This window comes from Microchirus variegatus, assembly GCF_963457635.1.
Source record: "Microchirus variegatus genome assembly, chromosome: 23".
Lineage (NCBI taxonomy): Eukaryota > Metazoa > Chordata > Actinopteri > Pleuronectiformes > Soleidae > Microchirus > Microchirus variegatus.
The window spans coordinates 18,157,099-18,301,277 of NC_139824.1; the positions used below are offsets into that span (position 1 = coordinate 18,157,099).

Here is a 144,179-nt window from a genome sequence, read left to right on the forward strand (position 1 = left end):
ACCAAGTGTGCGTCTGCGGCACTGATCTCACTAAAGGGTTAATGACTTAAAAAAGTCCATCTCCTACTGGTCGTACCGTTTCACTGCAGCACATCAGACAAACCACGTTCACGTTCACCGTCGTTTATTGTTACATGTGAAGCTCCAGCGATCACGACACGACACAAACGGACCTTTGGTTGTACGTTGTTCGTTCTAGTCAAACCTAACGTAAGAGGAAGAGGGAAAAAAAGAAAGTACGTACAGTAGTAGCTGTACACACACACACACACACACACACACGTGCATGGAGAAGAAAAAAACAAATCATATCCAGTATTATTATCCAACACCGTACGGCCACAACAGGCGTTCACAAGCAGAGGAGAGCCACTGTCCCTCTGGTCCTTTGTCTTCAAATCAAAGAGAAACGAGGAGGAAAAGAAGTCGTACATCAAAGAAGAAGAAGAAGAAGAAGAAGTCCTAAAAATCAACTACTGACACGATAACAGGAGGGGGAAGCAAGAGAAGTTACATCGTCCTCAGGATTCTGTAAGTCTACAATCAACAGTTAGAAGTGTTCATACTTGAAGAAGAACAGGTAAGAAGCAGCTTCAGCAGCAGCAGCTTCAGCAGCAGCAGCAGCAGTTTGTTTTGATTCTGTAAAGTTCAAGAGCGAGCCGGAACTCCACCTTCGTTTAAAACCTTTAAAGCGGTGAGTTCCTGAAGAGCTGCCGAGTCGTCGCTTTGTGCAAACACGGCTGCGTTCATTTCCGACGTAAACACAACAGTTCAGTTCAGTGTGTGACGTCAACGATTCAGGTTTTGTGCAACAAAAGTCAGTTTGTTTGTTTGTTTCCCAGGAAATTAAACATCTACGTAACGTGTAGCTTTATTATAACAGAATATCAACTGTAACTGATATAAAGCGTCATCTGGAGCTGTGATTCAGTGATTATTATTGTCATTAAGGATCAATATGTGGATTATCAATCAATAAAAGTTGGTGTTTAACGATTAGTCATGATCAGAACACTGTATTATTATACTGAATATTGCAAAAAATACTGCATTTTTGATTATTTTTACTCGTCTGGGATTTGAATCTGATGGTGAATGTGGAGTTGAGACAGAGGCGTGTTTGTGTTTTTACTGTTTACGTCACGAATTAGTGGAATGTCCCTTTATCCCTCGTGTTCTTCCATTGTCACGGTTCAGTTTACGACTCTTCATCAGAAGCGCTGGGCGATCGCTCCTGGAAAAGAGCGAGAAGATAAATGTCCAGGAAAAAGGAAACTTTGAACGATTGTTATTCCTCAGTTCTGACACGGTCGACACATTTAAAATGACAGAGTGAAAGAAAACACACGGCAAAAAGTATATTTTTGTAAGAACACATCATCACGCTTACGCGAAGACCAAATCACCTAAAGCAGTGGCGTCAAACTCATTTAATAGGGTAACATCAGCATAATCGTTACCCTCAAAGGTCCAGATGTAACTGTCGTACAGGATAAATGTAACTAAATGTAACCAAATATTATGTAAAATAAAAGTAACTACTCTGTAACATACTGATAAATAACTTTCTGTCTGTATTTATTACTTATTTCACTCGTCGCATGATGCGCATACCATGATACGCTGCGATCTAGTGGAGGGATGCCGTCACTTTGCGGGGAACGCAGTCGCCGTGCATTGTGGGAAATGTAGTTTATGGTCAACGCACACCTTAAAGCGGCACAGACCTATTTTAACACAGATTTTAAGACCAATTAATCACTCGCGGGTCGACATAAAATGACGTGGCGGAGCCACATCTGGCCCCCGAGCCACGAGTTTGACACATGTGACCTAAAGAGTAAGATTTCAGTGAGATAAAGGAGCTTCTTTTTAGACGTTTTTAGAAGTGGAACAGTCCGGAAAACAGCCTATTTTTTCTCGGACTTAACGAGTCATAAGGTTTGTATTTGTAAAAGATGAATTGTCTTGTTTCAAGAAATAGACTTCACTTGAATTGAGACGACAAATGCTGCTTTACAAATAAGGTAAATACACGAGAGGATGCTAATTTCAAGACATTTTGTCTCAAAATGCCAGTTTCTAATGTCATTTCAACTTAAATCTAGAACAGTGTCACAATGACAGAACTAAAGATCAGTTAAATACACTCGAAACAAACAGGATGACATAAAAAAGATGCTACTTTTGAGGATTTTTGAGCATCACGAGCTCATTATGAGACGCAGGACATCACAATACCAGTCAAATATAGCTAAACATGAGTTTTCACAGCTCATTTCAAGATCACTCTTATCTTGTAAGGCTTAAATATAACGTCTTAATGACGATGATGATGATGATGATGATCTACCTCCTCCTGCTCGTCCTCAGAGTCGTCGTCACTGACCACAGGTTTAGCTCTGCTGCGTCCCGTCCGTCTGCTGCGTCCTTTCCCTCGATCTGCACTTTTGTCCTTCCTCCCCAGACGGATCTTCACTTTCACCGAGCGAGCTGGACACAAACACACAAACACGGCCTTTTATAACAGTTACAAGCTAAATGAGGTTATTACAACACATACAAACACTTAAACTTGACACGTGTTCTCCTGTGGAAACTGAATAAATGGATGCGTTTGAGGTCACAGAGAACGTGCGACACAAACCCAGAGTTCCTATACATTTTACATACTTTTCCAGACTCAAATTCCCAGACTTCTCAGTCAATATTAAACATGTAAATACCAATTGTTAGACGCTTATTATGTAAATAAATGGTTTTAAAATCCTTCTCTCGTTTTTCATGAAGCTAGCATCGACCCCTGACACTGTCACTGCTGACAATAAATGAGAATGACAGTGAGTAACAGTAACCATGGTAACTCCACACTATTCTACAGCAGCTTGATTAGTCTCATATCATCTACAGGTCGTCTGTGCTGCGTCAGTAACTTGTTTTGATTTGTATTTATTGATATATTTAATGTTACAAAGTGAGATAATAGTCTGTAAACAACACAAACATTTTTCCATACTTATCCAGACGTGGGAATGACTCAGATTAAATCCCATACTTATCAACGCAGTCCCCTCACTTTCAGACTCCGATCCTTCGTCCTGCTCCTCCTCCTCCTCCTCGCTCTCCTCCCCCTCGCTCTCCTCCTCCTTCTCGATCTTCTGCCTCAAGCTGGTGAAGACGGACTGGAGGACGATGGAGTCTTCGTATATCTGCTCACGGCAGAGGAAACAGCTGCTTAGAATCACTGTAACCATGTGTGTACGCACAGGGATGAATGAATGAACGAATGAGTGAGTGAGTGAGTGAATGAATGGTTGAATGAGTGGATGAGTGAGTGAGTGAGTGAGTGAATGAATGAATGAGTGAGTGAATGAGTGGATTAATGAGTGAGTGAGTGAATGAATGAATGGGTGAGTGAATGAATGGGTGAATGAGTGGATTAATGAGTGAGTGAGTGAATGAATGAGTGAATGAATGAGTGAGTGAATGAGTGGATTAATGAGTGAGTGAGTGAGTGAATAAATGAGTGAGTGAATGAGTGAGTGAATGAATGAATGAGTGGATGAATGAGTGAGTGAGTGAATGAATGAGTGAGTGAGTGAATGAGTGGATTAATGAGTGAGTGAGTGAATGAATGAGTGGATTAATGAGTGAGTGAGTGAATGAATGAGTGAGTGAATGAATGATTGAGTGAGTGACTGAATGAGTGAATGAATGAATGAATGATTGAGTGAGTGAATGAATGAATGAGTGAGTGAATGAATGATTGAGTGAGTGAATGAGTGAATGAGTAAAAGAATGAGTGAGTGAATGAATGGGTGAATGAATGAGTGAATGAATGAATGGGTGAATGAATGAATGAGTGAATGAATGGGTGAATGAGTGAGTGAATGAATGGGTGAATGAATGAATGAATGAGCGAATTAATGAGTGAATGAATGAATGAGTGAGTGAGTGAATGAATGAATGGGTGAGTGAGTGAATGAATGAATGAGTGAATGAATGAGTGAGTGAATGAGTGAGCAGCTGTTCCTCACCAGTGATCCTTCCAGGTTGAAGGTCTGAGCGTTCTGGAACAGCAGCATCACGTCTCTCTCCAGGTCTCCCAGACTCCGGTAGCGATGACCCCTGATCCTCTCCTGTTAAAGTCATTAAAGTCATGTCGAATAACAATAATAATAATAATAATAATTCATTTATTTATTCAATAATTATGTGTAAATGTACAAATGAGTTCTTCTGTTTGGATCGATCCTGACCTTGATCTTCCTGAAGTCCACAGGTTTACGGATCAGCTCGTAGTACTCGGGCAGCTCTTTACGTGACGGCAGCTGGATGAACACCTCGCTCAGGTGACGGCCACTGGTGCTGCAGGATTAACACACACATTCATCCACATCTCAGTCTAATCTCATCATAATCTAAGCTAGTAGTTAGTTAGTTTGGCTTCTACCACAGAAAAGGGTAAAAAAAGGCAGATTTGTACAAGTAAACGTTGCAAATCTAAAACATAAGTCATATATTAATAATGGCAATAAACTATCATTATCTTCAGTATAATTTCCTAGATTACAATGTATCAAAATGTAGCTTCATTGCTGTAATTAACGGCAATAATGACAACGTTAACACACAACACAATACGGTTAAAGCCAGAGTTTTAGAGAGAGGAAAACAGAGTTTGTGTTTACAGTTTAAAGGTAATGTTTTAAGTAATCTGGAACTTTTTGTCGTTTCTTATAAATCACTAAATTCACTTCTCTTCCTTTAACTGACCTGAGAAAAATAGAGAAGTGACATTTTCACAAGAGAAAGTTCAAAAGTTCAATAAATGGTGCAGAGATTTAACAGAAAGGCTTACTAAAGATTATTATTATTATTATTATGGTACAAGATAAAGGCTGCATTTGTTGAACAGATGCTGATTTTAAGTCTGAAAAAGAAATAATAAAAACTGTCAGAATCAAGTCAGTGAGTTGTGAAATCAAGTCGTGGCGTGTGTGTGTGTGTGTGTGTGTGTGTGTGTGTGTGTGTGTGTGTGTCAAGACTCTTGCTCCACACTTAATGTCAGTAAAGACACGCCCACAGAGAGGGAACATGTGTATTTCATGTCCATTTCCTCACAGCTCCACTGCTGCTCATACCTGTCTTTGTATTTGATGACCGCGTCCACGATCTTCCTCATCTTCTTGGAGAGCGCCGGTGGATTTGGGGAGAGTTTCTCAGCAGGAGGTCGTCCCCTCTTCCTCTGCCTCTTCCCGTCCTCGTCTTTGTCCCCTCGTCCTCGTCCTCCCGACGACGACGAGGACGGACCGGGCAGGTCGACGTCGCGATCCCTCTTCCTCTTCCGCGTGGTCTTTTTGTGCCGCACCTCCTCCTCCATCTCCTCCAGCGTGCCCTCCTCTATTGCCTGCTCGGGGTTATAAGAGCGACAGAAGTCAATTTTAGTACAGACGGAAACAAAGATTCGTCTTCCTGGTTCTTTTTGGATGGAGTTAACATTCCCGTCATCCGTCTCGCAAACTTCGCCCATACGTCTAACAACCTTGAGCCACTGCTTCTCCGTCAGTGAGTCGCTGTAGTCCACTTCCTTTCGCTGACGAGATCCCCGTCCAAACATTTTCTCCTCCTCCTCCTCGCAGGTGAGCCGCTCCACCTCGGCGTCATCCTTCATGATCCACGTGGGCAGCTCGTCCTCCTCCATCAGGCGAGGTTTTCTCCGCGGATTACGAGCGTCCTCTCGCCGCCGGTCCAGGTCCATGCGCTTCAGAGATGAAGATGACGATGAAGAGAGAGACATAAAATCAAAGATTAAATCACACTGAGTTCAGGCTGGAAGACTGAGCTACACTACTGTTTCAAAGTTTGGGCTCACTTAGAAATCTCCTTATTTTTGAAGGAAAGGCGCTTTTTTTCAATGAATATAACACATTTTGAGAAAGAAATTAAATTAATTTTTTTGATTAAAAAAAAAATTACATTTAGAGAAATCTCCTTACTTTTGAAGTAAAATCACTTTTTTCACACAATTTAATAAAGAAATTTACATTTTGAGAAAAAAAATTTATATTTTGAGAATTTTTTTTTCATTTTTGAGAAAAACATTTTTTTTAATTTTTATTTTATTTTTTTTGAGAAAAAAAGTAATTATTTGAGAATTTTTTTTGAGAAAAAAAAATATTTTTTGAGAATTAAAAAAAAAATTGATATATTTTTTGAGAAAAAAATTAAATTTTTAAAGAAAAAATCTTACTTTTTTGAGAATAGATTTAGATTTTTTAAGAAAAATTCATACTTTTTTGAGAAAATAAAAATTTTTGAGAGAAAAAAAAATTGTCTTAGAAAAAAAAAAAAATTGAGAAAAGAAAAATTTAGAGGAAAAAAATTTTTTTTTTGAGAAAATAAAATATTTTTTGGGAAAAAATCTTGTCAATGTCTTCACTATATTTTCTATTTATTTTCCAACTCTTTTGATGAATAAAAGTCTGACTTTTAACAGAAAACCCAACACAAACTGTACAGGTGAGCCCAAACATTTGAACGGTAGTGTATAACCTCTTTACCATGAACTGGTCAAACTCATCCTCGCTCCTGGCGATCATCTGGTTCACCGTCTCATCGTCGGGAACCTCGTCCTCCTCCTGAACACAAGTGGCAGATATTGGCGAGCAGAGCATAAGAAAGCACAATCTTTGAATATTGGGGTGTCGCTGGTGCACACACGCACGCACTCACATTTATGCGCACACAAACTTCTTGTCCCCAGACCTCGTCTTGCTCCTCGTGCTCCAGGATGGCCTGCAGGAAGGCCCTGCGCTCGTGGCTGGACGACTTCTGGTCGAACATGCCCGCCTGGATGACCTTCTGGTCCACGTTGAGTTTGTACTTGGCGGCGGCCAAGATCTTCTCCTCCACGCTGTTGACGGTGCAGAGGCGCAGCACGCGAACCTCGTTCTGCTGACCGATGCGGTGAGCTCTGTCCTGAGCCTGCAGGTCCTGCACAACACAACAGTACACTCGTATACGTCAAGGTTTATTTAAAAAGCACGTTTTAAAAACAACCAAGGTCGACCAAAGTGCTGTACAGAGTGACCAATACGAATAAAAGCAATACAAATAGAAAGCCTAAAAAACATACGACATAAAAACACATAAAAACATAGAAAAAAAAACGATGAAAAGCATAGTAAAAACATATAAGAAGCAAACACAAAAACAAACAAAAGCAACGGGTCAACTTTGTTTATAAAGCACTTTAAAAACTATAAGCACTCAGAGAGCGCAGACCTCCACCAGAGCAGCTCACCCCCCCCACAAAATAGCCATAAAAATAGGGATATCATCTACGGATCACACCCAAAATGTAATCACTTGTTCCTGGTCCCTTTGTGGACATTTCCTGAAAATTTAATCGGAATTTGTCTGCAACTTTTCAAGTTATGATGCCAACAGACAGACAAACAAACACCGGCGAAAACATATACTGTACCTCCTGGTGGAGGTCAACAACAACAACAGCAGCAGCTGAAAAAAAGTGTTATACAACTAGAGATAGAAATAAATAAATAAAACATACAAACGTTTGACCTCATAGACCAAAGAACAAACTTAGAAAATATGAAAAAATTTAGATTAAGATCTGTTTTCTGAGAGAAGCCAGAGAACACGAAACACAATCCACAGAAATAATCATGCAACGATATTAAGAGAGCTTTAAAATCATCACCAGGAGAAAAGAACACGTGGAGTTTGAAGGTCAGTAATATCTCAGGTTATAAGTAGTGCCTGCAGAGCTGGAAGCTTCTCCTTAACTGGTTTTAAATGAGGCTTGTGGGCATAATATAATGCCACGTTCAAGTAAGTGTTGAGCAGAAACGAGTCTCCAGCTGCTCAATATATCAGCTCGATTTCCTTAAACGGTTCCTTGTGTAACGCGTGAAACGCGCCTCTCACCTGATGTGGGTTCCAGTCGGAGTCGAAGATGACCACGGTGTCCGCCGACTGCAGGTTGAGGCCCAGACCTCCAGCCCTCGTACTCAGCAGGAAGATAAAGTAGTCCGACTCTGGGTCGTTGAACGTCTTCAGTAACATCCCTCGGTCTTCAGCCTTCGTGGTGCCTGACATGTAAAGAGAAGGAAACACAGACGATGATGATGATGAAGATGATGATGAAAAATGACACCCACTGGAACACACGAGCTCCGCTCTGCGGTAACGAAACGCCGTCTCACCGTCCAGACGCAGGTACTTGAAGCTGCGGTAGGCAAAGTAGTCCTCCATGATGGTCATGAGCGACGTCATCTGACAGAAGAGCAGGACTCTGTGGTTGGTGACATTCAGTTTGGGCAGGATACGATCCAACACCTCGAACTTCCCCGACGCCCGATACAGGTCAGCTCTGGAGAGGAGAGGATTAGCGATATTATGTGCGTTTATGTGTGTGAGAGGGGTAATGGGGATAATTCACACTCACCCCTGGACTATCCCACCGGAGAATCCTAAATGTTCAGAGAAGGATTCCTGCAAAAACAGGCAGAAATTTTTAATTTTTAGATCCATCTATTTTACAGTTGCTCCTGGTATACTTGACAGTGGTACCTCTATCTGCTGGAACATGTAAGGATGGTTGCAGATCTTCCTCAGCTGCATGATGGTGTTCATCAGCGTCTTTGTGCCTCCTTTACCCTGGTAAACAGAGCCAGAGGAAACATTAAACGGAACATTAACGCACAGGTAACCAAAAGGTTGCTTTAATGTTCTGACTCTCTCTATAGCAGGGCTCTCAAACTCAAATGACCTCGGGGCAAACTAAGTGTCTATAAGGGGCTGGTGAAGTGAAAAAAACAACTTTTTGAGGAAAAAGTCACGGAAATAATAATATTTATGATGATATTTCACATAGTTTCACGTTAAAAGTGATTGTTTTGATGTGGAACGGAAAAAAAAAGTTGACAATATAAATGTATTTATGACATAGTAACATAACATAGTAATAAAAAACATACAGGAATAACTCATTTAGAGCTGCTCTAAATTAAACTAACGATTATTTCCGTAACCGATTAATCAGTCGATTATTCTCTCCATTAATCGTCTGGTCCATAAAATGTCAGAAAATGTTAAAAAAACTGGAAATGACGTCTTTGTTTTGCCCACAAACCAAAATTTAACAATGATTTATGATTTATTCGTTATGTGGAGCAAAGAAACAAAGAAAATATTCACCTTTAAGAAGCTAAAACAATCAGAAATCTGGTTTTAATCATGAAAAAAGCTTCAAACTGATTAATCTATTATCAAAATAGTTTAATAATCCCAGGCCGCCAGTTTGAGACCCCTGCTCTATAGTGTCACACATTTACTTTTATTTTGAAAAACCATGGCTGCACAGACTGTGGCCTAAAAACCAGAGTCCTCACCTTCTTGTCTTTCTCTGATCCGTCAGTAAGAAGAACGCCCTTGGCCTGCATGTGTCTGTACAACACTCTCTGAAGAGAGGACATGTCACACTTGATCACATACTCCACCTGACGGAGAGGAGAGACACAAGAGACTTTTAAAAGACACATACGAGGCCAGACAAAGACACGATGCATCTCTGTGGACGTGTTTGTGAACGTCGTCCATCTGCAGTATCGTGCCTTCTCTGGAAGCTGCGCCTCCACTTCCTTCTTTAACCTGCGCAACAGGAAGGGCCGAAGCACTTTGTGGAGACGGCGGATGATCAGGATGGTCTCTTCCTCGTTCAGATCCACCTGAAGAGAAAGAGAAGGCGTCTGTAAAACACAAAGAGACAAATCACAAGCAGCACACATGCAGGGCTCAGCGTTAAACGGGCGTGTGGCGAGGACCGAGTCCGGCGCACCTTCTCTCCCGTCATGGCGAAGGGAGCGTTGAACCACTGCTCGAACGTGCTGCAGCTCTTGAAGATGGTCGGCAGCAGGAAGTTGAGCAGCGCCCAGAGCTCGGGCAGCTTGTTCTGCAGCGGCGTGCCCGTCAGGAGGACTCGCCGCGGGGCCAGGTAGTGAGTGTTCAGAACCTGGGTGAGCTTACAGTGGTGGTTCTTCATGCGGTGGCCTTCGTCCACGATCATGTACTTCCAACGTATCTGAGGGGGGGGGGAGACATAAGGAGAGGAGAGCATGTGGATGAAGCTATCAGTCTAACAGATACAGCCCAGTCTTCCAGCTGAAAAACAAAGTCCTGTTTTGAATTTGACTGACACCATGACAGTTTTTAATCACTGGTGTCCAGAGCCGGACAGAGTACACGAGTACAGTACTTGAGTACAATTTTGAGGGATCTGTACTTTAGTCGAGTATCATTTTTGGGGAGTACTCATGACTTTACTCAAGTACATTTGAGAGGCAAATAGTGTGTACTCTTTACTTGTACTCTATGTTCTTGAGTATGCCGTCACAGTCGGGTTCAAATGTGGATGCAAAAAATCCATAAAAACTCTAGCAGAGATTTGTCAGAGCGTTGCCTTTGTGCTATTGCCTTGTGGGCAAGTGAGAAATGTTCAGGGTCGCTGCAGGATTCAACAAGTCAAATTTGAGACTTTTTAAGACTTTTTTAAAGACCATAATGAATACAATTTCAGACCCATTTCAAATCCATACTGGCAAAAAAGTACAAAAGACATCGAGGAAAATTGGAGCCACAAATCGCTGAACTTGCAATTCCGCTTAGCTATGGGCTTACGTTAAGTTTTCTCCGCTGCTATGCTAAGCTGTAGCACACTAGCTAGTGGTGCTGGATAAATTCTCACCGGGCAGCACAGGTGACCTACTTTAGTTCAGTGTTGTTGTTATTGTTGTTATCACACCCTCAAAAATAGAAACATTCCACAGCGAGACTGAAGTTTATGCATGTTTTAAATAAAAGTAACGATTTTTAAGAACTTTTGAAATTGTATTTAAGACCTTTTATGAGATTTTAAGGCCTTCAATTCAAATGATTGGATTTTTAAAGACTTTTTAAGACTTTTTAAGACCCCGCGGATACCCTGAATGTTAAATAAATAAAGATGAAAATGACTTGATTTTACTTTCAATTCCTTTTTCGTTCTTCAAAGTATTAACATGAACATTTTTCATAACTCCATGTACGACGTTTCTATACGTAAATGTAAGCACTGTGGGAGCAGTAATGCAATATTTAGAAAATGTACTCTTGATACTCTTAAGTACTTTTACTTAAGTAGACATCTGACTGTATTACTTTTACTTGTACTTGAGTAAAATTTAGCAAGGGGTATGTGTACTTTTACTCAAATGAAGCCGTGTACTCTGTCCACCTCTGCAGGTGTCCACTCATGTGTGCCATCATCTATTTTCCTCATTTCCAAAACTGGCATCACATGCTTATAGAGAAATTCTAGTCATTTTCCCATAGACTTTCATTGACTTTCATTCTTTTGCTTCTCCGTTCGACATCCTGGCCTTTACTTTTCAAACTGGAAGACTGGGTCATTTTTTTTTAAAAACAGTCCACGATTCTGCCCGAGTGCTCAAACGGAGGATTTCTTTCTCCATTTCGTCCTCATCGGTCCACCGTGTGATGTGGGGGGGGGGGGGACAACACCCACCTGGCGGCACAGTCAGGAAGCCTATATGACTACATGAGTGCATGGCAGCGAGGTGTCCACAGAGGACAGAGGGAGACGTGGGTTACAGGCCGAGTCAGAATGTGGCAGGAACCTAAGAGAGAGGACTGAGATGCAGCACAGAAGGAGGTCAGATTGGCCAGGATGAAAGACTTTTGGAGCACTTTTGGGAATTGGAGAAATGATCATGAATGAAAACAAACAAAGAAAACTCAAACTACGGCAAACAATTAGCAGAATAAGATCTCGGTGCAAGCATGTGTACGTGAGAACAGAGAAAGGTGTTTTTTTTTTACGTGTTCTTCCGCTCGTGTTCGTTCGTTCACCTCAGCTCACCTTGGCTAGTACTTGTTTATCCTTGATGATGTACTCGTACGTGGTGAGCAGAACGTTAAATTTCCCACTACGTAGCTGAGGCACGAAGGCTCTTCTGGCAGCAGGAGATCCCTGAAAAAAAAAAAGAAATCACAGATTACAAAAGGAAAAAACAAAAACACTATCGATCACTAAACTGTAAAAAAAACTAACCTTGTAGGACACTTTGACGACCGTCGGCGCCCATTTGTCAAACTCGTACACCCAGTTAGAAAGAGTTCTGTCGGCGAGACACGGCAGTGAATCCTCTACTACTACTTAAAGTGTCTTGAACAAACACAGACAGGAGGAGATTTAGCTCACGAGAGGGGAACAATGATGAGGTAGGGTCCGTTGAGACGCTTCAGCTCCATGAGGTAAGTGATGAGCGCGATGGTCTGGATGGTTTTCCCCAAACCCATCTCGTCTGCCAGGATCCCGTTCAGGTTGTTGTTGTAGAGGGAAACCAGCCACTCCAGACCTTTCACCTGAACATGGAAACTCACGTGTACGGACTGACTAAGGCCCAATTCCAATTCCTATCTTAACCCTCGAGCGCAACCCTTAATCTTAACTGGCCCTCAAAACCAAGTGTTGAGGGTTATTTTGTCACTTAGAAATGGGACACCCCTTAAATGCAGATACGTCTTCAGACTGTAGGGGGCAGAATAACGCGAAAGCTGCGTCCAGTCTGTCGACTCCAAAGAAGAAGAACACATTTACGTCAGGATTATTTATTCTGATCCGTTTGTCAGTCAAGTTATTAGGTTGTCAGTTAGTTATAAGATGATACTCATACAAATATTCAGCTGACAGTTACCACACACCACGACTTATTGAAAAGTAAACCACACCGGCCGACTATTGACAAAAGATCGTAAAATAAAAATAAATGTTACGCAACAATGACGTCAGTAATCCATAATATGGGCCTAAACTAAGATCATTTTTATATCTCTATTAACAAAGAAAATACTTCATTTGTAGCGTACTCGTTTCGCTGCTTTCGGCGCCATCTTTGTTTTGTCAAAACACGCAATGCATTCTGGGTAGCCCTTGCTCCCAAGGGTGGTCTCGGAAAATCTGAATATTGAGGGCGATACAGCTGAGAATCGGGACAGCACTTGGACTAAAGGGAGAGCATTTTTGAGATTGAGGGTTAAGAAAAGGAATTGGAATTCACCCTTAGACTGTACGGTAGAAAATAAGGTGTTTTTCTGTTTACCTGATACTGCTTAAGTTGTCCGTTTATTAACAGGCTGGACTGTTTCTCCACCTTCTCCGTCACAGCGTGAGCCACAGAGTAATAAGACTGTAGTCCTCGAGCGAAGGCTGCACCGCTGTACTCATCGTCCACGTCCTGCTTTGCATTTCTGAAGAGGAAACAGTGCTTTGTTTGTACAGAAGAAGATAACTTTTCCAATTGTATCCTTCAATCTTTGCACTCACTCGATGATGTGTCGAACATCGACTTCCGACACGTCCTCACAGTCCGGGTCGGTTATTTTCTTCTTCTCCTCCACGGCTGCAGATGAAGGCTGTGGCTCCTCTTCCTCCTCCTGTAAGTGAAGGGTCATGTGACCTGAGCGTGAGCGGCGATTCAAACACATGGAACAAAGTAACCCTCACCTCTTCCTCCTCCTCCTCCTCGCTGTCTTCACTGTCCGAGCGTGGAGCCACCTCATAGCTGCCCGCAACACAAACATGAGACACACGAGAGTTAGTCAATCTGAAAATGACATAAATGGACATATTGTATGTTTACACTGAAGTAAGTTATATTTAACTTATATTTAGATAACTTAGATACACAGTTAGTATATAGCAGGGGTTCTCAAAGTTTTGATACCTGAGGGCCAATTTAGGAACCCAACATTGGACTGAGGGCCGCCAAAGGAAAAAAAACAGAAAGAAATCCCATTTGTAATAACTTTAATGACCAGATTGCAGTTCTACAGTTTAGCGTTAAGTAATATAAGCGTTAATATAATGTAATTTAAGCATTAATATAATAACGCTTTATAATTTACTGGGTAATTTATCCAGTATTTTGGCCATTTTTCTTACCTTCTAATTACAGGTTAATACCAAGTAACACATTTCTGTTATATTTACTCGCTACCTGCTTATTACCAGCTTATAACCCAATAATACACTAAAATTCACCATATAGAAACCAGGTAAATACCCAGTATTTTTGTTTACACTTATTGGTCTGTATCCAGTAATGTCCAATAAACATTTAACAAGCTTAGTAGCTCCTGTATTAAAACTATCAACTGTAATTCATTACGGGGCCGCCAGAAATGTTTCTGCGGGACGCCATTGGCCCCCGGGCCGCACTTTGAGAACCAATGGTATATGCAACCAAGTATTAAACAATGACATTTTGATGATGATATGATTCTTTAGTTTGTCCAGTTAGTGGTCCCCTAAAAAGTGTTGTAATTCCTACATCATTCACCTGATTTGGATGTAAATACTGTTAAATTAAAGCTGAAAGTGTGCAGTTAAAGCACATCGTGTGCATCGTTTGATTTCAAATCCATTGCATTAGCAATGGAGCCAAAAAGAAGAGAATTGTGTCCATGTCCCAATATTTATGGACCTGACTGTAACTTAATCTGAAGCGTAATGGGAGACTTTCTACTGGCTGTTCACCTACAGCCACTCCACATACAGGTCAGTCCCAGTTCTGCAGCACTGACAACAACTTCCTATGCTGCAAAGAAACCTCAAAAAAGGAAAGAGTCTAAAACAGAGTGAATAATACTAATAAGAGCAATAAATCCAGTGAATCTGTCTGCGTTTTAATAACGTGCAGATGAAACTCCACATTCGACCTTTCTCTCAGATGCCACCTACTGTAGCTTCAACATAACAATCACAACTAAGACTCAAACCAGCTGATGACATCTCTCCAATGCAGAGATACAGGAATTCAGCCAAACACCTTCTTTTCTAACATGCACTCTTGGAAATAAGGGTTCCAAAAGTGGCTGAGGTTCTACCTGGAACCATTTGCTTCTGAAAAACCCTTTCCCTGAATAAAGGGTTTTAAAAGGGCTCCAGGTGGAGGAGCCTTTATAAAAAGGTTCTACCTGAAGTTCTCCTATGAGGACAAGCCGAAGAACCTTATATGGTTCTACTTAGCACTTTTATTTCCACTTCACACTCACTGTCATCCTCACCCAGGGTTCATCTCCAGCCAAGAGTCCAGCTGTCCAGCTTTAGGAGCGTCCACACCTGTCAGGATGTTCCCACTGTCCACGTGGATGACCTTCACAGGCAGGTCACTCATCTGACTGGTTTCATCCAGAGGCTGTGGGGGGGGGAAGATGCCAGTTAACGTCTGGACTTTTATCTTCTCATTCAAATTACATCGAGCAAACAAAGCTTTAATACAGTGGACGACGTAACACAGTTAAGTTATTCTGAGTTTCCACACACTGCTCGCTGCTGTCGTTCAGACATTGTTGTGGCTTTTAAACGCTCTATGTGCCCAATGAAATTCAACCGATGAAAAAGTTGCACGGCAACAGTAAACACAAATCTTTGCGAGAGCACGGAACAAAGTGCTTTTTGCCATGACAACACTTTAAAAAGAAACACTACCCTCTGAATGCTATGTGTGAAATCTGATCTGTGCTGTGTTGACGGGAACTCTCTATGGAGACCACTCAAACACACTTAACATGCATATTCAAAAGAGCAAAAGAGCCACTGTGAACAGACATTATATTATGTATAGTTGAACTATTCACGTGTACAGAGTTCAGAATTCTCACATCTATAACGCTGTGTTGCTCACCTCTCCATCAGGTCCCAAGGCAGGAGTCTGACCTTCAGCGCTCTCCAACTACAGAGTCAGAAATAACATACAGTGCAGCTCATTACGGGACAATAAATCATAAACATCTGATTGTTCTTGATGTCTTTTCCCAGTTTTCTCTACCTTCTTCTTCTTCTTCTTCTTCTTCTTCTTTTCTTTGAGAGCCTGTGCGGCCTTGTGCGCTCGCACCAGCTCGGTGAGGTTGGCGACATACTCGTCAGTCTGCTGCAGCAGATAGGCCAGACGTTTGTCCTTCTTCTGGTCAATCAGTTTACGGTAGCCCTCCTCATCCTCGGCCTGCGGAGAAACACACACACACATATATATGTTAAGTAGGTATAACTAGGGCTGTAATCAACCAAAGAAACTCTTGGTCGACTTGATGCGCCTGCAGTTATAAAACCAATCAACGTTTATTAGACTAAAACATTGAAATATGCTAATAATTCTGATATATGTTCATACTCAAAACGGACGGAGCAACCTTAGCTCAGCGTTTTTAAATGATACGTCATGTTTGGCAACACTAATCCGTCTGTCGCTCATGAGCCACGGAGCGACAACAACCCACTGGGCTGGACTAAACCAAAATAGTGGAAAACAAGGGGGGTGTTCTCTGAAGACAGGCTGTTACCTGTGAAGCACGGGTGCTGTAAAACACACCTATTAGCATGTGGTACTTTCCTCCTAATGAAATTCACCATAAAAAAAAAAAAAAAAAAAAATCACAATTTGATTTGTGATTGGTCGAGCCAGAGCGTATCGACCAATTAGTCGACCAGTCGACTTTGACTTTACAGCCCTAGGTACAACATTTTGGATTTTGATAATTATCAGATATTCATGGATGCTTGCCTCATCTTTAGAGTTTTAAATAAACTTGCTCCCCCTCCCTTGATGGATTTTATAAGTAAAAAAAAAATAGCAGTCGAGTAAACACCAGAGCAGTGACCAGAGGGGACGGCAACGTACAAAGGCGCGGGACGAAATTTGGCCAAATGGTGGGGTCCGTCGGGGGCACACAGTCATGGAATAGGCTACCAGACCATGTCTGAAACTGTGACACCTATTCAACATTTAAAATTGCACTCAAACAATGGTTGAAAACTAACCAGACATGCACTTACAGTTAGATTATTTATAATCACTTGTGATTTCTGTATTCTTTTGCACCATGTCCTGTTAAATGTCTAATGTGCTAATGTGCTAACCTGCCTTAGGACAACGGATGAAAATTAGCTATTGTGCTAACTCCGGCATACATACATTGTTGCTCTATGCTGACATGTTGATGAATATGCATTGTCCTAATTCAAAGTGTGTCTGCTGTTGAGTGTGTAACTGTGTCTGCACGGTTTTCCTTCTCACCATGAGCCTCCTCATCCTCTCCTTCTCAATACGCTCATTCTCCTTCTTCTGCTCTCGCTCGGTGTTGGCGTGGTACGTGGCCACGGCTTTGGTCAGCTTCTGAAGTTTGCCCGTCATGGAGCGGTGGTACTCTTTGAAGTCTTTGGCGTGCTGGAGGATGCTGTTGAGGTATTCCTGGAGGAGGACAGAAAAGAGAAAGCAATAAGAACAACTTTTTAACATTGTCGTGAGCAGCTGTCAGTCACGGCTGAGTTTAAACCTCTACCTGATGCTTCTGCCTGCGTTTGCGCTCTTGCTCAATCTTCTGCTGTTTCTCCAGTTTCTCCGTGATGCGAGCCTCTCGCAGAGACTGGCGCTTGCTACGTTTGTAGGCCTTGGCGTCGAGGGCCGTCTCCAGAGCCGTGTCACGGCGCATGCACACCACCACCTCCTGACGCAGCTGTGGAACCAAAGAGTCTTTGATTCACGAGCGGACAAAGAGCGGGTACAATGCTGTTCGGGGTTAAGGGTGAAGGTACGGATCGTACTATAGACACGGTACCTGTCTCTGGAAGTTCAGCAGTCGAAGCGCTTTCAGCTCAATTGTTGCTTTGGTACGTAAATCACCGGCAAGAGAACCAGGCAGGTTCTCCAGCTCAGCGATACGATGAGTGATACGAGCCTGTAACCTGAGGAAGTCCAGATAGACTCACATATTATGATATATTCTTCATAATACTCTATTGTTTGTTGTACTTTAAATATTAGCATGTTTCACAGAAGTATAACAAAGTTTGCATGTTTGGATAGCCATTAATAAAGTTGTCAGAAAGTGAAGTTGAAAGAAATCCAGTGCAGTAAGAACACTGCAACCAATCTGCTCCACTCGTCTGAAAACTGAAGTTTGGAAACACCAGAGGTCCATTGAGAAAAGCAGTGTTTCACCTTGTTTGTGTCATTTGTGTAATTTCGAAGATTTCAAACAATTAAGTCACATTTGACCTTACTCTAGGGCAGGGGTTCTCAAAGTTCTGATACCTGAGGGCCAATTTAGGAACCCAACATTGGACTGAGGGACGCCAAAGGAAAAAAAACCCAGAAAGAAATCCCATTTGTAATCATTTTAATGACCAGATTGCAGTTCTACAGTTGAGCGTTAAGTAATATAAGCGTTAATATAATGTCATTTAAGCATTAATGTAATTTAAGCGTTAATATATATTAATATAATAATGCTTTATAATTTACTGGGTAATTACCAAGTATTTTGGCCATTGTTCTTACCTTCTAATTACAGGTTAATACCAAGTAACACATTTCTGTTACCATATATTTACTGGGTAAATAGCTAGTAATTGGTGGCTGTAGCTACCTGCTTATTATCAGCTTATAACACAATAATACACTAAAATTCACCATATAGAAACCAGGTAAATACCCAGTATTTTTGTTTACACTTATTGGTCTGTATCCAGTAATGTCCAATAAACATTTAACAAGCTTAGTCGCTCCTGGATTAAAACTATCAACTGTAATTCATTGCGGGGCCGCCAGAAATGTTTCTGCGGGCCGACATTGGGCCCCGGGCCGCACTTTGAGAACCAATGCTCTAGGGACTTTGGTGAGCAGTGAGCAGTTTACAGACTCCAAATCCCTAAAATCAGTTTCTCCTTGTTTTGTTTTGTTATCACATCAAGTCTAAACTGATCTATGACTTTAAGAGTTTGTTATAATAATAATATAATGAGATGTAAATGGAAAGCTAATGGAAACAATCAAAGCAGAAAGGCTGCGTCCCCAAAGGCCCCGACGTACCTGTACTCCCTCTCCTGCAGGATCTCCACCGGGTCGAGGCCGCAGGGTTTCTGAATGGGGGTGATGCGATTCTGCTTGGCATGGTAAGGCATCATGGGAGTGGGCTGCACCGGCTGACCGGGGGACTGCGTCTGCGGAGGCATGACTGGGGAGGCAGCGGGGGGGACGGAGGGGGGCGCAGGAGAGGGTCGGCCAGTGGGCTGAGGGGGGATGAGCTTCTGTGGTGTGTTCGAAGGAGCGGCCGCGTTTACCAAAGGACCTGGAAGACCAGGAAGTAAGAAGAGAACATACTGCTGTCAATAACACTGACAGAGTTTCATAGATAGGATGGATGAATCTTGACAAATATTGATATCTTTGAATACCAGTACACGTGCATACCTAAACCCGTCCTCACAGCAAATCATAACAAGTGTTTGAAACCTTTATTGAGACCTTATTTGATAATTAACGGCACAGAGACAGGAAGTTATGCAGCATGAGCTGTAACCGCTATTATCGTCAAAGAAAAAACATCTAGTATTTCCACTGTAATTCTATCTTTTCAACATTTAGACCACAGAGCCCTGCAGCTCATAACTGACTGCTGTACAGGAAACCTATGTACAGTTAAGTATATTATATTTTTAAGACACCACTAATAAAACTATGACCATAAAGTGCCAAGTTTTCTTGGGAGAAGTTTCATAAAACTGATAAAAAAGTGATGTCAGTAAAACTGTTACATAACAAAGATAGAGCTTTTGTATTTTGGTGAAAAATAATATAAATGGTAAATCATTTGTATTTAAAATTCTACTAAATTTGATGCACCACACAAAGAGCTGTAAACCATTTTCACCATATTTAAGGAGATCATAATGTATTACTCTACGATATAAAGGCCCATGAATGTACTGTATCATCTCCACTGACACACAGCAGGGTTTTCTTACCTTCAGGCCAGGACTTGGGTGGTCCATTTGGGTTTTGTCCCTGTATTCCAGTTGGGGTCCCTGATGGTCCTGGTGGAGGCATGTTAGGACCCATCATACCTGAAAAAAAAGAAGGTCTCTCAGTCTTCTGGAGCCAGCTGTAGCCTGGTGTTACAGATCTCCTCCATGCATACTCACCATGTGCTCGACCGTAGCCTGAGCCCATTGGACCAGGCCCTGGTCCTGGTCCTGGTCCTGTAGGACCACCTCCAAGCACAGGACCCAGACTAGGCATGGTCTGCTGCTGCTGCTGCTGCATCCCAGGCATCGGCCTCTTCCCTTGCACGGCCATCTGGAGGTGGTCTGGGAGGGGCTGCCCCCGAGCCAGCATCTTATAAGCCATGATTTGGGCTCTGAGTTGGTGGAGTTGGTTCTGGTTGAACGGAGTCGGTCCACCGGGACCTCCGGGGCCAGCAAGACCCCCAGGTTCGAGGCCAGATCCAAGGGTGGGGATGCTGGGTCCAAGACTGGGTCCGGGGCTCGGTCCTGGGCCAGAGCTTCCAGGTGGACCAGGACGACTACCGGCACCAAGCTGAGTGTGCTGATCTCCACTTGGAACATCTAACGGTGCGGAGGCAGAGCCGGGGCCACCAGAGGAGGAGGAAGAGGAGGAGGACGGCATCAGAGGACCAGAGGGAGGACCGTTAGACGGGACAGGGCTGGAATGGTCAGAGCCACCTAGTGGAGAGTGGTAGCCTAACGACACAGACACACAAAGGACACGCTTTAGTGTTTGATGGCAGTTGGCTTCTGTAATGTTCTGTCTCTGTTTATCATTGCAGTAACTGCAAAATAAGGTGTTGTACATACACCTTACACAAAAATCTACATATACCATGCTTATATACCATTTAACCATGTTAAAAGAGCTGGTATTAAGCGATAAATAACCCAGACTGTGGGGTTTGTTAATCCAACTGGGCCAATCACATGGCAGCAACTAACAGCTGAAACTCAAAGCAACCATCAGAATGGAGAACACTTTTATAAATAAGAGACTCTTTATAAACAAACAAACAAACAACAAACAAACTATAATTACCCATTCTCATCTAACTTCTTTTCATTTGTTTATAGTTACATTCACTGTATATTGTATATATTTCCAGATTGTCTACTGTTTATTGTATTGTTTATTTCATTTAGCTTACTGCCTATTTTACTGTTTTATATTATTTATATCTGTATATCTAGCTCTTGTTTCCTCACGCTGTATTTCTTCTTACTTTGCACGGAGCATCTGGAACAAAAACAATCCCCCCCCCCCGGGGATTAATAAAGTATTCTGATTCTGATTCTGATTTAAATGTAGTTTGGTTATTGGTGTGTATGGGGCAATTCTTTATCTAATAAAATGAACCGTTTCGTCATGTATCTCGTGGTTGTGAGAGAAATAAACAAACATTTCCGAGCACCTTTCAAACCTTAAAAAACACTGCATTACAATTGAATCACTTTCGCCTGCACGAACCCTAAAAAGCCCTCTGGTTTTTTAGCGAACAGAACAGAATCCTCATTCATATCCTCCCGCCGGTTATTTCATCATGTTTTAAACTCCATTTCACAAGGCTAAACTTGTCTGACTGACTGTCTGGTTTGTTTGAGTCCGGGCCAACACCTTACTGTAAACACCTGATGGACTCATTTGCACCGATTTACCGTTTCACGTGAAAAAGAAACCAGACCGGTGATTCATTCGTGAGCAGAAACACAGACCCCTGTGACGACACTGACGCAGTAAAACACAGGCTTGCGTAACAACGGCTGAATGAAGGATGTTAACGTTGCTCAAGAGGTGTGTGCCACTCCTACCTTGCGAGTGTTGGTCCAGAGGACTGGGCGGGGGGCCCATTCCACTGTGGCCGCCCTGTCTCAAAGACAGTCCCTTCATCTGGCTGAAGCGGCTCTCCTCGCTCATGCTCTTCTCGTGCAGGCTTTCCATTGGCTGTGGGGGAAACACAACAGTGTTTATAGGAAACTAGTGGGGGGAAAGCACCAATAAAATGATATAATCAGGATTTTTTTTTTGTGCCAATATCAAATACGCCGATATATCGGGAGTGCTTGGGACGATAACCGATACAATACTGATATATATGGAGGTAATTTACTCTTTTCTCTAGTGAAATTCACATAATATCACAGCAGATGTAGATTTAAATTGACTTAATTGAGCAAAATAATATCCTCACCGCATCACGTCCAAGCACCAAAGGTCATTTAATAACCGTTTACTGAAACCTTTATAATAACATTAGATTGTTTTGTAATTATCGTTATAAAAATACATTTAAAAAACAACATATAATACAAAAAATGCAATAAACTTTTATATTTTATCAGAGGGAGGAAAAAAAAAAGAAGAAAACTGGGATAATATATGGGTCAACCAGCAAATTAGCATCTGAATCGGCCACAGAAAACCCCACAATGGTCGAATTCTAATCGTGTCAAAACCTTCAGAATCTGTCCATAAAGTGGTTAAATCAAGAATTAAAAAGTAAACGCTAAGTGTCCAGTGTCCTCACTTTGTGCAGAGCGTGCATGCTGTCCTGGCCGTATCCAGAAGGTCCTGCCTGGGAGTGTCCAGAGGACGGAGGACCCGGACTGGGGCCCATCATGCTGTGAGAGGAGCCCGGGGAGGGTCCAGGGCTGGGGCCCAGCATTGCCCCAGGGGAGGGACCCGGACCAGGGGAAGGACCTGGACGCGGGGTGCCTCCGATGGGGGGAGGATCCGGCGTGGACATGGCCCTGGATCTCCTGCTCCCCGCTGAGCAGCAGAGACCTGAGAGGAACAGAGCAGGGAGTGATCTTTGGAAAACTCATATACTATTTGAATATTAATCTGGGTTATCTGATTAAATTACACTATTGGCATGGCACGGTTCTACATGAAACTGCCATGACAAACAAGTAACTAGTGACCTGTAAAGCAGTTGTTTTCTGGCTTGTACCGAATCATTAGACTCAAGTTAATTAAATAGATTCGTTCACAGAACCGTTCAGTACTTCCTGCGCGACCGGAGCACAGACTCCTTCGGAAAGGGGTTGCGATGCGGCTCGCCGTTCGCGATCGTGGCTAATTTTGAGGAATTGGTGATTTTAAAGTCTTTTTAGATGATCTATTTTGGTTTGATCTCTCGTGTCGGACATCGCGCTCACGACTCCTCCAGGAGTACCAGCTCACAGGGTCATCGGAGCAGGTACAGGTCACTCACGGAAAAGCAAAAATACTGAGCGATACGGACGGGAAACGGTACGAGTATCGGTCCAAATCACTGGATATCAGACAGATAAAAATGTAATATCTGATACAACCCAAAAAAGCCTATATATCATGTTTATTTCTTATTTGTTCTTGGGAGAACAATATGTGTCACACAGCTGGAGAATTATGTCTTTGAAATTACTTCATGATTCATAAATGGACTTATATCGGTATCGGAAGATATCGTCACATCCCTATATTGGAAGATTCCAATACCAATCCAATTGTCAAATCAGGATTGTATCATTTTTAATATAGTTCCACAGTCACATTAACTGATCTACTTTTTTTTTTATATTATCATCAAACAAATCATTTATAATCAAATATTCATGTCTATCCTTAGTCAACAATCATGTATGTGGTGGATTGATTAGACCAGATGATGAATAAAAACATGAATGATAAATAAAATAGATGCAATAGTCTAATAAAACAAAAGTGGGTGCACGGTCTTTGCAGAATAGGGTTGATTTTTTTGCCTGTTTCTACGCTGCGCCAAAGCTCGCCGTGCGCACGTCCAGCTGCAGGCGCGAGGCTAAAAAAAACAGTCAAATATAAACACGAGCCACACTGACATCGATCTCCTCTGTCGCACAATCAAAGCGTGCTGCGTTTAATAATCATAATAAAAGAAAAAAGAAAAAAAGAAAAGGTGGTGGGGGAATGGCGGACTGTGCTTGTGTGACTGAACCTACCCGCGTCAGCAGGATGCTACAGCCCTGCGCGTCAACGTCTGCGCTCCCGGCGCTGATGTTTGCGGGAAAAACGAAAGAAAACGCAGCGACTGTCGCAATTAGTGCACTCACCCTCTGTGTGTGATCCGCCTCGCAGCGTTGATTTGTGTATCACAGACGTGGCTCGAGCGCCCCCACCCCCCCCTTCCACTGCTCCTATGACCGAATGTCTAGTCACGGCCGGACGCGCCTGCGCATGCGTGAGAGCAGCGACGGCAACTTTGCACTTAAAGGCTCTCGCGCTGCAAACCTGTGTGTGCTGAACACAGAGTTAGTCAATAACACACAACAGTCACTAAGAAAAGGTAATTTTATTATGCTTTAATTAGAATTTATCATCATTTTATTGTAGATTAATGAGGTTTATAATAATGGAATATGATGGCATTCATGTGCCATAATAAGAAATTGAACCAACCATTTTCAGGCATACATTGATGCTGCTGTCTGTAAATGTAAAAGTGTTATTTATTCATTTACTTTTCAAAAATCCTTATATAATAAAAAAATGCATATTCTATTCCATTCACTTTTCCTTGTGTATATAAAACAAACATGTACATAATGTGCAAAATAAACATATAATCAATCTCTGTCTATAATGTAAATATCTAGTCCATACTGTATATATTCTGGAAATTGTCCATTATACACACTATACATTCTATTTCCCTTTTTTTTTTAAAAATAGTCTCAGTGTTCATATATTTTTATAGTGTACTTTTCTTATTAATGCATGGTTATTATTTATTATCCTTATCTTTACTGTCTTGCTGCCGTCTTTCCCCACTGCAGGACGAATAAAGGACTCTGTATGTGTGTGTGTGTGTGTTTAAGTATGTTGGATTTAGTTATTGTGCACTTTTTTTTTAATGTATATTGGATTTTATGGTACTTTTTTTTTTTGCACTTGTTCAAAATGTTCAAATCTTACGCACAGTATATGCAACAGCAGTATTTTTTATTTATATAAAGTATATGGGTGAATTTAAACTGTATGGATATGCAGTGGTTCCTGTATAGGCTTTGTGTGTGTGGGGGGGGGGCTACATGTCCATTTTGCTTGGGGCCCCCAAATTCCTTCAAACGGCCCTGTATCTAATCCCAATGTTCTTTTTCCTCCATATGGTAAAATATATTTGTGTTTACAGTTAGAGAGAAGCAGGAAGTGACGCTCTCTTGTTTGCATTGTTGTTATTGAAAAAGCTCAGTCACACTGAGACACAGTTTGTAAGACGTACGACGCGGTTATTCTTTTAATAAATACACGAGATTGTAAGCACGACAGACCTGTTCATCTAAAGTTCATCCAAATCTGTCATTTGTCGGCTGCCAATTCAGTAAAACCAGAGAAAGCACTCAAACGAGCACAAACCTCTGCAAAAGCAGCTCTATTTATATCCATCAATACTCCCATTTAACCCCTGAACTAATTCAACACAGTGCTCTCTGCTGGCTGCAGATATACAACAATGCATTACACATTTCGTCCATGAAGGACAATAAACCGTCAATTACTTAATTTGCCGTGCGACTGTGGAGTTTGTGGATAAAGTTTGTTTTTTATGGCACGGCAATACAGAACGTGGACATTTGAAAAGCCCAAGTGAGAGCGGAGGTTAACACAAACTCCATATTCAGCCAAATATACAGACCATGTGAATTGGTCAGATACCTTTTAAGTAGCACCATGGTATTCACGATCCTTATATGTAGTCAGCAGGAAAGTGTAGAGGATGATGTTGGTAGGAACCTGAAAGAGAAAGCCAAAGGAGAAGCTACATGCATTAGCAGAGAGAGGATAATATGAAAATCTCAGGTGTTACAAAAGAAAACGTTGAGTTTACAGTGACATCATATTTGTCTGTACTGTGTCAGTGCAATGTCATCTAGAAGAAGAACGAAAATACCAAGTAAGAAGAGATACGAGTGAAGTGTGATTCCAGTGTGTTTGAAGTTTAATCAGAACAACAATCCAACAGCAGTAGTGCAACTTGCAGAAGTAGCCTTCATGTATAAACAAAAAACAAAAGCAAAGAACTTTAACGCAAACTAAATTAGATCAGGAGCTTAAAGATTCCGGTAAAATTCGGCTTGGACGGGAGCAGAACCAGTTTTTCATAAGTTAGATTTAAAAAGATAATTTCTATTTATTCCCACTAAGCAACAGGAGCGTTTCAACTGCAGATTTTTCTGAGAGTGTTCCATAAATCCCAACGAGTGCAGAGGCCGAGTGTGTTTGGGATGAATTACCTTGGGTCAAGCTGTGCGACAATCGGGGCCAGTCTGTCCATGTCGCTGTCCATGGAAGAATCTGAAACTAGTGTGTGGCTGCAGTGCGACTCATAAATACATCAGTACAATTAATAAAGACAAATAAACGAAATAAACTCACTGACTCACTCGGAAACGTGATAAACCGAGGAAAGAACGAGATGTACAGCAGTTGTCGGTATCCAGTACGAGTCGAGAACATCAGACAGTGCTACGCCTGACCAGTGAGCTCAATAAATATGACTGCATGTAGAATAGAGCACATGGTGTCTTCTATTATATGCCCAGTTCAGATGAGGAGACTAAACAGTAGTTTCTTTGAAGCTTTTTCCCGCAAACACGTTAGATCAAGTGAATTAAGAATACTTCTTAGCCCAGAAAATGTCTCAAATAGCTTATAACACCCATCTATACAGAGGGGACGACAGCCCCCCCCACTGTTTCTGTTTGTGTCCACCAGGGAGGGTGATGGAGTACAAAGGCGTCATGTCCATCTCACAGCTTTCCCCTTTTTAAATGGTCTCTTTGCTGCCACCTACAGGTTAAGGCTGTGAGTGCATCCTTAGCTCGTTACAGGAAGACAAACTCGTCGCTGTTTCTTCTGTTGTTACTCCGGCTCAGATGACCCGGCGGCAGGATGTGGGCCGCGGGTCCACTGTTATTGCCGCTGCTGTGACCCTCGAGCCCGTAGTCCTGACAGTGGCCCTCCACAAAGGTAAACACCGGGTACTTCTCCTTGGACGACGACAAGGCCTGTGAGGGGGGGCGACAAAGCAGCTCCGTCAAATAGACGATCGCATTTAGAGCGAGTCGTTAGGAGGAAACGTGCGAACTCACCATATTAACAGACGAACACAACGACTCAAAGTCCTTCTTGTTCTTGGCGTAAAAGCCGATGGTGCAGCTGGGATCCATGCGGGTGAAAGGCATCTTTTTAGGAGAGCTACAGTGGAAGGACTGAAGGGTAATAGAGGAGGAATTAAGTTTTAAACAATCACATTACATAGACAAGATGGTCAGGAATGAGACGGGCAGAACTAAAAGCAAACGAACCTCCAGTGAGAAGTTAGCTTGTGTTACGTCCACCACAGGTTGGCAGTAATGAGGGTCCAGATACAGCAGATGTTCCTCTGAAACAGAGAGAGAAAGAAGTAGAAGAGTGCAGTATCTTCACCTACCACAGGGTCAAATACTATCAGTCCTGGTACACGTTCATGCAGTACATACATTATTAGAGGAGAAGAACTGTCAGCCATTTTGGCAGTAGGAAAAGGAGGAAAAAAAGCTCAAGATCCAACGTTAATGTGATCAATTACACCATTAACTGTGCTTTTCCTGCTAAAAAAAAAACATGTCAAAATGTCTGCTGTGCAAATGATTTTAAAGAGACAGAGCTGGACTGTTTGTCATCATTATTGTAACCGTACTAAAAGGGAACTGAAAGAAGAAAATGCAGGAGCATATAATGAGTAATCGGAAGAGTCCTGACATGGAAAATACAGGATGACGTGAGGCTAGTATTTTCACAGCAGCTTTTAAAATGAACGCAGTATTATCATCATCGTCATAATATACTACAAGTATAACACGTGTGGACTATGCTATAAACCTAACCTAATAATAACCTAACCTATAAAACTAACCACATTTCGACCTGTTAACATGATGGTGAAACACCTGTTCAATGATTTAACGTCACACAGCTAAGCGTAAACATGGTTAGTAACAGTCTGGTTCATTCCAAACAGCTTTTGAACAGGTAAGACGAGATTAAAAACACACAGTCTTACAAGAAAGCAAGCACACATATTGTTATACATCCTTCTTTCTTCTTTTCATGATTACAAATAGAAGACAAAGAATGTTCCTCACCTTGGAAGCCAATGAAGTAGAGAGAATGCTTCGGCTTTCCTCCGATAATTCCGATACAACACTCCAGCTTCAGGATGTTCTAGAAATGTTTTTATTATTGTTATTATTATTATTATTCAGGAAACATGACTCCAGACCAAGAAATACAGACAGACAGATTGTTTGGATATCTGAGGCATGAAACAGACCTTGACACATTCGATGTAAGACGGGTTGAGGGCCTCCCCTCCCAGTCGCACTGGCACCAGGATAATCACCGATTTCCAGGCTTCACTGGACGGATCGGGGGGAGTCTGAGTGAGTGACAGGTCACACAGACGAGCCACGTCCTCTTTGTAGACTACAAAACCCAGACGGAAATGTTAAAAACGTGGATTTCTTTTAAGGAAGTATTTTAACAACAAATATCCAAGTGTCTTGAGTTTACCTGTACAGTCCTGAGCAACATATACAGCCAAGTTGTGGATCACAGACGTTTTAGATACTGCTTTCCTGAAAAAAAGGAAATAAATGAATGCTTAATATTTCCATCAGCAATGTAAATAGAAGAAAATCTAAACACGACGCCTCTTACCGAAGTATGTGTGCGACTATGGAAGGGCCATACCAGTCGCCGGCCTTTTTCCCTGAACTTTTACCAATGTCCACCAGCTGGTGAACCCCAAAAGGAGCTGGAGGCTGATCCTCGAACCAGGCCAGCAACCTGTGGTGGACGGCGTCCGCATGTTTGTCCCTGGAGCCCTCGGATCTCTTCTTCTGGCTGCATTTGGGGACCTGGTCACTCGGTAGGGTCTTCTCGGGGGTGTTGGACCCTCGCTGCAGCCCGAACGAAGGAATGGGGACGCCGCCGGCCCGAGCTGGGGACCGTGGTCTGAAGACCTCAAAGTCCACGTCCGTCAGCTGGTGAGCGTCAGGCCAAGTCCAGTCTGTGGAACACACACACAAATACTTCTAGTTCGAGCATGTTCTAGTTAACAGGGGTCTGCAACCTTTAGAATGAAAAGAGCCATTTGTGTCCCCTCTGCACCTAAATTAAATGAATCTGGAGCTGCAAAAAAAACTATTTGTTCCTTAAAATGAAGATAATATCACATATCACGAGCAGAAAAACGACTTTTACATGGTACGTGGATCTAAAGATAGGAAAGAATTCATCATGTACACATTACTGTAATTGCATTCAGGGGGATTTTGCAATAGGACGTGACATACAAAAAATATCAAAACACTTTTATTTATGCCTTTATCTTGACAAAGATAAAGGCATAAATAAAACTTTTCTACAAAGCTACAAGGAGCCACTGAAGAGCCACATGAGGCTCTAGAGCCACAGGTTGCAGACCCCTGTTCTAGTATAACCCTGATCTTCAGTTTGATGATGATGTATTCTCGAATGGAGAGTCTTAAGCTTCAAATAAACATAGTGTGAGCATCTTTTCAAAGCCCCAAAATAAACAGAGCAGTAAGAGTAAGCATGGTGAATCATACAAGGGGTCTGAGTCAGACAATACGTAGTAAAAGAAACAAACAACAGAAATATAACGGGTGAAGTGAGACGGAAAATGTGTGACAATCAACAAACACAAAGTCATTTGCTGTTGTTCTGTATCACAGCGTTGAAAGCACAAATTCAAGGAAGTTCAAAGTGCTGATCGTTGAGGCTGCAACAATTAATCAGTTACCGAATTAATTCAATCAAATTAAATCAAATTATATTTCTATAGCCCACAGTTTACAAAACACAGTTTGTCTCACAGGGTTGGTAACATCCTCTGTCCTTAGACCCTTAACCAGGGTTAGGAAAAACTACCAGGGAAAATAAACCCTTATAACAGGGAAAAAGAAAGAGGTAGAAACCTTAGGGAGAAGCACAGGTGAGGGATCCACTCCCTGGACGGACAGATGTTACCCCAAAACAATCAATTACAGCAAATAAAAAACTGACAAACAAGATATTTATGGAGTTCGTTTTTTTGAGGTTTGGGGAAACAATCTTGACTGATCAAGAAAACAATGACAATTGTGAGAAATTAATCAGTTGTGGAAAAAATAGTCACAAGTTACAGCCCCACTGTCTGATTTCAAGTAAATGTACACAAAGAGACACAAACCTCTGGGCATCAAGTGGACCAGGAGTCCCTGAGCCAGCAGCATCTGGCCGCTGCGCAGCATGCAGCCCCAGCCACAGTCTGTGGTCCAGGTGGAGCCCTCCAGCTGAGGGAACTCCCGTCTGTACGTCAGCCAGATCCTGGACACGAACGCCAAACGAAACCGCTCCACCTCGTCTGAGGGGGAAGATTGAAGCGGCGAGTGAGACAACGAAACAAGCGGGAGAGCAAATCAGATTACATTCATCACTGAAATAAAAGATGGGCTTTTTCCTGATTCAGAAACTTTTTAGACACACTGACTCTGTGGTCTACAGATTAAATGAACATCTACTCAGGATCAAATATGCATCATAGTCATTAAAGATTGTGTTTAGAACTCACCCTCACTGTTCAGCAGATAGGAGTGTCCCAGGACAGTGACTGGTGACATCTTGTTGAAGGATGTTTTAGACTTCACAGTCCAGCCTACAGGAGCAGAGGTAATAGGTAATAGAGAATTAATTATAAAACAATAATACATGCACTTTAGGATACAAAAATAAACTAAAACTAGTACAATTTGACGCGTTGTTCGTCTTCCTAGGATAAACGCCCTCAGACTAGCAAGCTCAGTTACGAAACTTGTGAAACGCCAAGATATACGCCAAATCCAAGATGGCCGACGTCCTGTTAAGTTATGTTCCCACCGCACTTCGCGAAATTTGGCGAAACTAAATTTCGGCCCGTTCTATAGGGGCCTGACCTGTGGGGGGCACTACTGAGCCATTTTGCAGTGGGTTTTCTTTCCAGTCCATTATTTTATAAAAATTTTCACCAGTTCTGATGCGTGTGGCTATTTTCGAGATAAAAGCGGCAAAATAAAAATAATAAGAATTCTTCAAATTACAATAGGGTCCTCGAGGTCCCTAACTGTAATAGACAGTAACACAGTTTACAAACAGGTTTTAACAGAACCCAGGAGGAGAAAAATCCTCGATAGGGAACAGCTCCTCCCCTGGGACAATTTGTATCTTTAAATATGGACTTTTTGTATATATTTTGCACTGTTTGGCACTTTATACACATCCCCTCTCTTTTTATTGTCAAATGATGAGGAAATGTAATATATCCTGTTATTGTTATTGTTTAAACTTCAGTAAAAGTATTTTAAAAGTAACAGAAGTGGGGGGAGGTGAATCTCAAACAAATGCAAAGCAAATAGAAAATGTAAATACTGCACATACAGTATGTAAAATGCATGTTCTACACAGTGGGACAACAAACGAACCATATTTCACGCTGTTCCATGCCGACATGAGCTTGGCCTTGAGTTTGTCCATCTCGTCAGGCTCTCCGGCCGCGTCTCTGCTTGGATCTGGAGATTGGGTTTGTCTGAGACCAAAGCTGCCCTGCCGCTCCATGGACTGCTGCCGCCGGTTTTCCGTCAGCTCGTCCTGCATCACTCCCCCGATGTACTGCGCCGCGCTAGGGGAAACGGAGTTCATGCCTCTGGAGTGCTCAGCATTGGACTCTGTGTGGTGGTTGGTCATTTGTAGATTTGAGGAGAAGAGAGGAGTAAGACATTAGGTGAATTATTGTTCACTCCAAACACAACTCTTTAACTTTTTTAAATGAATATGTTGTATAGCCCTTTAAAATGTAACCCAGTGTTGTCGACTAACTGTGTTTTTCTTACTTTGGTTCACTCAGTAAATATTACATCTCTTGCATTTCCGTTCTTCTTTATGTGTACTTTTCCCACCGTTATTCCGTTTTTGTTGCGTTTTTCTTTATCTGCTTCAAAGATATAAGCACAGAGGACGTACACGATTTGATTTGATTCCATGATGATTCACATCCTCAATTTCCCCTATCCCTACTACAGAGAGCTACTTCTTCATCAACTAGAGTAAGTTGTCAACTAAATAGTAACTTAAATTTAAATGTAAGCATTTCTTAACATATGAAATTGAAGTATTCCATGCCCCAAAACAACAACAATACTTCTACTACTACTTCTAGCAACTGGAAAACGGTCTGTTTACATTGAGATGCATCTTGGAAATGATTGTTTTCAACACACCTTGTAACAAACCGTCGAGATAAACTTGAGATTTGCGACACTGACCTACATACTCGACGAGATAAATCAAATCAAACATTTAACACACACACGATTGCCGCCTACGTCGCCTTTGATCTGCGTGTCATCTTCCTTACCTGCTGTGTTCCACTTTCGATCTGCCCTCTCAACTCACCTATGACCTGTCAAATTAAGATAGTCACTGCACTGCAGCACTCATGAGTCTGTTATCTAAAAAAAAACAATCTCACTTCCTGAAAGTCACGAATACACGCGTGTGAAAGCATAACATGCTTATTTCACAACGCAGAAAATACTTGAGGAAAGTACCAGTGGCATTTCCAACCTGTCTGCCTTGAAACTGATGAGTAGTAGTATTAACAAGGAACAATAGTGTGTGTGTGTGTGTGTGTGTGGTCACTGATTACACTGATGGGAACACTTACTTCCCATCAGATCACAGTGAAACCCAATCATGTGATTGACATTTGACAACCACCGTTTGGAGTCTGTGAAAGTCACCTGCCTGTGTTGGCTGTCAGCACTAATCACTGCAGATTAAGCACTTGTAGTAGTCGTGCTCTTACACTGCTGACTGAGTAGAACACACAAGGAATTGGACCCTAGTGTACATTTTATTTTGGGCATTGCGACAATATGTACCCAAAATAAGTTGATGGAGTGTGGTTAAATACATGTATGTTGTTGAAATGGCAAATATTTCACATATGTCAAACCTACAGTACATGTACAGACATCATTTCAAGTGGCTAATACGACTACTTTAAAGTTCACTAGCTAGCATCCGTGCCGCTACAATGACGGTGTGTTAAAGCGGTCTGTACCTCGCAGCAGTTTGACTCATGTCGGTGTCCTCCTGTGTCTGTCCTCTCGTCCACCGCTCGTTGTCCTCAGGTAAATTCTTCCCCCACTGTTAGCTTAGCTTAGCTTCTGAGCGCTAGCAGCTAGCCCCGGCGTCCGCTAGCTAGCTAGCTAGCGTTCTAACATCCGAAACCGCGTCACGAGCGAGCGTCTTAATGGGTTAAATGGTCGCCGAACGCAGCTGTCGTGGCCGCGTTTAAGATTTCCTCCATTTGGCAGACGAAGTCGCTTCGTCCGCTACGGGTCTGCTGTGTGTTTGTTTCGGTGTGATTCTCTTGTTCCGCCGCTTTAGCATCTCCCTACACGCATCACTTCCTGTTGTCCTTTCCTGGTACGACGCCATTGGCTGGAGCCATCGCTGGGAGAGCGGTGATTGGATGATCCTGATATATGACCATGTCTGCGAGGAGACCTCACTGTTATTTAATGTGTAACCCAGGCAACAAATAATCATATCAACATAATACTAAATTATTATTATTATTATCAGGCGCCAAGGTCACCTTACAATTCTATTATGTACACTATACATTATATTCTATTGAAATCTATTTAACTTTTTTTATATATATATATGTATATATATAGTCTCAGTGTTAATATCTTTTTATATTGTACTTTTCTTGTTAATGAATGGCTATTATTTATTATCCTTATCTTTATTGTCTTGCTGTTGTATCGCTGTAAATTTCCCCACTACGGGGCAAATAAAGGACTCTTATCTCTTAAATACCAACAAATACACAGAGGAAATAACAACACAAACAAGGACAATAGTATGAATACAAACACAAACAATCAAACATACTACTCATAACATATAAGGTGAGGTTTTGAGACCAAGTCCCTCTTTAATAACTATATTAAATAAATCAAAAAACTTGAGGGATTGTGCAATTCAACAGATGTAATGTTTTATGAATGGATAAAGTTTTACTATTTATTTTATTTAGATAGTCTTTATAGATTTTTAGTAAGTATAGCATTTATTATACTAACACATTTTTATTTTATTTACCCTTTATTTAGCCATAAAGGTCCCATTGAGACTCCATATCTCTTTTTCCATCAAAGTATATGAATATATATCATTGTATATATGTATATAATATAACATATAATATATAATAATATGTATATAAAGTATACAGTGAAAAAGCTCTATGGTTACAGCGTGCATGTGTATACAGTGGTTTACTAACGTTATTCTTCAGGATTATTATCCCGGATTATACTCAGTTAATCACAGAGAGTCAGAGAGATGGAACGTTTTGGAACAAATGTCAGAATTTTATTCCACATACTGCACTTCAGGTGTCTGCATTGGAATCACATCTATCACACACACAAAAAAACCTTTTCAGTGAACAGAGAAACGTGGAATGTTTTTTTCTTTATATATACTCGGGACGTTTGTGTTCATTTGTAGCATCGGTATTTCCTATTTCTATACAATATATTTAAAAGTAACTTACAGCCGGTATCAGCAAATGAAGTTTTTTTTTTGTTTTTTTTTCTTTTAATTGAATAAAGTGCATTTACAACGACTCTCTCTCTGTCAAATACATGAAATAAACATAAAACACTAGTATAGACACCGTTGACTGGGAGAAGGCCTGAACGTGGGTAATATCTGTAGAAGAGTTACGTGACAGTTAAGTTCTGTGTCATGACACGTTTGTTACATCAAGTTAGAAAAGAACTTCCTTCCTATCCGTAGAATATATAAGACAGCATATTGAAAAAATGTAAATCCCTATTCCAGATAAGATAGTATAGTTAACAGTCACATGAAAAACGACGACAACAAAAAATTTGCAAATTTCAAGTGTTATCTGATGATTACTGCAAATACTCAGGATACATTAATGCATATTTAGTAACCCCCATTATGGCTAATAACAACCTTTCATGGTCCCGGGGAAAAAAACTCCATAATGAACATGAGCAGTGGACGCTGTCATCCACTGGAGGGCAGCAGAGTACCACGGCGCATGGGGCATTTGAGATGAGTCGTACATCATGAAAGAATATTAAGATAGAATTGGATTCATGGATTTAAAATGGATTCAAGTTTGTTCGTATTGCATCAAAAACACATTGAGCTCAGGTGTAAAAAAAGGTCAATGCTGAAACTGCGTGTTATAGCCATCGTCAATTCATCGTTTACATTTTGTCAGACGGGTAAAACCAAGACATCTGCTGCCAGTGTGTGCGTCGTTGCTGGATTAGTTTAGTTTAAGTCGGAAGAATCCAAATAAACTCAATGAAATCAGAGACAAGACAGTGAAATCCCCCCCCAAAAAAACACATCAATGCAAATGAGTTGCATAAGATTATGTACAGTGGATAGTGACTGAGACTATGAGCTATATTATAGAGATGGATGAGTCCAACACAATCATCAGTATATGTCATATAGCAACAAAAATGAGCAATACATTATTAATGAAAGCAACTCGCTAACAGTCATTCTGAATATGCTGAAGATGACCTTGTCTGTACAATAATCCACAAACCACCTTCCTCAGCTGTAGAGCCCTTTAACAAAGATATGACAGTATGCTACATCCACGACTGCCTGCTCCTCCTGCTCCTCATGTATTTATGTGCTTACAGTATCCTCTAAAGCCTTTTATGTTAATGTGTTATAACAACAGTAGGATTTGTTTAAAAAAAAAAGAAATCCTGAGACTGTCACTGGAATCCTAATTTTGACCCCTTTGGGCGAGTGGACCGTGCCGCGGAGTTAAGACGTAACGTATGTTCACACACTCTCTCCAACACAGTCACGTCCCAGTTTGTGGAGCTCCGGGGGGGGGGGGGGGGGGGGGGGGAGGGGATTTAAATGCATGAATATCAGCAGCTGCTGACGTCGCTGCCTCTCGGCTGGTGATGTGTGTGTGTGTGTGTGTGTGTGTGCACCTGTGTGTGTGTGTGTGTGTGTGCGGCCAGTCGCCTGAAAGTCAGACGCAGAGGCAGAAAAGAGCTGTGGCAGCTTCTCCTGCACAAGAGAGATAAGCGCTGAGCCTGGGCTCTGTCAGGAGGATGGAGCCGCTGAGAACCACCAGGAATAGACCCAACGTCGCCTCACACACACACACGCTGACACACATTCTTGTACTTGCTGCATACTGAGGACCGGGTAAAAGTGCTGGCAAAGTGATGACCGGCATTTCCACTTTATATATCAACACAATTACAAATGATCTACTTCATGAATGACATCGATAAAGAACTACCGGGTGCAGTACCATAAAATGTCTGTAGGTGGAGCCCCAGAGCAAAACGCGTGTGAAACACCTGGGCTGGAAAACGGGGGTTTTGTACCAAATTGTGGACCTCAGCATGTTTACAACCTAACGAAATGATTTGAATGAAAACAAAGTGAGGACCGGCCAAAATGTCCTCACTCTGTAAAAATGACCTCACTTTGTTGGTTAAAAACCCTCACTGGTCCTCAGTATGCCACAAGTACAAGAACACACACACATTCTTTTACTTGCTGCATACTGAGGACCGGGTAAAAGTGCTGGCAACGTGAGGACCAGCATTTCCACTTTATAAATCAACACAATTACAAATTATCTACTTCATGAATGACACCGATAAAGAACGACTTGGTGCAGTACCATAAAATGTCTGCAGGTGGAGCCCCAGAGCAAAACGCGTGTGAAACACCCGGGCTGGAAAACAGGGGTTTTTGTACCAAATTGAGGAGCTCAGCATGTTTACAACCTAAGGAAGTGATTTGAATGAAAACAAAGTGAGGGCCGGCCAAAATGTCCCCACTCCGTAAAAATGACCTCACTTTGTTGGTTAAAAACCCTCACTGGTCCTCAGTATGCCACAAGAACGAACACACACACACACACACACACACACACACACTCCCCTGACTGAGCAGTGGACAGAGCTTCTCCATGTGACAGAATGTCAGAGTGCAACTCAAGGGAAAGCAAACTGCTTGATGAAGGCGAAATGAGCTTTAATCGCCTTGTTCCTCGTTTGATAACGACATCATGTGACTCCGCCTCAGTCCCGCCCCCCCCAGGGCCTAAGTCCCGCCCCCTTCCCATTGCCGTGTAGAAGCAGTATTAGAGCTGGTTAAACACAAACAGAGTGACAGGTTTTGGTATTCACAGTATTCAGCATGTGTTGATCAGTAAAGCACTTTTTGACCTCTTGTCCCTACGAAAACACGTACAGTACATACCATAATAATCACATGCGTTCACTGAGACCCACACACACGTACATGTACATCCCACATTACGTTAAGAGTCTTCTTATTCAATAATTTATTATTAGAAAAAGCCATAGTTAATTAATGCACATTTACAGATGTGTTTACTCCTGGAATGAGTCAACGATTGGAATCGATAAATAACATTTGATATCATCTAAAATTGGAATGTACAATGTTTTTTTTTTTTGTTTGTTTTTGTTTTTTTAAGTGCTTCACTTCTGTCGCGTTGTTAAAAAAAAGGCATCTTTTTTAGTGTGTGTGTGTGTGTGTGTGTGTGAGACCATGAGGTCATATTTTGGGAGGGCAGCTGCTGCTGCTTGTTACAGCCTTTTCTAGTGGAGCTGCAGCAGCAGGACTCTGAGTGACCACTGCAGCTCCTCGACCTCCAGGGTCTGACTTTCCTTGCTTTTCCTCCGCCGCCGCCGCCGCCGCCGCCGCCGCCGCCGCCACCGCCGCCGCTTTACTCTGCTGCTCTTTGAACTTGACGCCCTCCAGGGAGCCCAGCTTGATCGGCCCGAGGACGTTCTTGGCCACGTTGGTCAGCTGGCTGACGAAGCTCGTCTTTTCGCCGGGCGAGGCCGGGCGCGACTTGCAGAGGGAGGGGCCGCAGAGCGACGGGGCGACGGCGGTGGGCGACGGAGACGGCGAGGGCGAGTGCTCCTCGACCACCTCCAGGCGACACTTGTCGTCCCAGTCGAGGGTTCCCCTGTAGCAGTTGACCCCGCCCAGTCCCTGCCTCACCTTGCCCAGGGAGAGGCCCTGGCCGTGCGAGGGCACGACGGGAGCCAGGATCCGAGCTGGAAGCTTCGGGCTTTTGGAGCCGAGGTCCGGAGCCCTCGAGTCGGCGCTCTCAGCTCCTGCTTTCCTCAGACTGTCCGAGATACTCTGCGGTTTAAAGGTTTTGTTTACGCTCGGAGGACCTGCTGTCATTAACAGGCCGAAGCCCATGGATTTCTCTGAGCTCTTAGTGAAGGCAGCACCAGGTAAACCCGGCCTGGTGTGAACACTCTTGTTGCTTCCGTCCTGCTTTGGTCCACTCGCCGCTCCGAGCTGCTGCTCCTGGGCGTTCTTACTATAACATAGACTTTTACTCGCCTTTGGGTCCAATTGCTTTTGACTAAAGTCCGTCTGACCCTGGTGGATTTTCTCAGGTGCTTTCTGGGCACCGAAACCTGCTTTTATTTTGGTAAATGTGCTCGTAGTGGTTTCTACGCCCAGCCTGGAGCTTTGAGAGTTCAAGGGCAGCTCGCTTGCGTGAGGTTTTCGTGTCAATGATGACTGGGAAGCTGCCGAAACGACTCGACTCGACCCAGTCTCCGTGTCCCTCTCCCTCTCCCGTCCCCTCTCCCTCTCTTCCCTCTCCCTCCCTGCCAACAGCGTTTCCCTGCTCAGCGGCGATTCCTGCCGCCCGAGTCTCCTCACGGGCTTCAGGACGCCCGTCTCTGGCGCGGTCATGGACGAGGGCAGCGGCGGAGGTCGAGGAGGCAGATTCTCCCCCTCCGTCTCCAGCAGACTCTGGAGGCCGAGCTCGCAGAGGAAGGCGTCCTTGCGGTACTCGGAGTGCTGCACCTCCAGGCTGTGCTTCCTCAGCGGACCGCCCAGGCCTCCCGTAGAACTGGGCTGGCTCAGAGGCGAGCCCAGCTTCTCCGCCGACTGCACCCGCTTGAGGAGCGGCGACCGGGGGGGCTCCGCGCTCTTGGGCCTGGGACGGACCACCGGCGGCGAGGAGTGGAGCTTGACGGGGAAAGACTGCGTGGTGTTGGAGCTCCCGATGGTGTGACCCGGTAAAGGCGGAGGAGACGCCTGGGTCGGGGAAGGCGTGTGAGCGAGCGGCGACAGGGGGATGTTGCCGGCCGATTTACAACGGGCGGAGCGATACTGGCGGTGGAGTTTAGGCGAGAGGCCGTGCAGCGAGCTGGGCCTCATGTGCTGCGAGGGAGCCGGGGAGTTTGGAGTGCTGGAGGGTGGAGAGCTGTTCTGGGAGGAAGCACCTGAAGGGTGGAGAAAGGATAGATTCATATTGTTCTTTAGGAAAATCTAAAAGTCTATATAGTACATTGGTTCTCAAAGTGCGGCCCGGGGGGCCAATGGCGGCCCGCAGAAACATTTCTGGCGGCCCCGCAATGAATTACAGTTGATAGTTTTAATCCAGGAGCGACTAAGCTTGTTAAATGTTTATTGGACATTACTGGATACAGACCAATAAGTGTAAACAAAAATACTGGGTATTTACCTAGTTTCTATATGGTGAATTTTAGTGTATTATTGGGTTATAAGCTGGTAATAAGCAGGTAGCGAGTAAATATAACAGAAATGTGTTACTTGGTATTAACCTGTAATTAGAAGGTGAGAAAAATGGCCAAAATACTGGGTAATTACCCAGTAAATTATAAAGCGTTATTGTATTAATGCTTAAATTATATTATATTAACGCTTATATTACTTAAAGGTGCATTATGTAATAAATCATAAAATCCTCCTAATATGTCACAGAGACTCAGGAATAATGTTCATATAACAAACTGAACTCACCAACAACAACAGTACAGACAAAATATTTGCATTAAAACAAAGATTTTGCAGACTGCAAATCATGTTTATGTTTTGAAATCATGTTTTGGCGTCATGTGGCGCCACCTACCGCCTTCCACCAATCATTGCAGTCAGTAGAGTCTCAGCTGCCGAGCAACCACGGGTTGCCAGTTACGTCAGAAAACGAAACCTAAAAGACCTCGGTATTTTGAATTTGAATGTAGTAACTGTTTTTGGCCACATTCTTACATATGGCGCCTTTACATTACATTATATTAACGCTTATATTAGTTTACGCTAAACTGTAGAACTGCAATCTGGTCATTAAAATGATTACAAATGGGATTTTTTTTATGTTTTTTTTCTTTTTTTTCCTTTGGCGGCCCTCAGTCCAATGTTGGGTTCCTAAATTGGCCCTCAGGTGTCAAAACTTTGATAACCCCTGATATAGTATATAAGTTTTAAACAGAAAGTTTCAGTGTCCTACCCAAGTATGACGGCTCAGGCGTGGAGCGGTAGCCCTGAGTCGGAGACCTCGCAGACAGACTGTGAGTCGGGGAGCAGGGAAGACTCTCACTGGACGACAGGGAGCGATTCAAAGAGGACAAGCTGCGGCTGGTGTGCAACAGGTTGGACTGTTTGGTGATCTTACGGAACAAGGAGCTGCGCTTCTTACTGCGGGATAAAGAGAGAGCGAAAAGGAAGGATTTTGAGTACGCAAACAATCATCTTTAACCTATTAACTTGGCTTTCAAAATCATATCTAGCTGAGCAACTGCAGCGTGAAAAGGGACTTTGGTTGCAAGTCACTGCATCACTGTAAATGCAATTATAAAGGGTAAAAACGTGCAAAACTACCAGCTCTTATCAACAAATATAAAGACACTGCACAGGGCCGGCCCAAGCCTCCACGGGGCCCAAAGCAAAATGTGATTTTGGGGCCCTCTGTTACTGCCAATAATAATGATTATTGATCATTCACACACCGACTATACTAAAGCTGTTCAACTTATTCTACTCTGTCACGAATACAAATACACTTGTTAAACTAAATGTGAGAACTTTTTTGTTGCATGGAAGCAGACACCAGATTTGCAAACTTACAGAAAAATCTTTCAATTAATATTTGGCAAAATCAGCAGCTCCCCCTACTGGTGACACAGAGAATCAATACATAAAACCAAACGGTTTATAAATAAAATATTGAGATATTAAGGACTGAAAATCTAAAAATGTGCACGATCTTTGCACATTTTCAAAATACACTCCTGTAATACAAAGATTTGACTTTTAGATGTAAAAAACACAGCATTAAATACAATAAACAAATAAATATCAAACAAATACTTAAATAATAATGTAAATCAACAGAGGCACCAGGAACAAGGTAATAAAAATGAAAAAAAGCTTTGGTAAAAATGGGGCGAAAAATTCTAAACAAACTACAGCAATCCAAACTTTTATACATTTTTTTAGTTAATTGCTCTTGGGGGCCCTCTAGTGGTCACGTGTCCCTAAGCAGCAGCTTAGTTCGCTTACGCCTCCACAGTGGTGACACCACATCAGGTCCTACCTGTCCTGAGTGTCTTTGCCCATGGTCCTCTTGTTTCGTCGAGCCATCTTACACTTGTAGCTGGCCTTCCTCGCTGGTCCCACTTTGATGGAGGTGTTCTCGAAGGGCGTCGTCGTCACGGTCACTTTGTTTCCACTCTGCACAGAACGGAGAATCATCGACAACAACTCGGGGATCTCACAGAGAGACAAAGCAGGAGAAGACAATATCACACGGTGCAGGTGTGATGTGTGAATACAGGTTCTTTTACCTTGAGGATAAGCTCCACCACCTCAGTGTGAACCAGACCATGGACGGGCTCTCCGTTAACATGAGTGATGAGGTCACCGGCACAGAGAGCAGCATCCTGGGCAGGACCGCCGTCCTCCACATGCTGCCACCACACAACGTGAAGGTAAAATGAAAATAAAGGATTTTCTTCCGTCGACTTCATGCTACAAACGACAGAGTTCCTACCCAGACGATGTGATGCACGCTGTAGATGTCGCTGTCTCCGATGTAGACCCTGATGGCCCTGAGGGTGAAGCCGTACTTCTTTCCCGAGCGATGGATGGTGATGGGAGGCCGCAGCGCGCTGACCGCCGGGCAGAAGTCTCTGTTCGGCGACGAGTCGCGGGATGAAGGGTTGGACGAGAACGAGTGTGGGGACATGGGGCTGGCCAGAGGGGAGAAGCCACCGTGCTGCTCCACTGGTTTCAGAGAGGAGGGAATTTACAGAACCATGTTAGCGAATGACAAGTGACAAATGTTTCCTGAGGGGCCGTTCACATGCAGCATCTTTTGCAGATGCACGTCAGTGCACGTGTACAAAGGCGTTAATGCATTGGTTCTCAAAGTGCGGCCCGGGGGGCTAATTGCGGCCCGCAGAAACATTTCTGGCGGCCCGCAAGTAGTAGTAATCCACTGTGTCAGAGTAAATGTACGTGGAACACAGCATAACTGAAGGATTTTTTTTTCTCTCGCCTAAAAAAATATTGCATTTTAAAGCAAATATCACCGTTAAAATATGCAGTAGGAGCTTAAAAACACATGGAGGTCATGTCACGACATGTGGACACGAGCTGTGCAAAGTATGACGCTGCTGAAGTGAAGCAGAGTGAAATGACAGAGGTTTTAGTAAAGAGATGTCTAAGCGTTTTCTCTGTTGGCACCATCTGTGCCATTTGAGATTTCTTAGGTACCAAATTATTAAAAACCAATTTAATTTACATGTCACTACAGGTCTAAAAAGAACTTGTTTTGAAAAAAAAAAAAAAAAAGTATGATAACTCGCTGTAAATGGATGCTCCCTGTGCGGTGCGTCATAACAACTCTGTGGCTCTGCAGCGTCTTCAGTTACGCAGTGCCATAGCTCTGGCTTACCTTGGTCAATTAGGGTGATTGACAGCTCGTTTTAAACCTCTAAACCGGTAAAATCAGACCCCGGTCTCCAAATGCGTGTGAATCACTTCATTAGCGAGTCAATTTGTGCGGACATTCGACCTTCTCTAATCAGAACGATCTAATGTCGCTCTGTAATGATCGACCAGACCGGGATTTGTTACTAAAGCATGCTGGGAAATGTAGTTCTTCATTAGAAGTGGTTTTGTTCCGGTGGGAATAACTTGTTTTGATAAACAGCAAAGGTAAGATGACATTTCTGCTTGTATTTCTTGATTTCTCCTGCGGGTTTGATCCATCGTTTTGTTTTAACTGTGTTTGGTGAACATAAGAATGGTTTATATGAGCTTTTAGCCGAGTTTCTGACCTTTCTGTGGGTATGCAGCATGTCTGTGTTTGTTAAAGTTAGATATGGTTTTATGGCGCTTTTGTCGCTGCGTCTGACGCTGAAAATAGCAATGGTTTCTTCCACACATGCACGCATGTGAGCGGCCCCCTGAAACCTCCAAGTGTAAACTCTCCTGCTGCGTCTAACCTGACGGTATAATGACGGACAGCGCCGTCGCAGACGCCGACTTGATGACCTTGTTGCCCCCTCTGGAGTTGCGTTTCTCCCCGTCGCCGGACATCTGCTGGTGGCGAGCGCGGCGCAGCACCAGGTCGTTGGTGGCCCGCGGCCCCAGGGGGTCGTACAGCGGCGTCATCACGTCGCGGCCGCTCGCGGCAGGGCCCGACGACGAGGGCGGCAGCGGCACGGCTGCCGCCGCAGTGACGCCGGCCGTCTCTCCGGGCCTTGGGGGCTTGTCTGCGGAGATGTAGCGTTGTTTGTAAATTACAGTTATTTAAGCTTTAAACAGCAGTAGCACAGCGCTAACCTCTAAATGAGGTACCACACGCTGCTACTTCACCTCCTATGCTCCCAACATGAATTCTTTATCACTTTCACCGGCGTCGCCTCTTATTTCTTTCGCTCACCTGCGCCGTTGATCTCCTTCAGACTGGCCTTCTGCTCCAGGAGACACGGCGCCGGGACACTGGTGCCGTCCAGCGACGTTCCGCGGACCTTTAAGGGCACCTGGCGGGACAGGAAGTCCGGCTCGCCCTCCAGAGGCGAGGCAAAGCGGTGCGTGTCCATCAGCGCCGAGAAGCGGCGGCGAGCGCCGAGGGGAGGGCTGGAGTCTCCTCCCTCCATGCAGAGGGACTCCGAGTAGGACAGGCGTTTCCTGCAGGAGGACGACACATCAGAATCCTTTATCTAACAATAGTCTTTGAGATAAGAGCGTTTTTTTAATAATCTTAACATATCTGCACGTTCGTGTATGACAAGATGATGGCGACGACGACGACACGTGGAAATACTGTCAATTTTCTTTTCGTAATGAGCGGCAGCGGCAAATGAATCACGCCTGGAGAGATGATGCAGATCATTCTGATTCGATATGGAAGACTGGAAAATCCAATATGTGAGGTCATAAATTGCCTCCGCCTTATCAAACGTTTCCATCCATGATGAAAGCACAGAGTATGAACACATGATTCCACCTTAAATAGGAACGTATATATATATATATATATATATATACATATATACGTATATGTATATATATATATATATACATATACGTACGTATATTGAATTGAATGACTATATTCCTCAGCTCAGTTAAGGCGACAAGAGGTGCAGAAATGTGCAAGGGCATAACAAGTAAAAAGAAAGACAACGTAAAGATAAGAGTAAAAATAGGATAAAAAATAAAATACTATATGGTAAAAAATCACACTCTAAATATAAGTAAGGCTCTAATAAAATAAAATACAATAAGGCAAAAATTAAGCTCTAATATAAGTAAAAAGAAATAAAACGTAAGATAAGAGTAAAAAAAAGAAAAAAATATATATATATGTATATATACATATATATATATATATGTATAATCCACATACGATGACTGCAACAGAATACTGGACCAAGGTTATTATAGTTAATGCACAAAACGAAATAACGGAAAAAATAAAAATGTTAAAAACATTTTCATTAACTGAAATAACAATAAAAACTAGAGTTTAACTGAAACTGAACTGTGTGATCGTAAAACTAACTAAAAATTGTTGCTAAAAATGTGCTTAGTTTTCGTCTTTGTAGATTAATTCCATACATAATCCTGTGTGTATTTGAGTTTATATTTGAGAAGCGGTACTTATTATTAACTTTTTGAACCTGGCACCTGGCAAATACTCCACATTACAAAAAAAACTAATGAAAACTATAATTAAAACGAACCAAAAATCCCAAACTATTATAACCTTGTAGTGAACCTGCTCTAAAACACGAGAATACGTAAAGATATGTCATTCAAACATAGGCAGCACCTGACAGCAAACCTTCAGGAAAACACCTTCAGACCCATTTTATACAAACAACAAAGGAGTAAAATCACGACATTCTCTTATTATCCCTCACTCACATCTCCGGTGAGCCCGTCCTCCAGCTCTTGTCCCTCATGCTGAAGCTGCCCAGACTCTCTCTCTTGGTCACCTTGTCGTCCCGAGGACATTCCCGACGTTCCCGACGAGGCACCGAGCTCGAAGACTTCTGCTCCAGCTGAGACAGATGCTCCATGCTGCTGTAAACCTGCAGAGGGAGCATCAGCAATCACTGCATCAGTGTGTGTGTGTTACAGACATGTGTATTTGTATTTTGGATATATGAAAATATGCATGGATGCACGGTTGTTAAGCTCTCACAGAAGAGACATTAAAGTTGCTATTCACACAATAAAGGGTTAATGTGATTAAAGGAAAAGAACAAGTGTTTATGGCTGAAATTAATAATAATGATAATAATACTTATACTTTTTTGAAACCCGTCTTTATGAGCCATGTGATTTGGTTCAGTGAAATCTGATGAATTTATTTTGAATTAAAGTGATTCAGGAGGCTACGTTTGAGATGTTTGACAAGGATAATGCAAAAAAATTGCATTGATTTTGATCTTTTGTATGTTCAACTGGAGCATTATGTGATAAATAGTATATATATTTACCTTCTAAATGGTTAAAAAGCTCTTTTACAAAAGATAACAAAAGATAAAGATAACTTGGCTTTGTCCTCGTCTTCTCTTGCCTTTAAAACTTTCTTTCCTCTCCTTCTTCTTCCTGCTGTATAATATTTTACAAACGTATATATCACACCACGAACAAGCAGAATCTGCTCCTGCCAATTTGTTTTGGAACATTTTGTCATGAAAACGGTCCAGATTTTAAATATTGGCGCCATTATATATCGCTGCCGACAGCTTGCGTCTAAAAATACAAACGTTCACAGCCCACATCATTCATTAGCCTCTGTCAATATTATGTAATATCAACGGCGGCGTCTTATATCGGGTATTTATCAAGCAACAGTTGTAAATATGATGCCAGACTGTTGGAAATATCCAGCATGTAAAGAAGACATGCTAAGGATAACATTTTTAATATTATTTTTTATATTTATACTCGTTATTTAGGTCATATAAAGGTCTATAAAGGTCTGTTATTTATCCTGTAGCACTGTGAGCTCTTCTATTGATAAATAACATCTCTGCCTTCTCCGTCATGACTTAACACACATGTGAGCACGGACACGTCGACGACAAAGAAGAATCTGTAAAATACTGATTATGAGCCAGAGCAACAAAGGAAAAGTGAAGCTGTGGGGGAGGACGAGAACCAGACGAGCTCCACAGAACATTCAGCAGTGCACCATGGAAACTGCTCAGCAGGAAAACACAAAACAATGTTCACAGTCACACTAGAAACCTTCAAGTTAAAATACTGTACAATGTTTGTTTTTTGGGTCTTTTATCGTCTTGATAAAGTTATTTGCTCTCATTTTAAGGCAATTGGTGATATTATATATAGTTATATATTTTTTATTTGTACATATATATTTATATATTTGTTAAATTATATTTTTATTATATATTTAAAAATATATATTTTTTATTTTATATATACATTTTTATAGCCAGTATTTCATTATATATATTTAAATATTTTTTTATATATATTGTTATTATATATATATATTTATATATATACATTTACATATTTATTATTATTATTATTATTATTATAATAGTATATATATTTTATTAATATATTGTTTATATATTTTTTAAATATATTTTATTTTTAATTTTATATATATATTTATTTATTTGTTATTATTATATAAATATATTTTTAATATCTTTCAATTATATATATTTTTTAGGTATTTATTATATATATATATATATATATAATTATATTGTTTATATATATTTATTTCTTCTTATTATAGTATATATATATTTTATTATATAATATATATATTACATATATTTATATAATAAATTTAATCATATATATTTAAATATATTTTTAATTATATATACATTTTTATATATTTCATTGTAATAATAATAATAATGCATTATATTTAAGGCCCCTTTCAAGACACTCAAGGTCGCCGAGTGTCTTGAAAGGCGGACAAATATATATAAAAAAAAAATCTTTTTTATATATTTGTTATTATTATATTGTTTGTTTTATATATTTTTTTATATATATATATTTATATTTTTGTATGATTTTAGTGGTAAATGGGTCAACTAATCGCTGCTCCACAGTAATACCTCATGTATCGAGGATGGAATAGACAGAGTGAGGAGAGTCAAGGCAGGGAACTCAAAGACAACGTGAGGTGAGAGAAAATCTCACTGGGTAAAAGAACATGAACATGAACATGAACATGAACATGAACATGAACATGAACATGAACATGAACATGCTGGTGAGACGCTGCACGACAGAGCGAGTGGAAAAAGATTTGTCTGAGTTGTTCAACACAAAGAAACGTGCAGGTACATGCAGGCTTTTGTGATGCTTAAAAAAGAAACTGCAGTCACGGGAGGGAAACGGGACGAATGTGAACCACTTATAACTGGACACAAAGACGGGAAGCTGAGTCCAGCCTTCAGGTGCTTCTCTCTGAGCAGTAAGACCTCATTTTAACCATCAAAGACACTTTTCCACAGAGACCAAAAAGACGTTCAAATGGAAAAAGAGAAGCGATGAAAGAGGCCGACCTTGCTGAAGCGAGGCGAACAGGAGGAGAACTGCCTGATCTCCACCGGCTCGTCGTCGTTGGTGTCGTCCTCGTCGTACGTGTTGATGTGGTGATAACGATCCGAGCGAGCTGAGGGCGGAGTGAGGACATATATATATATATATATTAACGACGGGCTGTCACTTCAGAAGAGAAACGTGCATTTCTGACGAGGACGCCGGTGTCAGGATGTTATTGTACGTCCCATAAAACTGGATATTGATTTACAGAAACATAAATCCACACACACACACACACACACACGTACTGTCAAAGTAGCTGGTGTCCTCCTCTGACTCCAGGTGAGGGATGAACTCGGCCTTCTGTCGCAGCAAACTGTTCCAGTCCAGCTCGGAGAAGAACGGGTGCTGCTTCACCTCAAACGCTCCACCTAGTGGCAGGGGCACGACACGACAGCCGGCTTGCTGGTTAGCTTCACGCACGATTTTAACGCAAGCGAGCAGATATTTCACAGACTTTTTTTCATGTGATTTAACAAAGCAGTTGTAGGAAATAAGTGTCATTAAGCGTTTTAATTATATTGTAACGACGTGTAGAATGATCCTAGCGATGTTTTAGAGCTGCAGCTAATCAGATTAATCTGTCAATTAATCGATGAATCGTTTGGTCCACAAAATGTCAGAAAATGTAAAAAAAAAAAAGATTTCTTTGTTATGTGGAGCAAAGAAACAAAGAAAATATTCACATTAAGAAGCTGAAACAATCAGAAATCTTGTTTTAAAGGCGCCATATGTAAGAATGTGGCCAAAAACGGTTACTACATTCAAGGTCTTTTAGGTTTAGTTTTTTGACGTAACTGGCAACCAGTGGTTGCTCGGCAGCTGAGATTCTACTGACTGCAATGATTGGTAGACGGAGGTAGGTGGCGCCAAAACATGATTTCAAAACGTAAACGTGATTTGCAGTCTGCAAAATATTTTTTTTAATGCAAATATTTAGTCTGTACTGTTGTTGTTGGTGAGTTCAGTTTGTTATATGAACATTATTCCTGAGTCTCTGTGACATATTAGGAGGATTTTATGATTTATTACATAATGCACCTTTAACCATGAAAAAAATTGCATTTAATGGTAACATTTCATGTAAGAAAATGTGTTGACTTCGTGTTCTGTATATTTGCTGCATTTATTTTAAAATACAGACATTTTTCACCTAAATATGAGACGATCAATACTTTTTTAAATGTTAAAGGTGCATTATGTAATAAATCATAAAATCCTCCTAATATGTCACAGAGACTCAGGAATAATGTTCATATAACAAACTGAACTCACCAACAACAACAGTACAGACAAAATATTTGCATTAAAAAAAAAATATTTTGCAGACTGCAAATCATGTTTTGGCGTCATGTGGCGCCACCTACCGCCGTCTACCAATCACTGCAGTCAGTAGAGTCTCAGCTGCCGAGCGACCACGGGTTGCCAGTTACGTCAGAAAACAAAACCTAAAAGACCTCGGTATTTTGAATTTGAATGTAGTAACTGTTTTTGGCCACATTCTTACATATGGCGCCTTTAAGACACGGTGATAAAAGTTAACGTAGCACAGCAGCAGCAGGAAATGGAGCCAAACTCCTCGAATCCACAAATTCTAGTCCAGTAAATAACTCAACCAAAGGAAAACAGTAATTTAACAGCCTATTAGACTACAAATAAGCACATAATATTCATCTTTACACTCTTCAGATCCTCCTTCTGCAGTAGTTAGTTGCAGCAGATGGTCTGATGTTATAAGTAAGTGCAGAAGTTTTTTCGTACCTGTGCCCAACCTCATGAGAGGGTTGGTCTGCAGCAGAGCAGATATGAGAGCCTGGGCGTCTGCAGGCAGCGCGTCGTCACCTTCAGGCCAAACCACGTTATCTAACAGAGACGAACAAAGACCATAATCACCGTCACCACAGAGGGGGCAACGTTTCCATTGCTGTTTGTTCGTTATAAACACTTCTGATTTCCATGAGATGTTCCACAGGGGTTAGGAATCACCCGAGGAAGAACCCAACACTCCTTTGGATCCAGACTCAGATCGACTGGCTGGTCTTTTTCGGTGGAGGCCGTGTGTTATTTGAGCTGTGTTCAATGTCAGACTAAAGTGTCCTGACCTGTGATGACCTGTCCAAACAGCTCCTCGGGAGTGTCTCCAAAGAACGGCACGCAGCCCAGCAGGAACTCGTAGAGGATGATGCCCATGGCCCACCAGTCCACTGGCTTCCCGTAGCCCTGACGGAGAATCACCTCCGGAGCGATGTACTCTGGAGTACCACATACCTGTGAGGACAAGAATGAGATCAAGAACTTGAATATATTCTTGAAAGGATCGAGTCGTCAAACACAACTAAGAGGCTTATTCAGACCTGCAGCCGTGGATTATAATTCCATCACCCAGAGGCGATTCTAGAGTCTGTAGGGGCCCTAAGCAAACCTTCCCAGGGGGGCCCTTCCTTCCAACCAGTGTTCATCACCATTATGTTACAAACAATGTGACACCAACGAAAAATGTATGAGTTTAAAATGAATGAAATGAAATAACATGGAAAAACCTTGTAATTAAAAAGTATGTGAAAATATAAAAATATATATATATCTTTAAAGATGGCGGCGCGGGCACACGCAGCGGCTCTCGGCTTGTTGCACTTTGTAGTTGTATATATTTATACCTACTTGCACATACTCTAGTCTTATATGTTGTTGTTAGTCATGCCTTGGGAGCCAGCGGTATTAACGGAAGATCGCGCGCTAATCTTTTAACGGACGCGAGTTCGCGAGATCCCGCGATAGACTGTGTGTATAAAGGAAACAACAACAACAACACGGCTTCTTTTCATTCTCCGACGTGGAAGAACTGTTGATCTGGTGTCATAAATGATTTTATGTTTCTCCACTTCAACAATCAGTCTGTCGTCGTACATTATGACTCTCAGAGACGCTCTGATTAATTGACTGTTGACCTGGCAGCACCGGTCACGACGTAATGTTGATGTGAAGTTGTGACAGGCTGTATGACCTGCGTATTGTGTTTTATTTTGAAAGGGGGGCGGAAATGTTTTACTTTGAGTCTGTGTCGCACTTCCTGTCTGGTGCGATCTGCTCTGTTGGAATTTACGAGGTTCAGCAGCGGCAACGGCAAAAAATAGAACTGATTCCTATCGATATCGCTGCGGCGCGTCGAGCCGCTTCTGGGACGCTGGAAATGCTCTCATTGATTAGAATGGAAGCGATTTGCGACGGCGACCGCGCCGCGGCTGTAACGCGTCCAGCGGAAATCCAGGATAACGCTGTGTCTTTATTCAGAGAGCATCCATTTTACCAAGGTGACTGAGCAGACTGACATGCATGACTTCAGAAAACTAAAAAGCTGCTGGTAACGGCAGCTGTCGTCTTCTTCTGCAGCCGCGACATGACCACTCTGAGAAGCCTAATAATAAATAATAAATAATAAATAATAAATAATAAATGTCCTTCTGTTTTATCCGTCTGTCCATTGATTTTCTACCTGATCGATTTCACATGTAATGGATGCATTTTTCTCAAGTTTTTGTTGGACCTCGACCCTAAAAACTTGATCCTACGTTTAATTTAAGCTGCATTTTCTGACTCATTGACATGAAATAATCACTCAGATAATGAGGTGACATCACAGTAACATCACATAAACAGACACACATCCTCATTACTCGTATGACGATCTACCTGCTTGTCCAGGAACTCTCGGGCGTCTTTCTCAATGTGTCCCTCGTAAAGGTTGGTGGTCAGACTCATGAGGCCGATCTTGGACAAGCCAAAGTCTGTGAGCTTGATGTGACCCATGGAGGTGATCAGGAGACTATAAAGAGAGAGAGAAAACACAGTTTATTTCAATTGTTTCAGTGTGTGTGGTTATTGTTTCCTATTTGATGATGGTTTTAAGACTAAAGAGTACGTTCTCCTCGACAAGAAAACCGTCTTTTTAAAGCTCAATTATCATCATATTAATATTATGCATGAGACAACACCATATTTTTGTGTCCAACACGGATACACATATCATTAAATCGTCATTTTAGACCATTTATCAACTATGAATCTGTTAACCCTAGAACACTATCGCTCAAATTCTATAATAAGAGATAATAAATACACCCAATAAAAAGTACTTCAATATATATATATATCAAAATATATCAAAACAAATATGAGTGGTGTTCTTTTATTTTAAACTGCGTCATGTCTAACAAAATGAAAGAAAAGCATCATGAGGGGACAAATATAAAAATGCTCCAAAATGACTGGAAATTACTGAAAATTAGGAATTTGGGAACAAAAAATTTCAAAATAAAAATAAAAATAATGAAGAAGAAAACTTACAGTGAACTTAGGCTGTTAAATGGTATCATATATTTAACATTTGCCTGAATTGTCTATGTTTTGGTGCTTGTCATGTAGCATTGTGCTCATCTGTGTCTTTTATTTTGCTAAAACCTCTAACCTAAATGAAGTTCTGAAGCAGTAAAACCAAAACAATGAGCCGGAAAACACTTCTAAGAGCTCTGAGTGACTCCTAATATCAAGGTTCTGCCCTTTTAAATGAGACTAAATCGCTAAAAACGACTAAAAGCAGAGCTGTTGTCACTCACTTGTCAGGTTTCAGGTCTCTGTGGACGATGCCATAGTTGTGCAGATACTCCAGGGCTAAAACCGTCTCTGCAAAGTACATCCTCGCAAGCTCCACGGGCAGAGCTCCGATGTTCTTCAACAGAGTGGCACAGTCGCCGCCTACAAACACACAAACACACAAACACACAAACACACAAACACACAAACACACAAACGCCGTGTTGTTATTTTATTTATTTAAGCTGCACTTTTGAAGAAATACAAGCCTGAGATTCGTCGGCCTGAGCAGAAGAACCTTGACAGAAACGTCATAAAAGATGATTTGAGTTAAAGGCGCCATATGTAAGAATGTGGCCAAAAACGGTTACTACATTCAAATTCAAAAATACCGAGGTCTTTAAGGTTTCGTTTTTGGACGTAACTGGCAACCCGTGAGCTGCGGCTAATCCCGATTAATCTGTAGATTATTTTGTCGATTAATCGATGAATCGTTTGGTCCATAAAACGTCAGAAATGTTTTAAAAAAGACCAAAAGAAAACGTTGATCAGTGTGTGTGTGTGTTGTTTTGTTGTTTGTTAGTGTTTTTTTAAAAATAATTTCTTTGTTATGTGGAGCAAAGAAACAAAGAAAATATTCAGATTTAAGATCTACATCTAAAACAATCAGAAGTCTTGTCTTAAAGGCGCCATATGTAAGAATGTGGCCAAAAACAGTTACTACATTAAAATTCAAAACACAGAGGTCTTTTAGGTTTAGTTTTCTGACGTAACTGGCAACCCGTGGTTGCTCGGCAGCTGAGACTCTACTGACTGCAATGATTGGTAGACGGCGGTAGGTGGCGCCACATGACGCCAAAACATGATTTCAAAACATAAACATGATTTGCAGTCTGCAAAATATTTAAAAAAGACCAAAAGAAAACGTTGATCAGTGTTTGTGTGTTGTTTTGTTGTTTGTTAGTGTTTTTTAAAAAATAATTTCTTTGTTATGTGGAGCAAAGAAACAAAGAAAATATTCACATTTAAGAAGCTAAAACAATCAGAAATCTTGTCTTAAAGGCGCCATATGTAAGAATGTGGCCAAAAACGGTTACTACATTTGAATTCAAAATACCGAGGTCTTTTAGGTTTCGTTTTCTGACGTAACTGGCAACCCGTGGTTGCTGGGCAACAGAGACTCTACTGACTGCAATGATTGGTAGACGGCGGTAGGTGGCGCCACATGACGCCAAAACATGATTTCAAAACATAAACATGATTTCAAAACATAAACATGATTTGCAGTCTGCAAAATATTTAAAAAAGACCAAAAGAAAACGTTGATCAGTGTTTGTGTGTTGTTTTGTTGTTTGTTAGTGTTTTTTAAAAAATTATTTCTTTGTTATGTGGAGCAAAGAAACAAAGAAAATATTCAGATTTAAGATCTACATCTAAAACAATCAGAAGTCTTGTCTTAAAGGCGCCATATGTAAGAATGAGGCCAAAAACAGGTACTACATTCAAATTCAAAATACCAAGGTCTTTTTAGGTTTCATTTTCTGACGTAACTGGCAACCCGTGGTTTCTCGGCAGCTGAGACTCTACTGACTGCAATGATTGGTAGACGGCGGTAGGTGGCGCCACATGACGCCAAAACATGATTTCAAAACATAAACATGATTTGCAGTCTGCAAAATATTTTTTTTAATGCAAATATTTTGTCTGTACTGTTGTTGTTGGTGAGTTCAGTTTGTTATATGAACATTATTCCTGAGTCTCTGTGACACATTAGGAGGATTTTATGATTTATTACATAATGCACCTTTAAGCTTCGCTGCAAAGCAAACCTTGGTCCCTTACTTACCCTCCACGTACTCCATGACCATGCAGAGGTGCCGCCGCGTCTCAAAGGAGCAGAACATGGACACGACGAAGGGGTTCTCCGCAAAGGTGAGGATGTCCCGCTCCACGAACGCCTGCTGGATCTGGTTCCTCAGGATCGTGTTCTGCTTGTTGATCTTCTTCATGGCGAAGCGCTGACGCGTCTCCCTGTGCCGCACCAGGTAGACGGCGCTGGAACAGAGGAGTCAGACTCAGTTTGATGTCATTACGTTTGCATTAAAGATCTATGATGTGTTAATGTTTACCCATAAGCTCCGTTGCTGATCAGTTTGATGGTCTGGAAGTCTTCTTCGCACGGATTGAGGGCTCTGCCCTTTCCCTGGTGAAACCCCCCCCCCCACCGACACGTTAAACTCATCGTTTAGATCCGAGTGAACGTGAAAGCGTTGTGTTTGTGTTTGAATAATCTACGTAAAAAACAAAGACCTATTCGGTTTCTCACCTCCGCCGAGTCATCGGTCTCCGGGGTGTGTGGACCCTCGCTGTCGTAGCTGTCGAGACTCACAATTTCTGGAAAGACAAAATAACTGATGTGAGATTCTAACACTGAGCGTCTCCACACTGATGTGAGAAGACGCTCGGATTTAATTAAAGCGCTTTTCTGCAACAGATCGGAGAAATAAAAAGTAGCATTAGCATTAAAAGCGAGTTCTTCATTTACAGTATTCTTGACTCTGCTCACAACTCACAGCTTTACTTCCTTCCTCCTTGATCGGCGTTAGTTTTCAATGTCCTTGCACACGAGTCATTTGTCGATATTAAAGCTCACATAGAGTGGTCCTGTTGCACATATATGTTAGTTATGGAGGTCTACTTACATACATTAACTTGTTTTTATGCTCAAAAACCTCCTAGTTGCTGTAAACGAGCCGATAGAAATCCTCTTTTCTGACGCTGTTTCCCAGCCGCGATATTTGAGACTCAACTCTCACCCCCAGAAGACAGGGTGTGTTGTGATTGGCCAGCCAGCGTAGAGCCTTCCCAACTGTCTTGTGATTGGCCAGTACCCAGAAGTGACATATTCAGCACGCCCGCTCTCAGAAGCACAGCTCCCCCCTCTGGAACGGTGGATGCACTGCTCCTCATTATCAAAACATTGTTTTAACAGTGTTTAAAAATAGCTTCTTCACGACTCCCCGCCTCAGTCCCTTTGACGACCTTTGACCCGGAGTCAGACCCAGAGTCAGAAGACACTGTCGCTCGTGAAACACCTCCACAACGGACGTTATTCTTCTTCTTCTGCGGTTCAATGTACGCAACCGTACGTGCCCGGACTAGTGCCCGGAGCAGGAGGATCTGCTGTTCAGGAGAACCGCTGTTTACGTAACCGGACTGGGTTTTTTCAGAGATCTCGCTGAGCCCGAGATTACAATAAAACACAGCGTTCTCAGCAGTGGCTGAACCGTTTGTTTAGAACCTTCAGGGCTTCGTAAACAAGGTAATGACGCAGATACACACTAAAAAACAGCGTTAATTTGAACTTCTGGTCTAGGTCCGCTTTAACGGACATGAGGACCGTATACAAAGTTCCAGGGAGGAAATAAGAAAAGGAATGAGAGTTGTAAAAAGATGTAAGTATGAAAATGAATGTGCAAAAATAAAAAGAGGTCCATATTTTGTGAATTCAAAAATAAAACTGCAGATGTTTATTTTAAAAAAGCCATTTCCTGCAGCATCAACAAGCATTTTCAGACTCTACGTCTCAGTAAAGATCCAGTGAAGCTGATCGATCGTTTCACACTATTTTAAATGTATGTAGTTTCACTGCTTTACTGTGTGAGGATGTTTCAATATAACAGGGTAAATGTCAGTGTATAAACAGAACCTTGGCTCATTCCTTTAGAGCCTTTGTGTTTGAACAGGTAAAGTAAATGAATAATAATATGAGTACATTAACATAAGCTGCGAGGCTGTGAAAAGCCCATAAATCTGTAGATTTCTGTGTGATTGACACACAGAGAGATAATTATATCCTTGTGTATGTCACACTGAATGTGCTCTCTGTGTTTATATCTGACTGAGTTATGACTCAGACACCGACACAATAGCAACAAGGTCCTGAGCTTCTGAAGCTGCAGAGGAGAAACGTGGAGTGATTCTGCTGCGTCTGTATGAGCAGATTTGATGTAATATTATTTATACTCTGTGAAGAGATCCCCTCACCTTCCAGAGGGTCTCTGGTGAGCCCCAGCTGGCTGATGATGTACCGAGGGATGTCCGCCTTCATCAGCTGTCCCTCCTTGGCGTGATCCTCCGCCGCCTCCAGCAAATGGTAAAACTCCTCTGGGTTGAACTCCTGTTATTTTAGAGGAAAGAAAACATGAAGAGACACAGAGAACTATAGTTAAAGGCAACTTAAAGCTCAAACAGCGCCAGAGAAAGATGTGGTTCTACAATAAAAAAACAAAAGTGAAAGCAGGAACACAGTGTAGTGAAATGATTATTATTACTGCTGATTACTTTGACGAGCAGTCAGGGAGACATCAGCACATAATAAAAACAATAGAAAATCAACTTTCTACTGCTGCGGTGTTTGATACGTACGGTGGCCCCGAAGTGATATGAGAGAAAAGAAAAAGACTAAAAAATGTTTTTTAAATGTTTTTCTTAAAAAAAAAGACGGAAAAAAAAATTCATAATTTTTTGGAAAATCCAGATCTCGACTTTGAAACTCGAGATTTCAAAAAAATGATGTAAAAAAAATTTGAAAAAATTTTTTTTTCCATAATTTTTTGGAAACTCGAGATCTCGACTTTGAAACTCAAGATTTCAAAAAAAAATGACAGAAAAAAATTTCATATTTTTTTGGAAACTCCAGATCTCGACTTTGAAACTCGAGATTTCAAAAAATTATGTGAAAAAAATTGGCAAAAAAAAAAATCATACTTTTTTGGAAACTCGAGATCTAGATTTTGAAACTCGAGATTTAAAAAAATTGACAAAAACTAAATTGCAGAAAAAAAAAATCAAAATTTTTTGGAAACTTGAGATCTCGACTCGAGATTTCAACAAAATGACAACAAAAAATTTTTACGAAAACAAAAAATCATATTTTTTTGGAAACTCGATATCTCTAATTTGAAATTCGAGAGTTCAAAAAAATTGACAAAAAAAATTGACGGAAATGTTTTTTTTTTTTTTTCTTTTTCATAATTTTTGGAAACTCCAAATCTCGACTTTGAAACTCGAGATTTCAAAAAATTAACAAAAAAAATTGCAGAAAAAAAAAATCATAATTTTTTTCAAACTCGTGATCTCGACTTTGAAACTCGAAATTTCAAGGTTTTTTTTTCATCAAAAAAAATTTCCAACACATTTTTTTGGAAACTCGAGATCTCTAATTTGAAATTCGAGATTTCAAAAAATTGACAAATAAAAATTGACGGAAATGTTATTTTTTTTTTTTTTTAAGAATTCTTGGAAACTCCAGATCTCGACTTTGAAACTCGAGATTTCAAAAAATTTATAAAAAAAATTGCAGGGAAAAAAAACATTATTTCTTGGAAACTCGTGATCTCGACTTTGAAACTCGAAATTTCAAGGGTTTTTTTCATCAGTTTTTTTCTTTCTCATGTCCCTTTGGGGGCGCCATAGATACGGGATTAGAAAATTAAAGATTTGTCCCTTTATTTGACCCTGATTTTCAGTAAAGCGGATGTCTGTATAATATAATAATACTATTATATAGGGGTGAACAATACTATAATATAATATAAAGCTATGGAGTTCTCCAAGGGACAATTTCCTCACCTCTATATTTTCCACATTTAAAGAACATTTGAAGTAGCAGGACTTCAGTAAATGCCTCTTTATGCAGACGACACACTCAGCATCTTCTTCTTTGACTTAGGTGCATGTGTTTGTGTCGAGTGCATATTGGAAAATGTAATGAAGACAAATGAAAATGGAGCCTTTTGCTTTGCACTAACAGCCGAGAACAAGTAAGACAGCGGTAAGAAAAACACTTGTGCTCTGACTGCGAGTGTTCTACACCACAGGGACGTCATTTATGTGCACACTGACTCTCATTTAGATCCAACTCACACTGTCCCATAACATCACTGTGCTTTCCAGGCCTTCATTAAGCCTAACAAGACAACATCGTTGGCAAACTTCGATTTATTACACAACGATTCCCTTCATGTCTTTGTAACCTCTTCACTGCTCCACCAGGAATCTTGCATTTCAGATTTCAGCAGCTTTTTTTTACAACTTTGTGGCCGCAGACACTTCTGCTTTTCAATTTGTTATCTGATTTGAAAGAAGGAGCAATTAAGTAAACACATTTCAATGAAATATGAATATTAAAGAAGATTTTAATAAGATAGTATCATGAAGATGAAGATCAGCTGTCCAAAAACGGACAAAAACATTTACGAAAATGTATTTTATTTATTTTTTTCATAATTTTCGGAAACTTGAGGTTTTGAAACTGAAAAAAAATATATATTTTTTTTATTTTTATAATTTTTTGGAGTTTAAAAAAAAATTGACATTTTTTTCATAATTTTTGGAAACTCGAGATCTTGAGATTTTAAATAAAAGAGGGGAAAAAAACGACTTAAAAAAAAATCATAATTTTTCTGGAAACTCGAAATTTCAAGGTTTTTTTTACATCAGTTTTTTTTTATGTCACTTCCTCAAGTGGAACAATATTATAACTAACTATACACTGATGTGGCAATCATTATATACCACCTAATTAATTATTTGTTTTATCCATAAAATGTCAGAAAACAATAAAATGCCTGTACCAGTTTGGAGGGGGCAGCCTGTGGTCAAGAGGAAAGGGATTGGGATTGTAATCAGAGGGTCAAGAGCACAGATTACACTAGATTACTAATGAAATGACAAGTATTTATTACTAAGATTCTATTTATTGTTATTTCCTAATGTATATATGTATGCATAATAGCAATATAGCACATATTAACAGAGAATATATTACATTATATTGATTATATACAATCACTGTATTGATTATGACTTCCTAGCTTCCTCGTTAGCAGTAACAGGGCGATGTGATGAGAGCTAACAGAGGAAGAATGTTGATTAACTGCACGACAAAACCCAAAATGTACTTTAACCTGCAGGAAGTGAGTGCACAAACACCTCTGTGGGCCTGTCACACAAACATAATCAGTGTTAATACACCTCACAACTTTAAATTGCTTTCTCGAAAAACATGAAAAAAAGAATTTCCAGCTCCAGCGAAGCAGCCTGTTTCGTGTCGTCCTGTGGGATTTACTTTCATTCCTGCTGCTGGAATAACATTTTGATGAGAAAGTGGAGCCTGGGGCAGCCGCCATCATTTCCTTACTTCCTTCCTTCCTTCCCCCATACTCGCTCATATCTGCTCCCGTAGACCACAGAGAAACCAGGGAGCATTAACCCGGCTGTCGTATTTGTGTCGCTTAACGCCTTCCGACGCCGTGACATTTCCCACCAAATCAGACGAAGTCACAACTGCCTTGAATGCTAAATGAACTCCTCGGCCCCCGGACAACATTTTCTCTGCTTGTTTGAGGTTCCACGAGGATCTGAAGTCCCCTCTGACCCTATCGACCTCGTCCGACGGTCGCCTTGGCAACAGAAAGATGAGCCACGGGCACTCGGAGGAGGAAAAGCTCACCGATGATGGAACACGGGGGCCATGAATCAGTGAGCTGATATCCAGGTGCTGCTGCTGCTGCAGACACTTTGTTAGGACTGAGTAAGTTGTGGTGAGTTATTGTTGTTGCATGCATCCATTTACAACATGGTACATGTGCTGCTGCTGCTGAGAAGAACAATGGGGAGAATTCTTTGAAGTTATTCTCATTCTACTGCAGCGGAATAATCAAAAACCATGACGTGCATTCATTCATTCATTCATTCATGCATTCATTCATTCATTCATGCATCCACATCTCATGTTGCTGAAGGTGACTCCGTGCAGAATATACAGTGCTGTGCAAATTAGATTTGCTGCTTTACTATAATTATTTCTCCATCACTTTATCGTATCGGGGAAATACAGGAAACGTGTGCAGTTTTTAAAAAGAGAACGTAAGAAAGAAAGAGAAGGAAATAGCAATACATGCACACATGCTGTTAAACTCACTATGTAACACCAACGACTGAGATCACGGTAAACACAAGTGCAGAAAAAGGGTTAAAGGAGAAGAGACGTTTTATTAGATGTTCATTATTAACCTTTAGTTTGTTAATTGCCGTTAAGATCTGAACTGATTAAAAAGGGAATGAAGGAATTATCCCCTCTCCTCTGGGTGTTCATCGTACCGAACACACTGTGATCCTCCAGGTTGGTCATATCGTACTCCAGGGGCATTCAGGGCCTGATTTTAAAATATAATATAATATAATAAAGCTTCTTTTTACAAGAACATGAGTTGATATAGCTGAGATTTTTAAAAACCACATGAAAAAAGCCAGAAACAAATTGAGTCGCAGGAAGAAAAAAACAACAACAACTCAATAACTCTTAGTAATAATGTGACGGTCGCTCTACAAATGTCTCATTTACATGATCCGATCGATTACATTAATGACATCGATCGCTATTCTTTTAAAAAGTAAGGATTGCTACACATGTTAAATGCAATATATCATAGCGTATAAGAATTTTATTTGACATGAAGCGAATGCCGACCAAACATTAGTATAAAAAGAAAAAACTAAATTAAATTCCCGTGATTCAGCTTTTTTGACCAACGTGAGTCAGATTTTTACATAAAAAAGTACAAGACTTTAACTTTAACCATCTCTGCTATAACGACTGGGGCAAACCGCCTATAAAACAGGAAGGAAGGAAATATTCACTACTTAAACTACTTAAAGGTGCATTATGTAATAAATCATAAAATCCTCCTAATATGTCACAGAGACTCAGGAATAATGTTCATATAACAAACTGAACTCACCAACAACAACAGTACAGACAAAATATTTGCATTAAAACAAATATTTTGCAGACTGCAAATCATGTTTACGTTTTGAAATCATGTTTTGGCGCCACCTACCGCCGTCTACCAATCATTGCAGTCAGTAGAGTCTCAGCTGCCGAGCAACCACGGGTTGCCAGTTACGTCAGAAAACGAAACCTAAAAAGACCTCGTTGTTTTGAATTTGAGTGTAGTAACTGTTTTTGGCCACATTCTTACACATGGCGCCTTTAACCAGTGTGTCGTCTGCTGCCAAAGCTCTGCTCATAAAACACAGGGGAAACAAATGAGTCGATGAAGAAGAAGAAGACAATGATCCCATGATTCCATGCTTCCCGACGTCATCAAACTCTGTGTTTTCTTATCGAGAAGCTCTTCATGTCACAGATGTCACACTCGTGCTGTGTGTTTCATGACAGGATGAAGGGGAAAGACGTGTGTTTGTTGTGGATCGGTTCAGGTAAAAGCTTGACATTTGCAGCCTTACTGTGTTTCCACTTCTCCTGCTTTGGTTCTGATGTGATCTCTAAACCCTGTGATCTCTGTGTGACATGATGCTCATGATCAGGGACTTTCTTTCAGACTCGGTTGCTGCCGTTCTTCTCTTTGTCATCCTTCATTTTTATAAATGTTGTTAGAGAATGACAAATCCTCCCTGAGTCTTCAGGCTTATGAGATGTTTTTTTGTGTGAATTGACAGGAAACAGATAAAGACGGATCACCTGGATTCTTGTTCCCCAAGTATTGTTGTGGCTCCAAAAGAAGTCAATATACAACTTTTACCCATGAAAGCATCTTTAAAGCTCACATAGAGTGGTCCTGTTGCACATATATGTTAGTTATGGAGGTCTACTTACATACATTAACTTGTTTTTATGCTCAAAAACCTCCTAGTTGCTGTAAACGAGCCGATAGAAATCCTCTTTTCTGACGCTGTTCCCCAGCCGCGATATTTCAGACTCAACTCTCTCACCCAGAAGACAGAGTCTTGTGATTGGCCAGTACCCAGAAGTGACATATTCAGCACACCCGCTCTCAGAAGCACAGCTCCCCCCTCTGGAACGGTGGATGCACTGCTCCTCATTATCAAAACATTGTTTTAACAGTGTTTAAAAAATAGCTTCTTCACGACTCCCCGCCGCAGTCCCTTTGACGACCTTTGACCCAGAGTCTGAAGACACTGTCGCTCGTGAAACACCTCCACAACGGACGTTATTCTTCTTCTTCTGCGGTTCAATGTACGCAACCTGGATGTGCCCGGACTAGTGCCCGGAGCAGGAGGATCTGCTGTTCAGGAGAACCGCTGTTTACGTAACCGGACCGGGTTTTTTCAGAGATCTCGCTGAGCCTGAGATTACAATAAAACACAGCGTTCTCAGCAGTGACTGAACTGTTTGTTTAGAACCTTCAGGGCTTCTTAAACAAGGTAATGACGCAGATACACACTAAAAAACAGCCTTAATTGGAACTTCCTGTCTAGGTCCACTTTAACAACTGTATAGTACATAAGCTCTCTCTGGAGTCCTCAGTACAAAACAAAAACAATCTCTTTACTATTGTTATCTATGGGGAATGAATTACACTTTGTGTATGTGCAACATATTGCATGATGCACAATAACTCTATTATCAGTGTATTGTATATGAGTTTATATTTAAACAGGTTTTTCCCTCCTTTTTCTGCAGCTCCTCCAGCGTCAACAGCACAGCTTTCCCTTTTCCCTGCAGCTCGATTAGCATTTCAAAAGTGCACGCATGCAAAACCTCTTCTTTCATCCTCCAATCCTTCAGATTGCCGAGCAGACAGCCTAAACCCCCCCGCCCCCCCCCCCCCCACTTCACTTCATCACATTCACATTCACAAATGCCATTTTATCATTGAAGAACTGACCCAGGGCGTCTCTCCCGGCACACAAACAATCGCACGACTGATGCTGCGTATTTGATCCATGTCGGTGTGTTTTGGTGCAGCGTTGTTACACTCACCAAACACTCGAGGAGCCTGGCGGGACGAGAGATGATGATGAGGAGCTTCTTGACCAGCTCGATGACGAAGGTGAGCTCTGAGCTCTCCGAGCGCTCGTAGGCCTGGTGGAGACAAACAGAGTTTGGGTTTGAGCCGAAGCGACACAGAGATCTTCGCAGACTCTCGTTCTCGTTTCCACCTCCACCACCTACATCGTGAAGCAGCTTCTCTAGGTTCTCCTGCAGTTCGCAGAAGTAGATGCTGGTAATAAGGCCCTCACGTGATTTGGCCAGGCAGTCTCTGGACAGCTCGGCGATCTGGTGGTGGATGAAGCTCAGGACCCCGTCAGCCAGCGGCAGGACACTCTCCGGGGAGTAGATGTGGATGAACTCTGCCAGCCTCTCCTCCATCTGAGCTGTGGCCTGGTGGACAGGAGAGGGGTGAGAGAGTGATGTCAACACACACAATCATAGGCCTTTCACATCAGGGTTCTGGTGGTAAGCGTGTTCAAATGTTGAAAAGTTGGTCCTCTGGACCCAAAATAGTGGTTCTTCCTCGAGAACAGTTTCCAATTCTGGGTTGTGAAGATGAGCGGAAAGTAGAGGAAGCGTAGGGGGCTGGTCCAGCATAATGCTGGTCTATGCTGGTCTTTGGTGTCTATGCTAGTCTATGCTAGTCTATGTTGGTCTATGTTGGACTTTGCTGGTCTATGGTGTCTATGCTAGTCTATGCTAGTCTATGTTGGTCTATGTTGGACTTTGCTGGTCTATGGTGGTCTATGCTGGTCCACAAGCATCATGATACTGGTATTTGCTGGTCTATGGTGGCATATGGTGGTCTATGCTGATCCAAAAGCATCATGATACTGGTCTATGGTGGTCTATGCTAGTGTATGGTGGTCTATGCTGGTCCATAAGCATCATGATACTGGTCTATGCTAGTCTTTGTTGGGCTATGCTAGTTTATGGTGGGCTATGCTAGTTTATGCTGGTCTATATTAGTGTATGGTGGTCTATGCTGGTCCAGAAGCATCGCGATACTGGTCTTTGCTGGTCTATGATAGTCTATGGTGGTCTATGCTAGTCTATGGTGGACTATGCTGGTCCACAAGCATCATGATACTGGTCTTTGCTGGTCTATGATAGTCTATGCTGGTCTATGCTAGTGTATGGTGGACTAAGCTGGTCCACAAGCATCATGATACTGGTCTTTGCTGGTCTATGGTGGTCTTTGCTGGTCTATGGTGGTCTATACTAGTCTATGGTGGTCTATGCTGGTCCACAAGCATCATGATACTGGTCTTTGCTGGTCTATGGTGGTCTATACTAGTCTATGGTGGTCTATGGTGGTCTATGCTAGTCTATGATGGGCTATGCTGGTCCACAATCATCATGATACTGGTCTTTGCTGGTCTATTCTAGTCTATGGTGGTCTATGCTGTTCTATGCTAGTCTATGCTGGTCTATGCTAGTCTATGGAGGTCTATGCTGGTCCACAAGCATCATGATACTAGTCTATGGTGGTCTATGGTAGGCCAGCACATACCTGTTTTTTGCCGACATGGCAGAGGTTACATTTTCACCAGGATTTGTTTTCAGGTTTCCAAACAAAGACGATTAAACAACTAAACAAATAAAAACCCATCTCCACAAAGCTTTGTAGAGGGATGAGGTGATTGAGTGAGTGAGTGAGTGAGAGGAAGAACACATTATAATTATAATTGTGTTGCACGTCCAAATATGGGCTGAAGCCAGAATTTCAAAGGCAGCCAAAGGTAAATAGAACACACATCAAAGACAACAGCGTGAGACTCATTAGAACTTTCTCTCCACTTTCTTCTTCTTTCTGCTGCCAATTTATCGTTCACAAGTTCACAATTTAAAGCTTTTTGGAGAAGATTTTGTCCTATAATTCACACGAGTCAAGCATTTGCGACCTCGACCTCGTCCTCATAGACTCTGTTTAAAAATGAACTGTTTGTGGTTTGTGTTCCTTTGTCTTGTAAGTGCATGTTGTAGCATTGTAGCGAGGCTGCTCGGCTGCTCCCCACAGTTTTGAAGACCTTTGAACCGCGATGGAAAGAAATGTAACGTATGTTTGAATTGTGGAGGGTAGCATTACACCTTGGAAATGATTAAAAGAAGGAGAAGAAAAGGATGGAGAGAAAGAAGCAGGTATGGAGATGAAAAAGAAGAACCTGGAGGGCAGCATTAGACCTTTCAGTCTGTGCAGCCTACGGGAAATTATTATTAGAACAAGACACACACACGACACATAAATAAACACTGAATATTGATGTTTGACATCGTTTAACTTTCTCTCTGCTTTTGCAAAAGAGGACAAACGTTGCTGGCTCTGCAGTCTGCAAAATGTCTTAAATGTCTTAAATCTCATCCATCGACCTGTAGGAGACAGATGAAGTGACTTAAGTGTGTGCAAATGAAGATGTTCCAGAACGTGAAGGAGTCTAAATAAAGCGAGAGAGAATTCCCGGGGAATTAGGTTCCACTCGACACTTTTTCCAACATTTGCCGAAACTGCTGCTGCTGATGATTCTCCTCGTCGTCGTAATGATGTCGGAGAAAGTGTGCGGTAGTATTTAGGGAGACTCGTTAGCGCCGACTCTGCATCGCTGTGAACGGGCACAGGATGATGTGACGATGATGGCATCGACACCTGCCTGCAACACACTTATATACTTAAAGCAGTGCAGTCTCTTTGTGCAGCTAAAAAGAAGGTCACTGTCTGTCTGTGTGTTTGTGTGTTTGATGTGTATGTGTAAATGCACATGTTTGTTTGTGAGGCCTGACCTTAGGGAAGCGCTCCTTGTAGACGTGGTTCATCATCACAATTTCATTGTCATAGCAGGATGGAGAGCGCCCCGGGCTGAGGAACACACACACACACACACACGTGTGCACACACACACACACACACACACGCACACAGAGCAGGAGTGTCATTTACAGCACTGACTCGGGAAATGAAAGGCGTCAGGGTTGAGTGACACAGTGATTGAAGGGAGGCAGCTGGTCGAGGCAGGAGAGTCGTGAAATTCTGCATTTTCCACGCACGCACGCGCTTGCACGAAAGGAATAATTCACCGCGTCCCCGCCGCGCCCGTTCCCTTCTGTACGTGTTATGCTAATCGGGCAATTAAAAATTCAGCATCCTCTGTTGCGCTAATGGACGCGGTTTTTACCTTCCTGGCAGCACGCCGAGGATGGTGAAGACGTCAGAAAGCAAAAGGAACACAGCACAACACGTTTGACCAAAACAAAGCAAATACAACTGACTTTAGATCCTTGAGAGTTTGATCTAGAAAGACGTTAATCTAAAGTGAATGGGACGGCGGGTGTTTTAAGCTAAACTCCTGCCTCTGCCCCTAATCATAAAATAAATACAGTCTTTTCAGTTTTGCCGACTCAGTGTCAGAGTTTCTCAAAAACAGGACACGGCCTTCGAATGAATGAGCTTCAAATGAAAGTGAAAAATGTCTTTTCAAAAGCACTGGATTGCAAAAACACTGATAAACAGAACTTTTTTCAGGTGAAGTGGCAACTGGTGCTTATTTTATCTGTTTCTCTTAATCAAGAGAGTTAGAAATCCATCCTTTTTCTACCACGTTAATCAAACACAACCAATAACAAGTCTAGAGCTGGATTATTCATCGATTACTAAATCAATCGTCAACTATTTTGATCGTCGATTAGCTTTTTTCACGATTAAAACAAGATTTCTGATTGTTTTAGCTTCTTAAATGTAAATATTTTCTTTGTTTCTTTGCTCCACATAAACAAAGAAATCATTAAAACTGAATCATTCTGGTTTGTGGACAAAACGAGACAGAAAATAATCGACAGATTAATGGATTACGATAATAATCGTGAGCAAAGTTGGGACAAAACCTTGTGAACAAACTCTGATAATGAGTGAACGCACCGTAAAGACGTCCAGTTTACTGAAGCCACAGGATTTTATCTAGGCCAGCGATGGGGAAGGAGTTAACGACACAGACTAAGTGGCGTGTCACATGTGGTTAGACTGTGCTGCACACAGACGGGAGACGGTTATTCTAATTATGACGGGCATGTTTGGAGGGAGCTCAGACCCCAGAGACTCCTGTGAATAAAGAAGCTGCTGCTGCTGCTTCACTGCAGACGCTCTGAACACTGAGGGTCACACAGACGGACACTGAGATCATTTTTACTCCACACAAAACCATTTAATCAGCTTATAGAATAATATATGACGCTATGAACTCATCTATCTGTTTCCTCTGAGACTGTTACACGTCACTTTAGCCGATTGGACGCTCGCAATTCTGTACTTTAGCAAACTCTGCATCCGTCTTCATCAATTTAGGGTAAAGCAGGTGTAGATAGGTAATCAATTACGGTCTGTTTGGATGTGATTTGAATAAAAGTGGTGTAGATTCAGCGTTAAAGTGATCCACACACACACTTTCGCTTCTTTAGAAAGCTCTAATTTTTACAGTTTTTCTAGATTGTTTACACACATTTTCTGAAAACATGCCTCATGCTCTCAGAACTATACACACAAATCCAAAAACACACACACAATGGCCAAAACCCCTCAATTCTCCTGCAAAATGAAACTTTACATTCAAAATAGAGCTGAAACGATGAATCGATTATTAATCGATTACTAAGTTAATCGTCAACTATTTTGATAATCGATAATCGGTTTGAAGCTTTTTTCATGATTAAAACCAGATTTCTGATTGTTTCAGCTTCTTAAATGTAAATATTTTCTTGTTTCTTTTGCTCCACATAAACAAAGAAATCATTAAAACTGAATCATTTTGGTTTGTGGACGAAACAAGACGTTCAAGAACATCGTCATTTCCAGGTTTGACGAACACTGATCAACGTTTTTTAACATTTTCTGACATTTTATGGACCAAACCATTCATTGATTAATCGAGAAAATAATCGACAGATTAATCGATTACGAAAATAATCGTTAGTTGCAGCTCTAATTCAAAACAATGTTAAGGAATGACAGTGTGTTCCAAAACAAGATTTTCCTCGTGAAAATTGTGCCAAATGCAGAGAATTGTGTGTAGTGTTATGAAAAAAGTGTGTTTTAGAACTGCAATTTGAGTGTAAAGCAGGAATTGTGCTTGTAGTTGGTGCATGAGTTACCTGTTGTGGTCATTTCGTCTCAAGTACCAGTATTTGTGTGTAAACAATTGAGAAAAATTTAATTTTACATGAAACACTGTCTCTTATAGATCTCTTCTGGTGCTTTTTATATTAATATATATTATATATCATTACACTTTCTGTTTAATTCCAGAGCTAGATCTAATAGATCACCAACATCAACACTGTTACCAGAGATACTGCGATGACGATCACACACACACACACTCCTCATCTCGACCTTTGTCAGGGTGATCTTTTGATTCTCTCCTCACCTGAGACTGCGAGAGCGAGGCCGGACGTGCGGCGAGCGTCGTCCGCCGCCGCCGTCGTCGTCCGTGATGCTCTCGGTGCTGCCGAAGTGCTTGGACAGGAAGTGCAGCTCGTCCATGGTGGGCTGGAAGGGAAGCTGGTGAAGACGCTCCTGAGACGAGCTGGACGACTGCAGACGGACGTGAAGAAGAAGAAGAAGAAGAAGAGGAGGAGGAGACGAGGTTAAAACAAAACAAAATGTTTGATATGATTCAGCTGCAGCATCAATAACAAAGTAAACATCAAAAAGAACAAATGGAAAGAGCAGATTTATTGATGTGGAGACGAGGGAGAGACGAGACGAGAGAATAAGACAAGAGAAGAGATGAGAAGAGAAGACGAGACTAGAAGACAAGAGAAGAGACAAGATGAGAATACGAGACAAGAAGACAAAAGAGAAGAGATGAGACGAGAAGAGAAGAGGAAACAAGAGACGAGAAGAGACAAGAAGAGGAGAGGAGACAAGAGAAGATACGAGAGGACAAGAGAAGACAAGAGAAGACGAGAGAAGGTACGAGAAGACAAGAGAAGAGACGAGAAGACAAGAGAAGACGAGAGAAGACGAGAGAAGGTACGAGAAGACAAGAGAAAACAAGAGATGAGACGAGAAGACGAGAGAAGAGACGAGAAGACAAGAGAAGACGAGAGAAGACGAGAGAAGGTACGAGAAGACAAGAGAAAACAAGAGATGAGACGAGAAGACGAGAGAAGAGACGAGAAGACGAGAGAAGACGAGAGAAGGTACGAGAAGACAAGAGAAGACAAGAGAAGACAAGAGAAGACAAGAGAAGACAAGAGAAGACAAGAGATGAGACGAGAAGACGAGAGAAGACAAGAGAAGACAAGAGATGAGACGAGAAGACGAGAGAAGAGACGAGAAGACGAGAGAAGACGAGAGAAGGTACGAGAAGACAAGAGAAGACAAGAGAAGACAAGAGAAGACAAGAGATGAGACGAGAAGACGAGAGAAGACACGAGAAGACGAGAGAAGACGAGAGAAGGTACGAGAAGACAAGAGAAGACGAGAGAAGAGATGAGAAGACGAGAGAAGAGACGAGAAGACGAGAGAAGACAAGAGATGAGACGAGAAGAAGACAAAAGAGAAGAGACGAGACGAGACAAGAAGACAAGAGAAGAGACCAGAAGACAAGAGAAGAAGACAAAAGAGAAGAGACGAGACGAGAAGAGACGAGAAGACAAGACAAGAAGACAAGAGAAGAGACGAGAAGACAAGAGAAGAAGACAAAAGAGAAGACATGACTAGAGAAGAGACGAGAAGACAAGAGAAGACAAAAGAAGAGATGAGAAGACAAGAGAAGAGACGAGACGAGAAGACAAGAGAAGACAATAGAAGACAAAAGAAGAGACGAGAAGAGAAGACAAGAGAAGACAAAAGACGAGATGAGAAGACAAAAGAAGAGACGAGACGAGAAGACAAGAGAAGAAGACAAAAGAGAAGAGAAGACAAGAGAAGACAAAAGAGAAGAGAAGAAAGTGTCCTCTGAGGTGTGTGTCATTGGGAACATGTAGAACAAAGAAGAAACTAAGTTAAATGAAGATGTGAAGAAACAGAGGAGAAGATCCAGAGTTAAGACTTAGAGGACGTTGACAAACTCTTCATCAGAGGAAACAGCAGCACTTTTTTAGTCTTAAACAAATGTCTTTTTTCCGGCTCAGGAGGAGAAAACATTCTGGATCAATTACAGTCTTAATGAAAACATTTCTCCCTGTTGGACACTGAGGCTGTTCGATGGCCGCACAACGATTTCTGCTCTAAAAAAATCCATGAGAAAAAACGACAACTGATGATGATGATGATGATGATGATGATGATGTGAAAGCAGCAGATGAAGTCGACATCATCTGAATATCTTGGTCCATAAAAATGTCAGAAAATATTAAAAACCGTTGATCAGCGTTTGTCAAACCTGGAAATGATTCAGTTTGAAGAAAATATTCACATTTAAGAAGCAAAAACAATCCGAAATCTTGTTATAATCATGAAAAAAAGCTTAATCGACAAATTGTTTCAGTTCTACTTAGATCTGGATCCTTGTAAGATGATTATTTGTGTCAGAATTTCACAATAAGGCTCCACTTAATGACTAAAACTTCACATTTCTGCTATAATGAATAACTTCTTTGCTATTCTATGTGTTATGACATATTTATAAGTATATCTAAAATGAGTTTCCTCCCCAGTGTCCCATGAATCGAGAGTGTTTTCCTCCTCTTCCTGACAGCGACAGCCGTTGTTTATGACTCTGGGATTCTCCCAGAGCAGTTGTTGGAGAACGTCTTCGTCTGCAAACATCTCAGCATCTGTCACCTCCTGTCTCACCTCCCGTCTCACCTCCTGTCTCACCTCCACAACTCACTGCTGTTTACACCTCCTGCAGCTTCTCTGCATAAATTCAGCTCCAGTAAAAAACACCTAATCGAGCGTGTAATGACCCGTGTGAGAAAGGGATGGAGGTGGAGAAGGGACGAGGACAACGTGAGGATCCGCCTTCAACATCAGTCACTGCTGAAGAAAAAGAGATTGATGAATCTCTGTCAATGAACGCCATGTTTTCTGTGTGAGCGCGACTGTGTCAGTGCAGCGGATTGTGAGTCAACAACTTCGTTCACATTAAGGTCCATTTCTCAAATGGAGCGTTTACCAAATGTCCGTCTGCAGCCGGCGTTCGTTCCCCTCTGAGCGGCGTCTCACGCTGCAAACAAACATCTTTCACCCAGACCCACAGTCTGGTAACGCTGTTGTTGTTGTTGTTGTTGTTGTTGTTGTCTGTGCACTCGCTTCAAAACACATTTCACTTCCACCTACACTGGCCTTTATCTGTCTCTGCTGCTGCTGCTGCTCTTTATCTCCCATCTCTGCTGCTCTCAGGGTAAAGTGATGGATGGAGAAAATATTTACTGGAACGCTGTGTTTTTACCGCTTACACTGATGTTATTTCATGTCAATTATCCCCGCGACACCTTTTTCAGGATCGTCGTCATCAGCAGGTTAATGCGCTCGATCATATCTTAGCAACGCTTACGGTTATTTTTAGGTCCGAATTTACATGTGATGCATGTTCTTCTTCGCGCTTTTACGTCGTGATCCGAGGCCTGCAGCGTGTGTGTGTGTGTGTGTGTGTCGTGGCATTTAGATGCTACTGTGGCGTGAAAAATCGCTAAAGACCGAAACAAAACAAAAGTAGAAGGAGCGAGAAGTTGAATTAGCATACGAGTGAGATGCGTTCTTTCAAGGAAGTGATACAGAAAACCCAGAAGCATCAAATTAGCGACGGAAGAACAATCAAAACGTGCAGTTTTGTGCGCTACGTTTAACAATTTCAGCAGCTAAATTAACTTCTTTTCCTTTCGCCACAGCTGAATCAGCTAAATGAAGAAAGAAGGGAAAAGCAGATCATTCTGGGAAGAAAAGATCGTACAAGGAAGAATATTCGCAAAGAAACCATCATAAGCAGACGGACAAACAGAGACCTGCTTCAGGACACTGCTGCTAGCTGAACTGTGGTGTGTGTGTGTGTGTGTGTGTGTGTGTGTGCGTGTGTGTGTGTGTGTGTGTGTGTGTGTGTGTGTAGCTTGATAGCCACAAGGCTTTTGTTGCAAGGACACACTTTGTCAGCTTTACCCTTCATCTGTTAGAGGATAAGGTGCAGCGTCTGCTGCAGTAACACTATCCCACAAATGAAGGCTGGAGTCGCGGCTTCACTGTTGGTAACAGCTCTTCTGAAGCTAAAAGTAAGACGTTGATGATGATTTTTTACTCTCAAAGAATTGGAAGTAGAACTGAAGCCTCCATCCTACAGCTCCACGTTAACAGTGCTGTACAACCTGAGTATAAACCTCTTTCATGCTAAAGTGCATTTGTGACGTCACAAATGCACTGAAAAGAACACTAGTAACAACAACAAAGCTGTTCAAAGTTGTATAAAATCAAGTTTACGACGAACCTTGTTCAGTGAAAGATTGCTAATTCTCAGGTGTATAAATAATAAACTCAAGAACTCCTTTGTCCATCAGGCCATCGAGCTCTAAATCTCCTCACTTGAAGGGGAAGAGGAAATAGTAATAATCCGTTCAATAACTGTGCAATAATTACTTCATCCAGTATGTTTATCTTATTTTATTCTTATTTAGGTCAATCTATATTTGTATATTTTGTGTCTAAGAGTTTACTGTCATCACAAGGGATCAATGAAGTCAAGTCTAAGTCTAACATTCATGGCTAAAGTCAACAGTTATGTTAATGTCATGGTGTCACAGTTCCAAAAATGAAACGTCAAATAAAGTCTCATCTTTAACAAAAACACACACAAGCTGCCACTGCAAGACACAATCACGCGAAATGACATCGCTATAAAAAGACGTATCTACAGTTCTTCGTGAAGAACAGCAGAGACATCAGTACAGTACTGGCCCAGGTGTCAGAATCAAACTCAGCAGTCGCTGCCTTTGTATAAAAATGATTAAAAATGTTTGAACCTCACCGTTGAACTGGGCGTATTGGTGCCATATCCTGAGGAAGGCAGAGAGGCCAAGGACCATCGACGTCCATCAGGCCTGAGGGCAACAGTGGAAGAGATGTTAGAGCCGGTTCACCACCTTCTTATTCTCTCAGTTTATCCAATAAAATATGTCTGCATGTGTGTGTGTGTGGAAGGATGATGGAGGGTTAGCTTCACTGCGACAGTGTCCGTGTTATGTAAAAATAATCTAATCTAGCGTCGTTCCTGCACAGTTGCATATGTGTGACTTTGTGTGAGCGAAGGACGGACGCCAACCTTCGAGAAGAGGCGAAGGAAAAGTGGGCGGGTCCACTGGGTGAGAAGTTGCGTGGGCTGTCCAGAGGGCTACTTCCTGTTTACATACACGGAGACAACAGAAAACATACAAGATGGATTCTTTCAGTTTAAGTTATTTATGTCAATACATTTCCTATTTCATGGAGTTTGAAAGCGATACTTTCCGCCCTTCGCACACGAATGATTCATTATTGCTTTGTGCATATTGTTGTGGAAAGGTTTTATATTCTTTGCAAATAAAAGGTCAGTCAACACACGAGTAGTAGAATAGCAAGAGCTAAACTCTTACACCCCTCTCACATCCCTTTATCTGTTGCGGGGGTCTGCCCCTCCAGGCTGTGCTTTCACAACCTTTTGTCTACTGCAGGTATCGGGGGGCGGCCGACTCCCGACAGAATTATCCTGCAGGATGTTGTATTTAGGTGAAAAGTTGACTTTTATACTTAAGGAAAACCCATCTCACATCCCTTTATCTGTTACAGGGGTCTGCCTCTCCAGGCCGTGCTTTCACACCCGTTTTGTCTACTGCAGGTATCGGGGGCCGGCCAATTCCCGACAGAATTATCCTGCAGGATGTTGTATTTAGGTGGAAAGTTGACTTTTATACCTAAGGAACACCCCTCTCACATCCCTTTATCTGTTGCAGGGGTCTGCCCCTCCAGGCCGTGCTTTCACACCCGTTTTGTCTATCGCAGGTATCGGGGGGCGGCCGATTCCCGACAGAATTATCCTGCAGGATTTTGTATTTAGGTGGAAAGTTGACTTTTATACTTAAGGAAAACCCCTCTCACATCCCTTTATCTGTTGCAGGGGTCTGCCTCTCAAGGCCGTGCTTTCACACCCGTTTTGTCTATTGCAGGTATCGGGGGCCGAATGATTCCCGACAGAATTATCCTGCATGATTGTTATATTTAGGTGGAAAGTTGACTTTTATACCTAAGGAACTTAAGGAACACCCCTCCCACGTCCCTTTATCTGTTGCAGGGGTCTGCCTCTCCAGGCCGTGCTTTCACACCCGTTTTGTCTACTGCAGGTATCGGGGGCCAAATGATTTCCGACAGAATTATCCTGCAGGATGTGAAGTTTAGGTGGAAAGTTGAGTCTAGACGTCCTTATTTTAATAGACAAAGAAATTGATTTTTTAAAATTATAATATGTAGTTTTTGTTTTTTTTCGCGTACACACGTTACATACGGACGTACTGACCTATGTGTCCAGGCAGCGGAGAGTGCGGCCGCGGCAGGGTGGGTGACGTGCTGGTCAGGATGAGGCTTTTCCGGTTACTCGTTCTGCAACTGAAACACACACACACACACACACACACACACACACACACACACACACACACAGGCAAACAAAGAGCACGTCAATATTTGTCTTTATTACGTTGAAGACTCTCCGTCGTCCGTAGCGCACGGATAATAGCTGGTGACCCCCGGGTTAATGAATATACCACATTTGTGTTGGCTCTGTGTGTGTGTGTGTGTGTGTGTGTGTGTGTGTGTGTGTGTGTGTGTGTGTGTGTGTGTGTGTGCACTGGAAAGATTTTATTGATAGCCTCCCACTCACAGGGGAGAGAGAGAGGGACAAAGCAACAAAGATTTTTTTTTAATTTCCTCTACGTCCAGCGCCGCGATGGATGCTGCTGTGAAACGTAACGGCTGAGGAGCGATGAGGAAACAGAGGGAGCGAGGGAGGGAAGGTACAGACCATAATGAAGAGACAAAATGATTGAACCATAAACACTTCACTCACAGGAGCAGGGACTGTGAAGTGTTGCCTCTGCACACACACACACACACACACACACACACACACACACACAATGCACAAGGGGAATTGTCTTACATAACAGCCTGGATAGTGGGAAGTGATTTTTTCAGGTGTTATTTTCATTAGTGGAATGGCTTTTGCTGTTCACAGGTCTGTCGTCATGGCTCGCTCTTTCTCGCTTTCTCCCTTTACCTCACATGCTTGAATGTGTGTGTGTGTGTGTGTGTGTGTGTTCTTGGATTTGCGGCATATTGAGGACCAGTGAGGGTTTTTAACCAACAAAGTGAGGTCATTTTTACGAAGTGAGGACATTTTGGCCGGTCCTCACTTTGTTTTCATTGAAATCACTTCCTTAGGTTGAAAACATGCTATACTAATATGTTTTTAACACAAGTCCTCAATTTGGTACAAAAACCCGTTTTCTAGCCCTGGTGTTTCACACACTTTTTGCTCTGGGGCTCCACCTGCAGACATTTTTCTGGTACTGCACCCGGTAGTTCTTTATCGATGTCATTCTATCTTTGCCAGCACTTTTACCCGGCCCTCAGTATGCAGCAAGTATAAGAATGTGTGTCTCTGTGTGTGTGTGTGTTCTTGTACTTGCGGCATACTGAGGACCAGTGAGGGTTTTTAACCAACAAAGTGAGGTCATTTTTACCAAGTGAGGACATTTTGCCCGGTCCTCACTTTGTTTTCATGGAAATCACTTCCTGAGGTTGTAAACATGCTCCTCAATTTGGTACAAAAACCTGTTTTCCAGCCCTGGTGTTTCACACACTTTTTGCCTTGGGGCTCCACCTGCGGACATTTAAAGGTACTGCACCCAGTAGTTCTTTATAGATGTCATTCATGAAGTAGATATTTGTAATTGGGTCGATTTATAAAGTGGAAATGCTGGTCCTCACTTTGCCAGCACTTTCACCCGGTCCTCAGTATGCAGCAAGTATAGGAATGTGTGTCTCTGTGTGTGTGTGTGATTTATTGCAGGGCTTGTCAGGGCCCATTTTAACATCTGACAAACAACACAAGTTTGCCCCCAAGTTGCATCAGCCAGCACACTGTGGCTGTTCTACATGTGTGAACAGGCAGTGCATTAAATCACAGCCTGCACACACATAAACATACTGTATGAACGGTTATGAACGGTCATATAACAGCAGGGCTGGATATCGCTGCTGATTCTCTGCATCAGTTTGATTCCAATTCACAATTCAAGGGGTTTTTTAATCGCACTAATGTTGATAATTATACAGCATTTGGAACTCGTGTTATATTAATGCATTTTTTTTTTAAATATGAGTGCAACTCTACAGCACAATAGAAGGTGATAATTAAAACTTTAACAGACAAAAAAAACCAGTTTGAGGTTAAAATATCCAGCCGACGCTCTTAGAAATAAAAGTGCTAAGTAGAACAATATAAGGTTCTTCGGCTTGCCCTCATAGGAGAACCCTTTTTGGCTCCAGGTAGAACCTTTTACCTTGAACCCTTAATTACCAAGAAACCTTTTAAAACCATTTATTCAGGAGAGTTTTAAAGGGTTCTCTGGATCAAAATGGTTCTTACTGGAACCATTAGTGTTACCAAGGAACCCTTGAAAAACCCTTTCTTCAGGAAAAGGGTTTTTCAGAAGTAAATGGTTCCAGGTAGAACCTCAGCCCTTGTAGAAGAACCCTTTTGGAAGCCTTATTTCTAAGAGTGTAGAATAGAGCTGCAACCAACGATTATTTTTCGTAATCGATCAATCAGTCTATTATTTTCTCGATTAATCATTTGGTCCATAAAAAGTCCTGGAAATGATGATGTTCTTGAACGTCTTTGTTTTTGTCCACAAACCAAAATGATTCAGTTTTAATGATTTCTTTGTTTATGTGGAGCAAAGAAACCAAGAAAATATTCACATTTAAGAAGCTAAAACAATCAGAAATCTGGTTTTAATCATGAAAAAAGCCTCAAACCGATTATCGATTATCAAAATAGTTGGCGATTAATTTAGTAATGGATTAATAATCGTTTCAGTTCTAGTGTAGAGCTGCCTAAAACAGTTTGAAGTAGTTACTCAGTCGTCCAGCAGAGGGCGAGCGCAAGACAACAGCGATGCTGCGTTGTTTTGAGATGACAGTCGAGTACAGCAGCAAACAGGAAATGGCGTATCTTTCAAACAAAGATCGATATAATTCAGGAAAAAACACTTTTTAAAAAATAAAAACCAACCCAGCTTTACACAACACACTTCTCACTCCATCATCTATCTCACACATTCTCCCTCATCTCTGTGAATCTTTGTTTCTAACACTCGCAGACGATGTTAGCAGTGACACCAGCTGAGGGAAAAAGCATGAGCTCAAACCCTCGCAGAACAGACGAGGAGCCTTTTGAAATATTTAAGGGAAATGCATTAGCTGTGGACAGAGGGCTGGAAGTGTCTGAACGCCATCTTTCTCTTTCATGAGGAGGAGGGGGGGAGGAGCAAAGTGAAATATATTCCTCTAATAGATTTTCGCATCCTCTTCATCCTTCTCCCTTAAACCCATGGATGCTCTTGAAGTCGCCTCCTAATATTCAAAGCCCTCTTTAGATCCCTGTTCTATCAAATCCACGGTTTTTTTCACGTCTCGGCTCGTTCGCAATCAAACGCTGAATCACTGGAGCGCGTCGAGCGTCCACAACACGTTTCTAAGCTTTTGATTTATGATTCATCACAGATCACAGCTACAGAACATCAGCACAAATGGCAGCGACTCACATCTCACGTTTAATCTACCTCTTTTGAGTAAAATCTTCCTCAAATGCATATTATTCTCTTTCAGTGAATCTACTTCTTATCTCTTGATGACTTTTTAAAATCAGTCACCTGTTTCTCCTGCACCTTTTCATTCTGATTTCTCCTTCTTCATGAATGAGGTCTTTTGAATAATAAACATAGTCGAAGTGTGTGTGAAGTGAGGAAAACTCATTCCTCCTCTCTACGTCCAGAACTAAAATACTGTCGTCAATAACAGAATAAAAACACACCAGGCCAAAGCAATCGAATCTCTTAAATGAATATATCAAAACAGCATCTTGTAGAAAGGAATGGTAAAGTAAAAAAAAGTTAAATGTAAGTGTGGTCTCTTTAGTCTGGACTCCATCATTAACCCTTGATTTCCTTTCCTTTCCTATTAAGGATTTTTGTATAAATGTGTAATTGCTTTGAAATAAAAATAGTTTATTTCCTTCTTCGTTTCCTTAGAATGAGACTTGCTTTATGGAAGATGTTTCTACAGAAGTCTGAACAGATTTTTGGCTGGAACCCTTTTAAAGCCTTTTATTCAGGGAAAGGGGTTTTAAAAGGGTTGTCTGGATCAAAATGGTTCTTACTGGAACCATTAGTGTTACCAAGAACCCTTGAAAAACCCTTTCTTCTTCGGGAAAAGGGTTTTTCAGAAGCAAATGGTTCCAGGTAGAACCTCAGCCCTTGTAGAAGAACTAGAAGAACACTTATTGGAACCCTTGGAACCCTTATTTCTAAGAGTGTACAAAATTGTGGCGAGAGATGGGGAAAGAGGGTTTACATCCTTTCTGGTATCAATAGTTCTCAAACTCAAATGATCTTGGGGAACTGAGTGTCTACTTTGGTCAGTCGGGGAACAGTCAAGTGAAAAAAAGTCCAACTTTTTGAGTAAAAGACATTGAAATAATAGTATTTTATGATGATAGTTGACATATGCATTCATTTTGCAATAAACAGTTTGCAATATAAATGTATTTATGATGCAAAAACCATTCAGTAGTAACTAACAGCATCTTATCATTACCTTTATCCAAATATGGTCAGGATGGAATAAGCAGCGATCAGGTTTAAATGTGTGGAAAAGCACGACTGTAGAATAATGGTTTTCTTCACCTCGCTCTCGTCTCTAACCGAACAGACAGATATGTGAGAAGAAGGCGTCGTCCATGTTCTGCTGTCATGTCCTGTCATACTCCAGTGAAGGTTAGAGGAGAAGAGCCTTATATGAGGAAGTGCTTAAGACTAACAAGCTTTAAAAATACAAGAGATCAGAGGTGAGAGAGAGAGAGAGAGAGAGAGTTACGTCCTGGATTCACCCGTCCACAATCTGGTTAAGTGTGTGTATCTGATGCCTCTCTATGAACCTTCTCTGTCAGAAACACTGACCTTGTCAGGACCAGTCGTCGTCATGGAGACCAAAACCTGATCCTAATGAGGTTAAGATATAAAATTGTGGTTTAGTTAAAGTTGTTAATTGGTCATGGTAAAGCTTTACGTTAACGATGATGTCCGAATCGTTCGCCATCTGTTACCTTTGACAGCTTCTTTCTGTACCTACACTCTTAGAAATAAGGGTTCCAAAAGGGTTCTTCTGCAAGAGCTGAGGTTCTACCTGGAACCATTTACCTTTCCCGAAGAAAGGGTTTTTCAAGGGTTCTTGGTGATACTAATAGTTCCATTAAGAACCAATTTGATCCAGAGAACCCTTTAAGGTTCTACTCAACCATTTGGTCGAGCACACTTTAAGTCACAATATCTCATTGAAAAATGCATGAAGCTGAACTCACTAACACTAAATTAATGTGACTTGTTCTGAATGTTGTATTTAATTAATTATGCAAACAAGGTTTATTATGAACAGACATCTCAACCGTTTGGTAGAGGCCTGTATCTGAAATACTGTAGGGTCTAATTTCACGTTATTGTTATCATAAGTAAGTAAAATAAAATAATAAAACATTATTTTGCTTTTTTCTTGGTGCGTACCATAGGGGGTTAAAACCCCTTTCCTGAATAAAGGGTTTTAAAAGGGGTTCTTGGTGGAACCCTCCAAAAGGCTTCCAGGTAGAACCTTTTTATATGAGGACAAGCCGAAGAACCTTATATGGTTCTACTTTTATTAGCACTTTTATTTCTAAGAGTGTAGAAATAAAATGAAGCGAGTGAATCGCAAACTAAAATATGCTGAAATATTCTTCTTTAAATTAGTCAAATAGATCCTTCTTTTAAATGTTTACATCCTGAGAACAGTATATCCCAACAACAACATCCAAGTCCAAAAGAGTCATTTTATTTTACATCTCTTAAACGACTAAGCTGTTAGCGACACATTAGCGCTGATGCTGAAGCTGATGCTGATGCTGATGCTGAACCACCTGGCTTCGCTCCAACTGTTCTGCTCCCATTAAGAGGAAATAAACTCCCACTGAAACATGACTCTGTTAAAACAAACTGCTGCTTTTTATTTACATTTTTACAGTCTGTGCTGAGTTAATGTTCCCATTTATGTGATATAGTCACCTTTTCCCCCCGGGGTTAAAGAACAATATTTGGTATAACTTACATCGTAGAAACACAGGGATTCTGCACAGCCAATTTGAAAGTTTAGTGCAATTCCTAAAGGGTAAAAATTAGGGTCATAGAGCTCAGTCTAATCCTGAATCTATGATAATATCTTAAAAACTAATGATGGTAAGTTGATGAAATCAGTCAGGTGTGTTGGAAACATCTCCAATAACACGCTACGGCTGAAATTTGTTCATTTCCAAGTGTTTCAATGAGTGGGTTATGGATTTTTCTCATTTGTGACACGATGATTTGGACCAATACCCTAACGCTAAATGTCTCCACCCTAAAAAACAAACAAACAAACAAACATAAAGGAAACCACAGCAGCTTTTGGTGTCCATCGACTGAGGCTCACACAGTAGATTGAGCCTATATGATGGATTTACACCAGGGGTTCTCAAAGTGTTGATACCTGAGGGCCAATTTAGGAACCCAACATTGGACTGAGGACCACCAAACAGAAAGAAATCCCATTTGGAATAACTTTAATGACCAGATTTCAGTTCCACAGTTTAGCGTTAAGTAATATAAGCGTTAATATAATGTAATTTAAGCATTAATATAATAACGCTTTATAATTTACTGGGTAATTACCCAGTATTTTGGCCATTGTTCTTACCTTCTAATTACAAGTTAATACCAAGTAACACATTTCTGTTACCATATATTTACTGGGTAAATAGCTAGTAATTGGGGGCTGTAGCTACCTGCTTATTACCAGCTTATAACACAATAATACACTAAAATTCACCATATAGAAACCAGGTAAATACCCAGTATTTTTGTTTACACTTATTGGTCTGTATCCAGTAATGTCCAATAAACATTTAACAAGCTTAGTCGCTCCTGGATTAAAACTATCAACTGTAATTCATTGGGGGGGCCGCCAGAAATGTTTCTGCGGGCCGCCATTGGCCCCCGGGCCGCACTTTGAGAACCAATGATTTACACAGTGGATTATGACACTGGCATTGAAACATGAACAAACATAAATGCCAAGTATTTGGAGCATACCATTTACCATCTTTCTTAGACCAGTGGAGCCGGGAATCAAACGCACAACCTTCCAATTTGAAAGACGACTCGCTCCACCACCACCGCTGTAATCCCTCTAATCCATTCACCTTTTATTGGTGAAACACACGTTGTCTGCGTCTCAGTGTGAGCTGTGTTACAGTGTGCGACTCCAAACGTGTTGCTATGGAAACGCAGCGACACGTTTTCCTCCCTCTGCCCATAATTCTTCATTTGTATTCGTCTCGATCGGTTCATTCTTGAGAGAGGTGATTTGTTCTTGATTAATCTCATTAGCTCAAACAAGGTCTGAGTCATTTTAAAACAAGACGTCTTAATCTGAGTGAACGTTTAGCCTTCAACGCTTCGACATTCAACTCATGTGTGAAAGAAAAAGAACTGAGATATCTACAGTGGCCCTGAGGTGCAAAACACAAACGCAAATCACAAAAACATGAACTCAAACTGGAAACGCAACTCAAAAAACAACAACGAAAACCGTTGTTTCCCGCGATCGACCAGTGTCGTCGCTCATTGCACAGTCCGTACACGGACGTTGTTGTTTTTTGAGTTGCGTTTCCGGTTTGACATGCATTTCCGTTGTGTTGTCTGCTTTTTTGTTTGCGTTTTATGATTTGCGTTCCGTTGTGAGATAATGTTGTTGTGTTAAATGCTTTGGTGTTTGTGTTTTCTGCTTGGGGCGGGATTCGATTTTCTGCTTTTGTGTTTGCGTTGTGTGATTTGTGTTTGCGTTGTGAGTTAATGTTTTTGTGTTTTCTGCTTTTGTGTTTGCGTTGTGAGTTAATATTTTAGTTTTTTCTGCTTTTGTGTTTGCGTTGTGTGATTTGTGTTTGCGTTGTGAGTTAATATTTTTGTGTTTTCTGCTTTTGTGTTTGCGTTGTGAGTTAATGTTTTTGTGTTTTCTGCTTTTGTGTTTGCGTTGTGAGTTAATGTTTTTGTGTTTTCTGTTTTTGTGTTTGCGTTGTGAGTTAATGTTTTTGTGTTTTCTGCTTTTGTGTTTGCGTTGTGTGTTAATGTTGTCGTGTTTTCTGCTTTTGTGTTTGCGTTGTGAGTTAATGTTGTCGTGTTTTCTGCTTTTGTGTTTGCGTTGTGTGTTAATGTTGTCGTGTTTTCTGCTTTTGTGTTTGCGTTGTGAGTTAATGTTTTTGTGTTTTCTGCTTTTGTGTTTGCGTTGTGTGTTAATGTTTTTGTGTTTTCTGCTTTTGTGTTTGCGTTGTGAGTTAATGTTTTCGTGTTTTCTGCTTTTGTGTTTGTGTTGTGTGATTTGCGTTTGTGTTTTTGATTTGTGTTGTGTTTTGCGTTTGTGTTTTGCACCTCAGGGCCACCGTAGAGATCACTGAATCTGTCTGAAAACAGAGGAGGTGCAGTCAGCGATGGGCAGTAAACTGACGACGTCTTTGTGTTTGACCACGATTTATGACTGAAATGACTGTCTCACACACACACACACACACACACACACACACACACACACACACACACACACACACACACACACACACACACACACACTTCCCATGTCTCACTGCTCACAATAATGGAACCCAGAACTCTCACTGGCTGCAACATTATGGTCTGCGTGCTGCAGAACGGTCAGAGGCTAAATCTGCGGTAATGACTCGTGCAGAAGCTTTGACGAGCAATTATCCTCCTGTAGGACTTCAGCTGACACTGGACCATTAGTCTCCCTCACACACACACACACACACACACACATATATATATATATATAAAAACACACATAAACACACACTGGTCTCCTAACACTAACGCTGCCCCCAAACTGTCACAAATACATGTTAGCAACACAAAGTAATGAAAAACAGCGACGTTTAAATGCAGGTCATTAAAACTACGACCTCTTAGCGGTTAAATTAGGAGGAGACGACTGCACAAAGTGTCTGTTTATATTAATAATATGTGTTAATGAATAAAAACGAGCACATATATAATCAGAATGTGTTGTTCCTAAAGTATAAATGTGTGTGATTTGGGGCTTTAGTTATGTCCTCGTTAAGCAAAACACAACAACGTCACTGCAGCAAAAATGATAAAACACTGACTCCGCTTAAAGTGAGTTAAGACACATATAAAGCTGTGGGTCATATAGTTCAATAATACACTAGAAAAGCACTCGGAGAGCACAGACCTCCACCAAGGCAGCGCAGAGCCTACAAAATACACCCTGCCGCCGCGAGTGTTGTAACCAGTGATAGCGTAAACGGATCACAGCCAAAATTTAATCACTTGTTCCTGGTCCTGTTGTGGACATTTCCTGAAAATTTCATCCAAATCTGTCTCTGACTTTTTGAGTTATGTTACTAACTAACAAACAAACAAACAAACAAAACATAACCTTCTTGGCGGAGGTAATAAAACAAACTACTAATAATAATAAGAAGAAGAAGGACCTATGGTGGTGTTTGGTGAATGTAAATAATATATAAACGTCAGTGTTTGGTCTGTGCATCCTGGACTAGTGAAAGAAGCATGTGACAGATGGTATGGTCCACAGACCCCACAGGGCCCTGATCATGACATCATCGAGTCAGTGTGGGATTACAGGATGAGACTGAAGTCACTGAGATACTGAGCCTAGATACTCAGTGATGATGTCACTCACACTCACAGACTGCATATCAAAATTCATGTCGCCGTCCAAAAACAAAAATTAAGTCTCAAAATTTGCCTTTGACCCCAGTTTCTGCAACTGGAAACGATGACGTAATCTGCAAGAATTTGGTGTTTTATGCTTTAACATCTATTTTTCCCTTCATATGGGAATATAACTTACAAGATAGACACCATGTGTTATTCAAGAGAATCTGAAATGAGGGAGTAAATATACTCAGGAAAATGTTTAGTGGAGAAATAGAATCAGTTTCTCCATAGACCTCAATTCAAACAGAGTTTGCAAACACTACATCTGTTCTACATCCTGGTATTTAGCAAACCAGAGGACTTCATCCCTTTTATTATAGTTCGTCAGGTGTTACTCAGGGTGGTGAGTAGAACCCAGAACAGTGCAAAACAATGATGTTGAACAGCACATGAACAACTCAAAAACATCAGGTAAAAAACATAAATAAATAAAAAAATTAAAGTTGTGTTGATCCCAATGGGCAATTGAAAGTGACCTACTACTTTCCTTATGTGGTATATATATAAATATACATATATATATATATATGTATATATATATATATATATATATATATATATATATGTCAAAGCAGACTCTGTTTAGTGTTTATTAATTTTCTAACTTCATCATGTTTCTCTGTCCACATGCAAAATGTCCTCTGGCTGGTTTAGTTTTATAGTTTTATATTTAGACACCTGAACACACTCTTAACAACAGCTGGACACCAGTAAACATAATTTAAAAAAAATATACAAAACAAAAGCAGTGTGAACAATGAGCTGTTCAAACAGAATCACTCCATGTTTCCCAAAAATCTAATTAAAGTAATGAGGCCGTTCTGGATCAAGAGCCAACATGGACACCTTTGAATATCAATAACGCGTGTGTGTGTGTGTGTTCTTGTACTTGAGGCATACTGAGGACCAGTGAGGGTTTTTAACCAACAAAGTGAGGTCATTTTCAAAAAGTGAGGACATTTTGGTCGGTCCTCACTTTGTTTTCATTAGGTTGTAAACATGCTATACTCTGTTTTTAACAGAGCTCCTGAATTTGGTGCAAAAACCCATTTTACAGCCCTGGTGTTTCACACACTTTTTTGCTCTGGGGCTCCACCTGTGCATTTTACAGTGTATTTACAGTTTTTTTTCCCCCACAGTTTATTTACAGTGTATTTTACAGTTTATTTACCGTGTATTTACCGTCTATTTTAGACTCTATTTACAGTGTATTGTCACTCTCAAACATTTCATGAGTCCAGTGAAGATATTTGTAATTGTGTTGATTTACAAATTGGAAATGCTGGTCCTCACTTTATTAGCAAGTACAAGAATGTGTGTGTGTGTGATGTTAGATTGAACTGATGATCCATTTGCATGCCACTGTAATCCTGTGACTCTGCTCCACTAAGTAGATTATTAACTCTGTGTGTGTGTGTGTGTGTTTATCTGCCGTGTCATCTTCTGCTCTAAACGCTGACTCACAGCAGGACACGACCTTCCTGACAGTTACACCGGACTCACTTCCTGTCAGCTGACCTCTCTGTCTGTCTGTCTGTCTGTCTGTCTGTGAAAGCTTCTGTGGGCCTTCGTCAGGACCGAGGTCTCTGTGGACGTCAAACTCTGTGGACCGTCCACATTCATCAAGCTCAGGACAGTGGAGGAGGTGACTTGATTTTTTATTGTATTTGAGACCTTTTATGAGATTTTAGGAGAATTTAAAGGTGAAGTAAGTAGTTTATAGTGCCATCTAGAGGAGAGGCTGCAATTTACAACAAAGAACTGCTCCTCTGCTCACCCCCTCCCTTCCCTGAGCGCTACGGTGTCCTCAGCCGGTCAAATGTCGTCCTCGTCGTCTTTCTCCGTGTCAGCAGATGAGGTTCGTGAGGCGAGGGAGAGGGCGGAGCTACCGCGGCCGTAGCAGACGAATCGGAGAGAGAGGAGGCGGGACTTCAGCTACAAGTAAAGAGACGCTTGATTTGTTCTCTCGCGTTTGTCCTTACAGGCTCCGGTAGAAACATGGCGTCTCTCTGCTAACAGTGGCTATGCAACCGCGGCGCGCGACCGTGTTATTTTACATGACTTTTTGAAACACTACGAAAATGAAACAAAAAATATTATATTATACAGCGACTAGACAATGCAGGAGCACATAATATGTATACAAAAGTGGATTTTGGGTTATATAAACCCATAAATACTACACAGTGTCCCTTTAAGCTAATAACCTGTGGCTCTGCTTTCACAGACATAGACTTTTTTTTTTTTTTTTTTACTTTGAATTCATTTCAGAGGAGACCGTGATCGTTCTTTCATTTGAGAACTTGACATCCAAAGACGCACAATGAAAAGCCGCCCATGCATTGGTCTATTTCAGTCACATCACAGCTCTGCAGTCAGAGGTGTTGTCAGACGTCCTCTGAATGTGTGAAAGTGGATCCTCGGGCTAAGTGATGCAGCAGGATATTACAGCAGCTAAAGCCTCTGTATCTCTGTGTCACTATCAGCTCTGTGCGTCTGCATCGCTTTCTCCTGCTCACATTCGTCTTCTGCTGCTGCTGCCGTTTCAGCTCTTCCAGCCGTGACCTTATCCTCGGCGAAATTAAAAGAGCCTTCTCATTTGCATGAGTGGAGAGTCTCGCTGCACGTTAAAGAGACATTAAAAAAACGACTTCATCCCATTATGGATAACGCGCAAAGGACTCGGCGAGAGAAAGCGCCGCCGCGTTTCCACCACGATCTTTTAGAGGAGCGTAAAAAAAATGGAGACGGCATTAGCGAGGTTAACTTAATAAACGGCCTGATGTGGCGCTGCGAGACGTTAAATTATGATCCTAATGATTTTAAACGAGCTTCAACTGTCAGTGAAATGTGAGAGAATCACCCGCTAACTGGATTTCTTGAAGATATTTCACCTTGTTGCATTATTGTCCTTAACTTTGACATAACAAGCATTATTATACGAGATTCTAATCTTTGCTCAAACAAAAGCAGAGTTGTAATAACGATAATAATGGGATTTTTGCATGAGATCCAACTCAATAACACTGTAATTGTGCTGCTCCAGAGTTATCTTGGCACAGATTATGTTGATATCAGAATACACAGAGACTTTCTGCTCAAATCTCTGTTCTTCTATTATAATCTACAGTTATAATGTTTTCCATTTAAAGGTGCATTATGTAATAAATGATAAAATCCTCCTAATATGTCACAGAGACTCAGGAATAATGTTCATATAACAAACTGAACTCACCAACAACAATGTTTTGAAATCATGTTTTGGCGTCATGTGGCGCCACCTACCGCCGTCTACCAATCATTGCAGTCAGTAGAGTCTCAGCTGCCGAGCAACCACAGGTTGCCAGTTACGTAAGAAAACGAAAACCTAAAAGACCTGTGTTTTGAATTTGAATGTAGTAACTGTTTTTGGCCACATTCTTACATATGGCGCCTTTAAATGCTATATGATTATCAGAATTGTTAAGATAAATGGAAGATACCTTGTTTAGTCAAGTCAAGTGAAGACTCAATGGTGAGGGCAGATTTAATTTAGTTGGGAATTTGGTTTAAAACACAGAAACTATTTTATTCTGTGAAGAAAAGACATTTAAACGAGACACGTCCCATCTAACCTGAACGAGCAGGAAATAGAGATTTTCCCTGGTGGCTGTAATTCCATAATGTTTTGGTGTCGCATCAGAAAGTGATATCAACATTAAAATCTAATCTTTAAATAAACTATCAAACAGTTTTGTTTTTTTTAGCCGTAGGTGTCATGGAGCACAGGAAAGACGACTGTAAAGATCTCAGTACATTCTCACGCAGCCGTGTTGTCGTCCAAAGTCACAGCTGTTTAGAGGAAGATGGTTGTTCGATCATGTCAGCGTTAAATCAAAGACAAAAGCACAAAGACTCTGCGTGTGCTTTGGTGAAAGCTGGTCGGCTCGTGCAGCAGCAGCCATGAACAGATGGTGGCGTCACGCCACCGACAACAGGAGAGGAGCAGTCGTCGCGCTATTGTTCGCTCTGCAGCTCCTCGTTTAAAAAGAACAAATAAAAACACTGCTGCACAAAAAGTACACTGTCACTGAATCTACGAAGAGGAAACATTGACCTTGTAAAGAACAAATAAGGAAGAAATAACCTTTTTTTTTTTTTTTGCAATATCTAGAAGAAGCCACAGATAATTGCAGCGTTAACTAATGAGCGCTCAGGTCCATCATCATCATCTCGATAATGTGTGCTGTAACATTCAGGAGGCTTTAATGCATTGGTTCTCAAAGTGCGGCCCGGGGGCCAATGGCGGCCCGCAGAAACATTTCTGGCGGCCCCGCAATGAATTACAGTTGATAGTTTTAATCCAGGAGCGACTAAGCTTGTTAAATGTTTATTGGACATTACTGGATACAGACCAATAAGTGTAAACAAAAATACTGGGTATTTACCTGGTTTCTATATGGTGAATTTTAGTGTATTATTGTGTTATAAGCTGGTAATAAGCAGGTAGCTACAGCCCCCAATTACTAGCTATTTACCCAGTAAATATATGGTAACAGAAATGTGTTACTTGGTATTAACCTGTAATTAGAAGGTAAGAACAATGGCCAAAATACTGGATAATTACCTAGTAAATTATAAAGCGTTATTGTATTAATGCTTAAATTACATTATATTAACGCTTACATTACTTAAAGGTGCATTGTGTAATAAATCATAAAATCCTCCTAATATGTCACAGAGATTCAGGAATAATGTTAAAAAAAATAATATTTGCATTAAAAAATATATTTTGCAGACTGCAAATCATCTTTTAGCGTCATGTGGCGCCACCTACCGCCGTCTACCGATCATTGCAGTCAGTAGAGTCTCAGCTGCCGAGCAACCACGGGTTGCCAGTTACGCCAGAAAACCAAACCTTAAAGACCTCGGTATTTTGAAGTTTAATGTAGTAACTGTTTTTGGCCACATTCTTACATATGGCACCTTTAAATTACATTATATTAACGCTTATATTAGTTAACACTAAACTGTGGAACTGAAATCTGGTCATTAAAATGATTACAAATGTGATTTCTTTTTGTTTTTTCTTTTCTTAAGGCGGCCCTGAGTCCAATGTTGGGTTCCTAAATTGGCCCCTCAGGTGTCAAAACTTTGAGAACCCATGATTTAATGGCAGAAACTGAATATACTGCCCATCAGCGTGTTTGTATAAAAGTAGAATAGAATTTAAGCAAAGACGCCATTTTTACGTCACGAGTGAGCGGAGGAGTCGTCCGTTTGCTCAAAAACTGCCGTCTCATCGCGAGATGGTTTTTAAATAACATTACAGCTGAATCAACATGTGTGTAGAATGAAATTGCTCGTGCGAGAGTGAGAAACCACCCGTCCACCACCTCCACGTCTAATCAGTCAACGCTAACGCGGCGTCCTCTGCTCTGCGTGGGAGCGTTTATACTGCGTGGCTTTAATGATCTGCGTATGAGTGGGTTAGTATTGCATGTGCTTGTGTGAGCGAGTGAAAATAAACATGCACTCTCGTGTTCTATGAAGGAAACCACTGAAGATCTTATTTGTACTCCTGCTGTTTCTCTGTCATTATCTCAACAACAAAAAGAAGCCAAAAGAACAAAGTATGAGGGAAAGAAGAAGAAGTCAAATACGCCTTTTCATATCACCTCTTTCCTCTTCCTTAGTTTTGGCTGATTTTCTTTAACACGACTCATTTCCAACGAGCTCAGTCTGTTCAGGAATGGGCACAGAGAATAAACGCTCTTAATTACCATCGCCGGCCAAAGGAAACACACACATGTATGATTTAAAAAAATAAACAAGCAAGCGACAGGAGGTGGCAAAAAGAGAGAGAACAGCGAGAACATAAGATCTATCAGTCAGTGTTTGTGGCCGCTGGAGGTGATCGTTGTTGTCAACGTTTTAATCCTGAGAAAGCACAGATTAGATGCAGGAGCACACACTTTCAGGAAGGAGATTCCAGGGATTTTGGGATTTCACTGAAACCCGCGTGATTAAAGTGCTAGTTCTGAATTTTGAACATAAGACATATTTTCCAACTCGGCCGGTGTGATGGAGACGTTTTCAAGAAATTTCATTCAGTTCTTCTAGTTGCCGAGTTCGCTAGCGCAAGTCAATGGTACAAGTTAGCATGACATTAAAAACACTCATACCGACTCCACAGTGCACCTGAGGCAAATCAATTGTAACGGCAGACTATCGATGTAAGATAAGATAAGATAAGATAAGAAAGCTTTATTTATCCCACAGTGGGGAGAGAACAGGGTTTCAGCAGCTCCGTATACAGATAAACAATTACACAATATTATAAAAACTGTACATGGAAAGAAATAAGATAAGAGTGAATGTAAATAAGGTGCGTATTAGGTTAAGGTAAAAATAAGACAAATCTAGGAAAACAAGACAAACAAGACAACAACTGTAAACAATAACTAAACAGACCAGTTAAAAACAAGGAACAAAACTGTAAACAATAACTTAACAGACCAGTTAAAAACAAGAAACTGAACTGTAACAATAAACACAACAGACCAGTTAAAAACAAAAAAACAAAACTGTAAACAATAACTTGACAGACCTATCAAAAACAAAACAACAAAACTGTAAACTGTATATCTGTGTTGAAAGAATAATATTTGAAACAAAACTAACGTCGCATCGCAAGAATTTTTGAGGGACTACTTTCTCAGCACTATTCTCAGCAGCGCGTCATACTACTGCCGGAAGTATGACGCGCTGCTGCTGCTGCTGAGACATAAATCCTTCAAATTGCAAGGTTGGTTTTATTTCAAACATTCTATCAACACAGATATGTACATCGATAGTCTGCCGTTACAATCGATTTGCCTCGGCTGCACTGTGGAGTCGTAATGAGTGTTTTTAATGCCATGCTAACTTGTATCATTGACTTGCGCTAGCCATAGCATCAGTGAACTCGGCAAATAGAAGAACTGAATTACATTTCTTGAAAAAGTCTCTTGGTCTTATGACCAAAATTCCAAACTTTCCCTTTAACGTGACTTCAGAATACAAACACACACATGGAGGTGGACTGTCTGTGTAGATGTTGTGTGTACGCGACGTTTTGTGCTGAGAAACAACAACAAAACCTGTGGATGAAGTCACGGCTGAGAAGATGGAATCCAGATAATCTGTTCAAATCAGCCTCAAACTGGAAGACACCCAATTATCACAATTATCCTCTCGTGTGGGACGTGTGCCTTAAGCTTCGCTTCGTCAGTCAATCAAAAGCTGCAAAATAACACCAACCAGGTGTTCGCCGACGTGTTCAAATAAACACTGTACACGTGCTCTAGTGTGCCCGACAATGGCAAACACGGTGGATCTCCATCACTTAAACAACATTAGCAACCGTTGCTAGGTAGACGACGACGACGACGACAAACAGCGCTCTGCTAACGTCCGACAGTCACGAGGCGTCAGGACCGTTTTCCATCACATGACGGAAAGCGATGCGTGTGCATGTGACTCCTCGTCCTCCTCCGTCACTGCTCTGTCATAATTAAGTCAAACGTTTATATATTTTATGCACAATCTCTGTTAAATGAGCTGTCATTTACCAGAACGTCTGCTTGTGCCTCAGTTCTCTCACACTGTGTTGTCATGACCACCGTCAAGACCGAGTCACATCTGATCCGTCGTTCTTCATCATCATCCTTCATCGTCGTCACCAGGTCACAGAATACTCATCAGCACCGGCGTGTGGACGTGTCCAGGTGCTAAAGACACATTATTCTACTCCAGCTGTAACACAGCCATTCTCTCCTGATTACAATAATAATAATAATAATAATAATAATAATAATAATAATAATAATAATAATAATAATGTGCTGGTTAAAGCTTCTCCATTATGAGATTTTAGCTTTAACTGTTGAATACAAACGTTAACTGCAGATATTTGGATTATGGATTAAAGATAGACAGAGTATAAGATAATATATGTTTTTATAACGGTAATAACAAGACATTCGGTCATAATTATCACCTTAACAATTACATATATAGAAATGAGCTTGTTTGGTGTATTAATTACAGTATTGTTTACATCACTTTAAATAAATGTCTCTGTTTTTGCATCATAAACATGCTTTTATTGTGAAGTATACGTCATTCCATATCAAAACAAGCACTTTTACTTTGAAATTCTGAGAAATAGCATCATGAATAACTTATCATGATGGAATATTGTGTTTTAATCACAGCTTGTACATTTTTTCCCCACTTTTTGACCCGATTTGACGCTCACTGGCCCCCAGGATATTTGATTTTGTGATATTGGTACACACAAAACAATGGTATCATGCTATCCCTACAGTATTATGGATTATTGATCTAACTAGTAGTAACTAACACTGGTTTCGAGGAAACAGTCGTCATATTAAGCAAACTCTCTCACAAACACACGAAGAACACAAGGAAGGTTTTTATTCCTGTGTGTTTACGAGAATATCTCGCTTTTCATTCCCTGCACAGTGGGAGCAACGGTGGAGACTCTGCTAATCCCACTGAGATTAGACCAGATGAAGAGAGAGGAGAGGAGAGAGGAGAGAGGAGGAGAGGAGAGGAGAGGAGAGAGGAGAGAGGAGAGAGGAGAGAGGAGAGGAGAGAGGAGAGAGGAGAGAGGAGAGAGGAGTGGAGAGGAGAGGAGGAGGTAACAAAGAATAAAAAGTTGACGACAGGAAGGCAGAAAATGATCACATGGTCTGGTGCCAAACACAGAGCACTTCACTGCTGCCGCCACACTTTTGCCTCTGTGCAACAACATCATTGACAATAATGTGATCGTAACGACACGTCTGATACACAGGCCTGCAGCCAAGCAACCAGTGTGTGTGTGTGTGTGTGTGTGTGTGTAGCTCACAAGTCATCATCATCATCTCAAGACCAAATCCTTGTGCACAACGTGTGCATAACGCAGCTTAATGGAAATATAAATAAATACAGGCTGTGGCAGCAGTATGGTTTAGTAGAACACACACACACAGACACACATGCACGCGCACACACACACACACACACCCTGACGCACACACACAAACAAACGATTGACCTTGATAGAGGCTACTTTAAAAAGCCTACAGTCATAAATTCATACATTCATACTCGACGCCTTGAGACACACAGACATATGCACGTAAAAAGACATCAGGTACACACACACACACACACACACACACACACACACACACACACACACACACACACACACACACACACACACACACACACACACACACACACACACACACACACACACCATATTGTTGGAGCTAAATGTAGACGAGGAGACGACTGTGAGACGACGTGATATCTGGCAGGGAGAGGGAAAAATACACGGAAAAACACACAACCCTCCTTTGGTGAATCAACACACACACACACACACACACACACACACACACACACACACACACACACACACACACACACACACACACGAACAACAGCTGGGCAGCAACACTGGACACAAACACTGCACACACACAGGCAGACACAGATTGTTGCCGTTTACCTTTTGGTGCGTCGAAACATGGTTGCTAGCTGCAAACGCTGCGCTGCCAAGTGAACATGAGAGCAGCTGAGTCTTCACACAAACACACACACACACACACACACACACACACACACGTGAGGAGAGGCAGTCGAGAGGCAGCGATTATACTCGACGCCGGCGTGCGGAGCCTCTTCTGGACAGTTAAACACACTGTGTGTGTGCGTGTGTGTGCGTGTGTGTGTACGCAAGAGGGGAAACGTACGAGTGTGTGCATAAAATGTCAGCTGTCAGAGAGAGAGAGAGGGAAGAGGAAAGAGATGGAGAGAGAGAGGGAAACAGGCTGCTGAGAGAGAGAGGGAGAGGATTGTGGGGCTGTTCTCAAGGGTATCGGCCAAGGCAGGAAGTGCAGAGTGACAGTGTGGGGGGGGGGGGGGCACAGGGATGGAGAGAGAGAGGGTGGGGGTGAAAGCAAGTGTAAACAGAATGAATGAGAGAAGCAAGGATGCAAAAAAAAGAGAGAGAAACAGGGTGGAAGCCAATCAGAGGTTGAGATGATGAAGATGAAAGTGAATGATGAGAGAGAGAGAAATTAGCAAACCATGAGGTATTCTGTGTAGAGCTGCAACTAACCATTGTTTTCGTAATCGATTTATCTGTCGATTATTTTCTTGATTAATCGATGAATCGTTTGGTTCATAAAATGTTAAAAAACGTTGATCAGTGTTTGTCAAAGCTGGAAATGACGATGTTCTCTAACGTCTTTGTTTTTGTCCACAAACCAAAATGATTCAGTTTTTAATGATTTCTTTGTTTATGTGGAGCAAAGACTAAGAAAATATTCACATTTAAATGGACACTGTGTAGTATTTATGGGTTTATATGACCCAAAATCCACTTTTTTATACATATTATGTGCTCCTGCATTGTCTAGTTTTTGTTTCATTTTCGTAGTGTTTCAAAAAGTCATGTAAAATAACACGGTCGCGGGCCGCGGTTGCATAGCCACTGTTAGCAGAGAGACGCCATGTTTCTACCGGAGCCTGTAAGGACAAACGCGAGAGAACAAATCAAGCGTCTCTTTAAATGTAGCAGGAAGTCCCGCCTCCTCTCTCTCCGCTTCGTCTGCTACGGCCGCGGTAGCTCCGCCCTCTCCCTCACCTCACGAACCTCATCTGCTGACACGGAGAAAGACGACGAGGACGACATTTGACCGGCTGAGGACACCGTAGCGCTCAGGGAAGGGAGGGGGTGAGCGGAGGAGCAGTTCTTTGTTGTAAATTTCAGCCTCTCCTCTAGATGGCACTATAAACTACTTACTTCACCTTTAAGAAGCTGAAACAATCAGAAATCTGTTTTGATCATGAAAAAAAGCTTCAAACCCATTATCGATGATCAAAATAGTTGGCGATTAATTTAGTAATCGATTAATAATCCATTCATCGCGCTTTAGCCTACAATTTAAAAAAAAACGTTTTCTGATCACCTTGACCTCGACTGTGTCCGTTCTGCCCAAAGTCAAACTAAAGTCATGAAGCGACTACGGCAAAAATGACGGCTCATTTCCTTAAATAAATATAGCGGACGCAGGAGCAGACGCTGAAAAGGAAGCCGTGCTTTTACTGAGCCTTTAAAAATGTTAATGTACATGTATTATTGATGTGTGTAAATGTAAATCTGAGTGCCACAAACATGGAAGAAAGTATTCGGGGGATGGATTTACACGGGAATCAAACCAACTACTTTTTGCACTCTGGCATCGTCTGGATATCAAAGAAGCTGTTCTGTAATGCACAAGTGTGTGTGTGTGTGTGTGTGTGTGTGTGTGTGTGTGTGTGTGTGTGTGTGTGTGTGTGTGTGTGTGTGTGTGTGTGTGTGTGTGTGTGTGTGTGTTCTTGTACTTGCAGCATACTGAGGACCAGTGAGGTTTTTTAACCAACACTGGCCGGTCCTCACTTTGTTTTCATTGAAATCACTTCCTTAGGTTGCTATAACATGCTTTACTCAATTTGTAAAAAAAAATCAAAATTCTAATTTTGGACGACATAGTATAGTATGACGTTTTTGTCAAATTTTGGGTCAATTTTTTTTTTTTCAAATTTTGGACGATATAGTATAGTATGAGTTTTTCGTCAAATTTTGGACCAAAAATTTTGGGTCAAAAATTTTGGGTCAAATGTTTTTAAAAATTTTGGTCGATATAGTATAGAATCAATTTTTTTTCAAATTTTAGACCAAACATTTTTTTTCTCAAATTTTGAACGACATAGTATAGTATGATGGTTTTGCCAAATTTTGGACCAACATTTTTTGGTAAAAAAATTTTTTTTAAATTTTGGTCGACATAGTATAGTATGACGTTTTTGTCACATTTTGGACCAAAAAAAATAAAAATTAAAAAAAAAATTCCAGCCCTTTCTGCTCTGGGGCTCCACCTGCAGACATTTTATGGTACTCGAACCAGTAGTTCTTTGTAGATGTCGTTCATGAAGTAGATATTTGTAATTGTGTTGATTTATAAAGTGGAAATGCTGGTCCTCAGTATGCAGCAAGTACAAGAATGTGTGTGTGTGTGTGTGTGTTCCTCCTTCCCTTTAAAACAAACCCCACTAAATGTTAAAGCTGACATGGGCTGACAGTTGCACAGCGGTGCTGAGGGGAGTGACTCAATAATGGATGCTGTCTCTAATGTGAGAGTCTGGACGGATAAAATATACATGGGCGAGAGGATGGGGGGGGGGGGATGAGGGTGGTGATATCACTGGGGGGGGGGGGGGGGCACAGACAGACAGGGACGAGGAGCATGATATCATATAGAAGGCTCACAGAAGAATATTTAACCTCTCAGTGTCATTTTTGTTTTATTAGGACTCTGGCTCCGCCCACATGACGACAAACTCTAACAGCAAAGGCGGAGCTGGGCTGTTGGTGACTTGGCCGTGAGCCTCCAGCGTCTCCTTTATATCATGCTGTGACATCTGCCAGCCAGCCACACGGGGTCAGAGGTCACACACACACACACACACACAAATCAAGTCGGCAGTAAATTGTAATAACACGTCGCACATCAAATACGCCAGGTATGTATGTGTATATGTGTATATGCTTCAGACTGTTTGTGCCAGACAGGAGCTCTGTCCACAGTGTGATGCATGCAGAATACAGAGCAGCTGCACAGCTACACACACACACACACACACAACACACACACAAATAAAGAAAATACTTCTTACTAAAGCCATGCTTCCTATTTACAATAACTCTGTCAACAACGCTCTCTGTGCACCAGCAAAGCTTTATATACACTGTAAATCATTTCTGTGAATTTATGGCAGAATTTCTACAGGATTAAGGTGTTTTTTAAATGATTTTTTGAAATTGAAAATTCAGGAAATGATCCATTTTCCCTGATGTACTTTGATAGTGAGCTGACTTTCTTCTCAAAAACAAAAAGTATCTCAGAATTACTTGAAATTTACCATCATACTAGTCGGCATCGCCCTGAACAAGTATCCGTTGAAAATATTTGAAAATCTCTTAAGGAATATTTTTCATGAATTTTTGAAAATTCAGGGAATGATCATTTGTCCTGATGCACTTTGACAGTGAGCTGACTTTCTTCTCAAAAACAAAAAGTTTCCCGGAATTACTTGAAATTCACCATCATAATAGTCGGCATCGCCCTGAAAAGGGATCTGTTGAAAATATTTGAAAACCTCTTAAGGAATATTTTTCAGGAATTTTTGAAAATTCAGGAAATGATCATTTTCCCTGATGCACTTTGACAGTGAGCTGACTTTCTTCTCGAAAACAAAAAGTTTTTCGGAATTACTTGAAATTCACTATCATAATAGTCGGCATCGCCCTGAACAAGGATGCGTTGAAAATATTTGAAAATCTCTTAAGGAATATTTTTCATGAATTTTTGAAAATTCAGGGAATGATCATTTGCTCTGATGCACTTTGACAGTGAGCTGACTTTCTTCTCAAAAACAAAAAGTATCTCGGATTGACTTGAAATTCACTATCATAATAGTCGGCATCGCCCTGAACAAGGATCCGTTGAAAATATTTGAAAATCCCATAAGGAATATTTTTCATAAATTTTTGAAAATCAGGAAATTATCCATTTGCCCTGATGCACTTTGACAGTGAGCTGACTTTCTTCTCAAAAACAAAAAGTTTCTCGGAATTACTTGAAATTCACCATCATAATAGTCAGCATCGCCCTGAAAAGGGATCTGTTGAAAATATTTGAAAACCTCTTAAGGAATATTTTTCAGGAATTTTTGAAAATTCAGGAAATGATCATTTTCCCTGATGCACTTTGACAGTGAGCTGACTTTCTTCTCGAAAACAAAAAGTTTTTCGGAATTACTTGAAATTCACTATCATAATAGTCGGCATCGCCCTGAACAAGGATCTGTTGAAAATATTTGAAAACCTCTTAAGGAATATTTTTCATGAATTTTTGAAAATCAGGAAATTATCCATTTGCTCTGATGCACTTTGACAGTGAGCTGACTTTCTTCTCAAAAACAAAAAGTATCTCAGAATTACTTGAAATTTACCATCATAATAGTCGGCATCACACTGAACAAGGATCCGTTGAAAATATTTGAAAATCTCTTAAGGAATATTTTTCATGAATTTTTGAAAATTCAGGGAATGATCATTTGCCCTGATGCACTTTGACAGTGAGCTGACTTTCTTCTCGAAAACAAAAAGTATCTCGGAATGACTTGAAATTTACCATCATAATAGTCGGCATCGCCCTGAACAAGGATCTGTTGAAAATATTTGAAAACCTCTTAAGGAATATTTTTCATGAATTTTTGAAAATCAGGAAATTATCCATTTGCTCTGATGCACTTTGACAGTGAGCTGACTTTCTTCTCAAAAACAAAAAGTATCTCAGAATTACTTGAAATTTACCATCATAATAGTCGGCATCACACTGAACAAGGATCCGTTGAAAATATTTGAAAATCTCTTAAGGAATAATTTTCATGAATTTTTGAAAATGTTCAAAGATTTCTGAATTAATTATAGCTCTGTGATGAAAGTATTTTTATTGAAATGCCTCCACATCCATGGTCACAAGAGTTTCATTATATTATTATATTAAATGTGTTCATTATTATAATTTTTTACAGGGACAACGTGCAATTATTTTAGTAGTGAATATAAAACGGTTGTAAAATGCCAAAAAATACTTATTTTTATTGCCAATAATAAGAGAACAGCTTATTATCATGTTACTCAAACAAATGACACCCTTCAATATAAAAGGAGGGATAAAGAATAAGTTGTTTAGTCTCACGGTTGATCCAGACAAAGAAAGAGTAAGAGTAAAAGAAAGCACATTTCAGCACCATGGACAGAGACCGCATGAAAGCAAATCTATTATTTTTAGTAACAAAGTGACTGTTTTCCTGAACAAGCACCACAAATTAAGATATTTAAATCAGTTTCCTCACATCTCAGGACCTTTCCATCCCATTCAGCACAGGAAAATGACTTTTCAGAGACTCACAATCATTCAGTCACTCAACGGAATCCATCTTTGAGGAGAAGCCAATTTATTGTCTCGGAGAGGCCAATCGTATTTCTGTGGAGCTGCCTCTGAATGTTAATGTCCAGTGTTTTTTTGTTATTTTGACACTGTGGGAAAAGTTCAATTAAAGATTTCATTGAAGAGGAGAAAGTTAAACTTCTATTTCTGATGTTAATCTTTTCGACAAAACGACATCGTTCTCTGTGGAGCTTTTATTTGAATAAACGTGTACATATTATAAATATACGGTATTAAATAATTACCAGATGTGGTGTCTTTGCTTTAATGCAAAATTTAGACTCAGCATCATCAATTACAATTTTCATATATATATATATATATACATATATATACGCACATATGCATATATACACACACATATATATATATACATATTTATGTGTGTTATATATATATATACATACACGTATATATAGATACACACACATATGTGTGTATATTTATATATATACATATATATGTGTGTTATATATATATACATACACGTATATATATATACATATTTATGTGTGTTATATATATATATACATACACGTATATATATACACACACATATATATGTGTGTATATTTATATATATACATATATATGTGTGTTATATATATATACACACACATATATATACACATGTGTGTGTATATATATACATATGTGTATGTATATATACACATATATATATACATATATACACACATGTATATATATGTGTGTATATATATATATACATATGTGTATGTATATATACATATCTATAAACATATAGATATGTATGCACACACATATATATATACATATAGATATATATACACACATATATATACATATGGATATATATACATACTGTATATATTTACATACATATACATATGTGTATATATATTTTGCATTAAAACAAAGACACCACATATGGTAATTAATTAATACCGAATTACTTCAATGGGACTAACTTATTATGAATTACTGACAACACTGTGGCCAATGTTGTTGTTTGTGAAACAGTTGGTCAAAGAGGTTTTTATGCACAACATGAACACGAAATATCTCAACTGCTCTATGCTACACTTTCTCAGCCGTTTCCGTCTTCCCAGAGCTACGCGGGGGCTGTGAGGTCACATCACGCCTCTCCCGCTGCTCCACTTTCATAGCGACAGATTGGCCCGAGCGGGAGTGAAGGGGCTCACACACACACACACACGCACGCACACGCACACACACACACACACACACACACACACAAAGCTCCGACGCGCTGCAGTCTGAAGACAAGACTCCCAACTGTGGAACACCATCACTTAACCGTGATGACTTCCTGCGACAACCATGGAAATATCCCAACACTTAAATATAGAACGGTGCGTTTTTAGCCCAGAAAACAGCTTGTGAATCACACACACACACACAGAACCACAGGTAGAAAAAAGACATTTTGTTGGATAAATACGTTGCCATGACACATTGAAGTGACTCATTTGTCTCCTTGTTCCTGGATACTTTCGCCCAGGACCGTATTACTCGATCCATTTCTCTTTCTTCCAGTGCCATACGACAAAAATAACTACTGACAAAGACCTGGTTTTCATAAATCTGAAGTCGTATTCTCTTCCCATGTTGGAGCAAGTGCAGTACTCATGTTCCACATTTCAAACAATCATATAAAAGCTATACGTTTGTCATCGTCTATGACGCGTCTGTGAATTCTGTTTGTGTTTGGCTTCGTTGCTTTGCACGTGTCGATTGTTTATCCGGGTTTTTATTCTGTATTATAATAAGTTTTTGTTGTGTGTGCTGCAGAACGAGAAGCCACTGTAACCCACTGTTCTACTTTTAATCTGTTTTCTGTATCAAAATACAATTTATTGCTATAAAAATATGTTGTTTTCTCACTTTTTCTGCCAGAAAAAACGAAACAAATCTTCAAATCCAACATAATTCCAGACTCCACATGTGGTGTCATCACACACACACATACAGAGAACATAAATGTGTGTGTGTGTGTGTGTGTGTGTGTGTGTGTGTGTGTGTGTGTGTGTCGGTGTGAACTCACCCGCTGCTTTTTCGAGGCAGAGGAAGATCCTTCTGGTGAGAAAGAGGAAGCAAAGAGAGGAAAAAGAAAAGAGAAGCAGAATCATTAGATGAGTCTGTTACTGCAGAACTCTCATTACAGTGGGAAACATCATTCAAGTGTATTATTATTATTATCATTATTATAAGAGCGGTGATGAAATATGAATTAGCTTCAACACTGTGAACAGAACAGCAGCTTATTTAGAAAAAGAGAAAGAAATCTAATTAGTTTTACAGTCTTTCCTGTTAGTTCTTAATGGATTATTTTACTGACAGCTCTTATTAAATCTCATAAACTGATAAACTCACATTTAGACGTCCCGACTTCTGCTAATCATTGTTTTTAACCACGTCGAAATAAACAAATTATAAATGAATAATTAATAATTAACCACGTGCTGTTGGAGAAGATCTGAAACTAGCGACGGAGACGATTAAGGACAATGTTACTACAATAAAACGAGAAGCTCGTTTCCTTTCAAGACTTCCACCGAAAAGGGAGTTATTTTTCCCCAATCAGTGGAGTCGCCCCCTAGTGGTCAACTGCTACTTTCACCTCTTTATTAAAGGCGCCATATGTAAGAATGTGGTTAAAAAAACGGTTACTACATTCAAATTCAAAAATACCGAGGTCTTTTTTAGGTTTGGTTTCCTGACGTAACTGGCAACCCGTGGTCGCTCGGCAGCTGAGACTCTACTGACTGCAACGATTGGTAGACGGCGGTAGGTGGCGCCACATGACGCCGAAACATAAACATGATTTGCAGTCTGCAAAATATTTTAGTTTAATGCGAATATTTTGTCTGTACTGTTGTTGTTGGTGAGTTCAGTTTGTTATATGAACATTATTCCTGAGTCTCTGTGACACATTAGGAGGATTTTATGATTTATTACATAATGCACCTTTAAAGCTCCCATAGAGTGGTCCTGTTGCACATATATGTTAGTTATGGAGGTCTACTTACATACATTAACTTCTTTTTATGCTCAAAAACCTCCTAGTTGCTGTAAACGAGCCGATAAAAATCTGTCCTTTTTGAAGCAGTACACTAAAAAACAGCGTTAATTGGAACTTCCGGTCTTAGTTACGCTTTAAATGACAATAGTTTGATCCTTGCTTCTTAAACACTAAAGATCGTCAAACCTTCTCCTTCTACAGCGAATAAGAAAATCATTGACTCAAATTGGCACCGATTCCTCTGCTGATTGATTGATTTAATTTGTGAATCCTCGCTTTAACGATTACCTAAGAAACACTGCGAGAGCCTCATTTGCATATGATGACAAACAGTATAATAAAGCTATACTGAAGGCGTAATTTGGTTTGATTGAGTCATATTCCTGCCCTGGTTGTTCAGGCTGAGTAGGAAGCAGATTGTAAAGTGATCCGTCCAAAGTGTCTGGAGACTTCAGAGCCTCAGGAGCAGCAGGTCGAACGGAGCCAAAATCAATTTAGAAAGAAAAAATAAAAAAAATTGTTGTTGCTATATTTATGATTCTGGGACACGAGAGCAAGGACTCTGATGTGATAAGGAACAATCCGTGTGCTGCTTGTTGTCCATTTATTCCCAATCTGATTGCATTTAACACTCGGCCTAAGTGAGATTAGGTTACAGTCGGTCTGTCCTGCAGATTATCTACGGTCCAGTGTCTCGTCTCAAAAGATATCATTTGTTTTGTTTGACTCGGGGAAGCTTAACGACACACGGAGAGAGAGGGAAAAATGAGAGGCTGTTGTTGATTTTCCACAGAATTTCAGACTCTCTCTGTGTGTGTGTTTTTGTAGAAGTAAAGCAAACAAAGACGAGCTGATGAAACACGACTTGACAGCTGGAGCCGTCGTCTCCACACAAACTTGCTTTTTCAACACTGTGAGGCAGCAACAGTCACATTTAATATGAAAGTATGGTGAGTTAGAGGAACAGGAGAAACACAAAATGTGTATTTTGTGTCTTCTTCTAAACTAATTTATGTTTTTTTTTTGTTTTTTTTACTCTGCTTTTATTAATCTGTTAGACTGTTCCATAATTTAACCCCCGAGATTGAAGCACACCCACTTTTCAAAGTTGTCCTGGCACACACTGCAATTTTAAATTTAAAAAAGTATTTATTTGTGTGTTATTTCTTGCTTTGAATATTATTTGTGCTGTTTTTGACTGAATTGTATTTTTAAGAAGAGTTAATTTGTTTGTCTCTATTATCCTGACTTATTTATTTATTTATTATTAATCTGACTGCCCTTGCAGCTGCATCACCGTTGTAATCATCATTATTATTATCATTATTATTATTATAATAGGGGAACTGAACAAGGGCAGTGAAGCTGTGTAAGTGTGGGGGAAACATATGTAAAACAACTTAAAGGCGCCATATGTAAGAATGTGGCAAAAAACAGTTACTACATTCAAATTCAAAATACCGAGGTCTTTTTAGGTTTCGTTTTTCTGACGTAACTGGCAACCCGTGGTTGCTCGGCAGCTGAGACTCTACCGGCTGCGATGATCGGTAGACGGCGGTAGGTGGCGCCACATGACGCCAAAACATGATTTCAAAACATAAACATGATTTTCAGTCTGCAAAAGACTTTGTTTTAATGCAAATATTTTGTCTGTACTGTTGTTGTTGGTGAGTTCAGTTTGTTATATGAACATTATTCCTGAGTCTCTGTGACATATTAGGAGGATTTTATCATTTATTACAAAATGCACCTTTAACAACCAATTATATATAATGCAGAAAAGGGCAGTCAGATTAATAATAAATAAAAAAGGCATATAAGGATATAGAGACAAACACAAATGAACTCTTCTTAAAAACACAAGCTCTAAAATTTCCAGACCTGATTCAGTCAAAAACTAAATATAACTTAGAAAAATAAAGACGTTTTTAACATTTAAAATTGCAGTGTGAGCCAGGACAACTTTGAAAAGTATGTGTGCTTCAATCTCAGGAGTCTAAACAGTCTAAAAACATAAATTAGTTTAGAAGAAGACACAAAATACACATTTCAAATAAATATAAGGATGAAGAACAGCAGTTTGATCCAAGACAGAGATGGAAACGTGTTATATGTGTAATATGTAAATATTTGTTGATGGGATAAAGTTGTGTATACATTAAGTTGTGTGTAATAGGTACATATACGTTTATACTTCTGCTATACTACTCCATTTCAAACGTGACAAGACGTATAAGTATTTCCGTCTTTCCCACATAATAAGAGTAAAACAACAAAAATGAGATGATGTGACCTACATGCTCTGGATGTGTAGCTCAAGAGCTTAAAGGTAAAATCTCAAAGTGACATTAATTATAGTTAATGTCAGTATTTCTGCACATATAAACACAAACACCTCCTTTGGCTACGCTCTCGTACATTACGCACACACGCCGTGAATATCCGCTAACGTTTAAACGCGTTTCTTTCTCCCTCTGCTCGACAGTGAGGGAAAGTGTTTTGCATAAACGCTGGTTTATTTATTTATTTATTTATGTATCTATGTTTGGTTTATATTTACCCAAGGACAAAGCAAAGTCCAACTGGAAACCAAAGAAAAGGAAAAAAAAAAAAAGAAAATGTTAATATGCTGCCGCAGCCGCCGTCGTGGGCCAAGTCGTGAGGCTTCTGTTGTTGCGTTTGCTTCGTTCTGCCAAATGTGACGGCAGATTGTGAGGCTAATGTCACACCGTGGATTATTCTACAGCCTTCACATTGTTATCTGAAGGAGCTGCTCGGACACTCGTCCAAACGCCGTCTCACACACTCTTTCACCTTTATCACTTTCCGGGTCTATTAATAAACCTGTTTGTTCTTCTCATCGTGTCCAGTTCTGTCTCTTCCGGGCTTTAAGCCTCAGACTTCTCTTGTGGCGTGATGAGACATTCAAGGCCAGATAAAGTAGTTCAAACATCTAAAGCCGTTCCCCCGAATGTATTCTGGCTCACATCAGCTGCTTTGATGTAAACTCTGAGTACAGAGAGAGACAAGCATTTCTAAATAATCCTGACATCAGAAGAAAGTGGTGGACGTGGCACAGAGTTTCAGAGTTTGGCAAAAAACACTTGGATCTTCTGCAGCGATCACACACTCAGCCCCCGTGATTAGCATGTGGGAAATGGGCAAACGGGCCACGACTAAACACTGGACAAATTGTACTGTGTACTTTGATATTTGACCTGTTCATTGAGACTAAGGGTGAATTCCAATTCCTTGCTTAAAGGGATAGTTCGGAATTTTGGACATAAGACCTATTTTCCAACTCGGCCGCTGTGATGGAGACGTCTGGAGACGTTTTCAAGAAATTTCATTCAGTTCTTCTAGTTGCCGAGTTCGCTGATGCTATGGCTAGCGCAAGTCAATGATACAAGTTAGCATGGCATTAGAAACGCTCATACCGACTCCACAGTGCACCAGAGGCAAATCGATTGTAACGGCAGACTATCGACGTACATATCTGTGTTGATAGAATGTTTGAAATAAAACCAACCTTGCAATTTGAAGGATTTATGTCTCAGCAGCAGCAGCAGCAGCGCTATTCAACTGAAAGGATTGTGTCTTAGAGGCAAATATTCTGAGATTATCATGCACTTATACACAAAATCTATTCCTAAACAACAGTAAGAGATCTTAATTTGAAGCTGTGTGTCGTCTCCCTCACCAGCTCCACATATAATACCTGTCTTTAATGTCAACCGTCAAATAAAGAACTGTGAAAGTTCAACACCTGTAAATGACAAATAAAAGGGAATGGGTTCCAGGGGGAGCTATTGAGTCATATCACCACGTCCACGTCTAGGGCTATAAACGATGTAAATTGAAGGTCACCAGTTCGAACCCCGGTTGAAGTGAAACGAATACCGAGGGCCTTTCTACACACTGAGACATCAAAGTACGAGACTGTACAAGGTACAAATACTTTGTCGCTCCAGTTGCACCCTATCAGCGTACAAGCACTGTACCTTTAAAATGTGTACCTGCTTGTTTGTACCCCTAGTGACAAATATGTACCTGTACACGCTGGAGCGACAAAGCGTTTGTACCTTGTACAGTCTCGTACTTTGATTTCCTAGTGTGTGTGTGTCCTGCAGTTTGGGGTTTAGGTGTTAATTAGACACTCTAATATTACGATATATACAGTATTACAATATGCAATGTGTTATTAAATAACAATACATGAGACAAAGAAAGAAAGAAAGAAAGAATCCCTTCCTTCCCTCGCTCCCTTTTTTTCAGTCTATTGTCTGAAAGCAGACAGCTAAGAAATCCACATATGCTAATAGGTTGTTAAAATGGGGTCTACTACAGCTCACAGCTGCTGCCCCTGCCTCAGTCTACTCTACGTCCTGCTGCTGCTGCTGCTGCTGCTGGTCGGTCCTGGTCCCTGAGGGCACACACAGGGGCCGTTAGGCCACCATTAGTCCTGTTAATGGCTCTGACAACTGTGCCACATCCTCAGCATTTAGACCTCCACCGTCTGAGATATGGATATCGACCACTTGAATGGAAATGGAGAGCGGGGATGGGGAGGGTAAGGGGGGGGGGGGGGGGGGCAGGTGGTGGTGGTGGTGGGGGGGGGGTCAATTTGATATGTACATACTCTGGGCATGAATGTAGCTGCAGTTCCGATCGTCTGAACACACAAACACATTAGCGTGCACTCAACATCTGACGAGCGAGTGTGGCTTTGACTCACCAGCGTGATGTCATCGTAAGAGTGTGTGAGTGTGTGTGTGTCTTCATTTCATACTGTTCATATCCTGGAACAGTGAGAGTGTTCAGGACTGTGTGTCTCGCTGTGTCCCAGAGTACAGTGTGCATTACTTTTAACCTTTATGTTCCTGTCTCTGTGCTCTGTGTGTTTCACAGGAAACTATCACTGATCTTTAAATCTGAGATCTGTGGCTTCAACCAAATCAAACTAAATGACATTTTTATTATTAATGTAAACCCTCTTCTTCTTCTTCTTCTTCTTCTCTTTCACATCCATAAATAAAGTTGTCTGGGGAACCTCCATTATTGACCTTGCAATGATGCAACACACAGGACCAATGTTTTTTTCTTTGGGGTTGGGTTTGCCTCAGATCGGCATGGATTTGCTCGCGTACAGATCAACTCAGTCGGTGTGATGGAGACGTCTGGAGACGTTTTCAAGAAATTTCATTCAGTTCTTCTAGTTGCCGAGTTCGCTGGTGCTATGGCTAGCGCAAGTCAATGGTTAGCAAGTTAGCATGGCATTAAAAACACTCATACCGACTCCACAGTGCACCCGAGGCAAATCAATTGTAACGGCAGACTATCTGTGTACATATCTGTGTTGATAGAATAATATTTGAAACAAAACTAACGTCGCATCGCATGGATTTTTGAGGGACTACTTTACTGCCGGAGTTATGACGCGCTGCTGCTGCTGCTGAGACATAAATCCTTCAAATTGCAAGGTTGGTTTTATTTCAAACATTCTATCAACTCAGATATGTACGTCGATAGTCTGCCGTTACAATCGATTTGCCTCGGGTGCACTGTGGAGTCGGTATGAGTGTTTTTAATGCCATGCTAACTTGTACCATTGACTCGCGCTAGCCATAGCACCAGCGAACTCGGCAACTGGAAGAACTGAATGAAATTTCTTGAAAACGTCTCCAGACGTCTCCATCACACCGGCTGAGTTGGAAAATAGGTCTCATGTCCAAAATTCCGAACTATCACTTTAAGGTGTGACCTGCCTCGGGATGAACAACTCCACACTACATTGGACACATGGAAGCAGCAGCAGCAGCAGGTATAGCGGAGGATAAAGCGGTCAAAGATGGACGTCTGATGGGCCAAATCAAACCCATTGATGGGCCAACTTTGACTCTAATCTGATATTATAATCCTTAAAGGAAACGGCCCTTCGTTGTGTCTGCTTTAATCTGTGAGGTCAAACAAGTAGAAACAGTAGAAGCGTCTACAGGACTGTAAACTTCCTGGAAGTCTGCAGTGTTGTGTTGTTATTCTAAATGATAACCATTTGTACAGGAAATCTTCTGCATTATTATTTATAAATAATGAGCGATTGTGCACATCACAGTACTTTAATTCACAAAGATCTGCATCAACTGATCAATGCCGTGCACACACACACACACGCTCGCTGAGACAAACATCTCCAAAGGAAGGAAGCTTTTACCATCGTCTTCCTTTGTCTTAATGTGCAAGGTGTGGACTAAGTGACTTAAGCCTAAACCACGCAAACGTTAATCTAGGACTCTCTCAGTCTCCTTTAAGTAGCCTTAACTGTGTTGTTGAGCTATGTTTGTAAAGTGATAAGTTCATATAATCAATTTGATTCAGTTTGTATAAAGTCATTCATGAACCTACATTTCTTCACATTTAAAGGCTCTGCATGTCGTCGGTGAACCACCATAAATGATTCTGGACCTCTGTTATAGGTTATGTGCCAGAAACTGTGCGACATTTGTCATCAGCACATAATCTGAAGGATTTACAGAGTGAAAATGAGTATGTAGGAGGATGTGAAGACATATAATCCAATACTATATAGTATATATAGTATAGAGCGATGCTATGTCAGACCTTGGACACTAATACATTGTGAAGACCATTCATTTTTTACATTTTTATAGAATCTGTAGGATTTAACTGGTTGTTAAAATCCATGGAGGGGATACGATAATCCAGTACTTTTAGGATGAATGATGAGATTACTAGAGAAAGCACTCCAAGAGCTCAAACATGGACCAAGGCTGCTCGGTTTCCTTTATCACCACCAAGAAAAAAAAACTTTTCTTTTCTCTTGTAGATATATAAAGAGGTGGAAATGTGAATTAACATTACTTTACATTCTTAGATCAGTACTTTTTCTTATACTTCAGTCAAATGTCATTTAAAAAAAAATGGTGGTATTTCTACTTAGAGTCGAATATTTCAGTCCTCTTTCCATGTCTGGGTGTGAATTCTCACCTGCAGCCTCCGTCTTCGGATGATCCCGGAATCATCCATGTCTGGCGCGTGTCCGGGTTCGCTTCACACCTGCCTCGTGGCTCCCGTGTTTTCCAGGTGACGTCGCCGAGAAGTATCTCCACTCTCGCGTGACTTCGGCACGGCACGGCGCGGCGCGGCTCAACAATTTATCACGACAAGCAGCCGGATTTCTGTGGAGCGACGTGGACTAAAATCAATAACCATCACTTATCGACGGAATCGCGATGATTAAGTGTCCGAACGGCGGTGTAATCGCTGGTGCGTCGCCGTGCGTAAATGTGCCAAAAAAAAAAGTCCTGAAAGAGCGCGGCAGACAAAAAACAGAGAGTCCTGATGAGAGGATTGAGATCAGCGCGAGCTGCACGAGCTCGACTCCAACAGCTGAGAGGTGGAGATGAAACGGAGATCAGCGCACGAGCCAAACAACTTTACGCGCATCTCCACAACATCATCCATCTGGCGCTCAGCGGCACTGACAGCGCGCTATACGGACATCCTGCAAACCGCGATGACCACAATGATTCAAACACTACACGCACGCAGCCACATCAGTGTGTGTGTGTGTGTGTGTGTCTGAACATACGCTGTCCATCCTGGTTATTATCAGCGCCCCGCGCACACACACGCGCACGGTGGTGTCACAGCATCAGCATCATTTAAGATAAAAAAAAAAAAAAAAACAGAGAAGCAGCGACTGTGAATTCGTCCCCGTGATGAAAACGCTCTCATCCCGGGTTCACGTTTTCATCCTCCGGTAAAAAAAAAAAAAAAAAAACAATCCTCGGTTTCCGCTCTTTCTCTCAGTCACACGGTGTGAGCTCTCACTCTCTCTCACTCTCTCACTCTCACTCTCCTCCTCTGTTCTTATGTTGCCGTTATTTTCTCCGTGGACAAATCTGATCTGTTCCTCCTCATCCTCCTCATCCTCCTCATCCTCCTCATCCTCCTCCTCATCCTCAGCTCCATCCACACTAACAAACACCAACCTCCCACTTCCTTCACCGAGCGACAGTTAACCCCTCCGCGACCACGCGCATGTGGAGAAGAGCGAGATGTTGTGGGACTTTTACCGGATTAAGAAACGACGGGTTTTCATACAGTTCCAGGGCCGGCACCTATATCCTCCATGGGGCCCTAAGCAAAATGTGATTTTGGGGCCCTCTGTAACTGCCAATAATAATGATTATTGATTTATTATTCACACACCTACTATGCTAAAGCTATTCTACTTATTCTACTCTGTTACAAATACAAATACACTTGTAAAACTAACAAATACACCAAATTTGCAAACTTACAGAAAAAATATTTCAATGAATATTTGGCTAAATCAGCAACTCCCCCTACTGGCGACACAGAGAATCAATACATAAAACCAAACAGTTTATAGATAAAATATTAAGATATTAAGGTCTGAAAATCTAAAAATGTGCACAATCTTTGGGGGCGGGATTCAAAATACACTCCTGTAATACACATATTTGACTTTTATATGTAAAAAAAAAACACAGCATTAAATAAAATAAACAAATATTTAACTAATAATGTAAATCAACAAAGGCACCGGGAACAAGGTCATAAAAACATATAAATAAAATAAATAAAAGGTTAAATAATCACATCTGACAACTATGTAAAAACTGTGAAAAAGCTTTGGTAAAAATGGGGAGAAAAATACGTAATTTTTATTTATTTTTATAACATCACTCTATGATGAATATATATGTGTATATCTGGAGCTTGAACTGTTTAAATGTAAAATTTAACACACAAAATCTGGTGTTTGTGCACAACTACAGTGTTTTTTCTCAATAAAAACGTTTTGTTTTTCATCTTCTTAAACTGTTAATACACTATTTTAACAGTGAATTGTGAAATAACTGCCAGATACTGAACGTTATTCTGCAAAAATGGGTAAAAACACTGACCTCACAGGACATTACGCACTCTGGGTGTCTAGAAAAGCACAAAAGAAATGTAATGCATAATAATAATAACAACATCGCTCTACGACACATATATATGTGTATATGTGGAGCTTAAACTGTTTAAATTTCAAATTTAACACACAAAATCTGGTGTTTGTGCACAACTACGGTGTTTTTTCTCAATAAAAACGTTTTGTTTTTCATCTTCTTAAACTGTTAATACACTATTTTAACAGTGAATTGTTAAATAACTGCCAGATACTGAACGTTATTCTGGAAAAATGGGCAGAAACACTGAGCTCACAGGACATTACACACTCCGGGTGTCTAGAAAAGCACTATAGAAATGCAATAAATAATAATAATAATATCGCTCTACGACATATTTGTGTATATCTGGAGCTTAAACTGTTTAAATTTCAAATTTAACACACAAAATCTGGTGTTCGTGCACAACTACGGTGTTTTTTCTCAATAAAAACGTTTTGTTTTTCATCTTCTTAAACTGTTAATACACTATTTTAACAGTGAATTGTTAAATAACTGCCAGATACTGAAAGTTATTCTGGAAAAATGGGCAAAAACACTGAGCTCACAGGACATTACGTACCCCGGGTGTCTAGAAAAGCACTATAGAAATATAATGAATATTATTAATAATAATAATAATAATAATAATAATATCGCTCTACGACATATTTGTGTATATCTGGAGCTTAAACTGTTTAAATTTCAAATTTAACACACAAAATCTGGTGTTTGTGCACAACTACGGTGTTTTTTCTCAAAAAAACGTCTTGTTTTTCCTCTCATTAAATTGTTAATACACTATTTTAACAGTGAATTGTGAAATAACTGCCAGATACTGAACGTTATTCTGCAAAAATGGGCAAAAACACTGAGCTCACAGGACATTTTCTGGCCCTTTTTGTGGTTAAAATAAGAAGAAAAAGGTGTTAAAGGGTTAAGACCAGGTTTAACAAATACACACACACGGAGAGAATGAACATGGTCAAATACCTACATGAAGATATATTATTCTGAATAAATATACTGATATGCAAATCTCCATCTTACAAAGACGGTGATTGTGTGCAAAGGTGTCAACAGCAGCAGCAGGAAAACGATGTTGGAGCGAGTGACCCAGTTAGCAGCGTGTCTGACTTCATGGAATACATTAAGCTGATGCTGCTTTTTCTTATTAATGTTAAATAATTGATGAAGGCACATGAATTTTATATCTTTTTGTTCACGCGCTCTGAGATTAGATGATGAGGAGGAGGAGGAGGAGGAGGAGGAGACGGGAAACGCTCAAACGCCCAAAAAACTCTCAAGAAATGATGTCACTCTGTCTCTAAAGGACGCTCTGGCTGTCACATGACATCACCTCTCTCTCTCTCTCTCTCTCTCTCTCTCTCTGCGAACAAGAAGAAGTGAAGCAGAGCTGGGATCAGATTGAGATTGTTGGCCAGTGCGAGCATCGTCTCACAACAGCTACGTCAGCTCACATCACCACGTCTATTCATAGAGCGCAAGTGCAATAAAAAAATCTGCTGTGTGAGTGCGTTTATGTGCGGCTTAGGGTTCCCCAACTGTAATATTATTTTAAGTCAATGTCACTGCAGGTGCTGCACGTACAGTATGTACGCAGAACCACACTCTCTTAGACCATTGGTTCTCAAAGTGCGGCCCGGGGCCCAATGTCAGCCCGCAGAAACATTTCTGGCGGCCCCGCAATGAATAACAGTTGATAGTTTTAATCCAGGAGCGACCAAGTTTGTTAAATGTTTATTGGACATTACTGGATACAGACCAATAAGTGTAAACAAAAATACTGGGTATTTACCTGGTTTCTATATGGTGAATTTTAGTGTATTATTGTGTTATAAGCTGGTAATAAGCAGGTAGCTACAGCCCCCAATTACTAGCTATTTACCCAGTAAATATATGGTAACAGAAATGTGTTACTTGGTATTAACCTGTAATTAGAAGGTAAGAACAATGGCCAAAATACTGGGCAATTACCCAGTAAATTATATTAATGCTTAAATTACATTATATTAAAGCTTATATTACTTAAAGGTGCATTATGTAATAAATCATAAAATCCTCCTAATATGTCACAGAGACTCAGGAATAATGTTCATATAACAAACTGAACTCAACAACAACAACAACAGTACAGACAAAATATTTGCATTAAAAAAAATATTTTGCAGACTGCAAATCATGTTTATGTTTTGGTGTCATTTGGCGCCACCTACCGCCGTCTACCAATCACTGCACTCAGTAGAGTCTCAGCTGCCGAGCAACCACGGGTTGCCAGTTACGTCAGGAAAACCAAACCTAAAAAGACCTCGGTATTTTGAAGTTTAATGTAGTAACTGTTTTTGGCCACATTCTTACATATGGCGCCTTTAACAATTAGACTTTTAAAATGCCAAAAATATGGAAAATAACCATCATAATTCCCCCAAATCCCAGGTATCTTATTTATATTGTGTATCATTTGCAGATTAAAGTTTTTTTTCCCCCATTTTAAGTGACAAAAACTGCTCTTTATAATCCCTATAATCTGACTTGTTTGCCTTGATTCATAAAACAGGGAAACAACGTACGCTTTGCCCACAAATCCAAAATCTTTCCCTCCACAACTGCTCTGCAAATCAGAAGGAATCATCACTTCCAGTTTAGCACAATAAAAAAACACTGTGTGCTTCAGATCAGACATAAAAAGAGTAGTTATAAAAACCACAAGGTGCTAATGTTCTTCTGTTGTATAAACAGATATAATAGTAATATCTACACAGATATACCTACACCTCCTTTAGCCCTACGATTCATTACGATCCCTACACCTCTATCCTCCTCCTCCTCCTTCATCTTATTTCCAGCCTGGTTGTCTTGAAGAAAGTGGGTCACAGACGACAACTCTGCTAAAAGCCTGGGTCTGGGAGGACGAGCCTCTCTCTCTAAATAAAATAGCATACAGTCAGCGTCCTCAGCAGCTCCATCATCATATATACATAAATCCAACAAGACGGGGACCATGTCAGACATAATGTACGCATGCAGCTTGGTCACTTAAGTGGCTAAAAAGGGGGTAATTTCCACTCGCACGAGGCTGTGGGTGGTCAACGATGACAGGTCCACGCTCGGGAAAAGATGGGAGGAGTCAGAAGCTGCGTGGCTCCTCCTCTCAGACCGGGAAAATCAGTCACAAGATAAAAAAGATAGTCATTTACAGTCGGCTACGATAAATGTACGACTAATTACAATCATTGACGTGTGATTAAGACGCAGACAAACCCCCTCAGATAAGAAATCCAACCTAAGTGGATCAGCAACAATCAGGCCACTAATTGAATGATAAGCTGAAATGTGGGGTTGATTTAAAGGCCTCGACAGCGTCCGATTGTCTAATGACAGCGTGGAGGAGGTTATTCCACAGAGAGCTTTAGCATGAGAGGGAAAAAACCTGCTGTGACCTGCACTCTTAGAAATAAGGGTTCCAAAAGGGTTCTTCTACAAGGGCTGAGGTTCTACCTGGAACCATTTGTACCATAGCATCAGCGCTGTCTTGAGCTCTCCCTCTGCTGGACGACTGAGTAATTACTTCAAAGTGCAGCGCGAGACTCTTATAATAACAGAAATAAGGGTTCCAAAAGGGTCCTTCTACAAGGGCCGAGGTTCTATCTGGAACTATTTGCTTCTGAAAAACCCTTTCCCGAAGAAAGGGCTTTTCAAGGGTTCTTGGTAAAACTAATGGTTCCAGTAAGAACCATTTTGATCCAGAGAACCCTTTAAACCGTTTTAAATGGTTCTACCTATGAGGACAAGCAGAGTTCTCCTATGAGGACAAGCCGAAGAACCTTATATGGTTCTACTTAGCACTTAAGAGTGTGCTGATTAACTCTGGGACAGGACAGGAGCCCAGTGTTCTGCGCGTCCATGCAGAACTCCAGACGGCACATGAGGATCTCCGAGCACATTTACAATTTCCAAGTCAACAGAAGCGCCTTAAAATACTGATCTCACACGAGGCTAAAGGCACAGTGTGGGGATTCTGCATCGTCTTCAGACAGCAAAGACCATCCATCCATCTATCTTCTAGCACTTTATCATGGTACCAATCTCAGGACAGATCAACAGTCCATCACAGGGACAAACACAGAGACAATCAACCATTCACTCTCACACCCTACAATTCAATTTAAAGCGTCCAATTTATCCAATAGATGTTTTTGGACTGTTTTAAGTTCTGGAAAAGATTATCTGTATCTGATTAGCTGGACCTGTTCAGTAGATATGAACGAAAGTAGGTCGACGTCTTTAACGCAATCCCGTTTTTTTTTTTTTTAAATCCACTGTGAAACTTGAGTGTGCTGTGAATGTTCTTCCACCAGCAGGTGGTGTCAGCCCAACGTTGCGTTGCTATAGCAACACCTGCTGGCACAGTGTCTGTCGGTGGCACCGTTACATCCACAGCATTTCAGACAGATCTGAGAGAGAGAGACTGTGTGACAAAGCAAATGTTTCGATCTATAAATACACGTTTGTCTTTGTTGGACCATTAACTAAATAATTTACTATGGCGCTTGCTTACCATGTATTCTAATCTTTCTAATTTTACCCTTAGAATGTACTAAAGGAAGAAAATCAAACAGTAAATCACATTTTATATTAGTTTTCAACCAAGTTTGCACAAGTGCAAAAATAAAAATAGTCCTTTATGTTCACATTCAGGGATTTGTGTAACTATTAATAACGTTTTTTACTGTTTAATTGAAAATATACACGAGGAGTGCTAAATTTCTATACGTCAAACCTATATAAAACAAAAAAACTTCATATAAAATAAAACAAAACATGTTTCTTCTTGAATATAGTTGATCTGAGTGAAGTGCTAAAAATAACCGTACAAAACTGTAACCATGTCACCCAGTTTAAATGCATTAAAAGTCTGTTCGACAAACTTTAAAATGTCTGATATTGTGATAGGAATAAAAGAATAAGAGAATTCATTATGGTGCAACGGCGACACTGTGTGGTAATGACAGGGTACTACAATGAATACTGGCCACCACAGTGTATGTGTGAGCTAGATAAATGTTAAATTATAAATGTGCTCCAGTGGGTAAAGATAAAAAGAGAACAACACAAAGCAAAGATAGACAATATCTGTATGAGTGAGTACGTAAAACTACGATGTTTCATGAGCTCTTTACGAGAGAAAATTAAAGGTTAAAAATTACATTTATAAAAACTACATCTTGTCTACATTTTGTCACTTTTAATTCCCCCAAACATCCCCGAACATGAAGAGCAATATCATGTGGACATTTTAACTAAAAGTTAATTATCGCAATCCTGTATGCACTTTTGTACAATTAAAAATCATTAATTACATACATTTAAAACGGGTATGTTTGTGAAACCTACTGTAGATGTTGCCGTTTCTATATTTTTGTAAGCATCAGCACAAATATAATAACTTTAAGCAATTATCTAGAGCTGCAGCTAACGATTACCGTTTGGTCCGTAACATAATCGTAATAATAAACGTTAAAAAATGTCGATCGAACCTGGAAACGACTCGTTTTTGTCCACAAACCAAAATGAGTCACTTTCATTGATTTCGTTGTTATTTAAGACACTAAAACAATCAGAAATCTTGTTTTAATCATGAAAAAAGCTTCAAAATAGTCAACAATGAATTGAGTGATCGTTTCGGGCCTTAATTAGTTCTTTATCATACACCTCTAATACAGTTAATATGTCAAATACAGATTTTGTTTGACTCACGAGTGACTAAAAATAAAGCAAATCCAGCGTTGTACTGATTAAACAAGAGACACAAATAAAATAGTTAACACAGCCGATAACGTCCTTCAATCAATCGCCTGGACATCTTTTTTACGACCACAACAGTTCATTCATGAAGTCTTTGTGTGTCAGTCGTGGAGAAGAACCAGCACAATCCAATAAACGCGTTTAAAGACGCGCCACGGAAATAACCTGTGTGTAACAACCTCAGGGATTAGAGAGAGCTGCTGACACCAGGTCTGACCTGAGTCATGGCTGAACCACAACAGCACACATTAAATAAAAGGGTTTTTAATTGATGGATGGATGGAGACGGCACTTATTAAAGTTTAGTCAGCACTATTAAGAAAACAGTGAGCACAATCATGTCGCAAACTCCCACAGATTAACAAGCAGAAACTCAGTCGGTGGTTTTACAAATGTTAGAAAATAGTAAACAAATTATTGTACAATTATGCTCACAATAAAACCACACGAGAGCGAGGTTAATAATAATAAGGATTTTGAATATAATCCAATGTTCTGATAATCGTCATATAGTATAAATAACAGGTTTTTTTGGCTAAATGACTACACCAGTGTAGAATTCAAGTCTTTGGCTGCAGACAAGAAAAAACAACACACTGGTTTACTCATAGAGATGTTAATAGAAAAGTCTAGGCTGAGTTAAAGCTCCCATTGCACATATATGTTAGTTATGGAGGTCTACTTACATACATTAACTTGTTTTTATGCTCAAAAACCTCCTAGTTGCTGTAAACGAGCCGATAGAAATCCTCTTTTCCGACGCTTTTTCCCAGCCGCGAGATTTCAGACTCAACTCTCTCACCCAGAAGACAGAGTCTTGTGATTGGCCAATACCCAGAAGTACATCCCGCTCTCAGAAGCACAGCTCCCCCCTCTGGAACGGTGGATGCACTGCTCCTCATTATCAAAACATTGTTTTAACAGTGTTTAAAAATAGCTTCTTCACGACTCCCCGCCGCAGTCCCTTTGACGACCTTTGACCCGGAGTCAGACCCAGAGTCAGAAGACACTGTCGCTCGTGAAACACCTCCACAACGGACGTTATTCTTCTTCTTCTGCGGTTCAATGTACGCAAACGGATGTGCCCGGACTAGTGCCCGGAGCAGGAGGATCTGCTGTTCAGGAAAACCGCTGTTTACGTAACCGGACCGGGTTTTTTTTCAGAGATCTCGCTGAGAAATGAGATTACAATAAAACACAGCGTTCTCAGCAGTGGCTGAACTGTTTGTTTAGAACCTTCAGGGCTTCGTAAACGAGGTAATGACGCAGATACACACTAAAAAACAGCGTTAATTGGAACTTCTGGTCTAGGTCCACTTTAAAGTGAATAATTGTCCATATTTATTGATTAAGTCTTTCCAGATACAACTGCTTCACCCTCTAATCTAGGCCCAGGAAGCAGGCGGCGTGTTCGGAAAAATATTAGTCTTAAAAATACAGCACCAAGTGACGCATTCTAATTCTAATATGGCTGTGATCTGTCCACAGCTTCTCAACCAAGGAGATGTAAAAATAAACCTTTCACACAACGTACTCGCACTTTTCTAATCCCACAAACAACTCACTATGAAACAATAGCAGTGGGAGCTAATAGAATTACGTTAGACGGCTTTAAGGTGAAATAGATCACCACCTAAATCCTCTTACTATATTTAATCCCACTGACGCAGTAGGAGACGAGGTTAGTAAAGGAGAGAGCGTGAGATTATCAGGTCTGGTTAGAAAGGTTATAAATGGACGTAAAGGTAAAGATTAGGGAGGAGGAATCAGAGCGGACACAACAGATCGAGTCCTTTGACGAGGCGAGGAGGACACGGAGAGAGAGATTTAAACTGAGGAGCTACAGCCTTCAGTTTGTGGACATTCAAACATGGAGCCTGTGGCGAGGACGGGGAGCGGCTCTGCAGCCTTCGACAGAGACACTTTCTCCAGGAGAGCCCTGAGAATGAGCCCCAGAGGAGCTTCGTCTCACTTCGTGCGGAGCTCCATCATCATCCTGTCGTCGTTCGCCGTCTCAACTTTGGCTATGAACTGTGGGAAGCGGATCCACAAGTCGAGACGCAAAGCCATCAGCAGCTAGGACGCGACGGATGGATATGGCTTTTAGACCTCCGCCAAGGAGGTATGTTTTCTCTGGAGTTTGTTTGTTTGTCTGTCGGCAACATAACTTGAAAAGTCACAGACGGATTTGGATGAAATTTTCAGGAAATGTCTGCATTGGGACCAGGAACAAGGCATTCAATTTTGGCCTTGATCCGTAGACGCTATCACTGGTTACAACACTCGCCGTCTGACCCAGACGCACCAGAAGGGTGTATTTTGTAGGCGCTGAGCTCTGCGCTCCCCGAGTGCTTTTCTAGTTTAGTTATTATTATTTGTGTTAAACCAGGTGAAGTCAAATAATTATGGTACGACTGACATCCCTTCATAGGTAGTTATCTTCTGTGTTTCCATAAAAAATATTTATAATATACGTTATGCGTCACAGGTGAAATTTCCCGAGTGTTCGAGCCGGAGCCAGACGAGGACGAAGCTTTGATGAGGGGAAGGACAACAACAACAACAACAACTGAAGATGAGCACCGACTGTTGGCAATATTCTTTTATGAATGTCTGTTTTTAGACATTTGAGAATAAAAGTGTCTTATTTCAAATGACAAAAAATGAATGTATGTACATATCGCTTAACACAGAATGTTTAAAAGTAGCCTCTAGCCTTAGTGTTGGTATTTAAACTCTGTGTTGTAACATTAAAAATGTTATCTGAAAAGAAACTATGCGAGTATATTACGTATATAATAAATATATATCCTGAACAGATTTTAAGTGTGATTACAGTAGATAAGTGAAGAAATTAAACACAAAACACATCTAAGTAAGTGTTGCACAAAAGGTCCGGGAAAAAGCAAAGTATTGAATTGAGTAATAGTTGTTTTAATATACTAATATAGTACACTACTACCAATTATAATATTCTATGTACAGTACAGATTTATGCAAACGATTCCAGAGTCTGTGGGTTGTGTTTATTCTGTCGTTCTGTCTGTTTTCAAACACCTGGTGTACTTTATCATTACTTACCAGCAGAGGGCAGTATTACCCAGAAGGAAATTCCCAACAGTGCTTCTTTGTGTGCAAAAAAACACTTCAAAAAATTGTATAAATCCATCCAAACGGGTGAAATAAAGGCAGAGACGTCAGTCCGTGTTCAACTGTGCCACTAAACACCATGTGCTTTATTGTGTCCGGTGTGTTTGCGTATGCGTGTCTTCAGAGTGTGCTCAGGCTTTTCAGCCGCCTCTCAGAGAAGAAGCGGTGTGTCTGGTGGTGTTGCTCGTTACCTCCAGCCGACGCGCCGAAGTAGGACAGCATGGACCGGTTGCGTTGCCGCTGCGCCGTCTTCTCGCCGTCCTCCTCGTCGTCGTCCCTGAGGACACAGTTAACAACATAAGGTTAAGAGTTTCGTCGCCCGAGGTGAAAAAAAAAAACGATTTGCACAGAGGGTTAAGTGAGGATAATTCAACGCGTCCTGGTTTCCATACGTGGAAACACATGGACGTGTTCTCACATGTCATGTGAAAAATCAAATACACCCCACGGACATTTGACCCTCTTTCAATACAGTATGAACATATATAAAGATTCAATAGTACGACGGAGAAATAATTTCATTTATCACGCCTTTATAGCCGTAAAATTAAAATCAGGGTGCAGATGGTGAGTGCTGATGTTAATTCATGTCATTAGCCTCCATCTGAGCTCGAAATTTCATTGTATAATGACAATAAAGATGATTTCCTTTCCTTTCAAATGATCTGAACACAGTTGGATAGCTGTAATACCCCAAAAGGAGCATAGACGACAGGATCAAATGTGCTCAAAAATCGAATATTTTTAACTAATTGTACAATCTTATCTATCATGTATTCTCTCATCCTCCGTACAAGGATATGCAAACCCATGCACATCAAATGGAACTTTTAAAAAAACATTTCCTCCTTGTTGGTTTTTATCTTGTACAGACGGGGAAAATTGCTAAAAGCTATTTTGACTCTTTTTTGACATCAAGGAAATCAGATAATGTGAAATAAATCACATTTCGTGCCGAAATTCGTTTGACTCGTTAAATCAATCTCTCCGCCTTTGTGTGTGAAAGAACAAATCTGAAACAAAACGATTTACCAGTGAACGCTCACGGCCTTGCTGTCCATCAGGGTTTGGGCAGTGCTCCAGCTGAAGCGAACAAACTGAGGATAACCAAACACAGGATCCAGGTACTTCAGCAGCCACGCTTTAGTCTTGGGGTCTGAAAGTTTCCACAGGAACATGGGTCATAGATTTAATTCGATGATGATGTTTCACACAATTGTATTTAATTAAGTGTTGCTATTTAGCGTTACCATTCGGGTATCCTGAGCCATATTCTGTGTCCACTTCTCCAAGGTCCTCTGCAAAGTTCCAGCCTTTTACGATGCGATCCCTGGCAACCTGGAAAATAATATACACTTATTATTATTATTATTATTATTCCATCTGGGAAAACAAATGACCTGTTATGTGGCACCTGTGATAAAAGATAAAACAGCCTTTTATCTTAGCCTTAAATGTACACATTTTAAACATTTGAATTTCAAAAGCTTGACAAATTGTCTCCATAGTGGCTGACAAACAGCTGACTAGCAGCAATTCAACTGGCTCCTCCTCGTCCGTGATAATCTGTGGCAGCAGTGGAGTCGTGTGTGAATTGGACAGAAACACAAGTAAACCGTCATGTTACGCTGTGACATCACAGGGAACACAAACTCTATTATTTAAAGCTCACATAGAGTGGTCCTGTTGCACATATATGTTAGTTATGGAGGTCTACTTACATACATTAACTTGTTTTTATGCTCAAAAACCTCCTAGTTGCTGTAAACGAGCCGATAGAAATCCTCTTTTCTGACGGTGTTTCCCAGCCACAAGATTTGAGACAACTCTCACCCAGAAGACAGAGTCTTGTGATTGGCCAATACCCGGAAGTGACATATTCAGCACACCCGCTCTCAGAAGCACAGCTCCCCCCTCTGGAACGGTGGTTGCACTGCTCCTCATTATCAAAACATTGTTTTAACAGTGTTTAAAAATAGCTTCTTCACGACTCCCCGCCGCAGTCCCTTTGACGACCTTTGACCCGGAGTCAGACCCAGAGTCAGAAGACACTGTCGCTCGTGAAACACCTCCACAACGGACGTTATTCTTCTTCTTCTGCGGTTCAATGTACGCAACCGGATGTGCCCGGACTAGTGCCCGGAGCAGGAGGATCTGCTGTTCAGGAGAACCGCTGTTTACGTAACCGGACCGGGTTTTTTTCAGAGATCTCGCTGAGCCTGAGATTACAATAAAACACAGCGTTCTCAGCAGTGGCTGAACTGTTTGTTTAGAACCTTCAGGGCTTCGTAAACAAGGTAATGACTCAGATACACACCAAAAAACAGCCTTAATCGGAACTTCCGGTCTAGGTCCGCTTTAAGACGTAGTAAAGGAGACAGAAATAAAAGGGGCTTTGAATCACGTCGGTCTTCACTTACCTTAGCACAGATACTTGCTGCACTGACGATGGGGAAGAGAGAGTCAGCTTTTGGCCTCACAGTCACATCGATGCCTGGGAACCTTTGCGAGAGCTTCTGCTCATATTTTTCTGCCGGACCGACCGTGTCCACATAAACCTGCAGAGTGCCACACATAAGGAAGACAAGACAGAACCGAGAGAGAGAGAAGAGATAAGGAAGGCGACAGGATAATCACCATGACTGCCTCTAAACAACAAGTTCCATAAAAGTTGGTGATAGTTTATGGTGATTGGTTACGGCCTGACTGAAATAGAAAAAAAAAAGGACGACATTGAAGCTCATAGACACTTGATACGAAGTCAAACGTTTACCTCTTTAAGCTGTACTCCACTGTCCAACGCATACTGCACTAAACCAATCGCTGCATCGTGTGAAAGAGCGTTCAGGTTGTACTTTGTCCTTGAAGGAAAAAGCAAAGATTATGTCAGATGTGTTTGTGTGAATTATAATATGATATGATGCCATTTGGAGAAGACACTGCACCTCTGTAACATGCTGGTCGAGATGGTGTTGGGGGAGAGAATCTGCAGAGCCCAGCCCACATAATGATTGGCTTCATGCAGTTTTTGAAATAGGTTTTCTCTTTCTGCTTCGGATAAAGTCTTAGAATCTGTAACGGGAGAGATCAAATGCATGTTTTACTCACAACAATGCCAGTTGTGAGTAAATTACGACAACTATTCTATTATAATCTATTCATCGGTGGGTCTGTAACATAAAAACAAGTTTGATTTCAGCTTCTTAAATGTGAATAATGTCTCTTTTTTAAATAAATAAATACTGGTGTAGGCTGTGCAGATTAACAACATTACCTGCCACTTTTGAGTTTTTCAGATCCTCCTTGTTGGATACTGGACAGAAACATATTCCATACACCATGGGTCCTGGTTTACAAAACATAAAAACTCTTAGTATATTCACATCGTCACTGCTAAAACAAGTAAAAGCATCATCATCCTGACGTCATACCCAGCACAGGCCCCCGGCCGGCCTCGTCGATGCCCAGACAACAGTCCTCCGTCTTGCAGACATCAGGTATCTGAGAAGCGAGTCGACAGCTTACGGAGTTGTCTTTTTCAAAGGGTCCGAGATCCATGACTGAAAAATACAGATGGTCAGTCAGTGAATGAAAGTCAGCTTTTATTCTGTCCCACTGTGAAATCATGAAGTGGGTTAGAGCTCTGCCATTTTATCAGCATTTAAATGCTGTTTCAGTCATTGATTCATTCATTATCTACACTTTATCCTCCACATGAGGGTCACAGGGGCTGCTGGTGCCAATCCCAGCTGATGTACAGTAGGGCAAAAGGCATGGCAGGGCAACGTAGAGTCAAGTGGCAAGAGTGCTCACCACTACATCATCTTACATGGTATAAAACGTTTAAAATAGAAAGTAAACTTGCCAAATAAAGCCACAGGAATAGCAATATGGGGCATAGGGTGCCGTCTATGGTTAGCTGTTTTAGCATGTATTAGCTAGCCTGGATATGCATTATAAATATCATTAATTCAATGGTAGATACCCACAAAGGGAAATGTGGATAACTGCAAATAAATGATGTCCATTTATGTTGAAGGATTTCAAAAGCCGAAGTTGTTAGTAGTCTCGAAAGGAGAGAGGAGACAAATATCCAGATATTAAATGTTTAACCTGTTTGCCATCGATGTCCCATTTCTGTTATGATGCAGAAGCTAAATGCTAACACACCGTTGACACGGCTCGACCTGCTAGCCTAAAACTGGCCGTTTTTTACAACGAACGCGGGTGTTTGTCATTAAAACAGAACGTTTACGTTTCATGACAACGCTAATAATAATAATAATAATTACCAGCGCTTACCTGTAAATGCGGTGACTATAGCCGGTTTGGAGTAACTTCTTGTGCTAATGTGCTTGTTTGCTGTTGATATTTGGCGCCGCAGGAAGAAAAACCTTCTTCGTCTAATTTGGTGATATAGGCGCGTTGCTGCCACCACGCGGTCTGGAGTGTGAACGGCAAGGCCTGCAGTTACAAGGGTACAACTAATAAATGTTTTATCTCTGGTCATTTTCACATTATTTAATTTAAATTATGCACTCAGTGAAACGGTCCCATAAAATAAATGGGAAATATTAAAAATAAAAGTCATACAGTGATTATATTACTTGTATAAAACCATTTTGGGGCATCAACAAAATGTCATTTACTTGTTTGACTAATGGCATCTTCGCGTACGAGTAATATCGTCCAAGTTCAGTCTCAGAATCATTCAAATGATTACGAAGAAAGAAAATTCTTCACATTTTTGTGGGTATGTGTCACTGTGTGTGATGATGGGTCATGAGTGAGTTAAAATGAGAGGAACGGAGAAAATAAATGAACAAGTGAAGGTCAGCGCACAAGCACACATGACGCAAGGATAGGACAATAACACAATTCAATGAGTCACTCAGAATAACAACACAAAGCAACAAATTAGACTTAAAAACCCAGCAAAATGTCTTAGGAAGTTGTTTTAAATAAAGTATTTCATACTATTTTGTAACCCACTGATGAATTCACTAATAGTTTTAGCTGTATTTATATTTATTGTTGTAAAAATTATCATATTTACTATTGGCACTGGGTCAAAGAATTCCAATATTGTTAATAATGTTGCATTGTATCTTGAATCATGTGTGACCCTGGACCCTGGACCCTGGATCCAAGCCTGGAGCCTGGAGCCTGGAGCCTGGAGCCTGGAGCCTGGAGCCTGGAGCCTGGAGCCTGGAGCCTGGAGCCTGGAGCCTGGAGCCTGGAGCCTGGAGCCTGGAGCCTGGACCCAGGCCTGGAGCTTGGAGCCTGGAGCTTGGAGCCTGGAGCCTGGACCCTGGGACCCTGGGACCCTGGGACCCTGGGACCCTGGGACCCTGGGACCCTGGGACCCTGGGACCCTGGACCCAGGCCTGGTGCCTGGACCCCTGGACCCCTGGACCCCTGGACCCCTGGACCCCTGGACCCCTGGACCCCTGGACCCCTGGACCCCTGGACCCCTGGACCCCTGGACCCCTGGACCGCGGACCGCCTAGACCCTGGACCGCCTGGACCCTGGACCCTGGACCCTGGACCCTGGACCCTGGACCCTGGACCCTGGACCCTGGACCCCCGGACCCCTGGACCCCTGGACCCCTGGACCCCTGGACCCCTGGACCCTGGACCCTGGACCGCCTGGACCCTGGACCCTGGACCCTGGACCCTGGACCCTGGACCCTGGACCCTGGACCCTGGACCCTGGGCCCTGGACCCTGGACCCTGGACCCTGGACCCTGGACCCTGGACCCTGGACCCTGGACCCTGGACCCTGGACCCTGGACCCTGGATCCAGGCCTGTTTTTGGACTGTGGGAGGAAACAGGATCACCTGGAGAAAGACTGGGGTCGTGAACCCGGATCTTTTTTTTACTGGCACGGCACCGTGTGAAACCGGGAATGTTGTTTTTTGTTTTGTTTTTGTGTTTTTCATCAGTAAGTCACATCTCTTCTCACTGCCTCTGCCTCCACTCTGACCTTTGATTTCCATGTAAAAGAATGTGAGTATGAAGTCGACGTCTTTATTGAGGATGCTCTCTCTCTCTCTCTCTCTCTGAATGGTGTTCTAACTGCAGCTGAGCGTAGAGGCAGCCTCAGGTGGAGAGAGAGGCGAGGCCTCGGTCAAAGACGCAGAAAAAAACGCGTACAAAAGTCTGAGTGTGTGCTGGTTACGGCGCTGGAATTGGCCTCTGCCTCTGGCTCTTTACACCCACCCCGTCTCTCTCTCTCTCTCTGTGTCCCTGTGCCTCGCTGAATGGCTCTCTTTGTCTTCGTCAGTAACATGCAGTCCCCAGCCGATTAAATGTGAGGAATTAGTCGTCAATTTTAGCCTACGACACACAAACACACTAAACGGCTTAGCCTGGTGTGGGGTTGTGATTGTGTCGTTATTACAGTTCACACGTCAGCGGCGTGTTTTTTTACTGCACCGTGTGTGTTATCTACACCAAAAATAAAAAAAAGATGCCTTAACGTTTTTGCATGCAATGATTTTTTTCCCTCATCTCAGCTATTGCATCACCAGCTGGTCCATGTCAGGCTCTACTATATCCTTAAGCCAGTAGCGCTTCTGTACAAAAAGTCACTTAAAACTCTAGATCACATGTGTCAAACTCAAGGCCCGGGGGCCAGATGTGGCCCGCCACGTCATTTTAACGTGGCCCGCTGGTCTTAAAAATCTGTGTTAAAATAGGTCTGTGCTGCTTTAAGGCGCACGTTGACCATAAACTACATTTCCCACAATGCACGGCAATTGCGTTTTTGTGTTAGCATAAGCCTTGTTTTTTGCTCACTGTTTGTCCCTCAGAAGAGTGTTTTTCTTATTTAGCTTTAGCCTATTAGCTAGTAGTTTTACACTGAAAAGAATGTTTTGTGTGTTTTTTTGTTAGCTTCACCCTTGTTTTTTGCTAGTAGTTTTTCCCTCGAAACAGTGTTTTTCTTGCTTAGCTTAATAGCTTTAGCCTTGTTTTTTGCTAGTAGTTTTTCCCCTTTTGAAATTCTGTTTTTTTGTGTTAGCTTAAGCCTTGTTATTATTTTTTTGTGTTAGCTTAAGCCTTGTTATTTGCTCATAGTTTTTCCCTCAGAAGAGTGTTTTTCTTATTTAGCGTTAGCCTTTTAGCTAGTAGTTTTACACTCAAAAGAATGTTTTGTGTTTTTTTTGTTAGCTTCACCCTTGTTTTTTGCTAGTAGGTTTTCCCTTTTGAAATTGTTTTTATCCTAGCTTTGGCCTGGGGTTTTTTTGCGAGTAGTTTTTCCCTCGAAACAGTGTTTTTCTTGCTTAGCTTTAGCCTTGTTTTTTGCTAGTAGTTTTTCCCCTTTTGAAATTCATTTTTTTTGTGTGTTAGCTTAAGCCTTTGTATTTGCTCATAGTTTTTCCCCTCAGAAGAGTGTTTTTCTTATTTAGCTTTAGCCTTTTAGCTAGCAGTTTTACACTCAAAAGAATTGTTAGCTTGTTTGTTAGCTTCACCCTTGTTTTTTGCTAGTAGGTTTTCCCTTTTGAAATTGTTTTTTTCTTAGCTTTGGCCTGGGGTTTTTTTGCTAGTAGTTTTTCCCTCGAAACAGTGTTTTTCTTGCTTAGCTTAATAGCTTTAGCCTTTTAGCTAGTAGTTTTAACCTCAAAAGAATGTCTTGTGTGTTTTTTTTGTTAGCTTCACCCTTGTTTTTTGCTAGTAGTTATTCCCCTTTTGAAATTCAGTTTTTTTTGTGTTAGCTTAAGCCTTGTTATTTGCTCATAGTTTTTTTGTCGTTTTTTTGTTTGGTTTTTTTGTTCCTTGCTGTTTAGTTTTATTATGTATATATTTTGTTCACATCAACCTGCCTAATATGGACTACAGATGGAAATTAGCCCCTGGGCTATAATCTGGCGCATTAACATGTACTTTTGTATATGTTCATTAATGTGCATTGTCCTGAAATAATAAATAAATAAATAAAATTAATTAATAATAAAAAAAAAACAACACAAGTTTACACTGGATATGTTTGTTTTTTTTATAAATAAATTGATTTAATAAATGACAACAATAACATTTCAACATTGCTTTTCTTGTAAGGAAGCAACAACAACAACAAAAATACTCAATAGTAGAGCAAACACTTTACAAAACTATCCAGAATTATACAAAATGAAAAGAAGCAAAGGTTGTTGACACACGATGCATTATTACTTACATCAATAATAATAATAACTGCGTGGTAAAGAGGATCAGTATAAAATGATAAAGTTTGCATCACTTGATAAAGGTGAAGCCTGTGGTAATGACCATTATTCACATTGCTGAAGAAGAAGAAGAAGAAGAAAACATGCGTTTGGCCTACATAAAATGCTCGTACATGTGATTCTAATCCTTAAGTCGGTCCCAAAGCCGACCAATTATCTTGGTCCAGACTTTGTCCTCGTATAGATTTTTTAACTCGGCGAATTGGAAAAACATTTTAAGGCATTTTAAAAGGCAGAGGCTGAAGAATTCTGGATTTTTCAAATTGCTTTCCAATCACCAGGTGCACGTGGTCGCACGCCTCCGTTTCTATACTGGCACAAAATGAATAAGACTGAGGTAAGTGTCCATGACTGAGCAACAAGCTGATAATACACCCTTTAAGAGTTCCCTCTCGTTCTCCTATTTTCCCCTTAATTTGCTTAACTGTTCAGTTTCGACGAAGTCCACGTATAAAAAGGAACGGACAGAGTTAGAGAAAACTGTGATATCTACAAAGAACTGAAGGTTGAAAAACTCTCCTTTTCTGACCAGGGAACTTCCTACTGAAACAAAAACGACGACGACGACGTTGCTTTTTCCCAAAGCAGTGGCGCAGAGAGAGACGGATGTAAATGTTCGGTCAAATCGGTCACAATGAAGTTACAGGGATATGGACGATGACAATAAACTGACTACTCGTATAAAACAACAACAACAACAACAACATGGAAAACATCCTTTAGTTTGGTTAATAAAAATCTGATTATGTCATTTCTAAACCCACGGCTGTGTGGGTCAAACCTGTACATCACATATTTATAATGGCACACACACTTAAGGTTAAGGTTTATTTGTGTCTTGATTGGCTGTTTGTTTGTTGACCCATGATTTATTTTATACCATGTGGGTTTGTGGCTTGTTTTTTTTTTGTTTTGTTTTTTTAAATTTTCTTAAATTGAACTATGTAAGGCCTCATGGATGCACTTTATTGGCTAAAAAAGTAAAAACCTCTAACATAACATCAGTATGGCATAGACTCACACACACACGCACACACATACACATATTTGCAGTCACACAGATCCACTCACACACTTCCCATAATTCCCTCTGCTCAGCTGGTCTCCCTCAGGGTCTTGTGAGCGTGGTGTAAACAGGCTGCTCCCAGTGTGTGGGGCTGTGGGAGGGGGCCACGCTGGAGGGGTCACCTATGGTAGTGTACAGAGGCCTCTGTGTCGGCCCCATGTAGGAGAAGGCTGAGTACAGCCCTGGGGCCTGGCTGGAGTGGGCATAGTAGGCCCCGGGGGCCTGGTGCTCTCCGTACTCAAACTGAGCCCTGGAGGCCAGCGAGGGGAAGGCGGAGCCGTAGTGGGGGAGGCTGAGCGGCGTGTAGGTGACGTGGGCGCCCGAGGACGGAGAGGACGAGGCCTCGGCGTAGTGGCTCCCGGAGGCGGACTCGCTCTTGATCTGGGCCTTGGAGGGGTCAGAGGACGACGGCGAGGCCTGAGGCTGCTGCTGCTGCTGCTGCTGCTGCTGCTGTTTGGAGAGCCAGGCCGAGTGGCCGCTCGCCGCAGCCAAGGCGTAGGCGTAAGACGAGGCGGAGGAGGCGGCCGAGGGGGCCCCGGGGCCGCCCTGCGGGTGGCCGTTGGGGGGCAGGTACTGGTCGAACTCGTTCACGTCAAACGGCTCGATGTTGGACATCACCTCGTGGCTGATTTCGCCGATGTCCATGGTGCCGAAGTCGATGTGCGGTTTCGCTCCCGATGAAGAGGGGCCACCGGACGCACCATCAGACCCCACCCCGAGGGCTCCTCTGGACCCCCCTGAGCCTCCGGCCGCTCCTGCTGCCCCATCCCTTTTGGCGTCGGACAGCTTTCCAGACTGGAGCTCTGTCTTTGGGGTGGTGGGGGGCGTTGGTGGGCTGTGACCCTGACCTACAGCAGAGGAGAAGGGGAAAGAGGTCAGGTGAACTTTGACATTAAGTTTCTCTCTCTCACATTTGTGTGGATTGAAGTGTAAATGTTGTGTACCAGCAGGATGGTGGTGGTGATGGTGGTGGTGGTGCAGGTCACCCAGGGGAGACCCAGCCCCACCGTTGTGCTCCAGGTGCAGGGTCTTGTAGTGAGACTGAGAGTGGCTGGCCTCTCCTTCCCCTTGGCCGTCAGTCTCACTGGGAGGCAACAGTTTGCCGTTCTTGCGTCTCCGGGGCTGGTACTTGTACTCCGGGTAGTCCTTCTTGTGCTGTTTCCTCAGCCTCTCCGCCTCCTCGATGAATGGCCTCTTGTCGGTCTCGTTCAGCAGTCTGAGGGAAAAGAAAAAACAACAAGGTGGGATTTAGTACTTGATGGAATTCTGGGGGTAACGAAGACGTGTTTTGTTGCTCTAAAACCTGTGCGTAATGGACAAAATATACGTTTTGAATGCGTAAAACTGTCCAGTAACTGTGTGACCTGCAACAAAAACTACACCAAGTGTGTTTTTAATCATTAACCATAAGTGTGTACTTTTAATTTCAATCGGCGTTGGGTGCAAATGCCTAAGCACGGTGCGCCCTCGGCATCCATTTACGCACAGGAAATGTGCCAGTGTATGACCACAGTGTTCTGCTTGTTCAGTCTCGTCATACAAACCTCCACAGTTTGCCCAGGGTCTTGCTGAGCTCCGCGTTGTGCAGGTGTGGGTACTGGTCGGCCAGTTTCCTCCTCGCCGCCTGAGCCCACACCATGAAGGCGTTCATGGGCCTCTTCACGTGGGGCTTTGATTTGTTGCCGTTGTTCACGCGCACCGGCATCGGCACAAGAGTCCAGTCGTACCCGTCCAGCACCTGACTGACCGCCTCTCTGATTCCGATCGGAAAGCGATCGTCGTCCTCCTCCGATTTGGCCCTGGATCCGTCTCCGTCGTCCCCGGCGCCGTCCGCGACGCAGAGCGCGGTCAGCTGCGGCGGCGGCCCGGCCAGAGGTGAGCCGTGGCCGTGCGACGCTCCGGGTTGACTCGGTGACAGCGAGTGACCGTCGTCTGACCCTCCGGGACTCAGCTCCGCCTCGGACAGGCTGTGCTCCTCGCCCGACATTATGACTCTTTTGATTTCAGCAAACGAAAAGTCAAAACTGGAGGCAAAATGTTTAAAAAAAAAAAAAAAGAAGAAGAAAAAGTTCTAGATCGTGTCCAAACTATCGAGGGCGATGGAATAGTTTATAGTGAACGCGCTGTGCGGAGTCTGCGGTGATCCAGTTACTGCGCACTCTGTCCATGCAAAGTCATACTGATGCGTAAAAGTGTCCAAATCCTCCAGAGTCTGAGCTGGAAAATCCTCCTCAGCGAAAACAGCTACACCTTCAAATGAAACGTCAAATATAATATAATATTAACATAAACATGACATAATAAATCCACAGCTCAGGTGTGATTTTAGTTTGTTGTGATGCGAGTTAGACAGATTCGAGTTTAAGCGGACAAAATGCGACTGAAAAGGCGTCTAAATAATAATAATAAAAAATATTAAATAAAAAATTATTATTATTATAATGATGTATAAACAGAGTCAAAGTGACGCAAATCCATTTCAGTAATAATAATAATAAGGAATAAAACAGAATAAAAAGCACTGAAATGAAATATAGCGTTCTATTTTACACATTTTTATTATTTTTCTTTTAAAAAAAAAAAAAATGACATAACTTACCAAATTAGAAGTCCAGTGGTTCAACATGGGAGTGTGTGGCCGACTGTGGAGCCGATGAATGGCTGCTCTGTGTGGCGACAGCGGAGCTTAAAGAGCGCCTTGTGAGAAGGACCGGGAGAAAAAAAAAAGTGATTGAAAGTGGAAAACATTCCCAAAGAGGCAGCATTCCAGCACAGTGTTAGCCCCGCCCCCTCCACCGGGGCACCGCGCCGCGCGCCCATTGGCTCTCTGATTATCCCGCCGCTCGCTGATTGGACGGTGGAGCGACGCGGTGGTAAACGGCCGCGCGTCCATCAGTGCAAACGTATCCAAGAAGAGAAGAGAAGAGGTGAGATTTTTTTTTTTACCTCGGAGTGGCTTCAGTGAGTCCACAGTGCGTCCTTTCACGGGCAGCAGAAAGGCCAGGTTTGTTGGACCCGTGTTGACAAATAAACAATCACCGAGGAAGAGTTATTGCCTCATGTGGTCACGGTGTTCAAACACAGGAGGGAAAAAAAAAGTTAAAGTTAAAAAAGTCAAGATCAGGAGGTCATTAAATATGTGTTTAAAATGAAATAAAGCAAAAGGAGCTGCTAAAGTTGGACTGATGATAAATAATGTCATTTAATTCACAGTTATCCACGTATTAACCCTTTACGCACCAAGAAAAAAGCAAAAGTAGAGCTGCAACTAACGAGTATTTACGTAACGATTAATCTGTCGATAATTTTCTCGATGAATGATGAATGTTTGGTTCATAAAATGTCAGAAAATGTTTTGTTTTGTCCACAAACCAAAATTATTCAGTTTTAAATGATTTCTTGAAAATATTCACATTTAAGAAGCTAAAACAATCAGAAATCTGGTTTTAATCATGAAAAAAAGCTTCAAACCGATTATCGATGATCAAAATAGTTGGCGATTCATTTAGTAATCGATTAATAATCGATTCATCGAGTAATCCTTTCAGCTCTAAGCAGAAGCATTTTTTATTATTTACTTATTATGATAACAATAATGACAATCAATATATATGTATATATTTTTTTTAAATTTCCTACAGTATTTCAGATACAGGCCTCTACCAAACGGTTATAAATAAACCTGGTTTGCATAATTCATAAAGTACAACATTCACAACAAGTCACATTAATTTAGTGTTAGTGAGTTCAGTTTGGTGCATTTTTCAAATGAGATATAGTGACTTAAAGTGTGCTCGACCAAATGGTTGAGCAGCACCTTAAAGGGTTAAACACTGTGAATGGAGCTTTATGATAGTTTCATTCGTTAAAGGCCACTTTGTAATCGATAATCTCGATAAACTCAATTATAGATTTGGAAATCCTGATCAAATCTCTAGATTAAATCACATTTAAATAATAATAACAATAATAATAATAATAATATACTGAATATAAAACAACAACAACAACACGGTCACTTCTTGTTTATGGACCATGTTTGGTGTCTTATGGGAAAGGAAGAGTCGTTTTTTATCAGCTTCTGATGCGCACACGCACGCACGCACACACGCACACACACATAGAGAACGAAAGCAACAATAACCCCTGTGTGTCCGTCGCCTCTCATGTCGAGGCCGGCTCTCGGTTTTCTCCCTCTCTCTCTCTCTCTCTCTCTCTCTCTCTCCGCGCTCTCTTTGCTTCTCTTTGTCTCCATCTCAGGTGAATTGCAGACATGTGATCAAACGCCCAAGCCTCTATCCATTAACCCTCGTAAATGAAAAAAAAAAAAATGGGGGGGGGGGGGGGGAACAAAAAGCAGTTTTGTGCTTGCAAACATGGAAAAAATTGATAACAGAGAGAGATGTGTGCGTCTTTCTCCCCTTATGTCCCGAGCAAAGACACTGTGGCCGCGCACACATAGCAAAACACTCGGCGGCAGCGGCCGTGCACGGACACACGGAGCTCTCTCTGCGCCCGCAAAACACGCTCCTCACGCGGACACCTGGAAGCTGGACGCTTGGAGGTGTGGAGGGTGGTGGACGGTGTGTGTCATGGATGCTGGGGCCTCGCGTGTGTGTGTGAGAATGTGTGTGTGTGTGTGTGTGTGTGCACCCCCCTCACCGAAATCACACAAAAAAAAGTGAGTGGTTTTCATCTGTATTAGAGGAGAAATGATGATGCGAAGGAAGCTGGAGTTTTATCCGCAGATTTATTCGATTTAATTGGCTGCAGTGGAGTGTGTTTTTTGGGGGGGGGATAGTTGACACCACAGGGCTGGAGGAAGCTGCGGTTTCAAGGAGTGTGTTTAGTTCAGCTACTGGATGTGCACGGCCCCCCAGGGAGGGAGTCCGTCTGTCTGTCTGTCTGTCTGTCTGTGTGTCTGACAGGACACGGTGGTTAACTGGGAAACATCAATTCAAATTTATTATTCTTCTTGTGCTTTCTTTATTATTATTATTTTATTGCTTTTTTGTGTGTGTTATTATATATACATTCATATATTGCTATCTGTTCTATCTGAAGATCAAATGTGGTGGGATATATGGGAAATGTGGTTTTAAAAATAATGACAACATTAAAGTGTATATAATAAAAAATAACAATAGTTTACTTTATGTTTAGACTGTTAATTATGTTTAAATTATTTAAATTATTTCCAGTGGAATCTCTTCCGTTTTATTTCACAGTTGGTTTATTTTATAAGAAATTCGTTATGTTTATGTTATCTATAATTAAAGAAAAATAAAAAAAATAAATCACGCGAGGGATGTTCAAAAAGCAAAGTTAGGATTTTTAGAATTTAGATTTAAATTGAAATAATAATAGCATATGATATATGCGATGTCTTTGTTTTATAAATTGTGGGACAATATACGTTTGTATTCCGGTTAAATTATCTTCTGTAATATGAGTGCGATCACATGTTTATAATGAAAATAAGAAAAACAATAATCTGACCTTTTCAAAGCGGTTTTTCCTCCTCAAACCATCGCCGCCGCCGCGGCCTGAAACGAAATGCAAACATATCCGAGTTTTATTACATTATTATATTTAAACAAATATAACACTGTAGTTTATTTTTTTAATTATTATTATTTTTTTTATTATTATTGTGTTTTTTAACAATCGAACAAGTAGAAAACGTAAGGCCTCTTTGTCGTTTTATGACGTTTAATGTATTTATGTTAATTTGGTGTTTGGTGAAAATGTTTTTATAATTATCGTTATTGTTTTAACGAATAGAACCAAATACAAATTTTCGTTTTTAAAAAAAAATAACGAATGTGTCTAAATAGGCCCCATAAAGTCTGCAATGTTTAAATTATATAATTTGTATTTTTTTTCGTTTGATTTTGTATTCTTTATTGTTATCCTAACTTTTGTTATAGCATTATATTATTTTAATATATATATAATGTTCATATATATAAGCCAAGCCTTCTGTCTGTCATAGATATTTTTCTTTTAAGGAGTTCACAGCAAACTCTTTAAAACTGTCAAACCTAAAACATCAAATCCTCTAATTTGTCAAACTTCAGTTAAACAAACAAACTTTAAGTTGCTATAATTTATTCAGTATAAAGAGACAGGCAACACTTTTACTCCCTCACAGTCAAACTGTTTCATGCTTTGTTCTCATGAGGTTTCACAGATTATTTTTTGTTGATCTCTGAATTAGAAGATTCAAATCAAAGTCACACCTGGGTGATCTGAAATCTCTTGATTCTCATCTCAGGCTCACTAATGTGTGTCTTTAAGAACACGTATATGTTTGGAAAGGAGGTTTTTTTCCTGGTGCTTGTTCCACCTGTCACTCAGTGAAGGTCGTCACTGAATCACCTGCTCGTCAGTTTCTGATTCATGGAGATTTAAAGAAAGATTCGCTCAGATTCGACTCAGAATCTAAACATGGTCTAAACGTGTCCTGTGTGCAGCGGTCATGGGCCTCGAGGGGAGCGGCTGTAACCGGTTAGAAAATAGAGCTCACATGGTAGCATCAGTTTCCCTGCTAACCTGCCATGTGACTGCATTAATGGGCCTCAGCATCAGCAGCAGCAGCAGCAGCAGCAGCAGCAGCAGCAGCAGCAGCAGCAGCAGCAGCAGCACAGACCGCTGTGTCACAAGAGCCCATTTCCTGTGCCTTCTGGTCGAGGAGGACGAGGTCTCATGATCAGCAAAGAGAGGACAAAGATCAGGATCAGCAAAGACAGGGTCAAAGAGTCAGCCTTCAGGTGCACACTGAGCCACAAACACACCTCTTTACCCCCCCCCCCCTCTCTCTCTCTGCTGGGATTGGAACGAAACTACTTTGGCCTCGTGGGCCTCGGTTTGATGAAGATCTGGTTCTGAGCGTCATTTTTGCAAAGAGAGAAAGTTTCATAGTGAGGGAAAAAAACTATAAGAAAGAAGATAGTTTTGGCCTTAATACTCCCAGAGAGAATTCTTGAAATCTGACCATGGGTGGAGAGGAAAACAAGAAAGATGCAGATAGAGTGTGTGTGTGTGTGTGTTCTTGTACTTGCGGCATACTGAGGACCAGTGAGGGTTTTTAAACAACAAAGTGAGGTCATTTTTACAGAGTGAGGACATTTTGGCCGGTCCTCACTTTGTTTTCATTGAAATCACTTCCTTAGGTTACTACAACATGCTATAATCAATTTGTCAAAAAATTCAATTCAAATTTTGGACGACATAGTATATTATGACGTTTTTGTCAAAATTTGGACCTAAAAATTTGGGTCAATTTTTTTTTTCAAATTTTGGACGACTGTATAGTATGACGTTTTTGTCAAATTTTGGACCAAAAATTATTGGTCAAAGATTTTTTCAAATTTTGGACGACATAGTATAGTATGACGTTTTTGTCAAATTTTGGACCAAAAATTATTGGTCAAAGATTTTTTCAAATTTTGGACAACTGTATAGTATGACGTTTTGTCAAATTTTGGACCAAAAATTTTTGGCAAATTTTGGACAAACATTTTTTTGGTAAATTTTGGACAAACATTTTTTGGTAAATTTTGGACAAACATTTTTTGGTAAATTTTGGACACATTTTTTTGGTAAATTTTGGACAATTCTTTTTGGTAAATTTTGGACAATTTTTTTTTGGTAAATTTTGGACAAAAATGTTTTGGTAAATTTTGGACAAATTTGTTTTGGTAAATTTTGGACAACAATTTTTTGGTAAATTTTGGACAATTTTTTTTTGGTACATTTTGGACAAATTTTTTTTTGTAAATTTTGGACAATTTTTTTTTTGTAAATTTTGGACAAAATTTTTTTGGTAAGTTTTGGACAAAAAATGTTTGGTAATTTTTTTTTAAATTATTATTATTTTGGTCGACATAGTATAGTATGACGTTTTTGTAAAATTTTGGACCAAAAATTAAAAAAATCAAAAAATCAAAAAAGTTTTCCAGCCCTTTTTGCTCTGCAGACATTTTATGGTACTGCAACCAGTAGTTCTTTGTCGATGTCATTCATGAAGTAGATATTTGTAATTGTGTTGATTTATAAAGTGGAAATGCTGGTCCTCACTTTGTCAGCAACCCAGTCCTCAGTATGCAGCAAGTACAAGAATGTGTGTGTGTGTGTGTGTGTGTGTGTGTGTGTGTGTGTGTGTGTGTGTGTGTGTGTGTGTGTGTGTGTGAGAGAGAGAGAGGGTGATGCAGATAAGGAAAGCATGCACAGCGGTCAAATATTCACATGCTGGGTCACATTCTGCATCAAACTCATGTATAATTGGTGGAAAGCATTCATTCCCATGTCAATAGGAAGACTGGGCCTGAAATGAATGCCGTCATTTGTTCCAAATGATGATGAACCTGACAAAAGGACCCAAATTATGTGTCAGAAAATGGTGGAGATTGGCACAGAGGCGTGTTTTCTTCTTCTTCAGCCACAGATTTCATGAAAACACGTCCCTGAGAGGACGAAACTGCATCTTAAGTTTCAGTTTGTCTGCAGATACAAGAGCTTTTTCTGAGAAAAAAACACTGTTCATAGATGAACATTTTGCTCTCGGCTGTTTTGTGAGAGGAAAACAGCCGAGGTCGACGCTCTGTTGCTCGGGGAATTCCAGCTCGAGCACGCAGACGGATTCTGGACTATCAATAATTCTGACCCTCATGTGACTCGAATGTTTTGACTCAGACGTTCACCATGAAGCGTGAAATCTAATTATTAAAACCTCCTTCCTCCTCCAGCTGTGATGGGTGAGAGCAGAGATTTACATCAAATCCTGCAAATCCAAAGGTTTTCGTGGATTTAGAGAACAGATTTGAGGTCATAATGTGTCATCCTGAAGGTGTAGTGTTGGCACTTCTAGCTGTTGGAGAGGCTTCAGCTTTTATTTTGAAATCAGGTCCAAATCAGAGATTTATTGTACATCAAATCTTGCAAATCCAAAGGTTTTCATGGATGGAGAGAACAGATTTAAGATCATAATGTGTCATCTTGAAAGATGCTCAGCTCAGTGACCTGTTGGAGAGGCTTGAGCTTTTATTTTGAAATCATTAACATTAAATCTTGCAAATCCAAAGGTTTTCATGGATGGAGAGAACATATTTAAGATCAAAGACTACTGAGTCATTCTGAAAGGTGCAGGGTTGGCACTTCTAGCTGTTGGAGAGGCTTCAGCTTTTATTTTGAAATCACGTCCAATGCAGAGATTTAAGTTAAATCTTGCAAATCCAAAGGTTTTCGTGGATGGAGAGAACAGATTTAAGATCATAATGTGTCATCTTGAAAGATGCTCAGCTCAGTGACCTGTTGGAGAGGCTTCAGCTTTTATTTTGAAATCATGTCCAATGCAGGGATTTACATCAAATCCAAAGGTTTTCATGGATGGAGAGAACAGATTTGAGGTCATAATTTGTCATCTTGAAAGATGTAGATGCTCAGCGACCCGCTGGAGAGGCTTCAGCTTTTATTTTGAAATCATGTCCAATGCAGAGATTTACATCAAATCCTGCAAATCTAAAGGTTTTCATGGATGGAGAGAACAGATTTGAGGTCATAATGTGTCATCTTGAAAGATGTAGATGCTCAGCTCAGTGACCTGTTGGAGAGGCCTCAGCTTTTATTTTGAAATCATGGCCAATGCAGAGATTTGCAAATCCAAAGGTTTTCATGGATGGAGAGAACAGATTTAAGATCGTAGAGTAATGAGTCATCTTGAAAGGTGTAGTGTTGGCACTTCTAACTGTTGGAGAGACTGCAGCTTTTATTTTGAAATCATGTCCAATGCGGAGATTTACATCAAATCCTGCAAATCCAAAGGTTTCCGTGGATGGAGAGAACAGATTTAAAGTCATATGTTATCTTGAAAGATGCTCAGCTCAGTGACCTGTTGGACAGGCCTCAGCTTTTATTTTGAAATCATGTCCAATGCAGAGATTTACATCAAATCCAAAGGTTTTCATGGATGGAGAGAACAGATTTGAGGTCATAATGTGTCATCTTGAAAAGTGTAGGGTTGGCACTCAGTGACCTGTTGGAGAATCTTCAGCTTTTATTTTGAAATCATGTCCAGTGCAGAAATTTGCATCAAATCTTGCAAATCCAAAGGTTTTCGTGGATGGAGAGAACAGATTTAAGATCATACAGGGTGTTGGCACTTCTAGCTGTTGGATCATCTTCAGCTTTTATTTTGAAATCATGTCCAATGCAGAGATTTACATCAAATCCAAAGGTTTTCATGGATGGAGAGAACAGATTTAAGATCGTAGAGTAATGATTCATCTTGAAAGGTGTAGTGTTGGCACTTCTAACTGTTGGAGAGACTGCAGCTTTTATTTTGAAATCATGTCCAATGCGGAGCTTTACATCACATCCTGCAAATCCAAAGGTTTCCGTGGATGGAGAGAACAGATTTAAATTCATATGTTATCTTGAAAGATGCTCAGCTCAGTGACCTGTTGGACAGGCCTCAGCTTTTATTTTGAAAGCATGTCCAATGCAGAGATTTACATCAAATCCAAAGGTTTTCATGGATGGAGAGAACAGATATGAGGTCATAATGTGTCATCTTGAAAAGTGTAGGGTTGGCACTGTTGTGACCTGTTGGAGAATCTTCAGCTTTTATTTTGAAATCATGTCCAATGCAGAGATTTACATCAAATCTTGCAAATCCAAAGGTTTTCATGGCTGGAGAGAAGCATGCAGATGCTCAGCTCAGCGGCCTGTTGCAGAGGCCTCAGCTCTTATTTTGAAACCATCACGTCCACAGAACAAGTGTGGATTGAACACAGCGTTGGGGCAGCAGGTGTTCTGTGGGACTCATCGCTCAGTGGCGATGTGGTGATGATGCAGTGACACGCTGCCCATGGGGATGAGGAATAAAAAAAAATCATTCTGCTTTCTGACCTCTTGTCTCTCACTCTTTTTTTTTTTTGCCTATTTTCGCCTCAGTGAATTAGTGCAGCTGCACCACACTTAAATGGGTCCCCCTCTTTTCTTTTTTTCCCCTTCCCTCTGCGAGTGTATGTGAGCGACCATGAATCCGGTCTTTGTGCTCCGTCTGCAGAGTTACCCCCCCCCCCCCCCCCCACACACACCACCACCCTCCCTCTATAGTTTCTTGCCTTTTTATTTGAGGGGGGGCTTCGGTTGCAATGGCGGCAGAGCACTGGTGAGGTGGTGGCAGTGGTAGCGATGGTGCAGCAGCAGGAGGAGGAGGAGGAGGAGGAGGAGGAGGAGGAGGAGGAGGAGGAGGAGGAGGAGGGTGGTGGGTAACTTGTTGGACCACATTCCTGTGCAGCTGTGGAGGCTGGTGCAGGGTGAGGGGTGGAGGGCAGAGCAGGATCATCATTGCATCGCAGGGCCATCATGAATGGCCTATTGTCTGCTCGGTTTGCTGCGTCCGCATCTCTCTCTGCCTCAGATTCAGATTCAGGCTTCACCGAGAGGAATAAGACGTAAACAACACGACAGAGATGGAGACACTGATGACAACATGAGGCAGTTTTAGATTTAGAGGAAAAAGAAGAAGAAGAAGAAGCGATAAACAGACTATATTTACAGCTGCGACTCAGACGTTGAAGCTCGGAGAGCGATGGTGATGGTGATGATGGTGAAGACGGGGATGATGGCGACGTTTTGGACAATGGTTGCATTCATATCTCGTCCCTATGACGGTTTTTGCCCCTCAGTCACAGATGCCAGCAGGCTGTTTAGTCATGCATTTAAGACGCCCGTTAACCTCCTTCCCTGCAAAAAAGCAGCGATAAAACAAAAATCAGTATGTAAGAATGTTTCCCGACTGGACTGGAGATGGAATATTCAGATTATGATGTTCCTGTTTACGTCCTGCAGAACATAGTCTGATTAAGACTAAGACGTGATAATATACACAAAAATCAGATTATAGCTTCTTTCATTCTTTATTTTTTACCTTATTTATTATAATAAAAGATATATTTGTATAGCATCTTTAAAAACAACAGTTCCCAAAGTGCTTTTACATAAACTGATTTGAAGCTTTTATTTTGAAATCACGTCCAATGCAGAGATTTACATCAAATCCTGCAAATCCAAAGGTTTTCATGGATGGAGAGAACAGTTCCCAAAGTGCTTTTACATACACTGATTTAAGGTGCTTACAATTTTGACAGATGGTGTTTATTCACACCATTATCTGGTGTCCACAGTATAAAAGTATACTGGTGTAAACATACAGTAGAGTATGTTTCTGTGGTTAAAAACATAAATAGCAATAATCCGAGATGTGGATTAAACGAGTGCATTAGGATCATATTTATGGACCCAGGTGAACTCTTGTTTTCCTTCATGCTGCACCTGAGGGAAGTCGTGAAGGAGGTTATATGAGCTGCTGTAGAGACACACACACACACACACACACACACACACACACACACACACACACACACACACACACACACACACACACACGCACACACCCACACACAGTACTGTGACTCACGTGACGTGACGACCTGTTCTTAAGGGGGCGGGGCATCCATCAGCACCTGCCATGTCACTCACTGCGCGGCCATTTTTCGACATTAAATATATATAAATAAAAATGGCCGCTGTGCAAAGAGACGTCCAGCGTCTTCACTCGTGCTCTTATTTTATTATTTATTGACCTAACGGACGACACACGTCCTCGTTGGGATAAAGTCGATAATGTTTTACTTGTGCACTTCACATATTTTTGAGTTAAAGTTTTGCACAACAGTTACGCAAACTTACTTTAAATCAGAGGTGTCAAAGTCGCGGCCCAGTTACCTGTGGCCCTTTAACAAAAATGTTCATAATGATAATAATACATTGGGTAACATTAATTACACTGTTTAATGTATTAAATTCAATATTTAATGGTATATAATCTCGTCTAGCATTTTAAATACAATCGTCTACATCCTATTATAAATAACTCTATTGTATTTCTGTCTGTTTTTGTTAACAAATTCATTCATGCATCATTAATGTGTTTTTTTTGGTGAAGTATATGTCAAAACAAACACTTTTACTTTGAAAGAGTGAGCAATATCATGCTGGATATTTTGAATTTGCAGTTATTATGATGGATTATCAAGATATCTTTTTTTTAAATATATTTATTATTTTTCTTTATGTATATTTATACTATATATATACACATATTTTTTTAATACCATTTCTTTTCTACTTTATGCTGGTATTTTTTGTACAGTATTTTACTGCATATGACAATAAACACTTTGAATCTTGAATCTTAAGTTAAGTTTAGTTCATTTTATCCAAACTGTTGAACTTTTTCCACTTTGACCAGTGTTCGGCCCTGTCCTGACCAGCCTAGAAGTTCACCAGGTCATTTTAAGGTTTGAGGCCCATGCTTTAAATTGTCTGCTTACTTGTTTTTTTATTCAACCCTTTAACACAGAGCGTATCACAGGTGACGCATTCACACGAGTGCACTTTGCTTTTACCGCAATTTGGAAAGTTTTGAGAAGCATTTTTGTCACCAGAAAGAGGAAAAAGTGAGAAAAACACCTGCACATGGTCTCCATGTTTGGCCAGAGACAAAAACTCAAAAGAAAATGTATTTTAATTATGATTTATACTGTTCAAATGTCAAATTCAAACACACAAAATCTGGTGTTTGGGTTTGTAAATGTAATAAAACTACTTTAAATTGTTAATACACTATTTTAACTGCCAGATAGTGAATGTTTTTCTGGAAAAAATGGTAAAAGAACTGACTGACGGGATCATTTTTTGGCATCAAAATAAGCAAAAAGGCTTATTATATTTATATATATATTATATATTTTATTATATTTTGAGGGTTAGGATTTAAAAGGTTAATAAATGTGGTAGAAAACCAGACATCAACACAGTCCAATGAAACCATACAGTATAAATATATAAATATATATTTCAAAGTGTCATAAATGTTATCTGCTGTATTTCACTGTTTACTGAACTGATGTAAAACAAACATAAGTAAAGCGATTTTAAATGAAAAACAAAAACAGCTTCTATGTCTTCATTCTGAAATGCCAACACGGCCAAAAACAAAAAAAAAAATATACGAGATTGGTCAAAACGAAGGAGAGAAAGTGCTGCAGCGTCGACAAACGACCAGATCTGAGCATTTAATTAGCTCGTGTGAAGCAAAGAGAGAAGAAGAAGAAGAAGAAGAAGAAGAAGAAGAAGAAGAAGAAGAAGAAAAAGGCCTGAGGGCTGAGAGGGAAATGAAAGAGGCTGTTGTTGTTCAGTCAGAGCAGAAGATAAAA

At 41.0% G+C, this 144,179-nt stretch overlaps 5 protein-coding genes across 6 annotated transcripts; all 5 read right to left on the minus strand.

The window, feature by feature from the left end:
- Positions 1 to 292: 292 nt before the first annotated feature.
- Positions 293 to 23,992, minus strand: smarca4b (SWI/SNF related BAF chromatin remodeling complex subunit ATPase 4b). Its single transcript, XM_083909419.1, has 34 exons — positions 23,897 to 23,992; positions 22,459 to 22,715; positions 21,743 to 21,875; positions 20,069 to 20,626; positions 19,892 to 19,990; positions 18,957 to 19,215; positions 17,704 to 17,830; positions 17,428 to 17,601; positions 17,163 to 17,336; positions 15,918 to 16,091; positions 15,774 to 15,821; positions 15,154 to 15,284; positions 13,592 to 13,649; positions 13,412 to 13,521; positions 13,188 to 13,335; positions 12,287 to 12,450; positions 12,137 to 12,203; positions 11,945 to 12,055; positions 9,866 to 10,108; positions 9,642 to 9,755; positions 9,420 to 9,527; positions 8,599 to 8,685; positions 8,474 to 8,520; positions 8,232 to 8,398; positions 7,954 to 8,117; positions 6,769 to 6,996; positions 6,564 to 6,641; positions 5,546 to 5,764; positions 5,145 to 5,410; positions 4,260 to 4,368; positions 4,038 to 4,139; positions 3,077 to 3,209; positions 2,354 to 2,493; positions 293 to 1,234 (listed from the first exon to the last, which is right to left on the minus strand). The coding sequence occupies exons 2-34, from the start codon at positions 22,675 to 22,677 to the stop codon at positions 1,199 to 1,201; spliced, it is 4,995 nt and encodes a 1,664-aa protein (XP_083765545.1). The 5' UTR covers positions 22,678 to 22,715; positions 23,897 to 23,992; the 3' UTR covers positions 293 to 1,198.
- Positions 23,993 to 25,911: 1,919 nt separating this feature from the next.
- atg4da (autophagy related 4D, cysteine peptidase a) lies at positions 25,912 to 33,393 on the minus strand. Of its 2 annotated transcripts, none has more exons than XM_083909252.1 (11): positions 33,100 to 33,393; positions 31,460 to 31,702; positions 30,574 to 30,657; positions 30,193 to 30,366; positions 28,656 to 29,007; positions 28,509 to 28,573; positions 28,270 to 28,421; positions 28,082 to 28,160; positions 27,263 to 27,339; positions 27,047 to 27,166; positions 25,912 to 26,962 (listed from the first exon to the last, which is right to left on the minus strand). In XM_083909252.1, exons 2-11 carry the CDS (start codon positions 31,674 to 31,676, stop codon positions 26,780 to 26,782), a joined length of 1,503 nt encoding a protein of 500 aa, XP_083765378.1. In that variant the 5' UTR covers positions 31,677 to 31,702; positions 33,100 to 33,393; the 3' UTR covers positions 25,912 to 26,779. The 2 variants fall into 2 exon arrangements, with proteins under 2 accessions (XP_083765378.1, XP_083765379.1); XM_083909253.1 differs by lacking the exon at positions 33,100 to 33,393 and adding an exon at positions 31,868 to 31,969.
- Positions 33,394 to 37,673: 4,280 nt separating this feature from the next.
- mast1a (microtubule associated serine/threonine kinase 1a) lies at positions 37,674 to 109,683 on the minus strand (the record flags this gene model as incomplete). The annotated part of the gene is made up of 27 exons (XM_083909665.1): positions 37,674 to 39,376; positions 40,405 to 40,592; positions 41,491 to 41,627; positions 41,741 to 41,863; positions 41,947 to 42,179; positions 43,406 to 43,675; positions 43,846 to 44,093; positions 45,336 to 45,502; positions 47,984 to 48,093; positions 48,272 to 48,394; positions 49,785 to 49,886; positions 50,126 to 50,291; positions 51,714 to 51,846; positions 52,637 to 52,775; positions 54,460 to 54,668; positions 54,743 to 54,816; positions 54,940 to 55,007; positions 56,661 to 56,793; positions 63,427 to 63,528; positions 63,619 to 63,828; positions 66,217 to 66,292; positions 68,850 to 69,016; positions 73,389 to 73,461; positions 73,683 to 73,754; positions 74,906 to 74,998; positions 101,662 to 101,693; positions 109,645 to 109,683. 27 exons carry the CDS (start codon positions 109,681 to 109,683, stop codon positions 37,674 to 37,676), a joined length of 5,190 nt encoding a protein of 1,729 aa, XP_083765791.1.
- Positions 109,684 to 120,716: 11,033 nt separating this feature from the next.
- Positions 120,717 to 124,954, minus strand: rnaseh2a (ribonuclease H2, subunit A; the record flags this gene model as incomplete). The annotated part of the gene is made up of 9 exons (XM_083909592.1): positions 124,899 to 124,954; positions 124,028 to 124,156; positions 123,871 to 123,942; positions 123,542 to 123,668; positions 123,370 to 123,457; positions 123,017 to 123,154; positions 121,847 to 121,934; positions 121,629 to 121,752; positions 120,717 to 120,873 (listed from the first exon to the last, which is right to left on the minus strand). Exons 2-9 carry the CDS (start codon positions 124,152 to 124,154, stop codon positions 120,717 to 120,719), a joined length of 921 nt encoding a protein of 306 aa, XP_083765718.1. The 5' UTR covers positions 124,155 to 124,156; positions 124,899 to 124,954.
- A 3,854-nt stretch (positions 124,955 to 128,808) lies between these two features.
- LOC310944034 (transcription factor SOX-10-like) lies at positions 128,809 to 132,599 on the minus strand. The gene is made up of 4 exons (XM_083909737.1): positions 132,491 to 132,599; positions 131,436 to 132,141; positions 130,836 to 131,107; positions 128,809 to 130,739 (listed from the first exon to the last, which is right to left on the minus strand). The coding sequence occupies exons 2-4, from the start codon at positions 131,876 to 131,878 to the stop codon at positions 129,934 to 129,936; spliced, it is 1,521 nt and encodes a 506-aa protein (XP_083765863.1). The 5' UTR covers positions 131,879 to 132,141; positions 132,491 to 132,599; the 3' UTR covers positions 128,809 to 129,933.
- Between the last annotated feature and the right edge of the window lie 11,580 nt (positions 132,600 to 144,179).

Bases quoted from the DNA above. Each gene is read 5' to 3' on its own strand.
- LOC310944034 (XM_083909737.1), bottom strand. From the start codon at position 131,878: ATGTCGGGCGAGGAGCACAGCCTGTCCGAGGCGGAGCTGAGTCCCGGA. The intron at 131,108-131,435 runs GTTTGTATGACG...CTTTTCCCTCAG, and splicing joins ACCCTGGGCAAACTGTGGAG to ACTGCTGAACGAGACCGACA. The intron at 130,740-130,835 runs GTACACAACATT...CCTCTGCTGTAG, and splicing joins TCACCACCACCATCCTGCTG to GTCAGGGTCACAGCCCACCA.
- smarca4b (XM_083909419.1), bottom strand. From the start codon at position 22,677: ATGTCCACGCCGGATCCTCCCCCCATCGGAGGCACCCCGCGTCCAGGT. The intron at 17,831-18,956 runs GTACGTCGGGGC...GGACTTCCTCAG, and splicing joins CTGCAGGAGAGGGAGTACAG to GTTACAGGCTCGTATCACTC. The intron at 13,522-13,591 runs GTGAGGGTTACT...CTTCACTTACAG, and splicing joins AGGAGGAGGAGGAGGAAGAG to GAGGAGGAAGAGGAGCCACA.
- atg4da (XM_083909252.1), bottom strand. From the start codon at position 31,676: ATGAACTCCGTTTCCCCTAGCGCGGCGCAGTACATCGGGGGAGTGATG. The intron at 28,574-28,655 runs GTAAGAGGCGTC...CCTTTTTTTCAG, and splicing joins ATAGTCGCACACATACTTCG to GAAAGCAGTATCTAAAACGT. The intron at 27,167-27,262 runs GTTCGTTTGCTT...ATTACCCTTCAG, and splicing joins AAGCTAACTTCTCACTGGAG to TCCTTCCACTGTAGCTCTCC.